Source organism: Bos grunniens, chromosome 9 (assembly GCF_055505025.1).
Source record: "Bos grunniens cultivar Pamir isolate PY7600 chromosome 9, Bosgru_T2T1.0, whole genome shotgun sequence".
Taxonomy (NCBI): Eukaryota; Metazoa; Chordata; class Mammalia; order Artiodactyla; family Bovidae; genus Bos; species Bos grunniens.
In genome coordinates this window covers 42,121,905-42,266,083 of record NC_141173.1, presented here as the reverse complement: position 1 = coordinate 42,266,083, position 144,179 = coordinate 42,121,905, and the positions used below count along the sequence as shown (strand labels likewise).

At 42.6% G+C, this 144,179-nt stretch overlaps 1 protein-coding gene and 2 long non-coding RNA genes across 12 annotated transcripts; 1 reads left to right on the top strand and 2 right to left on the bottom strand.

Moving 5' to 3' along the window:
* Positions 1–23,868: 23,868 nt before the first annotated feature.
* On the top strand, positions 23,869–143,874 carry ARMC2 (armadillo repeat containing 2). Of its 10 annotated transcripts, none has more exons than XR_015132922.1 (18): positions 23,869–24,181; positions 29,265–29,525; positions 29,999–30,071; positions 39,444–39,615; positions 46,541–46,745; positions 60,007–60,083; positions 63,773–63,871; positions 69,324–69,499; positions 74,086–74,188; positions 75,522–75,745; positions 94,992–95,137; positions 101,573–101,672; positions 115,683–115,998; positions 129,365–129,487; positions 129,799–129,912; positions 131,610–131,742; positions 132,058–132,235; positions 143,460–143,874. XR_015132922.1 is itself a non-coding variant. In XM_086317389.1 (18 exons), the coding sequence occupies exons 2-18, from the start codon at positions 29,308–29,310 to the stop codon at positions 143,615–143,617; spliced, it is 2,598 nt and encodes an 865-aa protein (XP_086173515.1). In that variant the 5' UTR covers positions 23,869–24,181; positions 29,265–29,307; the 3' UTR covers positions 143,618–143,874. The 10 variants fall into 10 exon arrangements, 8 of the variants coding, with proteins under 8 accessions (XP_086173515.1, XP_086173520.1, XP_086173517.1 ...); XM_086317389.1 differs by having other exon boundaries at positions 132,075–132,235; XM_086317391.1 differs by having other exon boundaries at positions 23,873–24,298; positions 132,075–132,235.
* Positions 48,832–56,476, bottom strand: LOC147365864 (uncharacterized). Its single transcript, XR_015132949.1, has 2 exons — positions 56,341–56,476; positions 48,832–48,985 (listed from the first exon to the last, which is right to left on the bottom strand). It is a non-coding gene; the product is annotated as an uncharacterized LOC147365864 (long non-coding RNA).
* LOC147365863 (uncharacterized) lies at positions 77,744–90,217 on the bottom strand. Its single transcript, XR_015132943.1, has 2 exons — positions 89,763–90,217; positions 77,744–80,087 (listed from the first exon to the last, which is right to left on the bottom strand). It is a non-coding gene; the product is annotated as an uncharacterized LOC147365863 (long non-coding RNA).
* Positions 143,875–144,179: the final 305 nt, after the last annotated feature.

Here is a 144,179-nt window from a genome sequence, read left to right as displayed (position 1 = left end):
AGCAGTTACCTCACTATGCTTGTCTTAATTGATAAAGGGGAATAACAATAGAAGTTACTTCAGGGAATTTGGACATGAACTTAATAGGAGCACTTTTTCTTCCCTCTTTTCCTATTAGTCACCCTCCCTCCCTCATCCCTTCGTCAAATGTAAACCAGAAAAACAACTGGTTTCATGCTTGAAATTGTATGTCCTCAAAAGCAATCTTCTTCCCACCCTGCCTGAAGTTGCTTTGTTTCTGGACAGTATACAGTGTCTGCTCATTACCACTCTACTGTCCCACTTCCACGCACATCTCTCTGATTGTTATTGTCCCATAATTGAGGCTATAAGCCTGGTGGTTGGCTAGTTATGCCAAGGGACTACCTGTGGAGGACTCCCTGCTAACACTCAAGAGGTAGATGGGCATGGCCCACCTGCCCTGGACTGCTTTGTCCTACATCAGTTGTCAGTCAGGGCAAAACTGTCAACAGCAATCATCAAGGGACAACACCTTGTGGATGGAGATACATGTGCGTGGGGGCGAGGGGTGTATGTGTATGTGTGTGTGCTAAGTCACTTCAGCAATGTTCCACTCTTTGCAACCCTATGGACTGAAGCCTGCCAGGCTTCTCTGTCTATGGGATTTTCCAGGCAAGAATACTGGAGTGGGTTGCTATGCCCTCCTCCAGGGGATCTTCCCAACCCAGGATGGAATCTGTATCTCTTACATCTCCTGCTTTGGCAGGTGGGTTTTTTACAACTAGCACCACCTGGGAAGCCCATTATGTGTATAGATATGTGTGTGTGTGTGTGTGTGTGTGTATTCATTCTGTGCCATTTTTTGTATTGAGGCCCACACTGTGCTTTACTTTTCAATATGTATAGCTAGGTTCGTTATGAACATCTGGGTTAATTTTTAGTTTCTCAAGAAATAATTTCCAGTATTTTTAATATATTTTAAAATAATAGCTAATAGTAACAGAGTATTTTGGTTGGGCAAACCTTCCCAAATTTGGGGAAATTTTTAATAAAAATGACTATTAGAAAACACCAAAGAATAACCAAAAACTGAGAGAAACTAGACAAGAACCTACCCGGATGAGATTTGCTTTTGCAGCAGCTTTTTGCTTTTGATAACTTCCCAACCTCTGGACAGCTTAGAGGCAGCAAAAATCCACAGTCTTGCTGGGTTAAAGAGTCAGATGCAGAGTTTGGTATAGGATGCTATCATATATCCATCAGAATGGCTAAAATTTAAAAGATTTATAAAGCTAAATGTTAATGAGAATATAGAGTAACTGGAATTCTCATATGTTGCTGTATGTAGTCGGATATATCAGTTCAGTTTAGTTCAGTTCAGTCGCTCAGTCGTGTCCGACTCTTTGCGACCCCATGAACTGCAGCACGCCAGGCCTCCCTGTCCATCACCAACTCCCGGAGTTCACTCAGACTCACGTCCATCGAGTCAGTGATGCCATCCAGCCATCTCATCCTCTGTCGTCCCCTTCTCCTCCTGCCCCCAATCCCTTCCAGCATCAGAGTCTTTTCCAATGAGTCAACTCTTCCCTTGAGGTAGCCAAGTACTGGAGTTTCAGTTTTAGCATCATTCCTTCCAAAGAACACCCAGGACTGATCTCCTTCAGAATGGACTGGTTGGATCTCCTTGCAGTCCAAGGGACTCTCAAGAGTCTTCTCCAACACCACAGTTCAAAAGCATCAATTCTTTGGCACTCAGCTTTCTTCACAGTCCAACTCTCGCATCCATACATGACCACAGGAAAAACCATAGCCTTGACCAGACGGACCTTTGTTGGCAAAGTAATGTCTTTGCTTTTGAATATGTTATCTGGTTGGTCATAACTTTTCTTCCAAGGAGTAAGTGTCTTTTAATTTCATGGCTGCAGTCACCATCTGTAGTGATTTTGGAGCCCCAAAAAATAAAGTCTGACACTGTTTCCACTGTTTTCCCATCTATTTCCCATGAAGTGATGGGATCAGATGCCATGATCTTCGTTTTCTGAATGTTGAGCTTTAAGCCAACTTTTTCACTCTCCACTTTCACTTTCATCAAGAGGCTGTTTAGTTCCTCTTCACTTTCTGCCATAAGGGTGGTGTCATCTGCATATCTGAGGTTATTGATTTTTCTCCTGGCAATCTTGATTCCAGCTTGTGCTTCTTCCAGCCCAGTGTTGCTCATGATGTACTCTGCATATAAGTTAAATAAGCAGGGTGACAATATACAGCCTTGATGTACTCCTTTTCCTATTTGGAACCAGTCTGTTGTTCCGTGTCCAGTTCTAACTGTTGCTTCCTGACCTGCATACAGATTTCTCAAGGGGCAGGTCAGGTGGTCTGGTATTCCCATCTCTTTCAGAATTTTCCACAGTTTATTGTGATCCACACAGTCAAAGGCTTTGGCACAGTCAATAAAACAGAAGTAGATGTTTTTCTGGAACTCTCTTGCTTTTTCCATGATCCAGCGGATGTTGGCAATTTGATCTCTGGTTCCTCTGCCTTTTCTAAAACCAGCTTGAACATCTGGAAATTGATATATGTGGGACTTTAAAATGGTACAACCATTTTGGAAAATGGCTTGACAGTATCATACCACTAATATCGAGTTATACTTGGACTTAGCGATTTCATTCCTAGGTATTTATCTAAGAGAAATGAAAACACACACACAAACAAAACAGTTGTTCGAGACTGTTCATAGCAGTTTTTTTTTTTTTTCACAATAGCCAAAAGCTGGCTTCCCAGGTGGTGCTAGTGGTAAAGAACCTACTTGCCAATGTAGAAGATGCAAGAGATGTGGGTTCGATCCCTGGGTTGGGAAGATCCCCTGGAGTAGGAAATGACAACCCACTCCAGTATTCTTGCCTGGAGAATCCCATGGCCAGAGGAGCCTGGGGGGCTACTGTCTGTAGGGGCAAAGGATTGGACACAACTGAAGTGAAGCAAGCAAGCAGAAGATGGAGGCAACTCACTGTCCATCACCCAGATAGTAGGATACCATCTAACAGTGGTTCTTCCACTGTAAGAGCCAGTGTTCTCACAATGGGATACCGTACAGCAATAAACAAGAAGGAATTACTCAGCAAAACGGATGAGTCTCACAAATAGTATGCTGAATAATAGAAGGCAGATCCAAAGGAGTATCGTTTCATTTATGTGAAGCTCTAGAGCAGGCAAAAATAATCACAAGTTAAAAAATAAAAACAGTGGCTTGTCTCTGAATGGGGGATGAGTAACAGGAGATACAAGGAACTTTCTGGGGAGATGACAATGTTCCATATTGTGATAGGGATGTAGATTATGTGTGAGTATTCATTTGCCACAATTGTACAGTGAAAAATTGTATATTTTAGTGTGTAGAAATTACCTAAAAGAATGAATGATAATAATTGTAATTAAGTATGTATGTGGGCAGTGGAAAAACAGATGAAACAAAGATGGCAGAATATTAACAGCTGTTTAATATTAAATGGTACCAAGCTGGAGGTTGGGTACATGGGAGCTCATTTTCTGTTCACTTTGTATATGTTGGAAATTTTACAAAATAGAAGTTTAAAAATTTAATAGTATACAATTCCTTTTGACTACAGCAAGACCCACTGAACATTATCTAGTATTTTTAACTAGCTGGAGGTTAAAACGAGAAGTTAAGTGGCTTTGCTCATGAATGTGTTTCTCTTTATTTCTTGGATCATTTTCATTTGTTTCAGAGTTCAAAAATAGAACAGAGGTCATCACGGAGTGCGGTCTCGTATTAAACTTTATTACTAACATTTCCTCAGAGAGCAGACGAAAGAAGGCTAATTTTATCAGAAAATTAACAACTGCTCATGTTAGCAAGTTGTATAAGAATATATTTGATAAACTCCAGCATTAAATTGGCTGATTTTTAAAAAAATTCTGCTAAATTATACACTTAAAATGGTTAGGATACTATGTGCTTATACCACAATTAAAAAATTTTTATGTAAGCAAAAATGTTCCACATGAAGAGATAAAATGGTTTTCTTTTTCCTCCACATACTCAATATTTATTTCTCTTGCCCTTGGATGTCACATGGTACTCATTACAGTTCCGGGAAGTGAAATACTTTTTAAAATATTTCAAATAATTATCCTCAAGTTCCCAACAAGCAAAGATCCAGGATACCAATATTCCCTGAAATTTATAAACAGAAATGCTTCATGAACCAGTTCTTCATGTGTAAACTTCGTGATGAGTTTAATTTTAGCAGCTTGTTTATATCAACCTTTTTATTTCATAATTTAAACTCCCAATTTGGGGGTGGAGGGCCAGAAGAAGAAGAAATAGGATTGCTTTCATGTATAAAGAACATCTCAGTATAAATTCACTGAAGCAATCCTTAGAGGAAAAGATGGCATTGTAGAACTGACTTTTCATAACGTTTTAATTTGGAAGTTCTTCAAGAGTATAAGCTTTCACACTGGAATGTCTCTGGCTGGGCAACTTGGGTAGTTTTGAAATCTCTGTTTCCCGGGAACTCTGTGGTTTCTGAAACAGAACAGATATTCCTCCAGGGCAGTTTAGGGCAACGAGGCAGCGGGAAGGACTCAGCAGTCCTGGCCAGATAATACAGCTGGAGGGAGAGTTTTCTGGAATGAATGAATGCCTACTGTTTTCCATCATTGAGGCATTTGGTTGGAGAGGTCAGGTCTAGAGAGAAAGAATCTGATTGCCTGAGGTGAGGCCATGAGCCTGCCGCTGGCTGTTGGGGGTGGAGGATGGAAGTGGGGGTGGTGACAGGAAGTTTCTACCAGGAAGAACCTTCAGGAACTCCTTCAGCCTTCTCTGTGGCAGGACAGGGTGTCTCCAATTACTGAACATACTGGAGGAAATGAAATTCACAAGAAGCAAGAGGGTTTTGTTGCAGTGAGGGGACAGATGGGTCCACTTCTGAGAAGGGGAAGCTGCTCAGAAGGGACTTTTCTAACATGGCCATATGTTCCCTGTCTGCTTCATCTACGCTATACATCCTCAGGCTCCTCCAATCCAAGAAGATGGCCATGTCTTATGATCCTGATCATTCTCAGTAATCTTTGCAGCGGTGGACAGAGTGGGTCGCTCAGGATACTTTGGGCTGCACGGAGAGCCTCACCTGGCTCACACAATACAGGAAAGGTTATTTCACACAGCAAGTCATCCTGAGATAGGATGGCTTGGTCGAGTCAGAGGCTAAGCAATATTATCAAGGACCCAGATGAATTCCACCTTTCTGCTATCTCATTTTAAGTGTGCCAGTCACGGTACAGTGGCCGCAGTTCCAGTGTTCAGATCCCCGCAGAAAAAGGGCTTATTGTGTCCTTGTGTCTCTTTAAGAGCTAAGAAACCGTTCTCGGAAGGCCCTCAGCAGATGCCTTTTTGTGCTTCATTGGTCAGAATTGGGTCATGTGCCTTTCTGGGCCAGTTACCATGAAGGAAAATGGCATCGCCACAACTGGCTTAATCAAGATATGAGGCCAGCCTTCCCTAAACCTTGTGGCCACAAAGAGTAAAATCGACAACTGAACAAAGTTGGGTGAAATTTTGTGGACATTTGTCACATTGGTGGCTCCTTATATTTGAGAAATTCCACACATTATGAGTCCCAGATGGAAATAGAACTCTCCTTCCCAATTGGCAGGAAAGCTTGGGTACAGGTATGTTACCTGGACTCCACCAACTAGATACACCTGCACAAGACTTGAATTTAGAACTGAGCAAAGGCAGGAATTAGGGGCCAGGCAGTTTCTTTTTTTCCAGTGAAGATGGGGGAAACTTTTAGGTAGACAGTGCAGTTTTTAGAAACAGCTGAGTGGTAACATCTCGTGCATCACATCCATGTTATAGTGGGCAGTGGCCACAGATCTCCATTGGAGCAGTTTGGTAGTATAATTTGGGTATTGTTTCAGGTTATATAGTCTTCAAGCCTGGTTTTCCAGCCCTCCTAGGGGTTCTGTGAGCTCCCTGAGTCCATAAATAAACTCCTTTTTAGCTTAAACTAGCTTGAGATGGTGCTGTTGTTCATTACCAGGAACTCTGCAAGGAAGAAATAAAGAATGGCTGTTGGGTGCACAAAACCATGTCTACTACAGTAGGGCATCAGTAGGTAATTGGGGGACTTCTTTGATGGTCCAGTGGTTAAGACTGCACTCCAAATGCAAGAGACTCTGGTTTGATCCTTGGTTAGGGAACTAGATCCAGTATGCTGCAACTAAGACTCAGAGCAGTCAAATAAATAAATACTTTTCAAAAAGTAGGTAGTCAGCACTGCAAATTACCAGGGGGCTGGATTTTGTGGGGCTACACCCCCTTACAGAAAATACCATGTGAACAACACCCCAGGAGTTGTGCCTTGCTGCCAGACCTGGCTTCCTTTCTCGGTTGTCCTCCTTGGGATAGTTTCAGGATTACTACCTTTCCTCCGGAAATCTGTTCTTACCGCCTTCCTCTTTAAGCAGTTTCAAATGGCTTCATACTCTGAGAATTCCCGCCGCCCTTCCTTGGGCCTAATGGGTGGGTGTAACTTAATACTGTGTGGAAGAAATCACAGACCAATCTAGCCAAGTCAAGTCAAGCATAAATAAAAAGGTTAAGAAAAAAGAGATGCATGACACAGTCATATGCATGACTGTATCTCCTTTTACAAATAACCAAAAGGTAAGGAACTTTGCTTGCAATTTATTTAACATATTTATTAAGCCAACAAATAAATTTATGGTAACATTAAGGAAACTTTCAACAGCAGAAGAAAAAAACTACATTTACAATTCTGCCCCTCTCCCTGCCTCAACAGAGCTACTTGTGCCTCTTAACACTGTCTCATTTGCATATACCTGTGCCTTTCATTCAGATCAGATCAGATCAGTCGCTCAGTCGTGTCTGACTCTTTGCGACCCCATGAATCGCAGCACACCAGGCCTCCCTGTCCATCACAAACTCCTGGAGTTCACTCAGACTCACGTCCATCAAGTCAGTGATGCCATCCAGCCATCTCATCCTCTGTCGTCCCCTTCTCCTCCTGCCCCCAATTCCTCCCAGCATCAGAGTCTTTTCCAATGAGTCAACTCTTCGCATGAAGTGGCCAAAGTACTGGAGTTTCAGCTTTAGCATCATTCCTTCCAAAGAAATCCCAGGGCTGATCTCCTTCAGAATGGACTGGTTGGGTCTCCTTGCAGTCCAAGGGACTCCCAAGAGTCTTCTCCAACACCACAGTTCAAAAGCATCAATTCTTTGGCACTCAGCCTTCTTCACAGTCCAACTTTCACAACCATACATGACTACAGGAAAAACCATAGCCTTGACTAGACGAACCTTTGTTGGCAAAATAATGTCTCTGCTTTTGAATATGTTAACTAGGTTGGTCATAATTTTCCTTCCAAGGAGTAAGTGTCTTTTAATTTCATGGCTGTGGTCACCATCTGTAGTGATTTTGGAGCCCAGGAAAATAAAGTCTGACACTGTTTTCACTGTTTCCCCATCTATTTGCCATGAAGTGATGGGACCGGATGCCATGATCTTCGTTTTCTGAATGCTGAGCTTTAAGCCAACTTTTTCACTCTCCACTTTCACTTTCATCAAGAGACTTTTTAGTTCCTCTTCACTTTCTGCCATAAGGGTGGTGTCATCTGAATATCTGAGGTTATTGATATTTCTCCCGGCAATCTTGATTCCAGCTTGTGTTTCTTCCAGTCCAGCGTTTCTCATGATGTACTCTGCATATAAGTTAAATTATCAGGGTGACAATATACAGCTTTGACGAACTCCTTTTCCTATTCGGAACCAATCTGTTGTTCCATGTCCAGTTCTAACTGTTGCTTCCTGACCTGCATACAGATTTCTCAAGAGGCAGATCAGGTGGTCTGGTATTCCCATCTCTTTCAGAATTTTCCACAGTTTATTGTGATCCATGCAGTCAAAGGCTTTGACATAGTCAATAAAGCAGAAATAGATGCTTTTCTGGAACTCTCTTGCTTTTTCCATGATCCAGCGGATGTTGGCAATTTGATCTCTGGTTCCTCTGCCTTTTCTAAAACCAGCTTGAACAACAGGAAGTTCACGGTTCACATATTGCTGAAGCCTGGCTTGGAGAATTTTGAGCATTACTTGACTAGTATGTGAGATGAGTGCAATTGTGCAGTAGTTTGAGCATTCTTTGGCATTGCCTTTCTTTGGGATTGGAATGAAAACTGACCTTTTCCAGTCCTGTGGCCACTGCTGAGTTTTCCAAATTTGCTGGCATATTGAGTGCAGCACTTTCACAGCATCATCTTTCAGGATTTGGAATAGTTCAACTGGAATTCCACCACCTCCACTAGCTTTGTTCGTAGTGAGCTGTCTAAGGCCCACTTGACTTCACATTCCAGGATGTCTGGCTCTAGGTCAGTGATCATACCATCGTGATTATCTGGGTCGTGAACATCTTTTTTGTACAGGTCTTCTGTGTATTCTTGCCATCTCTTCTTAATATCTTCTGCTTCTGTTAGGTCCATACCATTTCTGTCCTTTATTGAGCCCATCTTTGCATGAAATGTTCCTTTGGTATCTCTAATTTTCTTGAAGAGATCCCTATCTTTCCCATTCTGTTGTTTTCCTCTATTTCTTTGCATTGATCGCTGAAGAAGGCTTTCTTATCTCTTAATGCTATTCTTTGGAACTCTGCATTCAGATGTTTATATCTTTACTTTTCTCCTTTGCTTTTTGCTTCTCTTCTTTTCACAGCTATTTGTAAGGCCTCCCCAGACACCCATTTTGCTTTTTTGCATTTCTTTTCCATGGGGATGGTCTTGATCCCTGTCTCCTGTACAATGTCACGAACGTCATTCCATAGCTCATCAGGTACTCTTATCTATCAGATCTAGGCCCTTAAATCTATTTCTCACTTCCACTGTATAATCATAAGGGATTTGATTTAGGTCATACCTGAATGGTCTAGTAGTTTTCCCTACTTTCTTCAATTTAAGTCTGAATTTGGCAATAAGGAGTTCATGGTCTGAGCCACAGTCAGCTCCCGGTCTTGTTTTTGTTGACTGTATAGAGCTTCTCCATCTTTGGCTGCAAAGAATATAATCAATCTGATTTCAGTGTTGACCATCTGGTGATGTCCATGTATAGAGTCTTCTCTTGTGTTGTTGGAAGAAGGTATTTGTTATGACCAGTGCATTTTCTTGGAAAAACTCTATTAGTCTTTGCCCTGCTTCATTCTGTATTCCAAGGCCAAATTTGCCTGTTACTCCAGGTGTTTCTTGACTTCCTACTTTTGCATTCCAGTCCCCTATAATGAAAAGGACATCTTTTTGGGGTGTTAGTTCTAAAAGGTCTTATAGGTCTTCATAGAACCATTCAATTTCAGCTTCTTCAGCGTTACTGGTTGGGGCATAGACTTGGATTACTGTGATATTGAATGGTTTGCCTTGGAAATGAACAGAGATCATTCTGTCGTTTTTGAGATTGCATCCAAGTACTGCATTTTGGACTCTTTTGTTGACCATGATGGCTACTCCATTTCTTCTGAAGGATTCCTGCCCGCAGTAGTAGATATAATGGTCATCTGAGTTAAATTCACCCATTCCAGTCCATTTCAGTTCGCTGATTCCTAGAATGTCAACATTCACTCTTGCCATCTCCTGTTTGACCACTTCCAGTTTGCCTTGATTCATGGACCTGACATTCCAGGTTCCTATGAAATATTGCTCTTTACAGCATTGGACCTTGCTTCCATCACCAGTCACATCCACAACTGAGTATTGTTTTTGCTTTGGCTTCATCCCTTCATTCTTTCTGGAGTTATTTCTCCACTGATTTCCAGTAGCATATTGGGCACCTATTGACCTGGGGAGTTTCTCTTTCAGTATCCTATCATTTTGCCTTTTCATACTGTTCATGGGGTTCTCAAGGCAAGAATACTGAAATGGTTTGCCATTCCCTTCTCCAGTGGACCACATTCTGTCAGATCTCTCCACCATGACCCGCCTGTCTTGGGTTGCCCCGTGGGCATGGCTTAGTTTCATTGAGTTAGACAAGGCTGTGGTCCTAGTGTGATTAGATTGACTAGTTTTCTGTGAGTATGGTTTCAGTGTGTTTGCCTTCTGATGCCCTCTGCCTTTCATGAGGTGGGTGCTTTAGTCGCTAAGTCATGTCCGACTCTTGTGATCCCATGGACTGTAGCCTGTTAGGCTCCTCTGTCCATGGGATTCTCCAGGCGAGAATAGTGGAGTGGGTTGCCATTTCCTTCTCCAGAGGATCTTCCTGACCTAGAAATTGAACCCGGGTCTCCTGCATTGCAAGCAGATTCTTTACCAACTAAGCAATGAGGGAATCCCCCTATTGAGTGGGTACCTCATGTTTTACCTAATCATCAACCATCTTCACTAGATATTTAGGAGGCTTCCAAGCTTACAAACGTTCTTATAATAATTTTGCATTAAGCAGGTGTAAAACATTGTTCTTCCGATGAATGATGCCAATCACTGAATCAGATAAAGATTTTGAATGGCTTTGCCTGGCACTGCTGATTTGCATTGCCATCAGCAGTGTACATGTGAGCCATTTTTGCTCCAACACTGCCAGCAGCAAGTATGTTTAAAATATCTTATTAATTTAAAGAAGCAAAATGCAACCTTATTGCTTTTATTTTGTATATTTTAATTATTATTTAGGTTTTCCTGTGACTCTGATTGTGAAGACTCCCTTGTTCTGCATTATCATAGAATGTTCCAAGACAGAGTCAGCACCAGGCTCCTGGGTTGTAAATGTAATAATGGTGTTCACATTATCAAGAATGTTTCAGAAACTGCCATGTGGTTTTTTTCAGGAGCTGGTTTTAGGCAGAATTAATCCTTTTAGAGGGTTATTATATTGGATTGTCCTAGTTATGTCAAAGGATAGCCTGGGGGAGGGGATTTCTTCATTTGTTTGAACATTGCTGAACATTTAATTTCAAATTTTCTGCTTAGTGCATAATGAAAAATGTTCACTGAATTTGTGGCAGTAAATGTAAACTGCATTTTTGACATTTGAAAAATTTGAAATAGATTAATATTACAGAATTACATTGGTTCTCTGTAACATCCCTTCCCCAAAATAGAACTGCTATTTTTTAGATAAATTATACCTCTTTTTCTCTTATTTTCTCTGCTGCAAACATAAGCAGTCACTTAAAAAAAAAATTAGCCATTAAAAGAAATTTACATTTTGGCAAACATGGCTTCATTTTGAATGCTAGTATAGAATTTCTTACAGAGGGCTGGGGTCCTGAAAAACAGAATGTTCTTTTTTGAACTGCGCTTTGGAAAGGGAGATTAATTGTAACTCTTGCTTTTCCAGTCCATGCCATCTTGGGGGAGGATAAACAAAAAGTAACAAAAATAGTTTTTGGCTCCAAGTGTCCATCAATGGAAATGCTAAAACCCATGTGCTCTAAGCTCTTCTCTTCCTCCAGGAGATGACCCTCTGGACAACCTGCATCATGGTAGCCATTTAAGGTGCTCCCACTTGGTGCCCCCTGGTGGCTTCAGGCTGAAACTGCGGCCTCCACATTGTTTAACCTTTTGCCCCAAAGCCACCAGCCCTTCCTTGCTGCCCGCACCTTCATGTCCCCCTTCGGTGTCAGCTGAAGCCATTCCCACTGAGAAGGAAAGGAATTTGTTTCTTTAATGCATTATGGCAACCACCGTGCACTCTCTGGTAAGCTTGTACCCTCAGAATCTTACAGCCCGTTGTCCTGATCTCTCTTCAGTTTCCCTGGGCCCTGGATCAAAGGACATTTACGTGACACAATGTATTATTGCCTCACAAAAGTCTCTCAGCCCTCTTCAACAGCTGGGACAACTTGGAGAGTCACAACCAAAAGAATGAAGTTTCGCCATTACCTACACCATTCAAGAATTGACTCATAGTGGACAAAAGACTTTACAACGTAAGATATAAATTAGAAAACCCTTAGAAGAAAAGAGGAGAAAAATCTTCATGCCCTTGGATTTGGCAATGGGTTCTTGGATATGACACCAAAAGCTTAAGCAAAAGAAAACTAGTTTTGACTAGGAGTATGGGCAGCCACCCTGTGCAGTTCAGTAGCTCAATCATGTCCAACTAATTGCGACCACATGGACTGCAGTATGGCAGGCTTCCCTGTCCGTCACCATCTCCCAGAGCTTGCTCAAATTCATGTCCATCAAGTCGGTGATGCCATCCAACCATCTCATCCTCTGTTGTTACCTTCTCCTTCCGCCTTCAATCTTTCCCAGCATCAGGGTCTTTTCCAATGAGTTAGTTCTTCGCATCAGGCGGCCAAAGTATTGGAGTTTCAGCTTCAACATCAGTCCTTCCAATGAATATTCATGACTGATTTCCTTTAGGATGGACTGGTTGGACCTCCTTGCAGTCCAAGGGACTCTCAAGAGTCTTCTCCAACACCACAGTTCAAAAGCATCAATTCTTCAGCGCTCAGTTTTCTTCACAGTCCAACTCTCATATCCATACATGACCACTGGAAAAACCATAGCCTTGACTAGACAGACCTTGGTTGGCCAAGTAATGTCTCTGCTTTTTAATATGCTGTCTAGGTTGGTCATAGCATTTCTTCCAAGTAGCAAGAATCATTTAATTTCATGGCTGCAGTCACCATCTGCAATGATTTTGGAGCCCAGAAAAATAAAGTCTGTCACTGTTTTCATTGTTTCCTTATCTATTTGCCATAAAGTGATGAGACTGGAGGCCATGATCTTAGTTTTCAGAATGTTCAGTTTTAAGCCAACTTTTTCACTCTCCTCTTTCACTTTCACCAGGAGGCTCTTTAGTTCTTCTTCACTTTCTGCCATAAGGGTGGTGTCATCTGCATACCTGAAATTATTGATATTTCTCCCACCAACCTTGATTCCAGTTTGTACTTAATCCAGCCCAGCATTTCACGTGATGTACTCTGCATGTAAGTTAAATAAACAGGGTGACAATATACACCCTTGATGTACTCCTTTCCCTATTTGGAATCAGTCTGTTGTTCCATGTCCAGTTCTAACTGTTGCTTCCTGACCTGCATACAGGTTTCTCAAGAGGCAGGTCAGATGGTCTGGTATTCCCACCCCTTTCAGAATTTTCCACAGTTTGTTGTGATCCACACAGTCAAAGACTTTGGCATAGTCAATAAAGCAGAAATAGAGGTTTTTCTGGAACTCTCTTGCTTTTTCCATGATCCAGCAGATGTTGGCAATTTGGTCTCTGGTTCCTCTGCCTTTTCTAAAACCAGCTTGAACATCTGGAAGTTCATGGTTCACATACTGTTGAAGCCTGGCTTGGAGAATTTTGAGTATTACTTTGCTAGCATGTGAGATGAATGCAATTGTGTGGTAGTTTGAACATTGTTTGGCATTGTCTTTCTTTGGGATTGGAATGAAAGCTGGCATATCGAGTGAAGCACTTTCACAGCATCATCTTTTAGGATCTGAAATAGCTCAACTGGGATTCTATCACCTCCACTAGCTTTGTTCATAGTGATGCTTTATAAGGCCCACTTGACTTCACATTCCAGGATGTCTGGCTCTAGGTGAGTGACCACATCATCATAGTTATCTGGGTCATGAAGATCTTTTTTGTACAGTTCTTCCATGTATTCTTGACACCTCTTTTTAATATCTTCTGCTTCTGTTAGGTCCATACCCTTTCTGTCCTTTATTGTGCTCATCTATGCATGAAATGTTCCCTTGGTAACTAATTTTCTTGAAGAGATCCCTAGTCTTTCCCATTCTATTGCTTTCCTCTATTTCTTTGCAATGATCCCTGAGGAAGGCTTTCTTGTCTCTCTCTTTGGAACTCTGCATTCAAATGGGTATATCTTTCCTTTTCTCCTTTGCCTTCTGCTTCTCTTCTTTTCTCAGCTATTTGTAAGGCCTCCTCAGACAACCATTTTGCTTTTTTGCATATCTTTTTCTTGGGGATGGTCTTGATCCTTGCCTCCTGTACAATGTCATGAACCTCCGTCCATAGTTCATCAGGCACTCTGTCTATCAGATCTAATCCCTTGAATCTATTTCTCACTTCCACTGTATGATCGTAAGGGATTTGATTTAGGTCATACCTGAATGGTCTAGTGGTTTTCCATACTTTCTTCAATTTAAGTCTGAATTTGGCAATAAGCAGTTCATGGTCTGAGCCACAGTCAGCTCCCGGTCTTGTTTTTGCTGACTGTATAGAGCTTCTCCATCTTTGGTTGCAAAGAATATAATCAATCTGATTTTGGTATTGACCATCTGGTGGTGTCCACGCATGTAGAATCTTCTCTTGTGTTGTTGGAAGAGGGTGTTTGCTATGACCACCCTTGTGTTCTCTTGGCAAAACTCTATCAGCCTTTGACCTTCATTTTGTACTCTAAGGCCAAATTTGCCTGTTACTCCAGGTATCTCTTGACTTTCTACTTTTGCATTCCAGTCCCCTAGAATGAAAAGGACATTTTTGGGGGGGTATTAGTTCTAGAAGGTCTTGTAGGTCATCATAGAAGCATTCAACTTTAGCTTCTTCACCATTACTGGTTAGGGCATAGACTTGGATTACTGTGATATTGAATGGTTTGCCTTGCAAATGAACAGAGATCATTCTGTCAGTTTTGAGATTGCATCCAAGTACTGAATTTCGGACTCTTTTGTTGACTATGATGACTACTCCATTTCTTCTAAGGGATTCTTGCCCACAGTAGTAGATATAGTGGTCATCTGAGTTAAATTCACCCATTCCAGTCCATTTTAGTTCACTGATTCATAAAATGTCACCGTTTACCCTGGTCATCTCCTGTGTGACTGCACAAAAGGATGACATCTGCTCTTCATCCTGATGAAGCTCCTGGAACCACAGAACCAAAGAGGCAACCCTACCTAAGAGGTGTGTTGTATCTCTGCACTTAATACCAAAGCTGCCCCTGTCATCTTCTGTGGTGGACTGTCTCCTCCCAGAGAAACACTGCCTTACCTGCCTGGCCTGGGTAACCACTGATTTCTCACACCTCTGTCTCCTTCCCGGGCCTCTTGTCTTCACTGTCTTCTCCTTCAAATATCACCTGGTACCACAGACTACTAGAACCCACTTGCCTTCACAGACCCTGAAAGGGAGGCCCAGGAATCTCCCATAGATTCTTTCTCCCAAGTTACAAAGTAGTCAGGGGAAAGATGTGAGGCTTGACTTCAGACTCCAGGCCCTAAGCCCAGGGCTCTTTCCTGGGTAGTTCCCACTGGGCCTTGGCTGACTACATCTGGGAGGCTGGTGACCCCTGCAGGTGCCTGCCTGCAGGAGCTGATTGGCAGGAGCGCTTTGGCTTACACTGACGCTGATGGGAAAGGAGTTTGTTGGGGCCAAAAGGAATAGAAAGACAAGAAAAAGAGAGGGATGGGGTTGGGGGTGGGGGAGTCTGACCCTTAGCCAGGCCCGTGGACTGGTTCTGAGCCCCAGGAGTGAGAAGCAGGTGAGAAGTGAGGATGCCCCACTTGTGAGTGGCTGAGTAAGGCTCTGGGGGAAACTGTGCTGCTCCGGGGCCTGGAGATGGGGTATGCACAGAATCAGGAGAGCCCACCCTACCACTCCCACCCCAGGGTGGCAAGAGTGGGCAGGAGGGCAGACCACACCCTCCCAAAGGAAGTGCTCCCACAACTGGGGCAGCGAGGGGCCCTTGAGATGGTGTGAATCAAGGGTGTGATGGACCTTGTTTCCGAGCACAGGTAAGACAGCACAGCCATAGGCACTCCCAGAAGTACCTGGCAAGAGACTGTGGTGATTGGGGCTAGAGGGGCTGGGGGTGACTGTCAGTGGACTGATACCCTGGAACATATGGGTCTTACATCATGACACTGACCCTGAATATCATCTTCTCAAGCCCACATTCACTCGTTCATTTATTCAGCAAGTATTTATGGAACACTTATATGCTCAATATAGATCAGTATAGATCTGTATTGATAGATCAAATCAATACAGACTACCATTCTTGTATCAAGGATACCCAAAGGTGAGCAAGAAGGAAAAGCCTTCTGTTTTCAGGTGCTTACTATCCTGCTTAGCTTATGCAATTCCATTCTCTTCTCCTTGGGCTTCTCCTCTCTGGGACCCAAGTGAACGAGAAGGGTAACATACAGTGAGAAAAACAATTACCAAAAAAGAGATGGCTTGAAGCATCTTTAAGGACTCCCTACAGAGGCATTAATCTTTCTTTTTGGTGAGATCCTTGAGAGTAAGGACTCTTGGGGCACGGGAGGCTTGTACTGAGGGCTCAGAGGACATAAAATGATGCTGTTCCATGTTGGATGAGCTTTTCTCATAGCAAATCATGACCCCAGAGTGGGTCCTATCTGGAGAACTACAGTGCACTCTGTCTGGAGCTGTTTTAGGAGACCAGCTGGTACAAGATGCAATCACATGGCTTCCTAAGAACTTAAGCCACTTAGCTCAAAGCCTGGCAGATCTTTAGCACTAGGTGCTAGGCTGAAACAGGACGTGGCACATCGTATGATGAGCAATGGTTGGCTGGGGGCTTGGCTCCTGCAGCTTAATTAGAGGGCAGAGGAAGGTAAGACCAGTGGGGGGTCTGGCGCAGCTGCAGCCAACAGGCAGACAGAAGTGGAGGCCTTGAGGAACCAGGGAGTTTCCACTCCTGATAAAAAATGCTTTGAACACTGCCACCTATGCCGAAAATTCCTTCCCTTAGTTGAGTTTGAGCTCTCAAAATCAAAATGGCTCAAAAACTGAAAAGCTTCTGTTTCTATCCATACCCTAACAAGAACTGTCACAATGAAATTAAAAAAAATAATCCAATTGATACACCATTTGTTTTAACAATCTCTGAGTGTGAACACAGAAAACACACAGAAAGAATAATTTCGCTGAGACTTTCAGTGCTGAAATTTCAAGTTTCTTGATCAGGCAAGGTCAGCGTTTTCAAGTTTCAGACGGAAATTTTTTATCCACAATTTCTGGTGGGGGGCAGGGGGTTGTGTATTTACCTCTGTGAAATGTGAAGTGTTGGGAGCTCGGATGCAAAATGCTTTCAAGTGCACAGTGATTATCATGAGGTTTTCACTCTTTTGTGGCTATCGCTTCTGTTATATTTTTAAATGTTTATTTATCTTATTTATTTGGCTGCACTGGGTCTTAGTTGAGGCATGCTAGGTCTTCAAGTTGCTGCATGTGGGATCTAGTTTGCTGACCAGGAAGGGAACCCAGCCCCCTGCATTGGGAGCACAGAGACTTAGCCACTGAACCGCCAGGGAAGTCCCATGGCTATTATTAATACCTTTGCATTCTTGGTAGATAATATTTTGGACCCAATTTATGTAATAACTTTTACTGAATAGCATAAAGAATTGTATGGCTCTTCTCATCTCAATGAACATAGGTCCTTAGCATCTTTAGCTCCTAAAGATATTACTATCAGCAGCCCAGTTGTGATCAGCTAAATTTGGGACCTGCTAGGAATCCTTCTGTCTGAATGTTGAAACCTAAAGCTGGACTCTGCATTTCCTTGAATACATGAATTCCAAATTAAGCTAAATTAAACTTTCTGCCCTCTATTTAAATTTTCCTTCTTGTCATATTGCCAAGATAATATATCTTTGGGCTATCAAAACTCAATAGTACAGAAGTACATTGTTTTGAAAATCAAACAAACTGAATTTGAGAGCCCCAAGAAGCAACAAAGTAAGCCTCCTGGGTGAGCTCCTCTAAGCCATGGGTCTCCAGGCTGGCTGGGGGCTCCTCCTCAGGGCAACTCACTGCCATCATCACCCAAGGGCACTGAAACGTTTCTCTCTCCTACACCCTCAAGTCCTGGGGCCACAGCCTTCTCTGGGGCTGCCAGGCTCTGTGGGGAGACACCTGGACACTTCCTCCAGCCTCCTCAGGCCTCTCACTTTCCCCATGGAGGTGACCAGCCAGGCCACACCTTGGACCTCACTGTCTGGCTCTCACAACTGTTGTTTAGTCGCTAAGTTGTGCCCGACACTTTTGCAACCCCCACGGACTATAGGCCACCAGGTTCCTCTGTCCATGGGATTTCCCAGGCAAGAATACTGGAGTAAGTTGACATTCCCTTCTCCAGGGGATCCTCTGGACCCAGGGCTCAAACCCACATCTGCTGCATTGGCAGGTGAATTCTTTACCACTGAGCCACCTCTAAAATCTAACCCTCAGCTGCCTCTCTGACCACAACCTCCTGCCAGGGACTGCTAGGGTTTGGCTGTATCTCAAGAGTCATTTAGTTCACCCTGCACATCCCACAGATGAGAAAAGCACAGCTATTCAGTGAGGTGCTCACAGGCCAGGGCTCAGGAGTGTCAGGGGTGGCATCTGAGGCAAGGCTCCCTGACTCCCACCTGGGGCTCCTATACTACCCTAGCACACTGCTCATGCCCTCCCTCAAACCACCTCATCTGCTCGGTGCCCTCATGTGACCTCTGTCCCCCACCCTCCCCACACCTCCCAGACCAGCACAGCCTCCTCTCCCTCTGCTCCCCACGTGGCCTGGGGGCCCGTAGCCCATCCCTTCAGATCCCATCCTCTGGGCCACCCCCAGCTCTGGTTGTCCCCATACACACTATTTCCGCTCCTCTTCCTGGGCCATGGCATATTGTACAGAAAGCCACAGCAATGTCCCGACTAGGTCCACCATTTTGACCACCTGTGTGACCTGGGCAAGTAAAGAAACGAAACCGCAGTTTCCTTGCATGTAAAATAAGGATAATTTTAGAACTTTAGGGTTGAAAGATTTGCTCATTTAAAGTCATGAAAGCACTTAGCACACAGCCTGTTATAACCCCCAAATAAATCCTAGTTATAATAAGGTAGAAGCAGAGGCTGCGGTACAGAACCCAGAGGATCTGGGATGTACTTTGGTGGTCAATGGGCAGACTGAGCTTCCCAGGTAGCTCAGTGGTAAAGAATTCACCTGCCAATGCAGGAGATGCAAGAAAATCCCCTGGAGGAGGAAATGGCAATCCATTCCAGTATCCTTGTTTGGAAAATTTCATGGACAGAGGAACAGTGGGCTATAATCGATGGGGTCTCAAAGAGTCGGACATGACTGAATATGCATGCAAGTACGCGTGGGCAGACATTGAGAGCTTGTGGTCAGAGAAAGGTAGGTCCAGGACTGTGGTCTGTGAGAGTCACTTGGGTTGCTGCCTGTAGGGTGGACTTGGAGCAGGAGGAGAATGCAGTGGGGTCAGAGTGACCAGGTGGAGAAGGCATGGTAACAGGAGCGGGAGACATCGAGGACAGCATCCCAGGTCCATGAGTCTCGTCTCTGGGTCATGCATCATTAGCATCCTCTCCTTTCCTCCTGCTCTGAAGCCAAGGATTCCAGTGACATCTCTGCCTCCTGTTAATCCTGGCTGAGGCCCTCGGACAGAGGAGCTCTGACCTGCACCAGGGGTGGGGTCCTCCCTGCAGGCTGCTGTATGTATGTTACAGCTTTCTCGACAGCTGCAAAAAACACTTAACCCTTTCCCCTGTGCTCTCCTCCCCTGGCAACTGACCAAAAGTGGGGTGAATGCAGAGCAGAGGTGCTTTTTGCAGCTCTCTGGGTGGTTCTAATGTGGCAGCCACGATTGGGCAGCAGTCAGACCAGGGACCACAGTCTCACTTCAGGACTTGACACCAAACAGCACCCTGCTTGGGCGTGACTCTTTCGGTTCTTTCATTCCAGTCTGGATGAGCAGTTCTCAGAATTTCTTGCCTATCCGAAGACATTCTTCATTAGTTCTACCCAGGCATTGTGGCGGATGCTGTCAGCATCTACCCAATGGCAGTTGACCCTTCTCTTGCTGAACAGACTCCAGTTGGTTCAGGTCGTGGCATCAGAGAAGAGGGGCTCCTCTCCCAACCCCCAGGGGATGAAATTTGATTGATCTAAATCAATCACGGTCATAGTAATCCTCTTCATCTCTTCCAGAGACTGCCGTGTGGGTATGACACAGTTCTGGTCCACGAAATACAGGAAGAATACAGTGGAGGCGCTTCTGGGAAATTTTCCCTTCTCAGTGTAAAGAGCATGTGAAAAGGGCTTGGCCTCTCCCCTCTCTTCCCTGCTCCGAGAGGCTTGTGTGAGGATGCACAAGTCAGTGCTGCTACTGCTGTCTTGGGACTGATATTCCTTAATGCCACCCCTCAGCTGCAGGGCCAACCCTGAAACAGCACGCTTTGAGATTTATAGTGAAATAAAATGCTAAATGTCCTTGGTATTTATTTATACTACTTTTCATGGGGAGGGGGGTGGTTATCCTGTTATTCACAGCTGAAAGCTTCCAAAAGATATAGACATCTCATTCAGTAACGCCTCACAGGTGAGTCTGACAAAGAATAGGAGGTTTTTGATGGTCTCTCCTATAGAGGTCAGAGAAGGCAATGGCACCCCACTCCAGTACTCTTGCCTGGAAAATCCCATGGGCGGAGGAGCCTGGTTGGTTGCCATCTATGGGGTCGCACAGAGTCGGACACGACTGAAGTGTCTTAGCAGCAGCAGCAGCCTATAGAGGTACTTCAGCAGTTTTTTAAGATGAAGCAATCTGTAGTTAAGACTCCCAACTCAAAACCCGAAAACTAGAACCCCCTTCTGCCCAATGAAATACTAGGTAGTCAGAGACTCTTTGTGATCACCCAGTAATTAAGTGGACCCTCTCTGTTACCATCCCCAGTGATGCCTGACCTGACTGCTGCTGCTGAATGTGGTGCAGGTGGTTGTGGTGTTGTGGTAATGAAAGGCAAGTAAGACTGGAGGTGCACAGGTAAAAGCTGAGCTCCATTTGGCTTTTTATGTCATTTTTTTTCCAGTGAATACATTTTAGGACCTTTCCTCTGTCTTGTGTCTATCTAGTTCCATGAAATTACTTAATTTCCATTGCATTGTAGTTTTTTACCAAGTTGCATTCTGATGTAGTTGTGCCTTTAAATTTATATCTAAAGTCTGCATGGGCTATCAATTTGATGAACGCTTCACAGGAATTATGTGATAAAAATAATTAAAGCACTGAGATTCCATATTGACAAAAGCAGAAAGTATCTCAAACTGAATATCTGAATTCTAAACTGGTGATTTTTATTCCATGCCAGAAGCAATTTTTTTTCTCTCTGAGTCATCTTTGTTATTGTCATAAAAATCACTGAAATCATGAGCATGAAAGAAGTATTTATTTAACTTTTATCTTTTCAAGAGTATGTCTAATGATATACTCTTAAAGATAAGCTATAGATATTAAATATTAAGTATATGTAATATAAACTATAGTATAAATTATAAAACCCACTGGCAATCTGTGGTTAAAAATAGCTATCATTCTGTTATACTTTTGCATCATTAGGGTATATAAAATTTTATTATTACCTGTTTTGCCACCTATATAATTCTCACCTCAACTCCAAAGTCAGAAATCCAACATTTTCAGGTGAACATAAAGATTCTTGTTCTGGTAGCCCCATACAGGAAATACGTTGAGATAAGAGAGGGGAGAAAATAAGAAGCATATCTTAACAGTGTCAATAGCCTAGGAGGTACTTCTCACTGCTGTGAACAAGAGGCCTCTGCCTGAAAAATAACATTTATTCATGTATAGTGGTGGATGGCGGAGAAGGCAATGGCACCCCACTCCAGTACTCTTGCCTGGAAAATCCCATGGACGGAGGAGCCTGGTAGGCTGTAGTTCATGGGGTCGCTAAGAGTCGGACACAACTGAGCGACTTCACTTTCACTTTTCACTTTCCTGCATTGGAGAAGGCAATGGCAACCCACTCCAGTGTTCTTGCCTGGAGAATCCCAGGGACAGGGGAGCCTGATGGGCTGCCGTCTATGGGATCACACAGAGTCGGACACGACTGAAGCAACTTAGCAGCAGCAGCAGTGGTGGATGGCATCAAAAACACCAGATCTCAGATCTTACTAGCGGTGTGACTGTGGGTTATTTACCCTCTTTGAACCTGAGTTGTGTCTACTCTCAAATTGGAATGATAATCTCTAAACCAACTACCTCTCAGGCCTATTATAAACTCTAAATAAAGTAATAAAAAGGAAATGCTCCAAATGAAAGCAGTTTAGAAACCATAAAGTGCTTTATAAATGTCAGAGACTAAATGTTTTCCTCTTTAAGGTATAAGAAATGTCAACAATTTTGTTTCTAAAGTAATTCCACTTACAAGCTTAACTATGTCAAATCTGTTAAATAGCCATCAGGTCAGTATACCAGGCCATTGCTATGATATCCGCAATATTTTCCCATGTCGTGTCCCTCAGTAAGGTAAGCTGGGCAGCTTCCTTGCTTTTAAATAATTGCTGCCTATAATTCTGCCCTTGTCATTCTTCTCAATCATTCTGACCTGCCCGGCAGACATTTTCTGACTGAGCCAGCCAGATTCACGTTCTAGCAGTGTGCTTGCAAGGTCTATTTTAGCCCAAGATCCTAGGTGCAAAGACCATAGTTAGTAATTGGATGTACAACATGGTTTCAAACTGAAGTTTCAACTGCGATGGTAATTGTATAATCATTAGTTCCAAACTGAAAGTGAGGTGAAGCTCCATAGGTCAAGTTATAAAGAAACATACAGACTCTCTGGCCCTAAGGGACCAGGCTGAGGCTAAAAGTAAGGAGTCAGAGAGTGGAAGAGGGGAGAATGTATGAGACAATTTCTTTGAAGAGGAGGGTAGGGGTGCCACCTCCCTCATCTCAAACTCAGTGAGAGGTCTTCCCAGTGACTGCAGTTAGATGGTCCAGGGAAAACTAAAGCTCCAACCTGGGACAGCATGGAGGGGGCGACATGAGCCTTCATTCTGAGTCTCAGGGATAAGAGATATATGGGGACCTCTTGAGACCCATCTAAAGGGGCTGGAGCAAATCCTGGATTTCTAAGGAATGGAAAGGAACTGAAAGCAACCAGTAATTCATGCTGAGTAGTTGGGAAAGATTTCAGCCCAGAAGAAGGCAAATACTTTGTGTTAGGCCCTAAAATTACCCAATCAACTAATAAGTATTTATTGTTTTATTATACGTGAAATCCTGTTGAGTACTTTGAATACCACTTAGCTTCCTTTAGTTTAGGTTAATATCATTTCCCCCATCTAACACTATGCTTTACACATAGTATGTGCCCCCAAATATTTTCAATTTAATTATTCTTTACAAGATACTTAGCACCAAAGGATGTGGCATTTTCCCAGTGTTGACAACAACACTTTAGCTGAAAAATCGCCATATTCAAAAAACGTGGTGCAATCCTGAATGAAGAGTGATTATGGTCTCACTTGTATTTAACACTGTAAAGTGTTGCTGAATGGTCTAACAGGAGAAAACAGAATTTAGCCCAGAAACATAAATGGGGTTCTTTTCACCAGTCAACAGTAAGCACAAAAACTGCCGACCGGAGGCCTAGACTTGAATCTACCGCTATCACTCACTAGACCTCGGGCCTGTATTTCCTCTCCTGTGAATAGGGATGCCGGGGTGGCTTCATCAGAGTGTCAGGGACGCTCAAAAAGATAATACACAGTGAAACACTTTGTAAACTCTGAAGTGCTTCACCCATGCAAGGTCTTAATAATCGCAGGTTTAACATTCGTTGACTGCCACATGCACAGCACTTGAAATCTCTTTTCTCAGTCTTCACAACTATCACAAGACCTAGCTAGGTACTATTATTCCCTCCGTTTTACAGATGAGGAGAGACTGGGAGGGTTAAGCATCTAGTTCAAGATTACATTGAACCTCAACTTGAACCAGTAAATCCTGAATCTTACCCCTAAACACTAAGCTGCCCTTTCTGTGTACTGTAACTTAATAGAGGCGCTGATCTCACACGGGCTCAACGAACGTGGTTCCGTAAATTGCTAACTTAAAAGCAGATGCCTTCTCACCCCGGCTCTTCCACGCGGTCCCCCTCGCCCTTTCTGGCCGCACCTGACACGCTCCGTCCCTGCCTCCGGCTCTCGCCCACGCTCCTCCCACTCCTCCGCCCGCTGCGCCCACGCCTCAGCGTTTCTGCGCATGCGCTGGCGGTCTGCTCAGGCCCAGTGGCCGAGCGGCGCCGGGGGACCTGTCAGTCCGTCCTCATCCAGCCCCACCCTGCTGAGCCCCGCCTGCTCTCCTTCGCGGCTGAGGCTGCTGCCTGAGGAAAAGCTGGAGGATGAGCGGAATCTCCGCAGTTGTTAAACTTGTCTCCAGCGCTAACCACAAGGTACTTTGAGTCTGGCCGGAAGCCCCCTTCCCTGCGCCCACTCCCAACTCAGTCTCTGGTCCACTCCGCCTGTCCAGCAGCTACCTGGCTCTGCAGGGAGGCGGCCCAGCCGCCCGAGTAAGTAGTTTGTGTACGGTTACCATGGAGACTCAGGCCGGCCGGCCGGGAGGAGCAGGCTGGCAGACCGACGGGCGGGCAGGGTGAAGATGCTGCGGCGCTCTGCTCTGGCCTGGACCTGTGGAGGAGGGGGCATTGCCAGGAGTCGGGGTGCCACTGGCCGTGCGGGAGGTGAGGCTTCCCCTGCAGGTTCCCCGGGGACCCCTTCTTCTGTCGTCGCCTTTCTGTCCCTGGATCGGGGAGAGAGGTGATGAGAGTGAACTGTGCTTGCTCTCGGGGTCGGGTCGCAGATGTCTTTATTTCTATACGCTGAGGTTTAGCCAAGCGCGTAGTGCTTAGTTGAAACTCAATAGTATCTGTTGAATGAGAGAGTGATAGACAAAGGGACTTTGTTTAGGCAAACAGTGACCCAGCCAAAGTCACACAAATTGTACCTGGGCTCCTCTAGGCAACAGATAGGGTCTTAAATAAATAAGCGTATGTATATCAATATACGTTAAAATATATCATATTTTATCTTTTATCATAATGTCTTTTATCATCCATTCCTACTAGCATCACAGCAGACCTTCTGTCTCATCCTTATTTATAGTTATTTCACGTGGTAGAAAAGCAACTACCACACCTTATTTATATCTTATTTTGTAGATTTATAAAATTCTGATTGTTTTGACACAGCTTATAGGCAATAAAATTCTTAAGATTCTTTTCTCACAAAGCAGAATACCGTGGTTTAAATTTTAAAACTTTAAAATATATTTAAAAAAAATAAACAAATGGCATTTCCTTTCTTTTGCAGTTTCTTTTTTGAAATGCGACTTTTCATTCATGAGAAAATTAATTGTTGTATCCTTTTATCACATAGCTTTGGGACAGTAGTTAACATTTTTTAAGGGCCAGTCACCATGCTAACCCACTTTATGTTAATTACATCATTTAATTTTCAAAACAGCCCTATGAGGCAATTACTTTATACAGCATGCTTTTTATAGATGAGGAAACTGAGGCTTACAGATGTTAGAAACCTTGCCCAAGGTTACACAGCTGCAAATTGTTAAGAGTATTTGAACTTTAACTCCAGCATCTAAGCATTTAATCACTGCTTGTTTGGATGCTCATATTGTCACAAAAGTCATTCAAAAGCATGGTAAAGTTCTTGAGTATTTGATTTGCAGGAAAAAAAAGAATATGGACATGACAAGTCTTTCTCCTGTTGCTAACACCCTGATAGTGCAGTGTTGCATTTAGCAAGAAGGCTCTGTTTCAGATGACTGTTAACAGCAGAGGTAAAGACAGATGTTTATAATTAGGTATAAACTGATAAATGATGACTTACAACCTTTCCCCTAACCAATAAATATTTTGTTTGAAAAGGTCTCCAGTTTCAAATTTCCTTCTGCTGGTGGTGTTCATCCCCTAGAATTTCTGTGGACATCATAAACTCAAGACAGTGATGCAGGACAGAACTCAGCTGCTGCTTTCCCTTTGTAGTCCACATCTCCTATTTTCTTTTAAAAGGTCACCTTGCCCTCCCAAGGTTTGCATACCCAGTGTCATTTCTGTCCCCTTCCTGCCCTCTCAGATGCCAGATCCTGCTTCTCATGGTTCTCATGTTCTTGGTGCCACTTACTTGTTCTCATCTCTCTTCTTACCTCTGTTTCACCTTTACTCCTATATACTTCAGGCTTTTAATACCCCCATCCACTAATCATGATGTTTATCAAGTCTTACTCCATGCTGAGCAACTCAAAGTGAAAGCAAGAAAGCAAAAAGGGATTAAGTTTGATCTCCTATGGCCATATAGCATCAAGAATCAGATGCCACTTGAAATAAAGCCCCATATGTTTTCTTAATCCACTATAACAAATGCCTCCAGTTCAGAAGCCATGCAACCTTCATCTGGATGTTTTCTAGCTAGGGTCTGTATTTGGAGTCCAGTGATTACACAAATGCCAACTTTAAGCTGCGCTTCTCATGAAGAACAGGCTCCGAGCCTGGTGGGGCAACACCAGGTGTGCAGGCAGCTCTAGCCCGGTGAGGGAGGAGACCACAGGGGACCTCGTGGAGTATGCGGGAGGGACCGCTGACTGAGGCTCGGAAGGTGGGAGAGGCTTGTCCAGGAAAGCTTTCTTGAGGACCTCTAGGAGATAGCTGGGTTATATAAAAACTGCCTGATTTTGTCCTTCTAGTTTTTTCCATCCTGCCCATCCCTGCCATCATTTCATGCCACAACATCTTTTAATTTGCTTATCAGCTTTTATTTACTTTCTTGACCTGCCATTCAGGTCTCTCCCTGCTACAACTCCAGTCTTCACTTCCAGGGTTCCTTCTTATCCAGCACACACCTGGTGCATCCTTGATACTCTGCCTTGGCTCACTCGTTGACTTGGCTAGAAACTCCTTCTCTACTCCAGCCTCAGTGTCAGCCATTGTCATTTGCTCAAATTCAGACCATTTTCCAGAACCCAGCTCAAACATCATCTCCTCCAGGAAGTCTACCTGTCACCTCCCAATCAGAAATCTCTTTCTCTTTCCTAATCACATGGTAGTTTATCTTTATTTACTTTTTTTTTTTTTTTGCCCCCATCAGTTTCTACCTTGTATTAAAAGCATGTGGGCATAAGCAGGGTTGATACTCAGCTGGTTCACACCAAGAAGTCTATTCTGCTTGTGAAGACACATGCATGTTTCTGTGTTAGTGTGTAAATAGCTGCAGCCATGAGGCCTCTGAGTGTCCCACCTTCCACCACCCCATCTAGTGGGTAATAGTTTGAATATCTTCAGCTCTGGGAACATGTGTGCATGTGTGCAATTGCTTAAGACTTTATCCATCTCACAGAATTAAGTGAGATGATGTACTTGAGAGTACTTAGCACACTGCTTGGTATTAAAGTACATGTTGAACTAGACTTAGTGGTCCTTGCCTGAGAGTAAAGACAGTGTTTATTCCTGTCTGTATTCCCAGAGATCCAAATGGAGGAAACAGCTAAATGGATTTGTTCCAGTTTTCAGGAGAATTTTTGTAAAGTTAAAATTTCTGTAATCCTACTGTGTTATGGCTCAGGCATGCTTTACTGTAATAGATGTACTGATCGTTTTTTAAATTGGCAAAAACCATCTCTAATAAGAATTTGCAATTTAATAATTATAAAGAAAATACCCCCTCAAACCCACTTCTAACTCAGTTCACTTGCATTATCGAACATTTCCATGTTTGATTTGGTTATTACTATATTAATATTGATAAAATAGATTAACTGTGCAGATACTACATTATTGAAAGGGTTTCTCACAGTGTAACTGCTGAAGTGAGAGTTGCAGAGGAGAGGAAAAGGGAGAAAGTCGGGTTAGAATTGATGGTAAAAATTTACAGACAAAAAGGTTTTTAAACCCATTATGTACATCGTTTCCACTGAAATTTTATATATATATATTAGCACTGAATATTTTTTAGTAAAGAGTCTATCATATCATTTTAGAAATGTACCAGGCCTACTAGTTTTTGTTGTTCTAATGTACATAATCCTGGAGACCTTGCTTACATTCAAATGCCTATATCAAACATTTCCAGAATAGTATTGCTTATCTAGTAATTTTTTTTTTTTTTTTACTGTTTTTACTTTACCCTCTGGCCTTTCCCTGTGAAAAGAATGGCATATTGTTTGTAATTATTATATTCTTTTCTTCAAAAACTCTCAGAGTGGATAGAACTAAACAAATGTTCTTGTTGCCTGTTGTTAAGTAACACCTTAATGTACAGAATCATAATATAGTAAATCCTCTTTGGCTGTCTAAGGAGTCACCTGTTGATTCTACTTACAGAAATGGATTGTTTTCAGTTTCCTTGGATATATTTCACAAAACTTTCTTTTTTTGCAGAAGTTATTCTAAAATTGGGCAACAGAAATATATGAATAATTTTAAAGACTTCAGTCCCCCTAGAGATAAAACATTTTCAGAAGATTGGTTTTTCTTTTATTTTAAATGAATGAATACTTAATACCATGTACTAATTAGAATTAAGTTTTTAAAATCTCAACTGTTTTAAAGTGTAAAGCTGTCAAAGTTGTGTTGCCAAGTTAGCCAGGCCTCTGTGGGGCACACAAACATTAAGAAGAATGTGTAACCTCAAGGGATGGGATGGTGGGGTGGGAGGGAGGCGAGAGAAGGAGGAGATGCATGTATACTTATAGCTGATTCACACTGTTGTATGGCAGAAACTAATACAACATTGTAAAGCAATTATACCCCAATTTTTAAAAAATTTAAAAAGAGGGATGTGTATCCTCATGGCCCTTGTGCGTGACTGTACCTCTTTAACTGAGGGCGGTGTCTTGGGAAAAGATCATTTGATATTTTGTTATTTTTTCATGTAGGACATTAACTCAAACTGAAGGCAGTTTGAATCAACTCATTCAGATATATCATAGGCAAAAGTAAGGCTGAACCTTTCTACAGTTATAAAAGCTAGTATAGTTTGGAAAGAGACCCCATCTGACTAACTTTAATCTTACGCTAGCATTTTGTGTGGAGGGCAGTGGGAAAGAAAGGGAAACATCAGTTAAGCAGGACCACATACTTCAGTTAACAGAACCTTGCCTGTGGATCTCCCATCTCTTAAATGATTGGAGACCTTGAGATGGTTTTCCCTTCCTAGGGTGTCTTCTTTCACAACTTATCTTCTTTCCCTCCAGGTTAAACTTTCATGCTGTGTCTCCTCCCTGCTTGTCATTCCCTCAATTGCATGTATTTCTAAGGCATGAATGTGCACAGCAGCCTATTTTTTTTGTTTGTTTTTTTGAAAGCTCTTCTCCCATCCTGATCTTCAAAGTGTAACTGCCTGGTCGATTTTTAATTAAAAGTTGTGATTTTTTTTTCAAGTTTAATGTACACGGATGGTGTAAGCGTGTATCCTTTCTAAATGACTGGATGAAAATAGTTGGTATTTTGTGTCCGGTATATGCAGGGTGTGGTGTCTTCCTGAAGAACATTGTACTTTAAAAGGAAAGATGCTGTCTCCAAATGATAAAAAGTTAGAAAAGCTGGATCCATTTTACCTACCTTCACTGTCCAAGCAGAAGACCAGTGCAGAAATCGTGAGTGAAGCGCGAAATGCCTTACGAGCTGTTAGGACCCAAAGACCATTTACACCATGGGAAGACCAAAGAAAACTATTTGGGCCTGCATCTTCAAGAACACCAGAAAACAGACCTCCATCCTCCTTCAGGTATTTAGCTCTTCTCTTGTCTATACACTCGAATGTGTATATTCACCAGATGACATTTTCCCTTAATTCTAGGTTCGGATAGTTGCTTTCCTAAGTTTGACTTCTGCTAATTATATCTGTCCAAGATTTCTAAAGATAATTCCAGACCTTGGGTCCAAGAAGTTGGCTGTGGTTGGAAATGGTTAATAATGGTTGTTATACCAACTTTATAAAGTCATGTGAACAAAGCTTTAAAAAAATCACTATATACATTCCATTTTTGAATTATTCACTATTTTTAATCATCCTAAAAGCAAGAGAAGAGTTATTAATAAAATGTTTAAAGTACTATGATTTTAAAAAATTCTGTCTTCCTCAAGGCTTATGCGTTGAATGCTTTTACTTGTTGTGGGGTTAGAGTTAACTAGTATATACTAGAAATAAAAGAAATGATTATTCACAAACTTGTGTTTCTGTTCCATCCCCTGTGCTAGCGTCCATGCATCCAGTTTTGAGTTCTCTGATTCCAGGCCCATCTCTGGCACACGTCTCAGTCCACTGGAGTTTGTGAGTACTTTATATTACCATGGGTGTTGTGAAATAGAATTCGCCACAGTACTTGGAATCAGCATGTATATTCTAAGAGAATGATCACATAGACCTAAATGTATTAATAATTTAATATGAAATATTCTTTTATGTCTTTCCAAATATAATCGTTAGTACCTAATGAAACGCTTTTATTATCCACTGATAGTTTGATAGGGCTTCCCAGGTGGCTCAGTGGATAAAGAGTCTGCCTGCAGTTCAGAAAATGCAGGTTTGATTGCTGGTTCGGGAAGATCCCTGGAGGGAGGGCATGGCAACCCACTCCAGTATTCTTGCCTGGAGAATCCCATGGACAGAGGAGCCGGCAGGCTACAGTCCTTAGGGTCACAAAGAATCAGACACGACTGAAGCATCTGAGAATGCATACACTTATAGTTTGATAATGAAGAATTTTAGAAATATATGATAACTGACAAACAGAATGTTTCACAATATTTTTAAAGTTATGCACGTGTATTATATTCTCAATAGTTATGTACACAAATAAATTATAGATGCATGTACATAGAGTCAAAAAATAAAACACCCTCCAGCAGTCTCCTGTCCCCTTATTTTTCATTCTCCACTCCCCAGTGGCTTTCATTTTAAACTCTATTGGCTCATTTTTTCTTTTTTTTTTTTGGTATTTACATCTAGATTTTTAAATAACGCAGTGTCTTGCTGCTCTCTGACTTGTAAGCTTGAGGAATTATCTAATGACTTCCCAGTAGGAAAGAGGAAGATTTAACTCTTGTCTGCCTCCAGTGTCTCCTCACAGCACATTCACCGTTTCTGTCTCCGCTGCAGCTCACTATATAGATACAGCAAAATTTTGGTTAGAACCCTTTTTTCTGACTGTGATTGTATAAATTCTGTTTATAGCTGAGCCTTGAACTAATGATTGGTGATGATTACTTGTCCTTATCTGTACCACTTTTTGTTTTCCCTGGTGTTAATAGTTGCCTTGTTTTAATAGTATTATATTATTATTGTTTCAGTTCTAAATTCTTCAGGCCTAAACTTCCTTCATATATGCAGGCACATGAGATATTTTTTGATTCATCTCCTTGGAGAACTTTCCACAATCCCTTCCTCTAATACTTGTCCTGGCATCTTGCACACAGCTCACTCCTGTTTCCAGTACTGGCTTTCCTATTTCCTGTATCCCAAGTCCTCTTCTGTCCTGATTTACTCTTATTTTACCGGAGTACTCCCTCCCATAACTTCTTGAGAGAGGACATATGGGAGATAAATTATTTGAGACCTTGGTTGCTGCTTTTTCTCTTTGGAAGTTTGTAGGATTTTTCTTTTTGTTCCCAGTGTTCTGAAATGTCCTGTTACTGAGCCCTTCTGATGTAAAATCTAGTGGCCTTCAGCTCTGGGAAATGTTCTTGAGTTATTTTGATGTGTTTTTCCCTCCTGTCTGTTCTGTTTGCCCTTTCTGGAATTTATTATTCATGTGTAGGATCCCCTGGACTTGCACTTCAGTTTTTTTATTTTTCTCTTTTCTTTTTCCCATCATTTTTTGAATGAGACTTTGTCTTCTAATCCTTTTGTTGGGTCCTTTTCATTTCTAGGATGGTATTTTTAATTTCCAAAAGCTTTTCCTCCTCTAAATTATCTTTTTCTTAGTAATGGTATTCTGTTCTTATTTCACGGTCATAGCATCTTACTGTTGTTCAGTCGCTCAGTCATGTCTGATTGTTTGCGACCCCATGGACTGCAGCACCCCAGGCTTCCCTGTCCTTCACTATTTCTGGGAGTTTGCTCAAACTCATGTCTGTTGAGTTGGTGATGCCATCCAACCATCTCATCCTCATCCCCTTCTCCTCCTGCCTTCAGTCTTCCCCAGTATCAGGGTCTTTTCCAGTTAGTCAGCTCTTTGCATCAGGTGGTCAAAGTATTGGAGCTTCAACATCAGTCCTACCAATGAATATTCAGGGTTGATTCCTTTAGGATTGACTGCAGTCCTTGCAGTCCAGGGGACTCTCAAGAAAAGTAGCATCTTTTCTTAGTATATTAATGGTAGTTTTGGTTTTTTAAGTGTTCTTTTAAAACTTCTGTTGCTTTTGTGTGTATATATGTGTCTTCAACAACTGGAATTTATTTTCTCACGGGTTTGGAGATGAGAAGTCCAAGATCAAGGTGGCAACGCTGGTGCTTTCTTGCAGCTTTTCTCCTTGGCTTATGGACGGCCGTCTTCTCCCTGTGTCTTTACATGGTCCGTCCTCTATGTCTCTGTTGCAGTTTTATGTTTGTCTTTGTCTCTCTTTTTTCTTATCAGAGATTCTCCTCTGATAGCTCATGCTGCTTATTTGGCTGTTCTTATTTGAGAGTAGAAGCATGTGGAACGGGTTGGTCAATCCCTAGCTGATACCTACCCAAACCTACATTTAGCGGAGTTTGACTGGGCTGTGTTGTTTATAAAACCCTCAACAGCATATCTGTTTAGGGCTTTCCTTGTGAGCTAGTCAGTTCTCTATAAAGTTTTTCCTGGAGGATAAAGCCTGAGTGCTAACTATTGGGCTGTACTTTCCCAGCTTTAATACCAAAGAAAGAGCCCAGAGTCAACAACAAAGACATCAGTTATAGGGGGCAGTTTCCCTGGCTCATTGCATGCACGCTAAGTTGCTTCAGTCGTCTCTGACTGTTTGTGACCCCACGGACTGTAACCCACCAGTCTCCTCTGTCCATGGGATTCTCCAGGCAAGAATACTGAAGTGGATTGCCATGCCCTCCTCCAAGGGATCCTCCCAATCAAGGGATCAAACCCACATCTCTTATCTCTCCTGCACTGGCAGGCAGGTTCTTTACCACCAGAGCCATCTGGGAAAGCCCAGGCTTGTTAGTTACCAGGGAAACCAGCAGAGGGGCTGCCCCTCACTGCCAGTTTGATTAACTATCAGGTGGAGATATTCTGATCTAAAGAGTAGAAAGGTTACCAGCTTGGAGGGAGCAAGTCGGAAGGTCTGTCATGTAAGTAGAGTGCAGGTAAAATAGATGCTATTCTGGCAGGGGACGTAGAGAACAGTCATGTTGAGTGGCCTGACCATAGACCAACTCCCAGGAGCCGAGAGGAAGAAGGTACAAATGCCTAGCATTCACCGCATAAACATCCAGTTAATATCTATGTTTACATTAAGTACCCTGACCCTCAACAGTGCCTGGTTAGCCAGAGACACTGTTTTACCCTCTCTGGAGAACAGACCTCCCGTCTGTTCCTGGGTTCAGTAGCCTGATTGCCTGCAGCTGGGAGGGAAGGAGTTACCCAGACTTTCAACCAATTCTCCTTATTTCAGACACATTTTTTTCAGGCAGATATTTCAGATATTTCAGTACCTGGTGATACCAGTTCCTTAGACTTTCATAGAATTAGTGTGTCAGTCAAGCAGCTTCTCAATTTTTATTACTGTTTATGTGTGTGCATGCTTGTGAATATGTTTGTGTGTATGTATGTTTTTTGTGAACTATTTTAAGGGAAGTTGTAGTCCTTATAAGACTTCATCCACAAAAATTTAAGTGTGCATCTCATATGAATAGGGACAGCCTCCCACACAACTGCAATGCTATCATCAAAGCTCAGAAAGTTAACATTACTCAGTAGTGTTATTTAATGTACAGTCCATATCCAAATGACCCCAGTTGTTTCAAAATGCATCTTTTATTCCCAAATACTCATCAAAATGCCTCTGTGAGGAAGACTGTACTTGTTCTTATATTGCAGATGACCAAAAATAAGATACCAAATTAGCAAGCATGAACCAATGTGCAATAAGTACTTTCTCAACCATTGTTGACACGTCTTCTTGTACCTACAACCTTGGAAACCACTTGTTTTTGAACCAGCTACAGCAAGAGGGCCCCCTGAGTGGTCAGTCTGCCTTGTTGCTAAGTGGCTGTCCATTCTACCGTTCTGCCATTTGACTCCCATGGTTTGTTTTTAATATTGCTGTAATTTTGGGGGACTCGCTCAATTTGGGCCTACTCTTTCCTACAAATCTCAGTTTCTAGAGTTCACTTGGTCCCTGTTAAGCAGAGATAATGTTGGCATTGCCCCTGTTTGAGGTCACTGCAATTAAATTCCTTTACTGTAGGATGGTTGGGTGCTATGTGCAAAGTCAAAGCAGGCGAGGAGTAACTCTGTTAGTTTGAATTTTTTCTTGTGGTTATGCTGAATTATGTAAGGGTCTTGGGCATATTTCCTTTCAAACAATAAACTTTGGAGCTCCTAGTCAAAAAAAACTCTGAAAGCGACCTCATAATTACCTCCCCTTCCACTTTCTTTCCTCCTTTCCGAATCACCTTTGAAAGAATTCTTTGGTGCTGCAACCACTAAATTAACAAGCAGGAAGGAGATCTGGAGCAATGGGAGCCCAGGGAAAGGGAAGGGAGTAGTGACCCCTGGAGGCTGGGGGTGGGGTGGTGCTTACTCAAGTCCCTTAAGGATGCAGTTGCTGAATTTGTAAAGACCTCAGCAATTGAATTTCAGCCCTTTTTTGATCTGAGATATGTTCTCGGGCTGGTTTGCCTTTTAATAATTCCTCAACCAGCAGTCCAGCAGGGAAGAAGGACCTGGGAAGAGCAGCCCATTCCAGTTCCTGCATTTAACAAATCCTCTCAGCTCTTCACACTTGCACCTTGATCCTTCTGTTTCTCCCCTCCTGTCTGTCCTGTGCCCACGGCCCCTCCCCGGGGGCCCCCACCATAGCCTTCAGCAGGAGTGGGCTGTCTACACTCAGGGCACACTGGGCTTGGCTCACTCACCAGGGTTCCCATCGGCACCTGTAATCCTATACGTCAAGGGAAAGAAAGTGAAGTCACTCAGTTGTGTCCGATTCTTTGTGACCCCATGGACTGTAACCTATCAAGCTCCTCCATCCATGAGATTTTCCAGGCAAGAGAACTGGAGTGCGTTGCCATTTCCTTCTCCAGGGGATCTGCCCAACCCAGGGATCGAACCCAGGTCTCCCGCATTGTAGGCAGACACTTTTACCGTCTGAGCCACCGGGGAAGTCAAGTAAAGGGAAAGCACTGCAGTTTGCAGTATGCCACGAGCATTTATATACACCCACTATGTAGGTGAGCTGCAAACAACTTTCTCTTAGTATTTCTCCCCTTTCTCACAGCAGTTCTGAGATGTGGGGCTGTTGTGTGGTGGTAGTTACTTCATCACTATTGTCAAAACAGAATTCTCCTTATGTTTATGAAACTTATAAAACCTAGTTATTTAAGTTCCAAGTTGGGCTCCCCTGGTGACTCAGTGGTAAAGAACCCACCTGCCAATACAGGAGAAGCGGGTTAGATCCCTGGATCAGGAAGATCCCCTCGAGAAGGAAATGCCAAGCCACACCAGTATTCTTGCCTGGGAAATCCCATGGACAGAGGAATCTGGTGGGCTACAGTCATAGGGTTGCAAAGAGTCAGACATGACTTAGCAACTGAGCATACACATTTTTATTAAACTTTTTGTTGACCTGTAGAAAAGACACACATCATAAGAGTGCAGCTTCATAAATTTATGCAAACTCAACATACTAGGTAACCAGCACTGAAAAGGAAATAACATGTAGTTTCCAGCATCCCAAAACCCACCTTCCCAGGGTAACCACTGTCCTGACTTCTCACAGCATAGATTAGTTTCAGCCAGTTTTTATATCTTATGCTGTGCTTAGTCACTCAGTCATATCTGACTCTTTGCAGCCCCATGGACTGTAGCCTGCCAGGCTCCTCTGACCATGGGGATTCTCCAGGCAAGAATACTGGAGTGGGTTGCGATGCCCTCCTCTAGGGGATCTTCCCAACCCAGGAATGGAACCTAGGTCTCCCACATTGCAGGCAGATTCTTTACTGTCTGAGCCACCAGGGGAGCATTCATATCTTTTATAGTATTTAACAAGTAGAACAAAACTGAATATATATTTTAAAGAGAAAGTGACTTAGGAGCCCATATGTCCCTATGGGCTGGGGGAGATCCAGGGTAAGAAAGTGCAGAATGAGAATGTCAAATAGTGTTTTTTCTTTCACTATTTCTGAAACAAATGGTGATATTACTGCAGTGAGTCGCATGCTGAGAGTGACAGAGGAGCCCAGAGGACCTGTGGAGAAAATCATAGTAATAGAAATGCACCTACAATTGCCACGTCCAAAGGCTGTGTCCTTGGGGGAATTTTTAATATGTGCTCACTTTGGGACTTCCAAGAAGGGTTGGGGTGGGTGGGGTGTGCGCGTGTGGGTGCCATGGCTGTACAAATGAAATCATGGTGACTTTCTGAGGTTGGAGGTCTTGGACCCCCTTTTCTAGTCTTCATGAAGAGTGGGACTTCACCTTCCCAGCTGGTAATCTGGAGGAGCTAGGTCAGAACTTGGTTAAGGCTCCCTTGCCCCCATGCTTGGATGAGAGTCAAGGACAGCCAGATGCCTTAAATGTCCTAGACATTTTTGTCTTCTTTGATTGTGGTGTTGTATGACAGTAGTCTTTCGGTCTTCAGGGACTCTAGCAATTTTCTCACCCAGGACAGATCTTAAACTCTGACTTTCCCAGTATTTGGGTTGTACCCCCATCACTGGCTAGTATCTTGGCACAGACCTTGAGGCAAGTGGAGTTTTTAAGTGAAGATTTAAACCCACTTGCAGCATTCTCTGTACTCTAAAATAAGGTGAATTTTACAAGAAAAAAATTTACTGTTGTGCTTCAAAACAGCCATTTTGCTCCACAAGGTGAAAGAACATTTTGTAGAACCTGGTGTGATAGAAACTGGTGGCTTGTTTCATTTTCCCTTGGAGAATTAAAAATGCTTCACACGTATCACTTTGTATTTTAAATAGTCCAGAGAGATATATGTTTAAATGGGATGAATAATTTAGTAAAGGTCAGTAGTAAAATGGAACTAATTTTTATATACAAACAACGACTAATTTTTCACTAGGAAAATGATACCTTTTATCAAGGAGCAGTTAAAGGGATTTATCTTGCCATCCAGATACAATTAGATTGTTCTGTTTGGGTAGAAATTCGCATTGCAAAACCATATTTTCTGTTTTATAAGATATTTTATTTAGTACCCCCAAACATTTCTAATAGTTAAAGAATCTGTAAAATCAGCCATTTACTTTATCTGCATTACTGTTTTATAGACTTCTCAATCTTTGTTTCAGATTCAAGGCACCTACAGAGCACAGACATTTTGAGATAAGAAAACCTTGAATCGACATTCAGTGTTGAGATTATCCTTATGTATTTCATCTTTCATAATTACATGTAAAGCACTTATTTTCCTGTATCATACTCTTAGCTTTGTTGTTACTATTAGTTTCATGACTTAAGTCACATTCTTATGAATATTTTGCAGTAAATTAAGGAGACTGAAAAGTGAAGGGACTGTTAAATATAACATAATTTATACAGACAGGTGAGTGTTGTCTCCTTCAAAATAGACCCTCTGGATTCAGTATCTGTTTTCCAGCAAGGTTGCATCAGGGTCTATGGCCTTAGCTTTTGAGACTTAAAAGTAACTTGGAACTAAATTTGGTACATACATGAAGGGTGAGCAGCTTACATAGGGAGGGAGCTAGCATTTCTCAAGCCTCCGTAACAGGACTTGTCTATACTTGAGTGTCCCTGCAAAAAGGGGGCTACTCACTCCATGTGATAGATGGGCAAGCTCATAGAAGTATATGGCCTGCCCAAGTTCACATAACTAGTAAGTGGGTTTGATCCCAGTCAGTGACTCATCCTGCCTATTATGCTGATTATTTTTTTTTTTTCTGACTATGTTTAGAAGAATGTATCTCTATAGTCATAAAACTGATTTTTTTAAGGGGGGCTCTGGTTTATGAACCGATTATGGTTGCAAATGAACAGAAGGATGTAAAAATTTTTTTGAAAAATGTCTTATTATTGAAATAAGCAACTTCTTAAGAGAACTCTGATAAAGATGTCTATCCTATTAATGTATATGAGAAAACCAGCATTTGAAATGATGTGTCATATGATAAATGAGCTCACCCATTTTCCAAATTATCTGACTTGAACTTCACACTGGATTTTTAAAAAGAATTTGTTGATTAATCTATTGGATTGAGAATCACTTTATTTATTATATAAGTGATTTCAGGAACTTTAACTTGATTATTTTTGACTAGAGAGCTGGAAGCATTTGCTGCCATAAGATTACTCTTTCATAGACAGAGAATCCAGATAGAGTGGGGGGAAGGAGGGACCACCAGGCAACACTAAAAGTGGGAGTCCAGGCCTCTGTGAGGTTGTGGCCCCAGGTTGGGTCAGAGGTCACTGCCATCTGGAGGTTAGACCTGAAGGTGCTCTGGGTGGTTGCAGGTATGTTTAAGTCTTTAGGGAATTGGAATTTTGCCACTAATGTCCCTTTTCTAATGGTTGTTGTTGTGTTCGACTCTTTGTGACCCCATGGACTGCAGCATGCCAGGCTTCCCTGTCCTTCACTATCTCTTGGAGTTTGCTCAATCTCATGTCCATTGAGTCGGTGATACCATCCAACCATCTCATCCTCTGTCGCCCCCTTCTCCTCCTGCCCTCAGGCTTTCCCAGCATCAGAGTCTTTTCCAGTGAGTTGGGTCTTTGCATCAGGTGATCCGAGTATTGGAGCTTCAGCATTAGTCCTTCCAGTGAATACTCAGGGTTGATTTCCTTTAGGATTGACTAGTTTGGTCTCCTTGCTGTCCAAGGGACTTATCTTCTCCAGCACCACAATTCGAAAGCATCAGTTCTTTGGTTTTCAACCTTCTTTATGGTCCAACTTTCACATCCGTACATGACTACTGGAAAAACCATAGCTTTTACTATATGGATGTTTAGAATTTTTAAGATGGAGAAACTAACATTTCATAAGTCCAAGACTACTGCTTGCTCTTTTGTGATTTATTAGCCTAAATTATTTTTAAAACTTTTATATTATTAAAAACTACTTTTGTGTAGTCCCAAATATATAAAGGTTGTATTTATATTTCACATAGTTCTTGGTTGCCCAGTACATGTTTTCTGAACTGAATCAGATCGAACACAAAGATTTACAAAGTAGGTTAAATGTACTATACCATATTTTATAGTCTCTTAATTAGATTTGTTTGCTGGCATGGGTAAATTTTTTTTTTTTTAAATATACCAAGCAGGACAGTAGAGTATTTAATACAGTATAACTGACAAAAGCAATGAAAAAGTGTCATATACCTGATGCATTGAGATCTAGCATCAGGGGCTGGGGAGAAGCCCTGCCGGAAGCCGTGCACTCCTCTGGAAGTGTCAGGGTCAGCTCTGGGTGGTGAGTCTCATTCAAGACAGAAATTCAGGCCAGTCGTTTAAAAAAAATCTCTTTCCAGAAACCGAAAGCTCCAGCATCTCCTGACACAGTGGAAGATTTCTGCCTTTCCTTTCCTAAACCCCCAGTGGACCCCGCGAAGATTAGAAGAATAAGCAGTGCCCGGGCGCGTTTATTCAGGGCGGCCTCCCAGGGAGCTCTTCTGCCAGCCAGGACCCTTCTTCCCATTCAGCGTAAGGAAAATCTTTAAAACATAATATACTTTAAAACCTGGGGGCAAGCATGTTTCTTGAATTTACACACAGGAACTATGTGTATATGATTTTTTACGTTAACTAAGACTTAGTATCGTGCAAAAGCTGGTTAAGAAACATTTGTATATTTTTCTGGGTGTCTATGAAGAATACCTAAATATTAGTTTTTGTTTTTTTTTTTAATGTTACTTGGTAGAAAAAGAATCTTAGGATACGTGTTTTTTTAGTGAATGAGTTCACCTACACTGGAAGTAATTTCTAAATTAGAATTCCAAAAGTTGTTCATTTCATTAGGCATATTTAAGATTTATATAATGTACACTCATGAAAATACCTTTCTGATCCCATGTGAAAATTAGAAACACAACTTGAATGGGACTTTTCCTACAGCCCCAGAAATGTTGGCTGCTGCTGCTGCTAAGTCACTTCAGTCGTGTCCGACTCTGTGCAACCCCATAGACAGCAGCCCACCAGGCTCCCCCGTCCCTGGGATTCTCCAGGCAAGAACACTGGAGTGGGTTGCCATTTCCTTCTCCAGTGCATGCAAGTGAAAAGTGAAAGTGAAGTTGCTCAGTCGTGTCTGACACTTTGCGACCCCATGGACTGCAGCCTACCAGGCTCCTCCATCCATGGGGTTTTCCAGGCAAGAGTACTGGAGTGGGTTGCCATTGCCTTCTCCAAGAAATGTTGGCAGGTGTCTTAAACCTGTAAACAGAGAAGATAAAAACCTCAGATTCTAAGGAGTGTCCCGGCAATTGGAATCACCCCTTGTCCAGAGCATACTAAGAGTTTTACAGACTGTAGCAAATACTCCATTAGTGGGGTGACAGTCAATTTAGTGGATCACACCAGCATTTAAAATATAAAGTAGGATAAAATAGAATGGAAAATATCAGAACACATTGCAGACCGTGAACGTTAGTATGTCTTTAAGGATTTCACTTCAGCCTCATATGTGTGTTCAGTATCATATTATAAATTTACTATACATCATGCTTACACCATATTATACATTTCTCATTACTAAAATTACACCATATTATACATTTCCTGAAAGTTGAAAATCCAGTTTAGCTGGGGCTGACAGAACCAGCCATCCTTCTGTCGACAAGAATTGATGAAGAAAGAGCAGGTTTACACTCACAGAGAGGAGACACTGCACATGATCCCAGAAGTTACGGTAGAAGCCACTCCCTAAGCATCCTACTTGTGTCACATATAAGCCTTTTCTCTTAACTAGTCACCAGCATAAATGTAGATCTCATGGAGGACTCTAGATGCATGACTGTTTATGTGAGTAGCCCTCAGCCCCATTAGCCTGGTGTGTGATCTGCAGTTCCCGGGCCTCCCCAGCACACTGCACTCACTTTCCTGTCTGGTCCCTATGGTCCCTGACACAGCTGAAGAGAGAGAATCAGGGGGAAAGGAAGGGGCAGGCAGCACAGGGTGTGCGGGCCACGCTCGATGCTGTAAGAAGTGTGTAATTAGGCATTCTGCGTTACCTCGCTGTCCCCATTTGTTTCTCTTCTAATAGGCAACTGGCTATTTATTGAGCACCTACTAGCTGCCAGGTACCAGTTTAGGCCAACAGAGTCTTGCCCTCAAAGGGGAGATAGACAGTAAACAGGAAAACCCAGAGATAAGATAATTAGGCTCCGATGAGTGCTAGGAAGAAGATAAGCTGGATCGTGGGACGGGAGTGACTGTGGCAGAAGGAATTGTGTCAACTCTGGAAGGTGTCCCTGAAGAGGTGGTATCTGAGTTGAAATGTGAATAATGGTAAGAAGACAGCCAGGTAGAAATCTGTGAGCACAGTGCCCAGGCTGAAGGGGCAGTGAGGCTCGAGGGGGGTACAAGTTCGGCTGGTGGACCCTGAGGCCTGTGTGGCCAGAAGGGGGAGGGAACTGAGGTCCCAGAGCCATTTGGGGCCAGGCCAGTGGGAGGATGTGGCCAGGGCTTTATCCTTGCTGCAGTGAGAGGCCAAGACAGGATTTAAGCAAGGGAGAGACATCATCGGGCTTCTGTTTCTCAATAGACGCTGCACTTTTAGAGTCACCGAGGAACTTTTCAGATGTTGCTCCACCAAGGCCCCCAGCAGACCAGTTACATCAGAAAGGGTTGGTACCTATGGGAGCCAAGTTGAGAGGGGATGGGCTCCGGCAGCCACACGGTGCGGAGTGAGGTCAGACTCAGATAGGAAGGGCGCCGCTTCTCGTAAACAGGAGGGCAGAGCTGTTGTTTATGCAATGTTTTTGCTTCTGAGCCCAAACGCCACACACATTTAACTCTTGGTGGCTCCCACTTGAAACCCGGGCTGCTTGCTGAGCTGTTCCCACGTCGTGTGGAGGTACCAGGAGAGGTGGACATTTCCCCACCGGCTGAAGCGTGTCTCTGTCTGGGTTCTTCCATCCACCCTGTGGGCAGTTGCCCCCTTCACCATTCCCACCAACCCTGGCAGTCTGCGTCAGCGCCCAGGAAACAACGGCAGTAAAAAGTCATTGTCTTTTTGAAAGCGCACATCACCCAATTTAAAAAAGTGTTCTAATGCTCCAGGCTTGGACTACCTGTCCTTTGTACAGGAGCTCCCCGGGCTTGTCTCAGAATCCCTATTGTTTAAGAAAAGGTATCTTTTGTTGAGAAACAGGCTGTAAAGGCTGCTGTGCAGACGGGGCCAGAGGGTGTGTCCCTTCCCCTGGTATGAAGTCTTTAGTAGCTGACAACTCCCCCAGCAGAGTTGGGGGGGCGTGGTGGCAGGTTTGGAATTCCTGATAGAGGAAAATGAGAGAAGAGATGTGTATAGTCACGTTCATGGGGCCAGCAGTGTAATCTCTTCTGTTCAGATAGAGGTTTTGGCTGAAGGTGACCGTGTCACTCTGGTTATTCCAGCTAGATGGAGACCTCCGAGCAGGTTCCACTTTCTCACAGCCCTTGTATCTTAGCCATCCCAGACAGGCATCCTGCATGGGCTTCCTGAATGTCCCCGGACTCTGTGTTCTCCATCCCACTGATGCCACGCCACGTTTATCTCACCCTATCCCTGGTCATCTAGCACTCCTGTCTTGCTCCACCTTCAGCTTGCTAGGGGGTTGCGTGTGGGTCAGCGTTGGAACCCTCGGCCCTTGGAGGTGTCAGAGCCTGATCACACTGAGCGCCCACCCAGACATGGCTGTGAGCAGCAGCCTTGTCCTTCTATCCTGGTGGACTGTGAAAAATGATGACTTTCTCTCAGTGTGCCATAAGGAACAAGAGGTCAGGAAGCAAATAAAAATCAGATTGCTTATCTTCTTGCTGAAAACCCTTCAGAGAGCCCTTGCTGTGTCTAAAGGAGTGGTTGCCAAACTAAGTTCCAGGGAACACTTTTGGCAAAAATGCAACTTTTCCTTGGAGTAAAGGTCCCGTGCTCTGTTGCCATGCATGTGAGCAATTACAGGATGGGGAAGGCCATCTGGTGAAGTCCCCTGTTTAGTTTTACTTTAGCCCAGCATTTCCCAGACCTACCTGGCTATGGACTATGTCTTTGGAAAACACAGTTTGGGAAACAGTGACCTAACACAGAAGTTGGCAAACTTTTCTGTGAAGGGCCAGCAAGTGAATAATTTAAACCTTCCAGGCCTCAGAATCTTCTGGTCAACCTTCTCAACTCTGCCAGTGCAGTGGGAAAGCAACCGTAGACTGACCAGTGAAATTTCAAGTTTCATATAATTTTCACGTTACAAAGTACTGTTCTTTTGATTTTTTTTTTTTTTTGATCAATCATCCAGACATATAAAAGCCATTCTTAGCTTGCATGCTACATAGAGGCAGGTGGTAGGCCAGGTTTGGTGGGGCTGCAGTTGAGTGACTCGTGGTTCACGGGTGAAGTCTTCCCCCTCCAGTGTGCACAGCTCCGCCCCAGCCTCACGTTCCAGGCCCTTCTCAGTCCTCTCTTTTGCCCGCCCACCCGCTCCCCACCCCTGGTCCATGCACCAGCAGTATGGAACCCTTGCAGTTCCCCTAACCCATCCTGCTGTTTTGAGCTTCATGCAGGCTCTGCTATATAATTTGTTGGACCCAGTGAAAAATGAGAAAATGTGGAGCTCTTTGTTCAAAAATTCTTTAGAACTTCACGATGGCAACAGCAAAGCATTAAGCCAAGTGTGAGGCCCTTGTAAGCCTGGGGCCCAGCTTGACTCAGGTCCAGCTTGGACCCACGTGAAGCCAGCTCTCATCCCAGACCTTTGCTCCTTTTTCTCAGAAAAAAAAATTTTTTTTGGAGGGGGGTGCTCCTGCTAACCCTTTGGAATGCTTTTCAGGCTCCACCTTCTCTGTAATCTTTCCCTGAGCAACTCTAACCCCTCAGGACTCTCCGTGCACTCCTCCTTACCTGGCGCAGACCACACTGCTCTGCATTTCTCTCTGGACAGATCTGCCTCTCTGTTTTCCCCTACTAGACTGAGTGGAAAAGGGGGTTTCTCTGTTTGAAGCCCAGGAGCCTGAAACAGGGTGTAGTCTGCAGTAAGTGCCAAAGAAATATCCTGAAGCAGGACAGTTCCTATTTTCATGGTAAGGCTACTGATTGTTGAATCCTTTTGAAATGTATCCATGATCTACTACAAGATGAGTACAGCATGCTGCATGTATTTGCCAGAGGGACCCGAGCTTCGTCACTCAGGCTCGGTTGAAGGGTGGACCTCAGGCAGAATTAAGAGTGAGCCCCGGCTGCTCTTTGCTGTCGTGCTAACTGACCGCCCCCTCCTCGATTGTGAACACAGAGGCTGCTGCTCCTCCGTCTTCAAGTAGGGTTGCGTTTTCCCCTCTAGAGCAGAAGCTCCATAGCGGCTGGGACTTCTCACCTCACCCCTAAGCCACCAGCCCCTGAGCATCTGGCACATGGCAGCGCGTGCTTCATAAATATTTATGGAGCGAACAAGTGAAAGAAACGAATACTAAAATATAGGGACAGGCTAAAAATGCTTTGTAATCTGAAACGGAGTATGTGCTTTGTAATTCAGTCCTCAAGATGTTTAAGGATGTGTGGTGCTATGGAGAGAGCCCTGGACTTGAGTTCCATGAATAATAATGACCACGACTTCTGGGTGTTGAGTGTGCTAGCTCTATGGAAGCCACTTTACCAGGCCAGATCACTTAATTCTCCCCACGTCTCCTAGAGGTGGGGACCGCTGAGAAAGAGGAGAGAAGCTGAGGGAGCTGCCCGCATCCCACAGCCTGTACCTGACCCCAAGTCTGATAGAATGCCAAGCCTGCCCTTTCCCTGCCATATATCCTAGCTCTCCTCAAACTTGCTCTGTGACCTTGGACTGATCACCTTTTGGGTTCTCAGTTTTCTCATCTGAAAAATGAAGGCTAGACTAGCCAATCTTTAAAGTTCCTTTCTGCTGTAAAATTCAGTGCTTTGAAAGCACAGAGCTTAGTCAGAGGTGGTTTTGTTATTGTTGGGTTTTTATTGGTTTGATGGTTCAAGCACAGAAAAGGAAACCTTGAGTCATTTTGGAAAAGCTTGCAAAACTACTTCTGTATGAGAAATAGCTCATCCTCCTTGCCCCTTTGAAAAACATGTGTTATCAGGAACTAGAGTTGAGTAGCAGCATCATGGATCAGCTATTCCTAATGTCAATTTGCTGAGGAAGAAGCAGTGTTATATTTTAAATCTAGGATCTTGCCACTATAAACACAGTAGATGTTTCGGTTCAGAGACTGGACGTCCTTTTCTTTGCAACTCTTATTTCTCTTGAGAAAGCCTTCCGCCTTCCAAGTGTTCAGGTGCCCTCCTCTAACCCTGCTGGAAAATGGTCTGCTGGGCCCCTCCGAGCCAGCTCCTGCTCCTCTGACCACCTTTCTCCTCCCAACCCTGTCACACACGCCACTTACGCTGTCCCCTGAGGGCCCCAGACTCACTCCTGCCTTTGGGTGTCTGCACCACCAGTTCCCTGCGATAGAAACCCAGTCCCTCGTCATCTGACAGCTCGATGCCTCCCTTCCAGTAAGGGTTTGCCTACTATGCCCACCTGTTAAAATTTGTTCCCTGCCCCCATTCCCAATCCCAAGCCCCTCTTCCCCCTTCTCCACGTTTCTGCTTTTGTTTTTTCCCATAGCACCTACCCTCTTACATACTTCACTTACTATGGTCTGTTACTTATTGTCTGTTGTGTAAACAGGTGTACTGTAAGGATGTAAGCTCTGTGAGGGCAGGGATCTTTGCTCTGTCACTAACGCACCCCAAGTGCTTAGGACAATGCCTGACATCAAGAAAACACTTGATATTTCTGAATGAAAAAGTTCCAGCATGATCAAATCCAGGAAGAAGCATTGCTATGGGACACAGAGGTATTTATGTGGACTAGGTAGTTCATAAACCTGAATTTGAGTATTTGCCTACAGTGAAAGACAGGGAAAGCCTGGCAAACTGCAGTCCATGGGGCCACAGAGAGTCACGGAACAGCTGAACAACAACAAAACTCTAAGCTAATAGAGCTAAGATCTATTAATTTTTACCTGCTGAGTTGATGATGTCAAGCCTGAATTAGTGATGAGGCCTTGCATGTATTCAGGGAGATTTTCTTTTTTATTAATAGATTTTATTTTTTAGAGCAGTTTTAGGTTTCATTTTATAGCCAAAGTGAGTAGGAAGTACAGAGAATTCCCACACCCTCCACTTCCCACCTCCTTTCCCCTATTAGTTAACATCTTGCCTTAGTGTAATGCTTTTGTTACACTAGATGAGCCAATATTGATATATTGTTATTAAGTAAAGCTGTTCAGGGAGGTTTTGTGCATATAATTCCAGACTCAATTATAAGTAATATATAATTTTTAAATTGTATAAATTCTTGGATTAAAAAAAATATTGAAAGACGGTGAATCCTAAAATAAATGCTTTGACAAAACATTTCCTTGGTTATTACAGCAACAAGAGTGGAATCCGAAGAAACAGTTACGACAAGGGACTCTGTGGTGAAAATAAATGGGATTTACTTAACAGAATCAAAGGCCATTGGCCACTTAAAGCGTCATCCACTTCAGCTAACATATGATGGAGACTTCAGTAAAATCACGGAGCAAGAAATGTTTAAAGGGGCGACGTCCGTGCCGTTTCATCTCAGAAGTGGAGGGTCAGTATTCTTGTCACTTAATTTCCAGGTCAGAGCAACTGTGTCATCTACCAGTTTGTTCGCTCTGTTATGTAGATGATTGATTTGCATTTTTCCCTTTTATGTAAACGAATTTTAAATTTATGATGCATGAGTAGGAGAGATTTCTTCTCAGGGCTGAATGGGGTTGATTTTACGTCTCCCTCTTTACTCCTCAGGAAAACATTTATTCGTACCTGCCAAAATGCTGCTTTGATAGGGCTGTCAGACTAAAGTCTCTGCTTTATTTGGGCTGTTCCAGCCAGCCCTTGAGTGATGACTGATCATACTGTTTGTGTTATGTGGGATTCTTGCCCGGCCTGGAATTTCTCACTACCTCCCTTTAGGTTAGTTCACTCTTGTGGACTCCACCAAACTTGATTTATCTTATTTTCCAGTAGAAACTTGGATTAAAATATTTATTTTGCAAACTAGAGTTAAAACAGGAGAGTCCTGTGGATTTCGCTTATCTGTAATACCTCACTACTAATCCCTTGTGAAATGAACGATCAGGAGTTACTCTGTTTCATACCACATTCCTGGAGAAGGCTTTTTTTTTCCACCCCGGTCTGTGTTGACCCTTTCACCAGCCCCTACCTATGTAAGAACCCCTAAGTTCACACCATGTTCCTAGATATGGTTTTCTAGCATTTTCCTACCATATTAAGGATTTGTAGAGAAATGTGCACTTTGTGAATTCTTACACTGGTGTTTTCCTAAGGAAGCCTTGAATAACTGGGGAACCAGGGGGGGAAAGAGAGCAGACTGTGGTTTCCAGTCCCAGCCAGCAGTGGTGCTAAGACGGGCAGGAGGTCTTGAACTGGACAGGGTCACTCAGAGATATTTTTCTGTGATTTTCCATTGGGTCATTGTGAACAACTGCCCAGTTAGGATTTGCTTAACAAGATTAAATTCCATGGGCCATTTTAAGACCAAGTGCTTGTTGCCCTCACTTTAGATTCGGGTCTGACTTTGGCTTGTACGTATGCCGGGTGCTTAATACTGCCTCCACCCCTACTGGCTGCTTGGCAGTTGGTTAGTTTAGCTGAACTGACCTTGTCTGCTGACACAGCCTGAAGAGCGTTGCACACGCAGACTTTATATTAGGCAACCTAGTAGTCCTCGTAATGTCGCTTTGCATTCAGAACATTTTTTTAAATTAAAGGAAAAATGAAATGTCTCCTTAAGTGGAAGAGAAGGACTTCAAATTGGGACTTTGGGAGTTGAGCACAAAACATCAAACTGGCCATTGCAACAAATCTTTTCCAGTTGGTGAATAAGAATAGGCTGCGAACCTCAGAGCTTAAACATAAAAGGCAGCAGGAGAACTTGTGTTTCTTTCAGCGCTGAACTGAAACGGAAACATTTATCTTGCTGCACCCATCCTTACAGTAATTAAAGTTGACTAGGAAAAAACAGACAAGAGCTGTTTTTTTTTTCTTCTTTTGCAAGCCTTCAAATGTTGTGGAATAATCTAGGAGGGTTCAGTATTTATTCCTCAGTCTGGGACAGCAAAGGCATTTTCAGTTACATATTTTTATCTCACACACAGCAGAGGAGAAATCAGTTAGGGACTGGTGGCACTTCTTCCTGACGGTCCAGAATTAGGAGGTGCTGGGCGGCAGCACTGGTTGCTTTCTTTTCGCTTTGTTAGGATGTCTTTTGCATCGTTCAGTGAATTGTGTCTGCCCTGGATTTGTCATACACCCTGGCAGGTTTAATTTCCAGTAACATTTTGGCTTTATGAATCTTTACCCCCTTTAATCATTGGATGGGATTTTTGTTGAGGTGGTGCCAGAAAAAAAATTTTTTTTATACAGTAGGATTAAAACAAACCAGAAAATGGAAATTCTTAGCAGTTCTTTCATTAATTGCATTCATGAATCAATCTGGAACACTTGAGATGGTTGTTTCTGGTAAACATTTAAGCAAATAATTCCAAGAAATGATCATTGCTGTGTAGTGGAGTATTCCCAGTCTTGATGCTAAAGCCCTACCCTCAATTAACATGTTTTCATGTTTAGACCAGAAAGTGGGAAATGAAGACTCCTGTCAGTGAGCTGAGCTGGCTGGAGAAGGGAGAAAAGGGATTGCGTAACTAGAGCTGACAGGGGGTTGAGGGCTGAGAAGGAGAGGGCGGAGGAAGGGAGGTCAGGCTCTGCACAGGGTCTTTGCTGCTGATCTGGCGTGGGAGCCGCCACCTTCATGCCTGTGCTTCATGCCTAGCGAGAGAAAGGAGTAGTTTAATTTGGTGAAACCATGTTGATTTTAGGGAAACCCTTAATTTCGAACAAACTCAGACCTGGGGTGGACTGGAGTTTAACTTTATGTTGGTCGTGATGGAAAAAGCACTTGCTAGACAAGGCATCGTTGCAGACAAGGTTGGGGGTGGGGAAGTGGGCACTGTTTAACTTTCCAGACGAGAAAAGCACTCTCCAGCCCTCACTGAACTGTCATCTTCAAACCATGTGCCAATCAGCAACAGCCTGTGTGTCCATGCGAGGATTCCAAGTTTGGCAGGCCTGCAATCAGCAACACCCCATCTTCTCTTGCTTTATGTTGCTATATGTTTTGAAAATAGCTTTCTTCAAAATACATATGTGTGTGTGTATCTCCATCATCTATCCAGTGGTTCTATCTGATGAACCCTTTTATACATCTGCTTTTAAAAACCTTCTAAGAGTTTCTGTGTAAATATTGTTCAATTTCTTGTGGTTTGGAAATGTGATTTTTAGGAGGAAAGTCCAAGAGCAGTTACTTGGGGGGGGGTTCAGAACTCTTTGGGGGTCAGAATCTGTGGGTTCAGAATCAGTTCTCTCTCAGCCACTTGATTCAGCTGTATGTTCTTTTTTTAAAAAGTTTTTTTTTTTTTTAATTTATTTACTTGGCTGTGCCAAGTTGTCACTGCAGCACGCCAGTTCTTTAGTTGCGGATGGGAACTCTTAGTTGAGGCACATGGGATCTAGTTCCCTGACGAGGGATTGAACCCGGCCCCCCTGCATTGGGAGGTCAGAGTCTTAGCCACTGCACCATCAGGGAAGTCCTCAGCTCTGTGTTCTTGGACAAGCCTCTGAACACTTCCAAGGGCTCAGTTTTCTAATCTATAAGCTGTGCTCCTTTCACCCCTGTGTCCTCCTAGCACTCACCAAAAGCTGTGAAATGAGAGTAGTCGGTTCAGAGGTGGGCATGTGATCTACACCAGGCCAATTGAATCCTTCCCTGGGACTTCTGCCAAAGCCTTTGGGGAAAGCGCTCTTCCTCAAGGTTCCCAGGCTGTAAAGAATGACATAGTCTTGGAGCCAACAGTGGCTATTTCATTGCCTGTAGAGGGTGACTGACAGGAAGTGACATATAAACAAGCAGCGCCAAGGAATGGAGACAGTGACTAAGTTCAAGGATGACATATAAGCCCCTAAATCCAGCTGTGCGTGAGGCCACCACATCCACAATATGTTCTTTTCTCTCTCTCTCTCTCTCGCCCTTCTTTCCTTTCTTCTTTCTTTCCTTCCTTCCTCTTTCTTTTCTTTCTTCCTTCCTTTATTTACTTTGACAGGAACAGCTTATGGTACTTTAGTTTTTTGTCATTTGGAATATGGCAACCAAGAGTCTTGTTAACCTGTTAGACTCTGTGAAATAGAGACAAAGACAAGGACAAAGCAAGAAACAAAGCGAGCCTCTCCGTTAAGGGAGATGTATCCAGCAGTCTTTAACTAGAGAAAAGAGAGGTAAGGATGTGAGCAAGCCACAGGAGAAATGGGAAAGCCACAGTCAAGGCCTCATTCAGGAGCCAGAGTGTGGGGAACCCCCTGTCCAGTGGTTAGGGCTTTATGCTTTCACTGCTCAGAGTCCTGTTTCAGTCCCTGGTCAGAGAACTAGGATCCCACAAGCCGTGCGGTGTGGCCAAAGTGCAAAGAGCTGAAGTGTGAAGCAGGACAGGGGAAATGGAGCTGAGAGTGACACGCTCTCCTCATTTTGTGTGATCCAGCCAGTTGTGTGTGTGTGTTTATGGGGGAGGGAGTTTGATAGATTAGAACCTAAGGAACCCAGCCTGTGAAGAGGCTTTTCTGTGAGTCACGAAACCTGCTACATACTGTACACGTGCTTCAGGTTGAGAAAAAGGACAGACTTTTCAGATAGATATTCAGGGAAAAGTTGAAGCTACAGAGCACCCCAGTTCTCGCCCTCCATGGACTGTTTTCATTCTTCAACAAATCCATGGCTCTGTTTCAAGATAAATAACGCTAGGACAAGAGTGAACATGGAACCCGAGCATAACTTTGTAATGAACATAACAAAAGACAGATGAAGGAAATGGGTCGCAAAAGGAACTGCCCTCTGAGAATAAGGAGTTTTACAAAAGGGAAAAGAGCTCTCCGTTGGCTTGTAAGAATGCAAATTAGAGATTTTAAGTCCTTGATCTCATGAAGAGAGAGAGTACACTCACAGTTCTTAAAAAAGAAATGAAAGAAAAATGTATAAACATGGAGATAAAAGCCATATCAGAAGTAAAAGCAGCTGAAAATGCAGTCAGATGTGGTGGTTAAGCTAGAGGAAATCAAACATAGAGGAGTGAATGAGAAAATAGGAAAATGATTAGAGAGACTGAGATAGAAATGAGAGGCATGGCACTTGTATTCCTGAAGGGGAGAGTTCTCTTCCCTTCCCCCATCTTACTTTGACTAAGTGCCAGGCACTCTTCCAAGTGATTTACATATATTAACTCATTTGATATTCACAACAACCCACTGAGAATGGAAAAGATGGGAACAAGAAAAATATTGACATAATAGAAGATGACGTTCTGAAATAGAGATTCAAATCCGAAACTCAAAAGGACACGTCATGTCCCAACAAAATTTGACATGGAATAATCCACACGAAGACATTTCTAACAGTGTTCAGCACTAGTACCGTGCCCAGTACGTAGAACACACCCCATTAGAAATTGCTGATTGAGTGCGTAAATGCAAGAAGGCGGCCTATGGTGATCAGGCTGAACACGCAAGTCCCATAGAAGGAGAAAAAGGCTGGCTGCCTCTGGCTTTATTAGAGTTTCTCTCAGTGCTGGAAGACAGTGGAGTAAGGCCTATGGAGTCCTGAGTTCCAACCACGTTGTCCTTCAGTTAAAAGGCAACAGACCTTTTCATTGTGAATGGATTGGGGGACTACAGTATTCACGCACTCTGTAGAGAACTCTTTGACAACAAAATGATGAGTCAAACTTCAGAACTGAGAAACGAGGGAGCTATCATAAAATTATCCATGGTGAGTATTGACTTTGTTTTCATATTGAATTAAAACTAAACAACTCTGAAAATGATGGTTACGGAACAGAAACCTTGACGATTGTAATATTAGCATAAATAACCAAAACTGGTTCCTGGGAGAAAGTGTGAGTGAATAGATGTGTCAGTAGCTGCAGTCTGAAATTGAAATATGTAGCTGAAAGAGTGATTTCAGCATCCTAATGCTTTTTATTCTTTCTTTTCTTAACTTTAGAGAGATCTTTTAGAAACTAATATCTCTTGTGAAGACCCATTCATCTGAAGCTCTACAATTCCTTCAGTTTCTGTTTCTCTGTCATATTGAAGTAAAATTTATACTTTATACTTTTAATTACATTGACACATATAGTATTTGTGTGTCAAATCCCATTTATATGTATCTTTTACCTGCCCTCATTCTTTTTGTCTTTTCACCTGAATATATGCAAAATATATCTGGAATGGTGTTTGCCACATATTAACTATTTATTTCTGGGTGGTGGGGTCCTAGATGATTTTCTAAATCTTGTTTGTACTTCTTATATTGCCTGGCCTTAAAAATAATAAATATATCATTTTTTCCAAACATAATGAAGTCATTATTCTTTTAAGAAATTAAGTAAATGTGACTGAGAAACTGTTAGCTTTGGGAAAGACAGACGTGACCAGAATGATTTTGTGGAGTCCCACCTTCTTTGACAGGATCTATTTGACAAGGATTTCATGATGAGCAAAGCCCTGGACTAGTGGGGTTGGGAGATACACAAATAATCCCCATCCGTGAGGCCCTTCCTGACATGTCAGGCTCTGATGCTCAAGCGCAGTTCTTGGAGCAGCAGCATCTGCATCACCTGGGAGCTTGTTAGAAGTGCAGGGTCTCAGACCTGCTGAATTAGAATCTGCATTTTATAAGGTATCCAAGTGATTCTAATACACACAAAAGTTTCAGAAGCACTGTTCAATGATTAACACTAGAGGAGTGAAAGAACTGGAAAAAAGGGCCTTGGGAGTTTAGAGGTGCGAGAACCTATCTCTGACTTGGAGATCAGGGAAGGTTTCCTGGCGTCTGTGGGGTTTGGGATGCCCCTTGAGGATGATTTTCAAAAGCGGGGTGGGAAGGCTCTGTGTTCTTTGCTACAGGAGCAGCATAAGCCACGGGGGGATTTGACTTGGTGGTGGGTTCAGAGAAAGGCAGATGGCCTGTTGTAGTGGACACATGGGTCCTGATGCTGTAGACTAGTACATGGAGCGCTGAGAGGTTTTCAGGGGAGTGATGCTGGCAGCTGCATGAAGGACAGTTGGAGAGGGAAGAGGAGTTGTAGCCGTTCCAGTGGGAAGATGATAATGTGTGAGCTGGAGCAGCCCACTGGGACATGGGAATGGAGAGCAGATCGTCAAAACCATGTGGAATCATTTCCTCAGAAACACTGTGGAACAGGGTAAATGCCAGCAACTCTCCACTGTGCTGATGTACTCGTTGCTGCCATAGTGAGAAGCTACAGGGCTCTTCATGTGAAACCCCTTGAAACTGGAGCTGTAAAAGGTGAAGGGGAGCATGGAACTGTGGACTTTCACTCTTAAGTAAGGGAATTTAAGCCTAAGTTAAGCTAATGTGATTAGCTACAAAGCAGTGTCAAATCAACTTTCTATATACAGAACTTGAATAATAACCACTTGGGTTTCCCTGAAGGCTCTGGTAAAGAATCCACCTGCAATGCAGGAGACGCAGGCTTGCCTCTGGGTTGGGAAGATCCCCTGGAGAAGGAGATGACAACCCACTCCAGTACTCTTGCCTGGAGAATCCCATGGACAGAGGAGCCTGGCGGGCTATAGTTCACGGGGTCACAAAGAGTTGGATGCATCTGAGCAACTGAACAACCATAACCAGTTAGTGATTATTGAAAAAGGTGCAAGAGTATATATATGCATAGTCTCTGAAAATGTATATTTTAAATCTTGGACCACCAACTCAAAGCTATTCTCTCAAAATTTTGATCTTCTGACCATTCCTCTAAAATCATATTCTTTAATTTCACTGTTTCTGTGTAACCATTTATGTAGAATTCAATTTTAGTGTTAGTTATTAAGATAGAGTGCTAGTGTCTGGGAACTGTGTGTCTGGGGCTTCAGGCTATGAAGACATGATAAAGAGACCAACACCTTTTGGTGGTGGCATTCTTGAACTGCAGTCAAAAAATCAAAGAGACTGCAGAGCAGGGGCCAGCAAACTAAGGCCCATGGGCCAAATCCAGCCTACTTGTTTTTGTAAATAAAGTTTTATTGGAACACAGCCACGCCCATTCATTTATCTACTGTCTCTGGCAGCTTTCACACTACAGCCCCAGAACTGAGTATTTGTGACAGAGACTGTGTGACTGCAGAGCCTAAGATGTTTACTGCCTGACTTGAATCTATACAGCTTGAGTCTAGTTCTAAAAATGAAAAGTCGTCTTCTTAGGGCAAGGAAAATGTTAGCTCAAAATTTGCTAAATTTTCTTTTTATCATGTGTATCTGTTAAAATTTTCTTCTCCATTTTCACATGTAATTATTTCCCAAATGGAAAAATCTCCCCTAATTCCAAATCCTCCCACTTATCTACTTCTTAATATCTTTTTTAGTTATTACTCCAAAGAAGGAATCAACAAGCTATAGCCCTAGAGCCAGATCTGGCCAACCACCGATTTTGTTTATGTATTTTTTACAGCCCTTGAGCCGAAAAAATTTTTCCCTACATTTAAAAATCATTACATTTTAAATGGTCACAGGAGTATCTATATAATAGCCTCTTTTTTGCCACCTGACCCACAAAGTATAAAATACATACTGTCTGGCTCTTTAAGAAAAAGTTTGTTGACCTCTGCCTAAAGAACCTTGGTCGTAGTGATGGGAAGAATTGTCTGAATTATAGCAAGATGTGAATTTTAGAAGACCTTCAAAGAAATATACTTTTCTTTCTTTGGAATATAAATGATCCAGAAGTAGACGCTGCCAATATGACGGTCGTGTGGATGGGCAGTCGTAACCCAGGCCGGATGTGGTGTTACGTTGTCTACAGAGCTTGGTTCTGGTGGTTCAGAATGAAAGGTGGGTCTTGTTAATGACTGGGAAGAGAGAACCTTGTTTTTGCTCTGAAACATGGGCTGCAGAGGAGGGTCCTGGGAATGCCTTTCCCACTCTGCTTTCCTCAGGACTCCAACCTGATTACAGGCGAAAGCAGAGGAAGGGCAGAGCTGAGAGAACTGCAGAAAGAGAGAGCCAAAGCCCTGATCACACCACACCTGAAACCTGAAGCCTACCCCTGGCACTCACCTTTTGGGTTACATGAGCCAATTAATTCCATGTACTATTTAAGTCAGAAGTAGGTTTCTGTTATTTGTAGACAAAGATATCCCAGTGAAATGGTCTTATTCTGGCTTTAAGAAGGATTTCACAAAAGAGCTTTAAGGAATATTTTCTGGAATTGTTTTATTCTTGGTACATCGGAAGATATTCCAAAAAATCTAATTATGGTCTTTAACAGCATGAAACAGAAAGCTGAGAAGAAGAACAATTATACTGGATGACTGAATCAAGATCTAGAAACATCTAATAGGCAGGAACTCTTTGCCAAGTATAACTGTGAAACTTAATGAGGAGTCCAGTGTAGATGGGGAAATCTGCCTTTAGCTGCATATGGAAGACAAGACAAGACGTGATGTCACCACCAAAACTGTTCATGCGATTTTAGGCTGCATCATTTAGAACCTCTTCTCTTTGCTCCTCAGGCCACACCTTTAGCTCAACACTGGGTTGCAGACTTTAAAAGGAATCCAGACAAACTGACACTCAGAGTAACTGAACAGGCTGGTAAAGTGATTTGAAACCATATCATATGAGGAGCAGATGAAAGGACTGGAGTCTGTTAATGACATCACTGATACAGCCATGATAACAGTAAAAGCTTACTGAGTACTTGTTGTGTGCCAGAGCTGTGCTAAGCGATTCCACATCACATCGTTTAATCCTCACAACGATCTTACTTTGAGGGGCACTGTCATTTACCACCCCCTCATACGGTGGCTCCGACGGTAAAGAATCTGCCTGCAATGCAGGAGACCTGGGTTCAATCCCTGAGTTAGGAAGACCCCCCCTGGGGAAGAAAATGGCAACCCACTCCAGTATTCTTGCCTGGAGAATTCCATGGATAGAGGAACCTGACGGGCTATAGTCCATGGGGTCACAAAGAGTTGGACATGACTGAGAGACTAACGCTTTGACTTTTCACTTTCACATATATCAGATAGGGAAACCAAAACTTCGGTTAAAAACTTACCTGAAGAAGTCGCAGAACCATAGGATTAATGCCATAGGAGATGAACTGAAGTGGTGACCATGACATATTCTGAGTATCTGAAGGATTGTCAAGAGGAAGAAGGATGAAGATTTGTTTCATTAGAAGAACCAGGATCAGTGGGTAGAAGTTAGAGTGAGACGGTTCTTCTTTGAGTACAAGGCCATCTAGTCTTCTCTTTAGCAGAGGGGGAATTTTCCTGGATGCCTCCCTCTCTGCTTCATGCGCTCTGTGAGACACAGGCTGTACTGTGCCACAGAAACCCTATTAGAGCCACCCTCGCCAGACTGGAAAGTTGTTCCTCCAGCCTCATCTTCTTGGACTTGTTAATCATGCTCACTTTCTCAACATGCTGGACTGCATGAGAGCATATGTTGTCTCTCTCTCTTTCCTTTGGACCCCTTCTCCCCTTTCTGTTCTTTACCCCTGACTGTCTGAGACAAGGCCATGTCCTGAGATTCTGGTCTTGGGGCCACTGTTCTGATGCTTCTCATCCTGGTGTATTGCTTGGACCTTTAACGGAGCTCCTTTCCCGATTTTCACGTCTCCTTTGCCAATGATCCACTTATCATCAGAAACTCAACCTGGCAAAACACAAACTTGCTTTACTCCTCAAACTGTGCTGCTCTTTCACCTCCCCACTTCTGTTACAGTGGCCCTGCTGTCCTGTTCCTCCGTGTCTGCCTTCTCGTCTTTCTTCAGCCTGGAATCAACCACCAAATCCTACTGACTTTTCACTTATAGAGTCTCTTGAATTTGTTCCTCCTTCTCCAGTCCCACCATCACCCTTAAAGAATTAGTGCTTGTTACCTCCCTCCAAGTCTCCTAAATACCACCGTCATCACATAACTTCAGATCTCATCATTTCCTTATTTAAGAACCTAGGGCAGATCCTTATTGACCATCAAATTGGGTCTTTATTCAACCCAGGGTTTCAAGCGGCTGTTCCCAATACCTCCCAGCAGAAACTTATTCCTAAATTACTGGCCCTATACAGTCACTGCCCCCACACGCCCTACCCACTAGGCTTCTCCCACTCCTCCTCACCTTCGCTCATGCTGTTCCCCTCCTGAGAGCAGTGTTGTCGTGTGTTGGTTTGACTTTTGTTCCTTTAAGTCCCACCCGGTGGTCCATGTCTCCCTCTCAGTAATCACTCCATCCTCAGCACTTTTCTTGTCCTTATAACCTGCTGAATTTCTCGTTCTAGTATCTGGTTAGAGACTCCATCAGAGTTTTCCATTTAAATAAAAGCTTCTTTGGTTCCTTGAAGCAGGTTTTGATTGTCTTCTGGGCAACACCTTACATGTTCTTTATCACAGTAACACCCACCACTGGATTGCTCAGACAAGTGTTTGTTGACTCAGAACAAAAGAGCAAAAGAATACTGACAATTTATTAAGTTCTTCAAACACAGCAGTCAGTGTGCTAAGTAGAAACATAGCCCTCATTTTAGGAAAAGGAAACCAAGGCAAGAGGTTCAGTGACTTACACAGGCCACGTGGCAGACAAGGGTTGGACCCCTTTGATCCCAGGTAGTTTGGATCCAGAGCCTGCACCCCCTCAAGCACTGTACCGTGAAGATCACACAGAGGATTAGTGGATGCCAAGGCCAGCCCTGTGCTCTACCTGCAGTGCAGGAGACCCAGGTTCGATCCCTGGGTTGGGAAGATCTCCTGGAGGAAGGAATGGCTACTCATGCCAGTATTCTTGCCCGGAGAATCCCATGGATAGAGGAGCCTGGTGGGCTACAGTCCATAGGGTTGCAAAGAGTCAGACAGGACTGAGTGACCAACAATTTCACGTTCAACCCTGAGCTCTTCTTGAGAACCAGTAGGATCCAACACTGTCAAGGTTTGATGGTTGATAAGAAGGACCCTTCTTAAACATCCCCCCCAAGTGGGGACACACAAATGTGGTATTTAGGGGGGCAGCCTTGTCATGGCCATGTCCTCAGGGAGGAGGGATCAGGGACTTGGAAGGCCGTTAGGTGCAAACTATCCTGCTTGATTTCAGTAGCTGTTAGGACAACGATGAAAAGAAAGGCTTGCCTCTATGGTCCTCAGATTTTCTTATCATTTCTAGGAGTGCTGAGTCTGGGAATGTATTTGGCCTTACACCCTGCCAAACTTTTGGTATTTTGCCTTTTCATAGGATTGATTTCCTTTATTTCTGTCTTCATCGAGATCTCCATTTGGATCTCTACTCTTGAGTGTTGACAAAAAGGATTCCATCCCCATTTCTTTCTCTGACCAGGACTTCTTGCTGCCAGATCTGTTGTTTTGTTGCTGTGTATAAAATAAAGCAATTGTTTTGGAGTATTAAATAGTCAGACTCTTTGGGAAGAGTAACTTGATCTTTTCTCTATTGCACGATAAGAGGAAATGTTAAATCTAGTGTTTTTTAAAAAAGGAAATGTTTACGGAAAAAATGATATTGGGAGAAACTAATCCTTGGGCAGCAGTCAAGGCCGAGGGCCAAGACACAGCACTGAACATTCACTGGGAATCTTACTCCGGCGGAAGCAGGAGCAGTGGACAGACAGACATACGGATGCTTTTGGCTGACCATGGCCACGTGTGTGTGCATTCTTCATGATTTTTGTGGCAAATATTATATTTGATGATAAAAATGAAATTTTGTCATAAAACTTGCACTATCAATCTCTTGGTGTTTTGTGTTTTTTTACCTTGGAATTTTGTACAGATATTTAAAAGTAACTAGTTTAAGCATCAGCTCTAGCTAAAGAGAAGTTATGTCCTTCCTAGACCATTTCCACATTATATATAACCTTCCAAACGAAACCTAAGCATATAATTCTGCTGTTGGCCAGCCACCAAATTTTCATCTGAAGCACAAAATACTTGTCATCTGGGGACTGCCTGAATTTACTTTCTATTTTTTAACATTTCAAATATTTCTTTAAAATTTTTTTCATAGAATATTAATTTTCAAATAGAGATTGGAGACATGGCAATTTGGTGGAAAGAGCAGTGAATTGGACATTATGAAACCTGGGTTCCAGATCTGACCCCCCTGTGTGATTCCTGGACACATCTGATCTAACTGGGAACAGTTTTCTTGCCTGCAGCACATGTGCACCAGAGTGTGAGAGAAAGAGGTCTCCTGACCAGAGTGTGAGAGACCAGAGTGTAAGAGAAAGAGGTCTCCTGAACGCTCGGCTTTTGTTATTCAAGCACAGCAGAGTTCTTTCTTATTGTAACAGTGACCTCTTGTGGTATAGATCCTTCATCAGTTTTTTTGGTTTGCAAAGTAAACTTAGGATTTATTTTGTTGTTGTTTCTAAGTAACTGTATTTCGTATTGTAAGGCAAATCTGACTTGTCTTTAATTTTTATTTTTTTAATTTTATTTTATTTTTAAACTTTACATAATTGTATTAGTTTTGCCAAATATCAAAATGAATCCACCACAGGTATACATGTGTTCCCCATCCTGACTTGTCTTTAAAAGGTAAATCTCAGCTGAAAATCAGAGGTTGATTAAAATGAGGTAGTAAGAGCACCAAACTCCATTTCATAAGCAAGTCTCTGTGGTTTCTTCAGAAATTGTATTTAGCCTACTCTTGACACAGAAAGAGAACCGCTTTGGCTTTTGTGCTGAGTGCTGTGTGTATTCATCTTCCTCACAGAGACCAGGGGAAGAGGCGTCCGAGGGCCTCCTCAAGCTCCTGCAGCCCAGACCAGAGCAGGCTGGACATCAGAGCAGGTGAGGCTCCTGCGTTCGTAGAGGTCCCCAGCATCTTGTCCTCAGCATCTCCATCTGTAGAATAATCTTTTGTTTTAAAGATGTCTGATGTTGCCTCACTCTGAAATTTCCAGGAACTTTATCCAGCTTGGTCTCACATCAGCATTTATTTTTATAAATTTTTATTATTTTCACAACAGTCTTAGCACTTTACCCTTACTCGACTCCAGTGCCTCAAGCATCTATAGGTTGTAGTCTACACATAAATGATTTTATACTTCCTCACAGACGACTGCACGGAAATTATTTTGTAGAAGCATTTGGAAGGTTGCAAAACGTGACATTTACACAGTTCTTAAGTTGATTGAAAAGGAGTCAAAATCATGGCTTACTTAAATGACACTGTATTAGCTACATCAAACCAGCCCTTTGAGGCTTTAAACTGTTTGAGGAAATACGTAACAATATAAATCACAGGCTAGAAATGCTACAGAATATATTCATGCAGTGGGATATAGCACTTAGAAAAATGACCTGGAGTACATTTATAATACTGAATGAAATGAATATAAACATAACATCACATGAAAAAATTAAGCTGCAAAAACAAAGGCATGTGTTGTTATGGATACAGATCTATGTGCTAAATGTGATAAAAATAACCATTCAGTTTAGCGTGGTGGTAACCCTTGGGGAGGGGGATGGTTGGGGGAGGCACACAGAGGGCATTAACAATATCTGTAATGTTTATTTCTTTGAAATGAAGAGAAGGAAAATACAGTTAATATTTGACCAGACTATTTGTGGACACACAGGTGTTCATTACCTTCTTCGTATAATTTTTTGGTGCACATGAACTTTTATGAAACCAAGCTAATAATTCAAAAAATATTTTCTTATCTTCCAAACTAATTTCTTATCAATAAAATGACTTTTGTGACCAGCAGGAATTTCTGTAGTAGTCAAGAAAATCTTAGACTGATTTCCCAGTCAGCATTGTTGCTAAGCATCTTACATGTGCATGCTAAAAACAGCAGCCAATAAACATTGTGTTAAGTTTTTGTGTCCCGAACTCAAAGCTGTGGTGAAGAACTATAACCACTGAGACAGCAAAATCTTCAAAAAAACATGCTGAAATTTCTGCTTGACTTACCCAATTTCCTGTTGAATCATAATTTTTATATTTAGCAAACTGTGAACCTAGATGAAAGTGCTCTCTAGAATGTTAGGTTGTTGCCCAAGACTGAGACAAATTGTATTTATTTATCATCTGGTGATCTTAAAAAGTGATCACATGACTCCAGGCTTCCGTTTCTAGGGTAGGAGCTGGGTTAGTGTATAAAATGAGATTTCTTGAGAGCGCAGAGTTGGAGGAGGTGCGTGAGGGGAAAGGCCATGGCTGGACACCCCAGCTCACAGGGGGGTTCCTGGGAGAGGGTTGAAAGCAAACTCTTACGCCACAGTGTCTGGCTAACTTCTGTTCTGAGAAGAAACAAGTCTTGGAAGCGCTCGGAAGGGCCTGTGAGGGCCTTTCCTTTCCAAAGGTTAAACAAACTGCTCTGTAATTTCTGGCTCACCCCTGTAATTCAGCTCTTCCTGGGGTGAACACGTTATCAATTTTGTTTGTCCTGACAAACGGTTTGATAATTGTGGTTTCTCACAGAGTGGTTCTGCTTAAGAGAGCATACTGCATAGAAGGTAAAAAACAAACAAACCTGATTTCAACTGAAATCAGTGAAATTTGGACTCACTGAAGTCTGTATTTCTAAGAAGTTTAAGTTTGTCATGGATAATTGTCTATTATATTATTTGTCTGGCTTCTTATCTCTGGGCTTTCCCCTTGCCTTGATGTATGTTGATTTTATTTCTCATACTTTGGACTTTGAGTGTGTCCGACACCTGGGAATATGAGCAACTATGTTGTTTATACAGCTTGAATAGTCGTGTTTACTTTTAGGATCCATATCCGTGATTTATCAGTGTCAGAGAAGATTTGTAAGAGTAATGAGCCAGAAGATGGAGGTGGTGGTCTGCAATCCTTTTCCTGCAGGTCCTGAACCTCGGGAGCTCTGAGAGCTGAGATACTGTATAAACTCATTTAGTGACAGTGCCTGACCTGCGCTGGTGGGAGTCCAGTGCTCGTTTTTGTTTCTTTAGTGTGTTATAGTCATATGTTCTGCTGCAGGGTGCTGCCTCAGAAGACTGTGCTGGCAGTAATATGTAAAGCAGGGTAAGCACCACGTGTGCCTATGCGAAGTCGCTTCAGTCATGTCTGGCTCTTTGAGATCCATGGGCTGTAGCCCTCCAGGCTCCTCTGTCCATGGGATTCTCCAGGCAAGAATACTGGAGGGGGTTGCCAGGCCCTCCTCCAAGATGCGAACCCGCATCTCTTACGTCTCCTACGTTGGCAGGCAGGTTCTTTACCACTAGTGTCACCTGGAAAGCCTGAGGGCCTGAGGGCGAGGCCTTCAGAGGAGGAAGGCTGTGGATTTTGTCTCTAGCACTGCTTCTGAGTGTCTGGCCCGGCAGCACCCCCGCCACTCCTGGCTAGACAGTCTTTGTTTTAGATCTTGCCTGTGTGCAGTGTAATCGTGATTTGCATTTTCTAATGCGATTTACGTTTCTCCCCGAAGTTATCTTTTAGTTTGCCAGTTTGCTTCAGGGCAGAATAGCCCCCGAAGAGGTCAAGTGCAATGCTGTGAAGCTCTGTGACCTTGGCCAGGTTACTTAATAACCCTGAGCCCCCCTCTCTTCATCTGGAAAATAGTGACAATGTGGGGACCTCCTGAGAGTGTTGTGACAAAAATGCAGACCTGCTGGATCTAAAGTACACCATCTGTGGGAGTTCTGACTCGCCCACAGCTGCCTCCTCAGGCTGCCTCTCTCTCGGTGCTCTGGTGATAACACACAGCCTGATACACTTCAGACAGGGATGACCTCTTTATTGGTTTTTTTTAACCAGGGAAGTGAAACCATGCTGACTGAGTGCTTCTAGATGCTAGGCACTGGGCTCAGAGCTTTGCTTACATCGTGTCTTTGAATTCTCATAACCCTGAAGGCAAATATTTTAATCTCTGTTTTGCTGATGAGGCTCAGAAAGGATAAGAAACCAGACCCTGTCACCCAGTGCGTCAGTAACGGAGTTGGGATTTGAACTGAGGTCTGTCAGCACCCAGAGCTCAGGCTTCCTGTTGCCCCACACAAAACCACTGGTGTGAGAAGCACTGGCCCCACAATAATGTGAACATTTTATTTTCTGTAGGAGAGAAAGTCCCTGCAGGCCTCCCTCTCAGAAAATTTTCCATTAAAACATTTTCAAAATCCTTGTTCTTTACATATCTACAGTTTTCTATTTATTTTATGTTATAGCGGGATATGTTTAAAAAGAAAAAACAAACAAGCAGAAACAAGCCAGAACTCCAGAGTGCCTCGCTGACAATAATATCAACATTTACAAAGCTGAAGGCTTTATGCAGTGTCCCAATCAGAGTTTAAAGTTATGATTTCTTTACATGATCTTTACTGAATTTAATTTGATTTGATTAGAAGACATGTAATTCTCATTAGAATTAGTTGGGTTGGGGGGGCAAAGTGTAATGTAATTCCAGAGTTTATTAATTTTAGGGATGGATAACGAAGTCTCCTTGGCAGTGCTCTAGTTGTAACTCCTTTTTCACGGCTCTTTCTCTTGTTCTGTTTTTCTGTTGCAGGCTCAAAAGCTGACTTGCAAGAAAAGAATACAGAAATAGAAGTAGATGAAGTATTTTGGAATACAAGGATAGTACCCATTTTGCATGACTTAGAAAAAGGTAAAAAAAAAAAAGTAGCTTTAGATCGAAAATATCTGCAGTTATTTGTATGTTCCCCATTGCCCTAATATTTTCAGTACACTTTGTCATTTCTGTGAACTTGTTCAGAAACAAGTGAAATCATCTATTTACCCAGTAATGTATGTATTCAATATTACATGTAAACCTAATTTTAGAATTATACTTTAAATACCACAAGAGAACCTACTTCTTAAAGTCCCTTTAGAATATAAATTACCACTACTTCTGCCCAAGAAAATGCCAGTTTGAACTCTCTGGTGTGGTAGTTCATGAATAACAGTGCAAAATTAAAATAGATTTCAATCCTCTGAAACATTGGCTAAGTCTCACAGAATGACATCCTTGGCAGGTATGCCCATGGTTTTCTAGATCCAGGTGTATACAGTTGGCCCTCCAAAGCTTCAGGCTGCACATCCACGGAATCAATCAGCTGTAAGTGGAACTTTATTCTGTGTTGGTTTGAATTCGCAGATGTAGAACCCGTGGATATGGAGGGCCGACTATACAATACCATTTTATACACAGGACTTGTGCATCCACGGATTTTGGTATACTCAGGGGTCCTAGAGCCAATACCCTGTGGCTCCTGAGGAAGGGCTGTATATCCAGTTTTCCAAAGGCTGAACATGGTTGTCGGGGATGCCACTCAGAGAGAGAAGTGGGCTTGGATGTGCCCCGCCCTTGAACTCTGGAACGCCCCAGCAGTGAAGGCCTACAACCCATGGGCCTCTGCCAGGGTGACCTTGTGGACAGCTTGGCAGGGAAACGCCCCTGCTCCTGCTTTCTACCCCTTTGCCACTCTTCAGGGATTCCACTTCTGAAGTTGAAATGGGCTCTTCTGGAGCTGTAGTCCTGGCCCACAGCACACATGAGGCCATCACTAGCAACTGTGAAACCAGTGCCCCTTGGATGAGCAAACCAGCATGGTAGCCACAGGAAGAAACCCTAGAAGAAGCAGGGTAAATGAGTCCTGGCCACCAGCCCACCAGGAAAGCTGTGCAAAAGACCTACTTCCTTGAAGGTTCGAACAGCCTCGCCCATCCTGGGCTCTCTGGGGGTGCTTGGTGGTAAAGAAGAAAGCACAGCAGGGCAGGTGACGAGCAGCACAGAGGCCTGTCTTGGAGAAGGATTTTAAGAGGGTTCTGAGGGCTCTGTCACAACAGAGAAAATTGAGGAGTTTGGGATTCGAAATGTAGATGAATCTCCCTTCTCAGGGGATGATTAAATGCTGAAGAATGGTATCTCTTCCATAGACAAATTGAAAAACAGCAAACGGTGGCAGTTTTCCACAGGGTATGGTTCTAGGACCCCTGAGTATACCAAAATCCGTGGATACGCAAGTCCTGTGTATAAAATGGTATTGTATAGCTGGCCCTCCATACCCGCGGGTTCTACACCTGCAAATTCAAACCAACACAGGTTACTTGACCCTTTGAGATTCCTTTTTATTTCTCTCTCCTTTTTTTCCTGCCTTTTTTTATGACATAATTTCAGACTTACAGAAAAGTTGCAAGAATAGTGCAAAGAAATCCTGTATACTCTTCCCCCAGATTCCAAAAATACTAACATTTTACCACATTTGCTTTATAATTCTTTCTCCCCCTTCCTCCCTCTCTCTCTCTTGCTCTCTTTTTCTCTATACACCCCCTACTCAACACACACACATTTTTTCCCCTTTTTCGAACCATTTGAGAATAAGTTGCCATTATGACACCCCATATTCCTAAGTACCCTGGCATGTAGTTTTAGAAGTAAGGGCATTCTATTACATATCTGGAAATCACCATACAACACTATACAAACCCAATTTAGATTTTGCCAGTTATCCTAATAATTTTGTTCATAGGGAAGGAAAATCCTGAATACAGTTACTTGTCACATCCCTTTCGTGATCTTGATGTCCTTGGGCACAGGCCAGTTATTGCATAGACTGCCCCCACACATTGAGTTTGTCTGGTACTCTCTCACCATTTGATGGTGGTTAGGCACTTGGGCAGGCGTGCAGCCTGAGTGGTTCTGTGTCCTTCCTGGGTATATGATTATCAGGAGGCACGGGATGCTGAGTTGGTCCGTTACTGGTGATGTGGACTTTGATCACTTGGGGAAGGTGGTGTCTGCATGGTTTTTCAATGTAAAGTTACTATTTTTCCCTTTGTAGTTAATAGGTCTCTTATGGGGAAAAGTTACTGCAGAGTCTACCTTGCTTTCTGCTACTCATCAAACTTTCACCCACTAGCTTTAGTCCCTCGAGGATCTTGATTGATTTTAGGTTCAGGCTGTCTTTTTGAAGCTACCTGGCAGATATAACAAACCAACCAGTAGAAAGAGGTATTTTGATTGGTAGTTTAGAATTTGACCCTGGTGCCTTCCTTTTTAATTTCTTTTAAGCTAAAACAGCTACTCTTGAGTAGAACCCAGCAGGCTGAAGAGTGTGTGGAGGGAAGTATTAGAAAAATACCTTGATGTCTACAGAGTAGCCTGCAGCCTGGACTTGGGTTTGTGAAGAAACTGCCAGTAACAGAAGAATGAAACAACAAAACAAAAGTATTTTTCTTACAATAGAACTCAGTTTTTTTCCTTTTATTTAAAGTTAGTCTCAGTCATTTCCCATCAATTCATTTTATTTAAGTGCTTAACTGAAAGGCATGGAAGGTTACTTAACTATTGAGGTTTAAAATTTTTTCTTAGATGTTATTGTTGAAAAGAGCTAAAAATGGCCTGAGTCATTTCCTTCTGCAGGCGCACACTTCCTCTATGTGGGCTTTCAAGAGCACATTATGGTATTTATTTAAGATTGGTTTCCTACTTTTAAATTTTGTGACGAAATCTATCAGAGATAATATTTTTCAGCTGGATGTCTTATACCCTGGGTCCTTGCATTTCCCCTCATGTACTATTTTGTGTGCAGCTTTTCTTCCATGTATGACTTTCGGTTTACCAGTTTCAAAAATTGGCTACCAGTTTCAAAAATTGTTTTCCTCGGAATTCTGATTATAAAATGAAGCACTCCCCTGCTTCCTGATGAAAGTCTACTTTTTATTATCTTCTTTGCTAATACTTGGGGCTTCCCTGATAGCTCCGTTGGTAAAGAATCCGGCTGCAATGCTGGAGACCCTGGTACGATTTGTGGGTCGGGAAGATCTCCTGGAGAAGGGATAGGCTATCCACTCCAGTATTCTTGGGCTTCTTGTGGTTCAGCTTGTAAAGAATCTGCCTGCAATGTGGGAGACCTGGGTTGGATCCCTGGGTTGGGAAGATCCCCTGCAGAAGAGAAAGATTACCCACTCTGGTATTCTGGCCTGGAGAATTCCATGGCCTTACTGTATAGTCCATGGGGTCGCAGAGTCAGGCATGACCGAGCAACTTTCATTTAACTTAAGTTGCTAATACTCACCTCCAAATAATGGTGGACATGCTGACATTTTGAGGTTTTGTTTCACTTGCTCCTTCTTTTCTAAGATAATGAGCATTATTCTCATAAGAAGATATTGATCATTGTTTTCATCAATAGGCATATTATTAATAGAAAGTGAATCTGCATTAAACTTTGTTACAGGCTGTCAGTACAGTATTCTCCCTGTACTGTGTACTGTCGGTACAAAGATGTCTAAGACACGGTTCCTACTCAGCGTACCTCTTTGAGGACACTGGGCATGTAACACAGATGCATTTGTTGTTGTTGTTCCGTTGTTAAGTCATATCTGACTCTTGGTGACCCCATGAACTATATAGCACAACAGGCTTCCCTATCCTTCACTATCTCCCAGAGTTTGCTCAGATTTGTGTCCATTGAATTGGTGATGCTATCTAACCATCTCATCCTCTGCTGCCCTCTTATCCTTTTGCCTTCAATCTTTCCCAGCATCAGGATCTTTTCCAATGAGTCAGCTCTTTGAATCAGGTGGCCAAAGTATTGGAATTTCAGCTTCAGCATCAGTCCAATGGATATTCAGGGTTGATTTCCTTTAGGATTGACTCATGTGATCTTGTAGTCTAAGGGACTCTCAAGAGTCTTCTCCAGCACCACAATTCAAAAGCATCAATTCTTTGGTGTTCAGCCTCCTTTAGGGTCCAACTCTCACATCCATACATGACTACTGGAAAAACCAAACTTTGACTGTATGGACCTTTGTCAACAAAGTGATATCTCTCCTTTTTAATATGCTGTCTAAGTTTGTCATAGCTTTTCTTCCAAGGAGCAAGCATCTTTTAATTTCATGGCTATGATCACCATCTGCAGTGATTTGGGAGCCCAAGAAAATAAACTCTGTCACTTTTCCCTCATCTATTTTACATGAAGTGATGGGACCAGATGCCATGATCTTAATTTTTTGAATGTTGAGTTTTCAGCCAGCTTTTTCACTCTCCTCTTTCACCTTCACCAAGATGCTCTTTAGTTCTTCTTCGCTTTCTGCCATTAGAGTGGTATCATCTGAATATCTGAGGTTGTTGATATTTCTCCCAGCAATCTTGATTCCAGCTTGTGATTCATCCAGCCTGGCATTTCACATGATTACTCTGCATGTAGATTAAATAAGCAGGGTGATAAATACAGCCTTGATGTACTCCTTTCCCAATTTTGAACCTGTCAGTTGTTCCATGTCCAGTTCTAACTGTTGCTTCTTGACCCACCTACAGGTTTCTCAGGAGACAGGTAAGGTGGTCTGATATTCCCATCTCTTTAATAATTTTCCACACAGTCAAAGGCTTTAGTGTAGTCAATGAAGCAGAAGTAGAATTCCCTTGCTTTCTCTGTGATCCAACAAATGCTGGCAATTTGATCTCTGGTTCTTCTGTCTTTTCTAACCCCATCTTGTACATCTGGAAGTTCTCGGTTCACATACTGCTGAAGCCTAGCTGGAAGGATTTTGAGCATTACCTTACTAGCATGCAAAATGAACAGCATACATATATGTGTGAAAAATAATAGTATTTGTTGAATGTGGCATTGTATACCTTTTCTGGAGGAGCCAGAACATAAACAGGGCCTTGAAGGACCAAAATCAGTAGGGATGAAGGTAAGGAGAACATTCTGGGTCCTTGGAACTGTGTGACAGAGGGGTGAAGGTGGAGATGCAAAGCAGAAGCTTCCAGGGCCCTGAGCAGAGCCCTGGTGGGTGGCGGGCAGGAGGAATAAAGGAGAGCCAGTGAAATCGGGAGTTCCCCTCCTCAGTACACTCTCTGAAAGACTGTGTGTTCTAGATAAGCTAACTGATTAGTAAAGAAGTCAACATGGTAGGAAATGGAGCAACAAAATAGAAAAAAAAAAATCAGACAGATGGAAATGAAAAGGGGAAGAAAACAACATAGTTCAGGAATTTGAAGATGTTCAGGGAGGTAATTATGGGGTTTTGCGTACAGTCTGTGTTTGACACACTCAAAAACTTGACCTCAGTGAGTAAGTTCTGCTTTACTCTCTTTGCCCCAACAGAAGAAAACATTGAAATGGTCTGTGCCACTTGCACACAACTTCATCATGCTTTAGAGGAAGGAAACATGCTTGGAAATAAATTTAAGAGAAGAAGTGTTCTCCTGAAGACCCTATATAAACTAGTTGATGTTGGCTCGGACTTGCTGAGCCTTAAACTTGCAAAAATTATTCTAGCAGTAAGTCTTTCTTTTCTCTGGTCTCATAGACTGTAGCACATACAAGTTCTGTTAAATGCTTTGTTTGTAAAACATTACAAAGATTAGAAATGCAAGGTGTTCATTTAGAATCTTGAAAACAGAATCGAGGTGGTGAACTGACACCCCAGAATCTGACCAGAAAGTACCAAAGAAATAAGACTGAGTACAGAGAAAATGTTCAAACAAATAAATGTTCACACGTGGATTGTGGCAAGGTTTTTTTTTTTTCTTAAAAATAGGCAAACGCATTCAAAACAGAAACTCAAGTAACTTGACTGGAGATCAGTATCAGAGAGTGCAGACTGTGGTTTCTGCCCTATGGTTTCTGTTGGGCGCTTGGTGCTTCTGTCACATGGTTTAATAAATAACTTCAGATAACTTGGGCTGTGGACATAGTGCCCAGGTGCTTTATGAGGCCGCGTGAAACAGAGAACCAGCTGCTTTGTGGTCACGGAAAGGTGGCCATAGAAAGCTTCTGTGAGGTGTTAGAGAAAAGGCCAGACACCAAATAAAACTCTATAGAAACTCTGTCTCAAACAAAATGATATCATTGTTTGAGTGCAGCCCTTTGTGGTCACAGCCATAAACAGTTGGAACCAAAAGATAAGACACAATTATTATAGAATGTTCTAAGAGAGCCGCTGAAACGAATGAAGCTTTGTTTACCTGGTTTCAGAAAAATAAAAGCTATTATGTTAAAACCCATAATTCATATAATTTAAAATCTTAGAGTACACGGTGAAGGTGAGCATTGGTACTTAGTGATGGTTTAGTGAGGGTGCCCACTGTTCCTTATTTCGAAGTCTTTCATAAAGTCTTTACATATTCTCTGCAGTTTTGGAGGGGGTACATTCTTATTTAGCTGCCACCCTAAACTGTTCACCCTCTTTGTAAAAACGGTGATATTATATGTGATGCAGAAAGCAGCATTTCTTTGAAATAGAGATTTTAGTAGTAGTTTAATCCCCTCTCATTGGTGATAATTGATCAGTCAGCTTTAGTGAGAAAGAAAAGGCACAGGGAGGATGTACAGCCAGAAGTTATAAGTAGAGATGAAAAGGTGACTGCATGCCTGCTCAGTTTCTTCTCTGGCCCTGGATTTGGGGCCCCTCCTGGCCTGGGAGAGCCCCAGTGTGAGACTGGAAGGCTCTCTTGGTATAGCTGACCTGGGCAGGACCCAAGTGGCCAGCTGCCCAGGGACTGCCTTGGTCTCTTATCAGGATCTGAGACATTGTGCTCTGTAGCAAGCCAAAAATAAATAGAGAAAGAAAGAAGGAAAATGTCATGAATTTGTTAATACTCTGCAGAGAAAATATCATCTTGGTTATTAAAGGTGCCATTCAAATTAATTATATACATGGCACAATTTAACTACTTTAGGGCAAAAGAATAAGTTATCTGCCAGGCAGTGAACAGATTCTGAATGAAACATGTTTCGATAAAGCCCTTTCTATGACACTGACCGCCTTGCTGAATCAGGGGCAAGACTCCTCCAGGCTACAGTCCAGAGTGCAGAGGCGGGTAGGCCGTCCCTTCTGCTTGACTGTGGAACCGCAAGGTCAGGAACAACCTTCAAGGCCAACAAGTCCAACTTCCCATCTGCCACCAGAATCTTCTATAATGCTGCGGGCAAGGCATTGCTTCCCTTAGACCTCGGTGATGGGGTTCTATGTAAATTAAAAGACATTATAAAAAGCTGTTGGAAGAAAAAAATTGACAAAAAAGCTGAAGATACATAGTACTAAAATTTTGTAATAGCCTCTTCTTTCTGCTAATATTGACTTTATGTACCAGTTGACTATTATCATTCAAACATTTAAAGTTATTTGTAGTTTTAAAAAGTCCAGTGAGTATACTGTTAGTTCAGGTTTCTTGCATTTTTGGTTAGGTGGGGCTTTGCCAGACAGCCACTTTCATTTTAACTTTTGTATCAGAAGAACTTACAAAAATGTATCTGCCTATTTTATGACATTTTAAAAAAATAGTACAGACATATATGCAATGTGTAAATGCAACTATATTCGGAAAAGGAAGACAATCTAGCACCGTATACAAAGGGGAAAACAGAAAAGTCAGCGGTGATTATGTATAGTGGCAGTGTTATGAGTGATTTCTAAACTTCCCTTTAATTTTCCAAATTTGCTTTAAATCAAGTAAACTACTATGTTTAACATAAAAGTAAACTTCCCCACTGCAGGAACCCACTTGGCACCAGGGATTCTTGACACTGGGAATAAAATGAATAAAATAACCCCTGCCCTCCAGGCCGACCATGTAGCAGCAGAGACAGAGAGTAAACACTTGGAGTGCCAACGGGGCTGATGGGCACTGTGAGAAGAAAATAGAGCAGAGTAGAGGGAATGGCCCGCTTTGGGAGGAAGTACTGTTTTACACAGAGCAGTCTGCATTCCTCACATACAATGTTTTACTGTCTTTTTGTGTCTCAAAGTCATAATTTTACAGTTACCAAAGAGAAGGTATAGTAATTTGCTTTGAATGTAAACTAACCTTCAGCAGGCCTGGAAATGGTGGTTTGTTGGGATTTTCTTTTAATGAAAACTCTGACACTAGGTGTTTTTGTTTATTTGTCCTCTGCCGCTTTTTACTAAAAATGTAAGACTTGGGAGTGAGGTTAGTTGTATTCATTCATTTATTCAACAAATTTGATTGAATACATAGCACAGGGTACCTTCCCCACACAGAAAGAGTAATAAACCATGGTTTTGACCTCAAAGGCTCATAATGTAATGGGAGATTGCCAGCAGATTAAAGTATATTCCCAGATATAAAGGGCAATATATTTCCCTTGATACAGATTTTTTTTTCTCTCTAGTCACTTTTTTTTTTCTGGGTTTTTAAACAACAATTTAAAAATAATAATAAAAAAATTTTTTTTAAGTTTCCATTTCCTCTTTTCATCCTGAGAACAGAGGAAATTTCCATTCTGCCCATGTGACAGTTTATGAGGCTTCCACAACAGAGCTTCTCAGACTTGAATGTGCACTCAATCCCCTGGCTAAGTTGTAAAAGGCACATTCTGGTTCAGTAGGGCTTCTGGGACCTGAGACCATGCATTTCTAATACATACTCAGCTGATACTGAGATGAGATGACATGACCCGTCTGAGGAGCAGACTCCGTGGTTGCAAAATGGAACAAGTAAACCTAATCTGCAGGGTTAGCTATGAGGTGTCATGAAAAGGGCCAGAGCAGGGGGGCAGACAGATAACGGATAATGCTTCATGGACAGTACTCACCTCTCCCTTCCTCTCCAGCTCAGGGCCAACCATACTCACCTTGGTATTTCCTACAGGGAACAGCTGGAGAAGGAAATGGCAACCCACTCCAATATTGTTTTCTGGAGAATCCCATGAAAGAGGAGCCTGGTGGGCTATAGTCCATGGGGTCGCAGAGTCGGACACGACTTAGTGACTGAACAACACCAGGGAACAGCACAGTGCCTGGTAGACAACAAGAGCTCCTTAATATTTGTGAATCAAACACAGAATGACAAATTCCATTATCTTTGTCTTTTTTACTAAGTGAAGACTCATTAGTAAACAATATTGAAGATAATTTTAAGGATACTTTTTAATGATAAATTAATGAACCATATGTCATCTTTTTCACACAGATATGTTTGTTCAGATGACCTCATTCCTACAAACATATTTTACATTCTTGCAATGAAGGCACACAGTATTTCCATCTTACAGTAGATTGTAGATGTCTTTTTATGCATAGTGTTCAATTATACTTTTGTGACTGCTTAACATGAATTGTATTGATGTTCCAGTTTATTAAACTGTTCCCAAATAGTGGACATTTAGGATTTTTAATTTTAATTTTTACTACTTTACATAAGTATGCAGCTCATTTCGACCATTTGACTCAGTCCTCCTAGACTATTTTTTTAAAGAGTGTACTTCCTTATTGCTTTATTTACTTGAATATTTTTCTGTGATTTAGAAGGTAATTTTAACCTTTGAATGTTACTTGCAATTATCTCAAAGCATTTCAGAAATAGGCTTAAATAATAAGTACATATGTATTATCTAATCAAAAGTATTACTTCTTCATTTTATTTTATACAAATGATAAGTAGAATTGTACTTTTCCCCTTTCTTTTCTCTCCTTCACCTCTACGATGTGTTCTTTTCTAGGTTAGTTTAATCTGAAATTTTAGTATTCATCTTTCTTTATTTTGAAAAGTAGTTACTCCATTTAATTAAATTTATCAACATCAGCCCTTTCTTCTTCCTCAAATATTCTTTAAAAAGTAATAATTTCACATATAAGCATGAGGCTTTATGAAATAAGAAATAAATGCTTATCATTAAAATGTGCTTACTCTGAATATCATTTATATTGTATTTACTATGAGCTAATTAGATACCATAATTGGCAAATATGTGGCCAAATCTTTTGAAAGTTGATTTCTTTAGACCTTCTTTTTATGTTTTAGATACACTCTTGCTGCACTTTCTAAATTAGATGTTTGTGTTGAAAAATTACAGCGTGTCTTTATTTCCTTCTGCAATGGTAATGTGACTTCTTTCTCTGCAGCTTAAAGTGAGTGGAAAGAATCTTCTTAATGTTTGCAAACTTATATTTAAAATTAGCAGAAGTGAGAAGAATGATTCTCTGATTCGAAATGACAGCATTCTGGGTGAGTATTATTCAGTACTACCATTAAGCAAATGTTACACTTGAATATGATTGAAAAGTGTGGAGAGCAGAGTTATAATTAATGGTAGCTGGAATATTTTATTTTCTTATCATATGCAGAAGTTAAGTAATTTCTTATCATATGCAAAAGTTAGGTAATGCCTGTTTTTTCTCTGTCCTTCTCTGTGTTTTCCATGTTGCACTTAGTGTATCCTTTGGAGCCTAGGAGGATACCCTGCTATATTTTTAAATGCCTGTAGTAACAATATGTAACTTTACAAAGTGTTTCCTATTTAAAAATTTATTCCCTGGTCTTGGATCTACTAAAAAATTACATTTAGTAGCACTTGACATAACTGACATTTTTGATCTTTTGATATGGTAGGGATAATTAACTTGGAAGACATATATAACTGTTGTAGAAAATTGACATCAAAGTGTGTCAAATGTTTCAAATATGTGGTTAGGTATTGTAATACATCCTAACTGCCTAGCTAACAATGTGTAACTCTTTATATATCCTTAAATAATTAAGATGCTTAAATAGTTACCTAAAGAGAAATCTTTTATGAATTAGTACTGTTGATCTAAGGCAACAACATGGAAAATACTCCTAAGTCTTTTGTTAAGGATAAATGATCTTTTTTTTTTTTAAATCCCAGCAGACGGGGACAAAGCCAGTACTGAAAGAAATGTATAATGCTGAATAAGCTCGTTGAGAATAATAGATTAAAAATAAAGATTCTGACAGATAATCACACTGAGAAAAATTAATGTGAGATAGGCATAATTAACCTTATCAGAGCTGCTTGGATTATCCTAAAAGCTAGTAATTGTATGTTATTTGGATGGATGTTCTTGTCTTAGGGAAGGGCGGATGTTATATTTGAAGCATCCTTTTCTATGGTTGAGATATTTTTTTAAGTTCCTATCTTGATTAACTTCCTGTTCATACAGCAGCCAGTATATTCTTAAAGGTTTGTTGAAATTTAACTCTTAAATTACTTTAATTATTAGTTATTCTGTAATAAACTGTTTTTAACCAAAAATACAGGTTAGCCAATATTAATAAGAGGCTAGGAATGGCATTCAGTTAAAAGAACACTTTCTTATTTACATATTAATAATCCCATCTTTTGCTATCATTAATGTTACAGAGATTTGTCTCTTAAGCTTTCCTCTTTATGCCTTATGAGTAACTCTTAACAAACATTTGAACGTGGATCCTGGCTAACATTTTACAAATCATATTTGATGTTCACATAAAAGTGCTTTAATCTCTCTCTCTCCAGCGGTTCTACTCATACATTTGTAATAATTCATCTTTTTGACAGAATCATTATTGGAGGTCCTGAGAAGTGAAGACCTGCAAGCTAACACCGAAGCTTTCCTGTACTGCATGGGGACCATCAAATTCATTTCTGGAAATCCAGAATTTCTTCATGAAATGATGGGCAAAGGTGCTGTTGAAATATTGATGAGTCTGATAAAGCAAGTAAACGAGAACACCAAGAAATCTGGGACATGTTTGCCTAATTCAGGCCACTTGTTAGTTCAAGTAAGTATTTTACTTGAAAGTGTTAGACTTGTAAAATTAGTTTTCATGTTATCTAATATCACTTACCTGCCAGGTGGGTGTAACAGGTGGGCTGTTATCTATACCCAGGTGGGAGTGCTTGGCCTCGGGGATCAGGGCGGCAGTCCCAGCCCCACCTCCGCCCTGTGTGTGCCTGTTTCCTCTGAAAGGGCTATTCTGTGGCTTTTTATATGCAGCAGGTCTCCAGCCTGTGGACAACTACTGCTGCTACCCCACAGAGAGAGCAGGCCTGAAAAATGAATACTTAGCACCTCTTCAACTGCATGTTATAATCAGAATTTTAACAGGCAGAGTTTGAACTTTTAGAGTTTCTTTTTTATAATTTTATTTGTTGTTATTTTTTACTGCTCAGTCTTGGTTGCTGTGCGGGCTTTTCTCTAATTGTGACGTGTGGGGGCTACTCTTCATTGCAGAGGTCTCATGTTGCAGAACACGAGCTCTAGGGCATGAGGGCTCAATAGTTGTGGTTCCAGGGCTCTAGAGCACAGGCTCAGTAGTTGCGGCTCACACACGGGCCTAGTTGCTCTGTGGCATGTGGGATCCTCCCGAATCAGGGATTGAACCCATGTCTCCTACATTAGCAGGTGGATTCTTTACCACTGAGCCACCAGGGAAGCCCCTAACTCTTGAGAGTTTTGAAGCCAGGTCTAGGCTGGAGATTGCCCACGATGATTGGTAGCTCCTGTCATGCATCTTTTATCTGCAGTAAAGATCAGAAGTTAATGACACTGAGTGGACAGCTGTTGAGGGGATATGTAGATGACACATAGGCCAGAGACTACAGGAATGATGGTAGCAAAGCCAGATCCATTCAGAATGACCAGGGCAGGAAGGAAAAATGTGTATGTGTTACAGTTTTATTACTTTTGTAGCAGATTAAATCTCATAGTCGAATTAGTTTCATTGGAGCTGCTTCAGGTCTCCATTCTTTAGATGAGACTGTACTCTTTAATAGCATTTGAATATCAGTTAATAGTATCTTTGATGTAATAATTTATGAGGTTTGAAATGTCCTTGTCAATTAATAGGGATTGATCAAAGACTGAGTGCTTGAAGCCTTCAGGAAGGCATGTTAAAAATTAGTTTTATCTCCTGCCTTTAAGATGCTTAAAGTGTTAATGATGATTATTAATTTTGGACTTTGTGGTCTGTCTCCATTTTGAAAAAGACTGTGAAAACCTCCTTCTGTTATGAATGATTAAATATTCTACTGGATGTGCCATCTTTTGGCTGCTGCTGCTGCTGCTAAGTTGTTCCAGTCGTGTCCGACTCTGTGCGACCCCACAGATGGCAGCCCACCAGGCTCTGCTGTCCCTGGGGTTCTCCAGGCAAGAACACTGGAGTGGGTTGCCATTTCCTTCTCCTAATGCATGAAAGTGAAAAGTCAAAGTGAAGTCACTCAGTCGTGTCTGACTCTTTGCGACCCCATGGATTGCAGCCTACCAGGCTCCTCTGTCCATGGGATTTTCCAGGCAAGAGTACTGGAGTGGGGTGCGATTGCCTTCTTTGATTTTTTGGCTAGGAAGACTGAAATAAGGAACATTTTCATACTGACAGTGTTATTGAGTTATTCAAACTTTCCCTCAATGAAAATAGTTATTTTGGTTATATAATTACGTTTCTTGTTAAAATGCAAAAAGTAAGAGTGCAAAAATCACCTGAATTATTTTCACCCTGAAGTAATGTACCTCCAACTTTTAATAACCATTCTTCCATGCATTTTACATGCATATGTGTTATATATACTTACATATGTATAGTTTTTGCTTCTGATCATGAACTTCTTCATTCTAACAGTTGCTGTTGCTTATTTTGCATCACCCTCTTTCCTCCGTGTTTCTCCTCCTAGTCCACACGACACGTGTGCTCAGCGCCCTTTAATACACCCATAGGTTTTCAAAAATGGAATATGCTATTCACGTCTCTTTTTTCATTTAACAATACATAGTAAAAACTCTATAGACTTATTTTATTCTTTTTATTGGCAGCATAATATTCTGTGGTGAAAATTTTATACCTCAAATTCTCAAGCATTCTTCTATTGAGGAGGTACTCTGCTTTTAATTTTCACATAAAAGCTTCTAGAATTCTTGTTTTGTTTTAGAAAGCTCTTTAATAAGCATATAGTTGTCCCTCAGTATCTGCAGAGGATTGAATCCAGGACCTGCCCCACATACCAAAGTCCACAGGTGGTCAGGTCGCATACTTGGACCTTGTATTCGTGGATACAGTGTACCATCTATGGTTGACTGAATCTGCAGATGCGAAATATACGAGGGCAACTGTATATATGTACATACATTTATATATAATTTATAAATTCAGAAATAAGTGTAGAAATGTATTTATATATAATTATTGTTGCTCAGTCACTAAATTGTATCCGACTCTTTGTGACCCCATGGACTGCAGCGCGCAGGCTTCCTGCCCTTCAGTATCTCCCAGAGTCTTCTCACATTCATGTCCATTGAGTCCATTGAGTCCGCTGATGCTATCTATTTCCCAGAGTTTGCTCACTGCTCTTTAGTTCCTCTTCATTTTCTGCCATCAGAGTGGTATCATCTATATATCTGAGGTTATTGATATTTCTCCCAGAAACCTTGATTCCAGCGTGTGGGTCATCCAGCCCAGCATTTCACAGGATGTATTCTGCATAGAAGTTAAATAAGCAGGATGACAATATACAGCTGTGTTGTACTCCTTTCCCAACTTTGAACCAGTCTGTTGTTCTGTGTCTAGTTCTAAACATTGCTTCTTGACCTGTATACAGGCTTCTCAGGAGACCAGTAAGGTGGCTTGGTACTCCGGTTTTTTTAAGAATTTGCTACCGTTTGTTGTGATCCACACAGTCAGTGGATTTAGTATAGTCAATGAAGCAAAAGTAGTTATTTTTCTGGAACTCCGTTGCTTTCTCCATGATCCAGTGAATGTTGGCAATTTGATTTCTGGTTCCTCTGCCTTTTCTAAACCCAGCTGGTACATCTAGAAGTTCTTGGTTCATATACTGCTAAAGCCTAACTTGAAGCATTTTGAGCATGACCTTGCTAGCATGTGAAAAGAGTGCAATCAACAGTAGTTTGAACATTCTTTGGCCTTGCCCTTCTTTGGGATTGGAATGAAACTGACCTTTTCCAGTCCTGTGGCCACTGCTGAGTTTTCCAAATTTGTTGGCATATTGAGTGCAGCACTTGAAGAGCATCATCTTTTAGGATTTGAAATCACTGAACTAGAATTCTATCACCTCCACTAGCTTTATTCATAGTAATGCTTCTTAAGGCCCACTTAACTTCACACTTCAGGATGTCTGGCTTTAGGTGAGTGACCACACCACTGTGGTTATCCAAGTCATCAATACCTTTCTTGTGTAGTTCTTCTCTATATTCTTGCCACCTCTTCTTAATCTCTTCTGCTTCTGTTAGGTCCTTACCGTTCTGTCCTTTATCATGCCCATCCTTGCATGAAATGTTCTCTTGATATCTCCAATTTTCTTGAAGAGATCTCTAATCTTTCCCATTCTGTTGTTTTCCTCTATTTCTTTGCATTGTTCATTTAAAAAGGCCTTCCTATCTCTCCTTGCTATTCTTTGGAATTCTACATTCAGTTGGGTATATCTTTTTCTTTCCCCCTTGTCTCTCACTTCTCTTCTTTCCTATGCTATTTGTAAAGCCTCCTCAGACAACCACTTGGCCTTCTTGCACTTCTTTCTTTTGTGGATGGTCTTTGTCACTGGCTTCTGTACCATGTTATGAACCTCCATTCATAGTTCTTCAGGTACTCTGTCTACCAGATCTAATCCCTTGAATCTTTTCACCTCCACTGAATAAGGGGTTTGATTTAGGTCATACCTGAATGGTCTAGTGGTTTTCCCTACTTTCTTCAATTTAAGCTTGAATTTTGCAATAAGGAGTTCATGATCTGAGCCATAGTCAGCTTCAGATCTTGATTTTACTGACTGTATAGAGCGTCTCCATCTTTGGCTGCAAGAAATATAATCATTCTGATTTCACTATTGACCATCTGGTGATGTTCATGTGTTAAGTCATCTCTTGTGTTGGTGGAAGAGGCTATTTGCTATGAACAGTGTGTTCTTTTGTCAAAACTCTGTTAGTCTTTGCCCTGCTTCATTGTGTACTCCAAGGCCAAATTTGCCAATTACTCCAGGTATTTCTTGACTTTCTACTTTTGCATTCCAATCCCCTATGATGAAAAGGACATCTTGTTTTTGGTGTTCTAGAAAGTGTTGTAGGTCTTCATAGAACCAGTCAACTTCAGCCTCAGTGGTCAGGACCATAGACTTGGATTACTGTAATGTATAATAAAAATATACAAATAAAATCAGTTGGTATAAAGGAGAATTGGCTTCCCAGGTGGCCCTAGTGGTTTAAAAAACAAAACAAAACAAACAAACAAAAAAAAAATCCTGCCTGCTAAGGCAGGAGACATAAGAGATGTGGATTTGATCCCTGAGTCAGGAAGATCCCCTGGAGGAGGAAATGGCAACCCACTCCAGTATTCTTGCCTGGAGAATCCCATGGACAGAGAAGTCTGGTGGACAGTGGTTCGTAGGATTGCAGAGTCGAACACAACTGAGTGACTGAGCACACACACACACCCGTGACCCAAAATACATCAGATCCAGAGCTAGGACCTCTGGCATGCCAGTCAGTGCCGTGCATGTCTCCCCACATTCCTCTCCTTTCCCTCTTCACTTGCTTCAGCCTCCTCAGGTGCAAACTGACTCACTAGAACAGATGCCCCTTTCTTTTCCAGACATCAGTGCATCCCTCCGGGTGGGAATGCAGCCCTCTAGGGTATAGTAACTCTGTCCACACTGCCCCCCCAGCCCTCACCGGCACTGCCATGTCTCCACAGTCGTCCTCTCCAGCTGCCTGGCATCTGGCATGGGGGTGTGGGGACTACACAGCCCGAGGCCTCTCCCTGGAGCCTAGTCAGCACTCACATCCCGGTCCAGCAGGAGAAAGTGTGGCCCATTATTGCCACCACCTGAGAACGTGCTCCTCCCGTGGAGCCATGTGTGTCCCTGTGCAGTCATTGTGTGTGTGTGTGTGTTTACACGTGTTGGGGAAGGGAGATATCGTTTTAGGCCATTTCATTTGCAGAATTTTCTGGACTGGGCATTCCCTTGTGTTTAATTAAGACAAAGAAAAGCTCTTTTGTATCATCTGGATGAGAAAATGTAAGCAACTTGACTTCACTGTAAGAACAGATGAAAATCTCTAGTGAGTGTGTCGCACTGCCTGGCCTTTTATTAGCTCACTCCTGTGCATATTCAACCAAACAGATCTGGCCACAGGTAGCATTGTTTGATTACACCAGCTTTTGGAACTGGTAGCTGCAGCTCATGAGATGTTTTTTGAAAGCAACTTTGTTCAACTGAAAAAGTAAATAAATAACCTGTGTCTGTACTAATGGAGTAATATCTGTAAACCAGAGAGAACACGCAAGGCGAAAAGGTAAAGGCAGGACGTCCTCTCCTTTATGATTTTCAACCCGAAAACCTCAGTAGTTTTGCCTTGTGCTGTGAAGCTTCATGTATCCCACCCAGCGCAGTTCTGGGGGCCTCCTGTTGCCCTTGCGCAGCCCTGTTGGAGGCCACTGAGTGAGTAGAAAGCACTGAAGCTGGACTCTGAGGGCAGTGTAGGATGTAGGAAACTGGTACCAAGGGAAAGGGACAAGGTGCATTTGGGGACTGCTGAAGAGGTGGCCTGTCCAGAGCAGAGAGTGGCGTGAGGGAGGCCTGGGAGGTGAGATTCCAAGGCTGTGGTCACGGGCCTTGAATATCAGGCTGCCGAGTGTGGACCTGGAGTAACACAGAGCAGGAGGTCTGTGCGTGGGGAGGAGATGAGATCAGAGCGGCAGAAAGAAAGATGAGTGTGCACGAGACAGTAAATGGATAAAGACCAAAAAACTGAAATATGATGGGAGGGGAGTGTGTCAGGGGTACGGTCAGATGGGAGGATTCAGATCTCACACACAGCAGCCCCAAATAAGAGACATTGCTGTAGTTATTAGATTTTAGCCTGATTATAAAGGTGCTAAAGGAGCGAGAGCCAGAAGTGGATGTGAAAGGGATGAAAAAGCTCCTCCACAGCCCAGGGGCTAATGATGCTTAGAGGAAACCACTGAAGTGTTGAGATTTTTAAAAAAGTTGTCTTTGTGTTACTTCTTACATATATGTATACACATACGCATATGTTTATCACTGCACACCTGACTTTGAGACACTGACCTCACCAGTGTTTGTGCAGTGGCTGCTCGATGTCAGGTATGTTCTGGGTGGTGAAGAAAACACCAGTAGGGGCCTGCTTTTTGGTGTCCCCGTGTCCAGATAATAGTATTCTGATGCCCTATTCTTCTGCAAAACTCTGAACTGAACCCATGTGTTCAGTTCAAACTGTCAGAAGCTTGATGTTAGTAGCATTTTGAGAAGGTTGAGAGAATGATTGTTGATATTCAAAGGGGCCAGCACCACTTTCCACCAAGTAAAAGTATTAATCCTGGCAAAACAAGAGACAAGAGTTGGTCTGAAAAATCATAAGCATAAAGAAAGTTAATCTGTGCATGATCACTAAATTCCAGAATGCTAGAGTTTTGAGAGAGCTCCTTAAAACTTGGAAAAAGAGAAATACAGACCAGCTGAAAGGTTAGGCCCCCCTAGATTCCAGCAGCAAATTGCATCTCCTAGGGAGGTGACACAGATGAAATAGGGGTTTGTCAATGTTAATCTCAGAGGGTTATCAGAAGATGTTAGGGTTCATTTCTGACGTGTGTGTTCGTCGCTCAGTCGTGTCAGACTCTTTGTGACCCTATGGACTGTAGCCCGCCAGGCTCCTCTGTCCATGGGATTCTCCAGGCCAGAATACTGGAGTGGGTTGCCACTTCCTTCTCTAGGGGATCTTTCTGACCCAGGGATTGAATCTGGGCGTCCCGCATTGCAGGCAGATTTTTTAACGTCTGAGTCGCCAGACATTAATGTCTGGCCGGACTTGTAAGGGCCAACAATTAGGAAGGAGCCAAGGATAATTCCTGGAGTCCCCTCCATTAGAAAGTTTGTTGTGGTTTCCATCACCCCCCCTTTCTGGGCACCAGGGAAGAGTCTCTTGTATGTGTCATAGTCACAAACAGGCCCCAATGCCCCAGTGACTCATTTGTCCTCTTGTGTCTTGAGGACACAGTAATTGAAGAAAATCTCAAGGCACTCACATTCACAGCTAAGTACTTTGTAAGTATATAACGTAACTATTGGGCTTCCCAGGTGGCTCAGTGATAAAGAACCCGCCTGCCAATGTAGAAGACTAGGGTTCAGTCCCTGGGTTGGAATGTTCCCCTGGAGAAGGAAATGGTAACCCACTCTAGTATTCTTGCGTAGAGAATCCCATGGACAGAGGAACCTGGTGGGATACAGTCCATGGGGTCAGCAGAAGAGTCAGACATGACTTAGTGACTAAATAACAGCATAACTATTAAACCCAGATTGACTTAAACTAATGTTCCTATTTTTATGGATTCCTTTGTATTTCCAATCTTTTCTTCTTTACAGCCTTTTATTCTTTAATTTTGAGTTTAATCCTTAGAGAAATATGTTCTTTCCCTGCTTTGAATTTCACATTTTTGAGATTGGAACTGTCCCGCATGCCCCCGCCCTACCCCAGATAACATAATTTCTTTCCCTCTTCTTACACCTGGTTTCTCCGACCCCTAAGCCTGCAAGCTTCTTCCCAGAGGGTCCTTCAAGTTGTAATATTGCCCCCTTCTTGCTCTGTACACCTCCAGTTTCCCATCCTTCCTTTTTCTAAGTGGAAGTTTCTCAGAAAGGTCAGCCCTCCCACCCTTTTTCAGTCCCTCTCTTCCGCTTTGGCTCTGAAGTGTGGGGGAAAGGAAAGTGAATTAAACAGAGGTTGATCCTGGGTGGCTCAGAAAATGATACTTTTATTAAGAGAAATTAGAGCTTTCTCTATGATCCAGCGAATGTTGGCAATTTGATCTCTGGTTCCTCTACCTTTTCTAAACCCAGCTTGGACATCTGGAAATTCTCAGTTCACATAATGCTGAAGCCTAGCATGTAGGATTTTGAGCATAACCATACTAGCACTGGAGATGAGTGCAATTGTCCAGTGGTTTGAACATTCTTTGGTACTGCCCTTCCTGGGAATTGGAGTGAAAACTAACCTTTTCCAGTCCTGTGGCCACTGCTGGGTTTTCCAAATTTGCAGACATATTAGTATAGAACTTTAATAGCATCATCTTTTAGGATTTGAAATAGCTCAACTGGAATTCCATACCTCCACTAGCTTTATTGGCAACAATGCTTCCTAAGGCCCACGTGACTTCTCACTTTTTTGTCGTAGTTATCTGGGTCATTAAGGTTTTTTTGTACAGTTCTTTTGTGTATTCTTTCTATCTCTTCTTGATCTTTTCTGCTTCTATTAGGTCTTTGCCATTTCTATCCTTTCTTGTGCCCATCTTGGATTAAATGTTTCTTTGATATTTCCAATTTTCTTGGAAGAGATGTCTAGTCTTACCCTTTCTGCTGTTTTCCTTTATTTCTTTGCACTGTTCATTGCAGAAGGCCTTCTTGCTCTCCTTGCTGTTCTCTGGAATTCTGCATTCAGTTGGGTGTACCTTTCCCTTTCTCCCTTGCTTTTCGATTCTCTATTTGTAAAGTCTCCTTGATTTCTTGCATTTCTTTTTCTTCGGGATAGTATTGTTTGCTGCCTGCTGTGCAGTATTATGGACCTCTGTCCGTAATTCTTCAGGCACTCTGTTTACTAGATCTAATCCCTTGAATCTATTTGTCACTTCCACTGTATATTCATAGGGGATTTGATTTAAGTCGTACTGGACTGGACTAGTAGTTTCCCCAGCTTTCTTTAGTTTAAGCCTGAATTTTGCTATGAGGAGCTGATGATGTGAGCCACAATTACCTCCTGGTCTTGTTTTTGCTGACTGTATAGAGCTTCTCCATCTTCGGCTGCAAAGAATATAATCAGTCTGATTTCGGTGTTGACCATCTGGTGATGTCCATGTGTAGAGTCATCTCTTGTGTTGTTGAAAGAGGGTGTTTGCTATGACCAGTGCGTTTTCTTGGCAGAATTCTATCAGCCTTTGCCCTGCTTCATTTTGTACTCCAAGGCCAAACTTGCCTGTTACTCCAGGTGTCTCTTGACTTCCTACTTTAGCATTCCAATCCCCTATGATAAATAGGACATTCTTTTGGTGTTTGTTCTAGGAGGTCTTCTAGGTCTTCATAGAACTGACTAACTTCAGCTTCTTCGGCAGCAGTGTTTGGGGCAGAGGCTTGGATTACTGTGATGTTGAATGGTTTCCCTTGGAAATGAACAGGGATCATTCTGTCGTTTTTGAGATTGCATCCAAGTACTGCATTTCGGACTCTTGTTGATTATGAGGGCTACTCCATTTCTTCTAAGGGATTCTTGCTCACAATAGTAGACCTAATGGTCATTTGAATTAAATTCACCCGTTCCTGTCCATTTTAGTTCACTGATTCCTAAGATGTTCATGTTTACTCTTGCCATCTCCTGCTTGACCATGTCCAGTTTACCTTGATTCATGGACCTAACTTTTCAGGTTCCTACGCAATATGGTTCTTTGCAGCATCAGATTTTACTTTCAGACACATCCACAAGTGAGTGTCATTTCCACTTTGGCCCAGCCGCTTCATTTTTCTGGAGCTGTTAGCAGTTGTCCTCCTCCCTTCCACAGTAGCATATTGGACACCTTCTGACCTCGGGGTGGGGGTGGGGGAGCTCGTCTTTTGGTGTCATATCATTTTGCCTTTTTATACAGGCAAATTCATGGGATTCTCACAGCTAGTATACTCAAGTGGTTTGCCATTCCCTCCTGCAGTGGATCACGTTTTGTCAGAACTCTCCACTGTGACTGGTCCATCTTGGGTGGCCCTCCATGGCATGGCTCATAGCTTCACTAAGTTATGCAAGCCCCTTCACCATGACAAGGCAGTGATCCATGAAGGGCATCACAATAGGGCATTATTAAAAGTAGGAAACTGATACAGGTATAATGCAATTAGCTATTTTACTTATTTGCATATTGTTTATGTGATTGGGTGAAACTTTTCATCACAATCTTTGGTTATTAGGCTTGCCAATTTTTAAATTGTTTATTTATATTTTTGGCTGCTGTAGGTCTTCACTGTTCTTCCCAGGTGGCTCAGTTGTAAAAAATCTGCCTACCAATGCAGAAGACGCAGGTTCGATCCCCTGGGTCAGGAAGATCCCCTGGAGTAGGAAGTGGCAACCCAGTCCAGTATTTCTTGCCTGTAAACTTCCATGGACAGAGGATCCTGGTGGGCTACAGTCCATGGGCTCGCAACAGAGTCAGGCATGACTGAGGGACTGAGCCGGAGCACGAGGTCTTCGTTACGACGTGCAGGCTTTCTCTAGTTGCAGTGAGCGGGGCGTCCTCTCCAGTTGTGGTTTGTGGCTTTCTTGTTTTGGTGGCTTCTCTTGTGAAGCAAAGGCTCTAGGCACTCAGGCTTAGGTGCTCCTTGGTATGTGAAATCTTCCCAGACTGGGGATTGAACCTGTGTCCCCTGCATTGGCAGGCAAATTCTTAACCACTAGGGACCCCTAGGGAAGTCCCTTGCTAATTGTTTGATGATATATTTGTTTGTGGGGAGGGGAGCTACTTCTGCTTATGAGGTTTCCTTCCTATAAAGAAATACCCAGTAGTGGAACTGATCACTCACTTAGCCATCTGGCCTGAGAGAATGGGTAGTCAGAGCCTACTCTTCCCTTTCCTGGGAAGGGACTGCATTTAAACAACTTGTGTTCCCCTTTGATTCTCCTCAGATGACATGTCTAAAGATCTGGGGAGAGTCAGGGATCCCAAACATCTAACGGCCTTTGAATTTGGAAATGAAGAGAGACTAAGGCAGATGGGGAGGAAAATTGAAGGCTGTCATTTATAGCTGAGGAGGGAGTGCTTTCTAATCCTGAGCCCCGAATGAGATTTGCCCACCTGGTCACAGGCCATGCCTGCCTCGGTGGAGCAGGGCAGAACACCTGTGCTCGCCAAGCAGGAAGTGAGGTGACCAGGAGATTATGCTAAGGGATGTCTCCTCACAAGGAAGGAATATCAAGTGTGGGAAATGAGTATTCCTACACCACCTGCTTCTGGGGAGAACCTTTGCTTTTCAGTTGCTGTCATATCTGCTCAGTCTCAGCTCTTCATTTTAGACATTGTTAGCTGTGGCAATAAAGAAACATCACTAACTGTAACAGGTAATTCTGAAAATCAGTGTTATTACTCTGTAGTTCTTAAAGCATTATCTTTTCAGACTCATTTTCCTTGTTTTACTGATCTGACATTCTGTATAGTTTAGAGACGTTCAAATTTCTGCTGAACTGATACATATAATAGCGACAACTGGAAGAATCAGTTGCCTACTCGTTTTATCAAGGTAACCGACATAGATAGATAGATAGTGAAGTCGCTCAGTCGTGTCCGACTCTTTGCAACCCCATAGACGGCAGCCCACCAGCCTCCCCCGTCCCTGGGATTCTCCAGGCAAGAACACTGGAGTGGGTTGCCATTTCCTTCTCCAGGGGATCTTCCCAACCCAGAGATAGAACCCGGGTCTCCCGCATTGTAGGCAGACACTTTACCGTCTGAGCCACCAGGGAAGTCCAACTGACATAGTGGTGGTGAATGGAGAAACAATAATAAACATAGGCAGACATTAAGTAGAGTCTCAAAATAGGAGGGCGCTAGGATTTGAGGAGGGCAGAATCATTGCCCGCTGAAGTAGGACCCCTGTGGTAGGAATGTGCCAGCCAGGCACTAAGCGTTACTGAGGATTGTGAACTAGTATTACTTTCACATACATGTATCTTAACTCCAGTGAAAGGCCGAGGAATATTTGGGACTAGCAGTTTCATGTATATAATGGCATCTTATAATTGGTTTCTTTTATCTCAGCCAGAACTGTACTATTCATATTAATATATGAGACAATATGAAACTCCTTGGGTTACCACAGAGGCTCTGGTTTTGGCATATATGTGGTCTCAGTTGGGCACAAATCCAGAAAATGAATATGCTCTCATTAATAGAGGGAGATGGTTTTGCTGAGGTTGGAAAAATGGTGTGGCTTTGGTCTTGAATCATTTGACACTGTTTGTGGTCTCTGGCGGCTGTGTTTATTCTTTCACGTCATCATCGGGAAGCGAACCATTTTGCAGTTGGCAGTTGAGTTGAGATAAAGCTCTAGGGATTTTGGTTATGGCTATTCCAGATGATTGAGCAATAAAATGAATGCTTTTAGGAGACAGTCAAATGGAGCAGGGGAGACATCAGATGAGGAGTCAGAGGGGTCCTGGAAGCCCACCTACCTGGAGCTGGCGGCCTTTCTGAGCTTCAGTTTCCTCATCTGAAAAGTGGAGCTCAGAATACCTTTGCTGTCCACAAATTTAGGAGCAAACGCGATCAAGCTCACAAGATAGCTTTATAAAAAACAAAGTAAGCCGCTCAATTTTTTTTTTTTTTTTTGCGTGACAGCATTCAAAATATAAAAATAAAATGAATCTTGATGTCAGTTTTGGTAGAGGAAGCTTAATAACTTTCAGACTGTTAGTGGTACAATTTTCAATTGCATTATGTTCCAATGTTTTCTTTGAAATTGGGAAGATATTTCTCCAAGGAACAATGCCATGACTGACGGTGAAGTTCCTGGCCTAGCCAAAGAGCCTGTTCAGTTTCTGATGCACCTAAATGGGAATTCTGTGGTGCGCTGTGAGCTACAAGCCCCTCTAATCTGGGCCAGCTCTGATGGCCGAATGCCTCCTGGGGCAGAATCCGCTGAGTTCCCTGGGGCCTGAGGACTCTGATGGTGGGAGAGTGCAAAGGAAGAGGGAAGTCATGCACTGGTGAATTGAGCGTTCTGTGCAGGTTCAGGGGGACCAACCAGCCCTCCCAACGTGGGCCCACCCCAGTGCAGTAGAGAATGCTGGGGGTGGGGCCGCAGCTGCTGACCCTGCGTTATCATCATTAAGTTCAGTGATCTAAATCAGGAGGGACTCACGCTTTAAGGCAGAGATTTCAATGTGTTTGCTAAGATTTTTCAAATATTAATAATTGGAAACATAATTTGAAATTGATAATAAAGTACCTAAATTGATTTTTTTTAAGTGCTAAATCTTTTGAATTCTAATTTTGCTTTACTAAAATGCTGTTTGAGCCCTTATAAATTATCTGATCACTACTTGTTATAGTTTTTCCCTTTAAAATGGGTCTCCCATTTTTAACTGACAGTGAGAACTTTGAGACCCGACTAATTCAGTGTGAGATGGGATAGCTTTGCCAAACTCACCAGGCGTTTTACCTGGAGATGCTGATTGAGGGTGGGGCACAGTCTTCCAATGATCAAGGAATCTGGGGAAACCCAGGGCTTCCCAGGTGGCTCCGTGGTAAAGAATCTGCCTGCCAATGCAGGAGCCACAATCCCTGGGTTGGGAAGATCGCCTGGAGTAGGAAATGGCAACTCAATCCAGTATTCTTGCCTGGAGAATCCCATGGCCAGAGGAGCCTGGCGGGCTACATTCCAGGGGGCCGCCAAGAGTTGGACACGACTGTGCGACACACACACACACACACACACACACACACACACACACACACACACACACACACACACACACACACACACACACACACACACACACACACACACACACACACACACACACACACACACACACACACACACACACACACACACACACACACACACACACACGAAAAGCTGCCTCAGGAAGAGTGAGCACCACAAGGTTGTGGAGTGCGGCTCTGTCACTTCAGCAGTAGATTTGCAACCAAAATCACGCTAGAATGTTTCTTCCCTGATATATACCAAACATTCAGATCCCCTTTTGTCCCAGACATCAAATAAAAACTGCTAATTAGTGAGGACACTTACATTTTTATCCATCCGTTCTGTGGATTGCCAGGTCCGTATTCTTCTCCTTTTTCTTCTTCCCACTGGCTGCCTTCTGACTCAGCATGTCTGTCCCAAGGGGCTGCACATTAAGAGATGGGAAAAAGAATAATTGAAACTTGTTTTTCAGTTTACTATTTCTTGATGAGATGACCGTTAAGAGGTTGGGAATTGTTCCAGTAAGCCCTTTAGAGTCCAAACAAGCATCTATGTATGCAGCTAACTTTAATTTTGGGTTTTTGGTTTGTTTGTTTTTGTTTTGGTCATAAAGTATTTGAGATGGTTTAAAACATTATATACAATAAAATAGAAAAATACATCACTAAGCGGAATGAGGAACCATATAAACTAGAATAGAAACTTAAAGAAATGGATGTATTTCTCCAAGCAGGGAGCTTGGACTTTGAACTCCTGCTCTTCAAGGGCAGGCCCAGTGTGTGGGCTTTCTTGTGAGGGGGCGGGGGGCTTGGAAAACAGACTCAGCTGCAGAGCACACATCCCATTAACAATTTCCGCAAATATATCTCGGTTAAAAGTTGGAGCAAGGCTGAGAGTTAAGTGGGCTGACTTGGAATTTGCCTTTTGTGTTACCACAGTATTTAGCTAGGCTCTCCTCCCACTGCCCTCTTTATGTTTTTCCCAGAAGAAGCCACTTGTCTGTCTGCTGTTTTCAGTCCCAGCCCCACCCACAGTGAGACCCTTGGCTCACAGCCAGCTCCTCAAAATGGGGGGCTCTCATTGCTGCATCTGCTGGGTGACCTCCTCCTGCTCCTCCTCCCTGGGGGTGTTTAAGTTCTGGTTTACCACCAGGCCTCTGCTAATCCCAGCACTTTCTTGCCAGAGGCTTCTTAAAGGGGAAAAGCCTCCTTTTCCATCTCCTGTCTCCCTTGTCCCTTCATTTCCTTCCCCCTTTCTTTCTTTCTCTTCCTCATCCCCTCTTTCTTTCTCCTCCTGCTTATTATCCAGTTAGTATTTATGAGCGTATTTATTGTCCTCCAGATAGAGGAATAAGAAACTATTTGGACCCTAGAGGAGCTCACAGTGGGAGAAAAAGTGTCTGATACCAGTTGTAAGGGGTCTAGGTGTGAAACAGGTGTGAACAGGAAGGTTTGTTTACCTAGGAAGGGGAACAATCAACCACTGAAAAGCCTTCAACAGAGGGGAAGTGAGCCTGAGCTGGGTTCAGAATCCTGAGTAGGAGATGAACAAAGTGGAGAAGGAGCGGAGGAGAGTGTTGGAGGAGGATATTCTGCAGAGGCAGTGGTTCATTCAGAGGCTTGGAACTGTGGAAGGACCAGGAGGTTGTGTTTGGTGCAGAGTCTGAAAGATGACCCATGTGCAGGGAAAGGGAGGAAGGGAGATGAAGGAGATGAGCCTGGTGGGGTAAGCTGTGCTTTCCAGAGCAAAGAGCCTTTTGGATATGGATTTCGCCCAGTAGGCCACTGGAAATCAGAGGAAGTATGAACAGGGAAGGATGGGTTTCCGGATGCTTCCCCTGACAGCAGAGAGAGGCTGTGGGAGGTGAGCTCACCAGGGCAGAGAGGGAAGGAGCCCATTCAGGGGGTGCGGACTTTGGGAAAGAGATGAAGTAGGCTTAAACAGAACCAGCAACCCTGGAGGTGGGAAGAAGAGGTGGAACAGGTGACCAGTCAGGTGTCGAAACGGAAGGGGAGAGAGGAGTTACGAGCCCAGGAAGGAGCTGCTGTCATGGATGAAATGAAAAGGGAATACACTAGGGCCCCTCCAGGAAGTCTGTTTTTCTTTCATCAGTTATTTATTTCTTTGCTCCTTTTTGTTGTTGAGTCACTAAGTCATGTCCAACTCTTTGGAGTGTTGGACCCCATGGGTCCGTGACCCCATGGACTGCAGCATGCCAGGCTTCCCTGTTCTTCACTATCTCCTGAATTTTGCTCACATTTGTGTCCACTGAGTCAATGATGCCGGTCAACCAGCTCATTCTCTGTCTCCCTGATTTCCTCCTGCCCTCAGTCTTTCCCAGCATCAGGGCCTTTTCTAATGCGTTGTCTCTTTGCATCAGGTGGCCAAAGTATTGGAGCCTCAGCTTCAACAGCAGTCCTTCCAGTGAATATTCAGGGTTGATTTCCTTTAGGATGGACTGGTAGGCTCTCTGATTAATTCTTCTTTCCTTTAGGATGGACTGGTAGGCTCTCTGAATCAATTCTTTGATGCTCATTAATCATCTTAAAATCCATCTCCCTCAGAGATACTGTCTGATTCATCCATGGTTTTCTGGATCCCAACCTTTCTATGTATACCAGTGGTACCTTTGTAGATACTGATCCAGTAATCCATTCCATCAACAAATATTTATTGAGGACCCACTGTGTACTCTTGAGAATCACTTGGACTGCACGGAGATCAAATTAGTCAATCCTAAAGGAAATCAGTCCTGAATATTCATTGGAAGAACTGATGCTGAAGCTGAAACTCCAATACTTTGGCCACCTGATGCGAAGAACTGATTCATTGGAAAAGACCCTGATGCTGGGAAAGATTGAGGGCAGGAGGAGAATGGGACAACAGAGGATGAGATGGTTGGATGGCATCACCAACCCAATAAACATGAGTTTGAGCAAGCTCCAGGAGTTGGTGACGGACAGGGAAGCCTGCCATGCTGCAGTCCATGGGGTCACAAAGGGGTGGACACGACTGAGCAACTGAACTGAATGACTGTGTACCAGGCACTAGAGTTGGGCCTGAGGGTACAATGGTGAAAAGACAAAATGTGTACCTTCACTGGAGCTTCTAATATAGAGAAATAAAGAAATAGTAAAACACAATATTAAGTAACCTAAAATAAAGTAGTTTGTCATATGTCGTATGAGATGAAGTTTGAGGGGTTGGCCAGAGTCAGGCCATACCAGGCCTTGTAGACCAAAGTCAGGAAATAGAATCGTATGGTAGGAGCAATGGACAAAAAGCCAGTAGGGCTTAGGGCAACAGAAAGCAGAAAGGCTGGGTTCTGGAATATCTCTGAGTTTTGCAACTTAAACAGCTGTGTTGATGGTAGTGTCATGAACTGAGGCGTCAGTACTATGTATTTTTCAAGTGCATGGTGTATGTTTCATGTATGTGATTCTAGTAGCATCACAACCAAGAAATATGGAAACATCCCAGGTATCATATCGTGCTCAGCTCCTTGCACTCCACACAATGTGATCCAGGCAGTAGATACTGATTTTAAATCAGGTGATATGTCACATCTTGATTTGGGCCATTTGTAAAAGTTATGTGTTTGGGGCAAAAGAACCTTGAACTGTCTTGACTTTTCCTAGTGAACTGAGGAAAAAGGTTGAAAGGGAGAGGGGAAAAAAACAAAACAAAACTGAATTTGAAACAAGAAAATAAAAGCTCCTAAGAAAGCTCTGGTCCCTCCTGCTGTGGGGAGTGAGAAGATGACAACAGATTGAGGTACCGGATCTGTGAAGCCTCGGGATCCAGGGAAGAGGGTGTTTGTGTGCACAGTGGGTGGGATCAGTGCTGCACGGTCTTGCAGCGGCCTCTTCCTGTCTGGTTCCGGCCAGGATTCGCGCGAGCGTCTGTGCTCTTTGATGAAGGAGTGGAGAAGCTTGCGAGACATCCTTTGGGTTGACATAAACCAGCAGTGCTCCAGTGCCTGGGCTGTCTCTGAAGAGGGTGGACAGGATAGAGTCGGGGACAGATGATGGGAATTTTCCATTTTATGGCAGTGATGGCTTGGAATGCCTCGAATGGCTTGTTAACCTTCCTTAGCTTAAGAGACTACATTGGTAGGTCAAGTGGAATGCTAGAATAGTTTGTTTCCCCTGCAGTGTTTTGGATACTGAACCTTTCAGGGAAGAATTTACTGAATCACTGTGTAATTGAATCAACTACAAAAGACTTGCATACATTTGTTTGAAGTATTATGTTTATGTTTTCTGCTTTAGAGAGAACCTGGTTGGTTGGCTATATTTTAAAAAAAATTTTTGTTGCAATTTGTTACAAAAGAAAATTAATCAAACATACATGTCATCTTAAGTGTTAAAGTTCATTTGTTATGGCTATAATGATGCTTTTTATTTACATAATCCTCTACAGTGTACAAAAACAGTGTTACCTTTTTTTCCACCTGTTACACGCAACCTTGACTGGTGAGCAGAGTTTGTAATCCCCTTTTCACAGACAAGGAATGGGGGAGTTGAAGAATGACTGAGTGCTTCAGTCACGTATTTAGGAAGATTTGGGAGATTTGGGACTTGACTATCCATCATTTGAGTCTAAGGCTAGTGATCTCCCTCCTTCTGCATTTTGGATGTGAAGACCCATAACAAAGGCGGGGATGGAACCTGTGATTTTTGAACTCCTGTTAATTAATTGGCACTGGCAATGCCAGCCACACATCTCATCTCATTGAATCCTAACAATGCCAGGGCAACTGTCACCATCCCCACTTTATTGATGAGGAAAATGTGCTCTGAGAGGTTAACTAACTAAGCCTAAACCAATGAAGGGCGGGGCTGGAATTTGACCAGGCCATCCAACTCCCAAGCTGACTCCCTTAACCCGGGGCCTGCCTGTACCATCTCAAGAGGAAAGAACACCTTGCGTATATGTAAAACTATTAGATAACAGCAGCTTTCATTTTATAGATTTTTTAAAATTGTTCTCTTCTCCACTTTCAGACAAGGGTTAAAGTACACAGTTTTTCTGAATGTTTTGTTTTTTACAAAACAAGACAAATTTGCAAGACGTCAGTTCTTGCCTCTAGGAAGAGAAAGAGACTAACATTCTTGAATATCCTTTGGCTGCAGCATTATTATTTGATGGTATTTATAAGAATATGGAACAAGAAGTTTCTGATCTGTGGAACTCAAGTGGCATGTCACAGGGTCAATTAATTACCTTATGACTTTTACAGGTTTTGGTATATTAATTGCTTCTTAACAGGAATATTTCATTAATTACTTTTTTTTAAGGCTTAAAATGTATTTTAATAAGTTCATGTTGCATTATTTTACTTTTGAACCAAAGTAGGCTTTCTTTGTATTCATTTCTTGCTCCTTGTGCATAGGCCCAGGTTCTTTGATGGGTGATGCATAAAGGGGCCTTGGTTTAGCTACTGATGTAACAAAAGCTTATGGTGTGGGTTCTCCTGCACTGATCAGTATTGCTGTATTAGTGTTTTCTTTAAAAAAAAAAAAAAAAGCCACTACATGCTTTTTTCCCTAGATGACTGCTACACTGAGAAACTTGGTTGATTCACCACTAGCAAGAAGTAAGTTGCTAAGCATCAACGCCCTTCCCCAGCTCTGCACAGTGATGGAACAGCACATAGGTGACAAGGATGTCTGTACCAATATTGCCAGAATATTCAGGTAAGGTAGAGGAGGAATACAAAGCAGCCTTACAATAACGCTAATGTTTAGATTCGGGAGTTGTCTTTGGTATTTGTGTGTGTAAGTGGCAAAGACTCTGGTTTTTGCTTTTTATGTCACCTAGAAGAAAATGTAGACCTAGTGGCCCACGCTTGAAATAAGTGACTTAAACCTTATTTTATTGACTTCATTTCTTACGTATTTCTAATGTGATTCTAAACTTACTGATTTTAAGTTACTTTAAAGTTGTGACTTGTCCTAGTGTTCTTATAAAAGAAAGAAAACTCTCAGCTTATTGGAGATAAAGAGCTGTATCACAAAATCCGGCAAACCTACTGGTGCACTTGGAAACAGTGCTTAAGGATTCTGACAGAAAAGACGAGCCGTTGCTTAGAAAGTCTGACCTGGCTTAATTTATAATTGCAGGTTATTTTATTGCGGTTGTTTGGCTGAACTTCGGCTCACACGTTCAGTAGTCATGTTTATACTTACTTTGCTGCAGAAGCAATGATAACCTGAATCTAGGCTGCCTCAAAACAAGATGTGACTAAATTTCAGAACTGTCTCTGAATTATGTATTTACCTTTCGCCCTTCACTGCTCTTCACCAGTGTTTTGACATAATGATCCTTCTCAAGAGACCTGGGCCTTTCTTGAACTGTAATATTGTAGCTGTTTGACAAATTACAAAATTTCCTGAAGACTGAATTGGTAATTGACCCCAACATGAGGGTGTGAGTCCAGCTTTGATCTTTTAGCACTGTACTTTCCTATCTGGGTCCTTAATTGTGGGTACTTAATTAGTCCCATTTTGAAGCACATAAAATCATAAAGAGTTCATTTCTGTGTATGGCAGCATGTAAAGATCCAATTTAGTTTTTTTTCCCTGTGGACAGTTTCCCCACCACATGTTACTGAACACGCCATCCTTTTCTCATTGCTTTTGAATGCCGACTCAGGAGAATGCAAGCTTCCATATACTTGCTGGTCTGTTTCTGAACACTCTGTCTGACCCATCCTCAGACTAGTACCAAGTTGTTTTTTTTACTGTTATGGGTTTAAGTCTTGCTATAACATATTAATAAGATGAATCCTCCACTTTTCTCCTTTAAAATCCAAATTTTTATTTTCTCTTCCTCATGAACTGGAGAATCAGCTAAAAAGTCCATGAAAGAAACTTTGGATTTTTTTTCATGAAACTATACTCAGTATTTGGGGTAACTGGGACAGAGGTGGGGAGAATTGACATCTTTGTGATATCAAGTCTTCCATCCATAAACAGTTGTGATGTTTCTTCTTTTCATAAAATTTTATAATTTTCTCTTAAAAAATTTTGTCTTTCCGGAGAAAAAATACATCTTTTGTTGGATGTATTCCTTCATGACTCTTGCTGCAATTATAAATGCATCTTTTAAGAAAACAATTCTAATGAGTGTTGCTAGTGTATATGAACAGTATTGATATTTGCTTATTAACCTTGTTATCCAGAACACCTTAATTAACATTAGGTCCAAGAGTCTATAGATTCTCTTGGATTTTCTATGCAAGTAATTTGCAAACAAGTATAGTTTGTTCCCCACTGCCCATTATTACAACTCTGTTCCTGTCCTCACCTATTTCTTGGGTGCATTGCTTGAAAGTGAAAGTCACTTGGTTGTGTCCGACTCTTTGCAACCCCATGGACTATACAGTCCATGGAATTCTCCAGGCCAGAATACTGAAGTGGGTAGCCTTTCCCTTCTCTGGGGGATCTTCCCAGCCCAGGATCCAACCCAGATCTCCCACATTGCAGGCAGATTCTTTACCAGCTGAATCACAAGGGAAGCCCAAGAATACTGGAGTGGGTAGCCCATCCCTTCTCCAGCGGATTTCCCGACCCAGGAATCAAACCCATGTCTCCTGCTTTGCAGTCAGATTCTGGAGCAGCTGAGCTACCAGGGATATATATATATATATATATGCATATACGTATATTCTTTTTTTCCCCCATTGTTACAGCTCTGCCCCTGTCCTCACCTGTTCCTTGGGTACATTGCTTAGGATGTCCGATATAAAGTTGTGAGAGTATTAGGCTGGCTGACTTTCTCCTGACTTTAAGGGAAATGTTTTTGTAGTTTTGCCAGTTTAAATTGTGGTTTTTGTAGATACCCCTTAACAGTTAAGGAACAATTTTTTCCCTTTAATGGATTTTAAATTTCCTTGAATTCTTGAATATGTTTTGATTATATGGATTTTCTTTGTTTAATTCTTTAATGTAGTAGATTACATTAACAGGTTTTCTCATGTTAAACCATTATATATTGCTAGGTTTGCTCAGCTTATATTTTGTTAAGGATTTTTCATTTATGGTTATGAGTTAGATTGACCTATATATTTCCTTTCTTGTACTGTCCTTGTCTGGTTTTAATGTCCAGTTTATATCAGCCTCATAAAATTAACTGGGATATATTCCAACATTTTCTCTCTTTTAGAAGAATTTCTGAAAGTTAAACTTATCTGCTTCTTGAAAAGTCTGTAGAATCTGCTTGAAAAGCTGTTTTATCCTGTTGTGTGTATATGTGTGTGTGTGCATGCATGTGTGAATATCATTGACAACTGATTCACTTTCTGTAATGGTCTAGTCATATCCTATTTACACTTGGTTCAGTTTCTTTTTTTCTTTTTTTTCAGTTCTACCAGTTTATTGCTGCCAACCCATCATCCTCCACCCTCATGCACACATGCTCGGTCATGTAACCCCATGGACTGCAGCCTGCCAGGCTCCTCTGTCCATGGACTTTTCCAGGCAAGAATACTGGAGTGGGTTGCCATTTCCTTCTCCTTGGTTCAGTTTCTAAAAGTTATATTTTTATAAGGATTCATTCATTTAAGTTTCAGACTATATAAGGGCATTCCAAATATTCTGTTATCCTTTTATTTTTAACACCAAAAACACTTTGTATTGGGATATAGCTGATTAACAATGTTGTGATAGTTTCAGGTGAACAGGGAAGAGTCTCGGCCACACATATACATGTATCCCTTCTCCCTCAAACCCCTCTCTCATCCAGGCTGCTACTTAACATTGAGCAGAGTTCCATGTGCTATACAATAGGTTTTCATTGGTTTAAATATAGCAGTGTATACATGTCTTGCCCAAAGTCCTTAACTATCCCTTCTATCCCCGCCCCAGCATCCATGAGTTTTCCACGTCTGTGAATCTCTTTCTGTTGTGTAAGTTCACTTGTATTGTTTCTTTTTAGAGTCAATATATGCTGCTGCTGCTTAATCACTGCAGTCGTGTCTGACTCTGCGACCCTGTGGACTGCAACGTGCCAGGCTCCTCTGTCCATGGGATTCTCTAGGCAAGAACACTGGAGCGGGTTGCCATGCCCTTCTCCAGGGGATCTTCCCAACCCATGGATTGAACCCAGGTCTCCTGCATTGCAGGCAGATTCTTTACCGCTGAGCCACCAGGGAGCCCTCCATGTTGCTGCCAGTGGCCTTACTTCATTCTTTTTAATGGCTGAGTAATATTCCAGTGTGTGTGTGTGTGTGTGTGTGCACCCGCCACACCTTCTTTATCCATTCCTCTGTCGATGGACATTTTGGTTGTTTGCATGTCTTGTAAACAATGTGCTGCCTTGAACACTGGGGTACATGTATCTTTCTGGGCCATGTCTTTCTCTGGACATATGCCCAGGAGTGGGACTGCAGGATCATACAGTAGCTCTATTTTTCGTTTCTTAAGGAACCTCCATACTGCTCTCCATAGTCGATGCACCAATTTACATTCCTACCAACGGTGCAGAAGGGTTCCCTTCTCTCCACACCCTCTTCAACATTTGTTGTTTGTGGATTTTTTATGATAACCAGTCTGACCAGTGTGAGGTGATGTCTCACTGTAGTTTTGATTTGCATTTCTCTGGAAATTAGCAGTTTTGAACATCGTTTCATGTGCCTGTTTGCCATCCGTATGTCCCCTTTAGAGAAATGTCTGTTCAGATCTTCTGCCCATTTTTTGAGTGGGCTGTTTGTTTTGATGATATTAAGTGTCATAAGCTGTAAATTTTGGAGACTAATCCCTTATCAGTCACATCATTTGCAAATATTTTCTCCCAATCTGTGGGTTGTCTTTTTGTTTTGTTTATTGTTTCCTTTGCTATGCAAAAGCTTTTGAATTTAAGTAGGTCCCATTTGTTTATTTTTGCTTTTATTTCCATTATTCTGGGAGCTGGATTAAAAAAGATGATGCTGTGATTTATGTCAGAGAGTGTTCTGCCTATGTTTTCCTCTAAGTTTTATAGTGTCCGGTCTGAAATTTAGATCTTTAATCCATTATTTTTGTGTATGGAGTTAAGGAATGATCTAATTTCATTTTTTTACATGTGGCCTGTCTATGTATGCCCAATCTCGTCTGTTATTCTTTTAATCTCTGTTGCCTTTCTAATTATACCCCTTTTATTTATATTATTTATTTAAGAAATATTATGCAGTGCCTACTATGTGCCAGGCAGTGTTCTAAGCACTTTCTAAATACTAATTCATTTATTCCTTATAACGGCTTTAAGAGGTAGGTACTTATTATTATCTTCATTTTACCTATGAGGAGGCTAGGCATAGAGAAGTTTGGTAGTTTTCCCAGAGTTGCACCGCTGTGATTTAAACTAGATAGTCTGGCTCTAGAATGTACATGGTTAACTTCTATGTCACACTGTCTCTTCATTTTGATGTTGATTTTCATTCCTTATTTTGAAGATTTATGATATTTCTCTTTTTCTCTTCATCAGTCTTACCAAAGGTTGGCCAATTTATCAGTTTTTGCAAAGAACCAGTAGATTTATCAAACCACTCTATTATAAGTTTCTTTCCTATTGTATTCCTCATTCTTAGCCTTAGTAATTCTTCTATTCTTTTTGCATATATTATATTTTCTTCTGGACTTACCTGGTGATTGAGATGCTAAAAAATCTGCCTACAGTGGGGGAGACCTGGGTTTGATCCCTGGGTTGGGAAGGTCCCCTGGAGGAGGGCATGGCAACCCACTCCAGTATTCTGGCCTGGAGAATCCTCACGGACAGAAGAGCCTGGTGGCCTCCAGTGCATGGGGTCACAAAGAGTCGGACACAACTGAGTGACTAAACACAGCACATATTTCCTTCTATGTTGGTTAGAAATCCCTTTGCTGTCAGCTTTCTTAAGGTTGTGAATTTTCCTCTACTGCTGCAGCCGCATCTAAATTTTGATCTGTAGTATTTTTTGTTATTATTCAGATATGTGGTTTTTTATTTTCTTATTTCTTTGACCTATAAGTTATGTGTTTTTAAATTTCCAAAAGTATGTCTTTAAAATGTGATCTAAAACATTGGTAATTTACTGAGACTTGTTAATGGCCAGGCACATGATCAAGTTTTTAAAATATTAGTGATGTTTTTTCTATTAATCTGTCACTTAATGAGAGGTTTATGAACATCTATTAATTTGATATAGGTTTGTGAGTTCCACCTTGTGGGTTATGTTAGTTTGTTTGCTTACTTTGGAAAATTTGAAGCCATTTTCAAGGTTTTTTGCCTTAAGGTCTATTTTGCCTGATATTAATATACTTGATATACTTGATATTAATATGCTGCTGCTAAGTCGCTTCAGTCGTGTCCTACTCTGTGCCACCCCATAGACAGCGGCCCACCAGGCTCCCCCGTCCCTGGGATTCTCCAGGCAAGAACACTGGAGTGGGTTGCCATTTCCTTCTCCAATGAGTGAAAGTGAAGTTGCTCAGTCGTGCCTGACTCTTAGCGACCCCATGGACTGCAGCCTACCAGGCTCCTCCATCCATGGGATTTTCTAGGCAAGAGTACTGGAGTGGGGTGCCATTGCCTTCTCTGTGAAATTAATATACCTAGCATATTTGAGCAGTTTAACATTTGCTTGTGCTGAAGTTCCAGGAGATTGACTCTACCAGATTGAAATTTACCAGATATTGTGTAAATTTCTTATCTTGTGTTTTCTGAACCACAAGCTCGGTTGGTAAAAAAGCTGCCTGCAATGCAGGAGACCTGGATTCAATTCTTGTGTTGGGAAGATCCCTGGAGGAGAGCATGGCAACCCACTCCAGTATTCTTGCCTGGAGAATTCCATGGACAGAGGAGTCTGGCAGGATACAGTCCATGGGGTCGCAAGAGTCGGACGCGACTCAGTGACTAAACCACCACCACCTGCGTTAGAGGTTTCAGCTTTCTCTTTTTCAAAGAACTTGAAATTTTCCTTGCTCCCACCCTGTGCTCCTGGAATCTAGAGCAGGTGACCAGCTCCCTGAGGCATCTCTGGGCCAGTGTATAGAGTATTTCCAGACTGCTTTTCATGCACAGGACAATGCTTTGAAGGTCTGCATTTAAAGCGGACTTGAGTTTTATTGAAAAACAAAGCTGACTTTTATTTTTTCCATTTGACATTTCTACAGCAAACTTACTTCTTACCATGACTGCTGTGTAGCCTTGGCCAGCTATTCCAGATGTTATGCCTTGTTTTTGAATCTGATAAACAAATACCAGAAGAAGCAGGTCAGTTCTTTATACATTTAACTCTTCAGTGTGTCTTTGCATTGATGTATTTGTGTAATAAGGCCACGTTGAATGATTTTGTGTTTTGAATGCGTAATTTTCTCTTAGAAGCTTCCATTAGATATGTAACGAGCTGCCCCCAGGAGGCAGAGAGTTCCATGGAGGAAGTGGGGAGGAAGTAATTTGAGGCAGAAATGGCCTCAGAAGGATGTGCGTGCAGTATAAGGATTCATGATGTTGGGTGAAGGGTGGGTGCTGTTCTCCTAGTGCTCTGTGGACGCCTCCTACAGGAGGCACCTTTGAGTGGGGTGGGGTTACACTGGTTATTTCCAGGCCCCAACCCAGGCCTACTGAGCCAGGTGGGTGCAGATGTGCCCAGCCACCTGCACTTTAACAAGAACTGCAGGGACTTCTAATGCAAACTAAAGTTTGGGATCCCCTACACTGGGTATACTCTGAAGATTCTGCTAGCCCTGAAATTTTCTAATTTTTTGACACTGTTGTATTTAGAAGATGACATTTCAAGGTTAAGTATTTAAAGGAAATAATTTGGTTTTAATGAGTTGGACAAAAATGTAACAACTGTTTTAAAAAAAGGAAGAATTCACAAATGACTTTCCCTTAATAAAATTATAATACTTAATACAAACATTAATTTTTATGATATTATCAGTTTTGAATAGTCATTAAATGCAGGCTAGTTTTATTTGCCTTTATAAATGATTAAAGTGACATCAACTCTTTAGTGAGGATGGTTTATACATGAAAATAGGTATTAATTTCCAGTATGGTAAATTTTCAAAATTACATAGTAGGCCTCACCAGTTTAAAATCAAATTATATATATTCTAAAATGGTTTTAATATAAACCTTTGTGTTTGTTTATATTAACCATATCAAAACCACCTCAAAATATAATTCCTGTTTGCCACAAATAGCGCTAAACTTATTCTTACCTAGCCAAGTACTTCTGCTGAGAATGACTAAATTTGTTATATTTTACACTGTTATCAGCTATTTATTAAAAGGTTGCTAGTCTCATTTTGGTTATATTGATAAAGAGAAATTTCTGTGTTCATATTACATCATTATGTATTATGTGCTCAGTTGCTCAATCATGTCTGAGTCTTTGCGGCAGGACTGTAGCCTGCCAGGCTTCTCTGGCCATGAAATTTTCCAGGCAAGAGTACTGGAGCAGGTTGCCATTTCCTATTCCAGGGGATCTTCCCGACCCAGGGATTGAACCTGGGTCTCCTGCACTGGCAGGCAGATTCTTTACCACTAGCACCACCTGTAAGTTTTAAAGATGATAAACTTTGCTGAAAGTGTTAATGTCTCTATTTCACTTTAAAAAATTTACAGATATGCACTTGGGTTCCTGATTCTGAGTATTTGGACTACAAATGCTTTCCCCTGTGTATTTTGTATTTTCTCTAAATTACATACTTTGAAAGATTTCATGGCATAGGAATTTGCTGTGTCAGCTGAAGAATGAATTTGATTACCTTACAGTATTCACAGTGCTGTTAATTTAAGTATCCATTAGGCATTTACTGATTTAGATTTTGGTAAAATATACTATCAGAACTCTAATCTTTAGACAAGTGAATTAACCCCCTAAGAGCTTGGATACTCCTAGTTCTGGTTTTCTTTTTTAAGGAAAAAATGAAAAGGGTAGAAAAGATAGTTTGCTGTAACATTAAAAGAAACTTTTCAATATTATACTTATAAATGGATTTAATTATGGATTTTATTTTGTAATTTTGTTTTATGGGATTACTTTATGGGTTTTAATTTTAATTTACCATCATAGTTTCTTTTTTACTTTGGTGTTTTGATCATGGATGACTTAGATTGGACAGTAACTGGAGAAGATGTTTTCAAATGTGGATTTAAAGAAAACATTTCTGTTTAACAGTTTGATTTCAAGTTATGTCATAACCGGTAATTTTTTTTGAAAAAGAAGAAAACCCATCAGTTCAGTACTGACAAATAGCCCTATTTGTTACAGTATTACTGGTACATAACTGTTTGTTTCTCTAATTGTAATTTAGATGATGGTTGTGTTTAATAGAAAGTAGAAAGTTCTGGCATCTGGCTGTTAATAATGAGATACTTGAGATGTGAGTATAGTTAAGGGTATGCTTTTTCTGGTTCAAGGGACTAAATGTCTTAAAGTTTAATTGGCATAAAATTTAACCACACTTCTTACTGAATTGCTTTTCACTTTGGACTGGTAGTTATCTATAAAGCAAAATTGGTATTTAAAGGCCATATTTTTCTCTATTGATTTACGTTATAATTTTGTATTCCTGCTAAAATTATTTTGGTCCAAAAATGAATAAAGAGCATCTTGCAAAGTAAGTACAGTAACATGTTGTTTTTAGAACCACCAAGGAAATGTGCGATTTATCCCCTTAATCACCAAAGTTATTACCTTTTTAAACTTTCAAAAATTTTTTTATTTATTTACTTTAGACCGGGCAGGGTCTTCACTGCTGCTCGCATTTTATGCTACTTGTGCCGAGCAGGGGCACTCTCCAGATGCAACACACGGGCTTCCCTTGTTGCCGAGTGCGGGCCCTAGGACGCACAGGTCAATAGTTGCAGCATGTGGGCTCAGCAGGCGCAGCTTCCAGGCTCTAGCACAGGCTCAATAGTTGTGGCACATCCATGGCATGTGGGATCTTCCCAGATCAGGGATGGAACTTGTGTCCCCTGCATTGGCAGGCAGATTCTACCACTGAGCCACCAGGGAAGCCCTCACTAAAATTATTTTAGTCATTGTGGTAAAAATCATATTCAACTATATTACATATTTCCTTGCTCTCTTAGAAGATATTAAAAATAATTTCCTCTTATCAATGCCAAAGGTCAATATTACAAGCAGTAATTATTACTCTAGAGGTTGTTTGTCCTACTTTGGGGGCATGAGTCTGTTGATAGACTTCTTTAAATGCCTGTGTCATCTTTGTGTAGATTTCTCTCTCCCTTTCCATTGTTATTAACTTTGCTTTGGTAATCATTACCTGTCTTTTGCAATGATTTGTAATTAGTAGGGGAACCTCATAACCAACCTTAAAAGTAACACCTAAAGAGTCTAAACACTGACTTTGAATAGGTTCTGAGTGAGAAGAGCCTGAGGGACTTTTGATGAAATTTCTCTCAGCTGTTCTTATCTTCAAAAGCCAATTCATATTCAAGGTGTGGCTCTGTGTTCCTTTCTCTATGAAGCCTTCTAAGACCAGCCAATTTTTTCCTCATTAGTGCATCATTTAATTTTTATTTTTTAAAGGTTTGTAGCAACTTAGCAGTAGCAGCAGCAGCAGCAGCAGCAGCTCTATTTGTAATAGTCAAAAACTAGAAAGAACCAAATGTCCTTCTCTGGATAAATGGCTAAGCAAACTGTGGAATATCTATGCCATGGAATACTATTCAGCATTAAAAAAGGACTGAGCTATTTATATATACTATATCCTGGATAAATCTCCAACTATACTGAGTGAAAAGAGCCAGTCCCCAAATGTTACATACTGCATGCATGATTTTAAACCCTTTAATGTAGCTAGTGCACCCAGTTAATACAGTCAGAGCTGAGGACCCAAGCCGTATGTTTCTGACCCTAACTATTTCACTATTATTAAGAAAAATCATCCAAAACTTAGAGCTAGAGTGCGGGGTAGGAGCCCGTATATTCTGACAAAGTCATACTGGGGCACTGTTTAACCAACAGGGCTTAATTCCCAAGGAGAATATATCTTTGTTTAAACTTGCTGTTTACTATTTGATTAGAACCCAGACACTATAAAGTTACACATTAATTTGTACATTTTTTCCTCTGGTAGACAAGATAACCTCAAAGTTATGGTTTGTTACCTTAGGGCCATTAGCCAGGTATGATTCTAACTAGTAGTCTTCCTCTAACATTCTTTTTAAAGCTTGTAAACACCCAGTTCTTGTTTTTGGAGCCCACTTTATCATTGTATTGGCTTCCTTCATTAATGAGATAAATAATTCTTTTAATGTGTTCATTTTATATTTCTGTGAGAGCCAGGTTAACTTTTTATAAATTATACTTTGACTTTGTATTGTCTTTTACTTATGCAAAAGAAGGAAATATTACAGTTTTGAATCATCTTTGATATTTTCTAGTAAGGAAAAATATATATATTTTACATTTTCCTCAAAACCAGAATGCTTTAGAAGAGCAGGGAAATTGTTCAGGCTACAAGGAAATAGTTATGTGTCCCAACCACTTCCTAAAATCGTTAACCAAAGGCTTTTAGAGATCTTTGTAAATATTTCTTTTGTGATTCTCTAAGTAGTTATCATTTGTGTAGCTGCCTTATGCACTATTGGGATTTCCTAAGGACACAGGCTTTGTCTTTATAAACCTGAGATGATTCTTGGCGTAACAGACTCATGATAAGTGCTGAAAGAATGAATTTTGTGTATGTGAAATGCTTTGGAATCTGTAAAGTGTTATACAATATATTTTTTTTTCTAGTCCTCTAGTACTTCTTCCTTAAATATTACTTTCCTCTTCCTACTTTGGAGGAGGAAATAATAATTTTCCCCACATTTTTCTTGTTGATGGGCTGCCATACACAGCAGCAAAACAGAAATGCTGGATCTTAAATTACTTCAGACCAGCACAGCATCTTAGGTTCCTGTTCCCTTTGGCCCAGGTGACTAGTTGGATAAGATTTGTTTTCCTCTTTCCCAAGAGATAGAAGTGATTTCCAGAAACAGAAACCGCACACCACATCCTGATGTGAGTGTTTTAATCTTTGGTGGCTCAGATTTTGCTCCACCTGAGCTTTACTTGGACATTGAGACTTTTGAACTGATCTTTGAAATGTACCCCAGTCATCCAGCAGCTTTTAAACTGGAATTATTACTTCCTAGAACTATTTTTGTTTCAGTTCTAGGAAATGTTTCTCCAAGGCCAGCTTGGATTATAGACACATGCACACTTTGGACCCGTTATAGTCTCTTAGTGTACAGAGCTGTCACCCAGGGACTCAGCAATCAGTCTGCAGCCCTTATCTTTGTCCTGAGAGGTTAGCATTGCCTTTGTCTTAAAAGTTTGAAGGCTACGTTGATAATTGGCAGAGATTTCATTTTTCTGGGACTTATTTTTAAATTTAATCACGTTATGACTTAGTGTATTTTTGGAGAACATAGAAACAAAAATCTCAAAAAAAGAAAGAAGGAAAGAAAGAAAACCCCTCTCTAGTGACAAATGAACTGTCACCTGCACACACCTCTTTGAGTGTTTTTTGATCACCCAGGTGAGGAGCTTAGCAGGAAACTGTGGCCAGCCGCTTCCCCCGTCCACCAGGGGGAGATGCTGCTTGGAACCAGGTAGCACCAAAGCTGATGGCTGCTGGGAGAAGTGGAATCTTTCCTCCCCCATCTGGTGGTGCATTCCATTAAAGGGAAAAAAAGAAAAAGTGAGAAAATGTCAAAAGTAAAAAATTTTTTCCTGTTTATTTTTTTCCACACCTTATTCATATTCATCTCTTTTCAAGGAAAAGTCTGACTTCAGCATATGAAAATTGGTCTTTTTGGAGTGCCCTTAATCTGTCTCAGTTATTAGGTCAGTTGATAATGAAAGGTGGTGGGGAGAGCATTTTCACCTTTATTTTCTACCTGTCTGTGTTGTGAGAATTATTTAAAAGAAACATGGATTCATAGTTTTTTAACATGATATAAAAACACTAGGTATTAAAGTGGTGAGATATTGAATTCTTTCTTGATTTGAATCATTGAATCATTGTCTTCTAAACTTGAGGAGTTTTAAAAATACAGGTTCTCAGGCCTCACCCTGGGAGAGCCTGATTCAGGTCTGGGACAGAGCCCAAGAACCTATTTTTAATAGGTACCTCAGGTGAAGAGCAGGTGTGGGAACCTGTGGTGTAAATTATTAAGATGGCCCCTTAAAACAAATTGTTTTCCCCAAAATTGACAGCGGAGGGTTTTGTACAAATCCTCAAGAGATTTTAAAGTGATTAATCAAAGCAGCCACACAGGGTCAATCTTCATCTTCAGGCATGTGGCTGAAAGTGAATCTCCCTTACAAAGTAGGAACCAAATCAGCAAGACAGGCCAGGTGTTGGTGTAGATTTCCCCAGTAAGTGGTGATAACCACCCGCCTTGTGCCTTTTGCTGAGGCACAAGGTAGCCAAGGAGCACTTGCTTAGCCAGAGAAAAGGAGATGGGCCGTTCGACCCTTCCAGGGACTTTCTCTGCCAGACTTGTGTCAAAACAGATGACACTGAGACCAAGCCATTGCACAAATGGGGCTTCCGACACCGGTCACACTGGGCTACTGAGGAGAAGTGAGCCCTGGGGATCCTTGAACTGGCAGTGGAAGGGAGGATTCCTTATCCTTGGTTAGCTAGACAAGCCACAAGTTGTTCTTGACTCATTTGCTAATGAAGCAACCACCGAATTTTATTTTTGCTTTGAGAAATTTCAGTATATCTCCATATCTAACCTTTGTTAAGTTTGCAACAAAGCTGAGGACAATTTGTTCATTTTAAATAACGCATGGTTGGGTTCACAACAACTCTGTTCACCCATAGCCCTTCAGTGACGCGAGCTTGTCAGAATATGATGGCTGTGGTACAAGCCAAGGGTTTCATCGGCAGTCTCAGAGAAAAGGAATCCACTCCTCCCAGCTCTCACAAAGGACTTCCTCAGGGAGAACAAGGGCAACTTCTTTGGCTCATGTCTGTCTGTGAGGTTGATTTGTCCAGGATCCATGGTCCAACTGGTAACTCCCAGTTCCCACACACACAAAAACTGAGACCAAAACACAGCACTGCAGTCAGCCGGGTGCAGTTTGTACGTTAGACTAGAGCACAAAGAAATGTATCTATTTAAAATGCTGACCGAAATTCAGTGAAATGACAAATCTCATTTAAGAACTATGCACATATTGTATGCTTTATGGTGTAAACTGCATTTGGTACAACCAAATGTGCAAGCAGATGGGCCCAGTGTGGAAGGCGTGAGCGGGGTCTGTGGCAGCCTTGCAAAGCAGACCTGCCTCAGGGGTGCTTCTGACATCAGCGTCGCCACATTTAGCAGCTCACCAAAATATGTTTGGGTTTGTTTTTTTGGATAGCACGGAAGGATTTTCCCCCATTTCTTCTATAAATATCTACTGGGCAGGAGATCAGGTAAAATCCCTCAAATAAGACTTGTAAGTCTGGCAATGTTTTGCAAAGGTCACAGTCCAAAAAAAAAAAAATAATAACCTTTATCTACATTCCCATCACTCCTGTCCATTAAACAGCTATCTGTCTAATCCTCCCCACTTTTAGATACACTCAGTTCCTTGTGCTTCTTTTGTGAAACAGAACTTCCCGATGCAGGGCAATCGTCAGCCTCAGAGAACGCTGTCTGGGAATCCCCCAGCGTGTCCGTGCTTGTACTGCTTGTTAAGCTGAGCCTCTCTCGTCCAGGGCAAGCGGCGGTCTTCAAGGCATGTGAACGCTGTCTGATTCAGAGTGCTCAGGCATCCTGCTGTTGAAAACGGGACTCGGAATGTCTGGAGAGGGTAGGGCTGAAAGCAAAAAACATTGGCCCCTTTTGGAGCTGTTCCTCTTCAGTGCAACCACAGCCAGAGGATAGCGCGACCTTTCTCCCCCTCCTCCATCCTCTTTGGGGCCACAGAGGATTGGCGAGGGAGGCGCCTCCACCCCTTCCCCGGCGCCTTTATATGGTGACTTGGCTCCCCGCTTGCCCTCCTCCTCCAGCCTGGCAGGAGGGCCCTGTGGCTGTCTTCCCAGCCCCTCGGCAGCCACATTCCCAGTGGGTGCTGTGAGCGTTTGGCTGAGCTCGCTCCTTTTTTCGGCCTTGGCCTTGGTCTGCACCCCTGACCGGGCGGGCGGCACAAAAAGCCCTTAGCTTGTTCATTCTTTCCAGCTCCTGCCGCTTTGCCCTTGTGGAGCTGGCTCTTCCCGCCCACCCTCTCCGACTCAGCACAGAACCCAAATGCCTGATTTATGTCTGTTGACTTAAAAAAAAGAACAGAGCCCAGTGAAATTCTAGCATCGCCCTGGTGCTTTTGAGTGATAGCTGCGTTCAGAAGCATACAGTAGGCGCTCAATTAAGGGATGTTGGTGGGATGGATAGATGGATGGAAGCATCACATATAATCTCTTCTGATTTTTAAATGATTTTCTACTTCGATTCTGGTTTTGAGCTTCCAACATCTCTCAGATTCTTCTGATTTGTATGGCTCAGCACTTGGGCAAACTGTTGACCCACTTTCAGTAGCCTGGGGTTAATTAGCATTTCTGCAGCACTGCTGTCTGTCTTCCCAGTGGTAAAATTTATCTGTTCTTCAAGCCACCTGTAAGCTCGATTAACACTGGAGTTTTGTCTGAGGGTGGGAAGTTGGGTAAATGTTGCAAATTGCAAATCCTGATTGAGCTCTCAGATCCAGATTGCGTGAGAAGTTTCTAACCAAAATTTAAAGAGGGCATCTTGATGAGTTTAATTTTCTGGTTAAAGGAGGGTTCCAATTTTGAGCACATTTACAACCCCTTCAATTTCAACCCATTTTTGAAAACCTTTCTAAAGTGTTTTCCTTGACTTAGGACAAGTATTCTCTGAAGTAAGTAATGGAGCCTGCTGAATATAGTTGATTCTTTCTGTGACATCTTGATATGGTTCCTTCCCCATGGTCAACATTATGTACATGGGTTATTTTAAGGTTCTGTGGGTAGGAAGGGTGTGGAGTCAGGGAAGAGTGGACAGTGGGTGGGGAGTAAAGTGAGGTAATGGCAGAAGTGGTCACGTGGGGCTGGATGGTAATTAGATGCTGGCTTTGGCATTTTATAGGCAGTGGATGATTTTGAACAAGGGGGTGATGTAAGAGCTGCGCTTCTAGAAGTGGTGTTAACCTTGGTCACAGAGGGAGGAGCCCGTCAAGGATCTCTGACAAGAGTCTACAGACTGGGTTAGCCAGAGTGGGTGTGGGAAGTGGGAGTCAGGGGAGATTCTGAGATGACAGAGTGGAGGGAGCTTGGTGACCGAGAGAGGGAAGAATAGAAGATGCCGCTAGGGCTGAGCCTGGGGAAGACGAGGGTCATGGGAATGAGGAGGAGGGTTGAAGTGGTTTGGGAATCCATCTGTGAGTACAGAAGTGATTGTCCGAGTCCTGCTTCTTCTCTTAACCAGTGTGGGACTCTGGGGCCAGGGAGCCTCTTCAAGCCTCAGTTTCTACATCTCTGAGTAGGTAGAAATCTCCTTCATTGACTTTAGGCCAGTGTTTCTCACATGGAAAATAACAGTCAACACAGAGGCTGTTGCTGGAACTTGACAGAGACCACTCTGTTCAGCAGTGTCCTGCTCCTTGTTTTGTTCCAGTTAAAGTAATTTGATTTACAGGCGTGTGGAGCCTATTCAGACTGAGTAACATGTTTGCTCATGAGGGCACAGCTTATGCTAAACCAAAGAGAACATTCAGCTTTCTACTGGCTATACCTGGGACGCACAGTTGAGGTCAGGCTTCGTCCAGTACGTGAACCTGTCTGAGTTCTGGTTGGCCAGAGCTGTTGCTGGGCTGACTCCTTTTTAAGCAAAATTAGAAAGTCTATGTGAACTGGTTATACTAGATTGCCTTCTTAAAAAAAAAAAAAAAAAAAAGAGATTCTCCTGATTCATCTTCATTTTGCTGTTTCAAAACTACATAGTTGTGGTCTGAACATGCAACTTTGTGTTCAATTTAACAAAAAGGCTGTAACAGTGTTGATTTATAGGTGGTTCTCAGATATTGTCTTAGAATAAAGGAGAGGCTCTGTACCTCAAAGGAGACTGGCATGATGATGAAATTGTTTTTTGCGAGTTATTTCTCTGCAAATTGATGATCTCAGCCTTTGTGTAATTTTTCAAATCTTTATAGGATTTTAATTAAGTGATATTTAGTAGACTTGAGCTTGATTGGGCTGTGGAACAATAAACAACCTCACGGTAACACCGTTCAGGGGCTGGGTACCTCACAGAGCACAGACCACCCGTGGGGAGCTAAGGGGCCCTCTTGCTCAGCCCCCTCGTTCAGAATTCCCGATGAGTCCAGACAAGCACTGGCAGGGGAGTAAGGAAACACCACCTCAGCCAGCTGCCTGTGAGCCTGCCCCTGCTCTGGCCTATTCCATTCTCTTTCGAGATTCATGGAGAACATATTTGAGAAGGGTTGAGGGGAGAAAAAGAAGACGATGCTTTAGACAACCCTGAGAAAGAGGACAGAAGTAGCAAGCATAGCAGTTGCTGGAAGTTTGGTGGTGCACACAGTGCAATCTGCCAGCCCATTTGTTGATTCTGCATGCCATCCTTCAGTTGGCACCGCTGCTGCCAGGAACCACCCCCTCCTTTTTCCATCTGAAGGCAGGGAGAGAGGCACTGCGGCAGCGTTAACTCTTCCTGCCCTAAAGCCTAGAGTTTCTTATCCCCGTGTCAGGCTTAATAACCTGTGCCATATTAGGACCCACAGAGATATTTGAATCAAAGAATTTTAAAAGTGGCAAGGGCCTGAGGGAGGTTTTCAAGCAGGAAAAGCAGCACCCAGTCTTCCCTTGTGGGACCAAATGTGATGGTGGGTAGAAATTTGAATTTTGAAGAATGAGGACCTAGGGGGAAACCTGCTTTTACCTGCAGCCAGAGATCTGGTCAGCAAATCAGCAGTGACGGTTGGAGGTGGTACAGGGCCAGAGAAGTCTTCTGAGCTAGACCAACCAGAAAAACAAACATTGGAGGTAGAGGTGAAGGGGCAGAGCTAGCAAGAGGGAGAGGGGTGGAATGAATAGTCTAGCATCTTTCAGAAGACAAATCTTAGGAGGTAAATTAATGCTCTTGATGATTTAGCCAACAGAATGCAGCTATATATTGTGTGCTTTAAGAAGTCATTTAAAAACACTGATCATGTCTTTCCTGTCTTGCTTAATGTGCTTTTGTGGAAATAAGAGCAAGTCCAGGGAACACCGGGAAGTCTAGAAATGTTGGCCATAACTACTGCCTAGGGCATGAGGGAGGTGGCTATCCGAATTGTGGGAACATTTTGTTCCAATTAAGGAACTGCAGATCGTCACTTCAGAGAATTAGTCGATTTGTGTACCTAGGTGCTTGGAACAGTGATTGGTGAATCATAAACACAGAGTATTAGTTGCTGCTACTACTATTAGTAATAATAGTAATTATTACAATTTTCAGAGGTAGGGCTAGTGCAGTCTTTAATCAGAAATTGTGTATCAGAGTTTATGGGAAAAACTCTTGCTCCTCAGTTTAGAAAACACAGTGGAATTTTCCTTCAAGGAGCCTAGTTCTCAGAAACAGCCTCTGTCTTGGTTGGAAAATGGTCTGCTTTGCTGTTGGGTGTGACAAGAGAGGGAGAGAGTACTGTCTTTCCAGAGCCCAGGGAGAGGCCTGGCCCACTGGGAATTACATGAAGTAACCACTGGTTTCACGTGAAGGGAAACTGGAGTTTTATAACACAAGTTTGTGAGCTTGGTTTAGATTTAAGACCTACCTGCTTCAGCTTCTTTAGGGAACTGTCTGGTGATCAGACACAAACAAGGTGACCCCAGACCAGGAGAGGGACTGCCCCAGGTATTCTTTCTCAGGACATGCTCCTTTCCCCAGTGTCAACTCACCTATCCTCCACACCACATATCTGCTTTTATTAACTTATCAAGGTTGAACTCAAAACCATAGTCATAATTTTGCTAACCTCTCCCGCTGCCACCCCCTGTTCGCTGAGCATCCTCTTATCTAGGCTCCTCTAAAACCTCTGTGTCTTTCCCACATAGGTTAACGCTACTAATATTTTACTGATAGTAAAGGATTCAGAACAGTGCCTGAATCATCACTCACTACAGTCTGTGCTTTGTCTGTTTTGTCTCATTTAATTTTTTTTTTTAACATTATGAATTTAATTTTGCATCACAGTATTTTCCCCATTTTACAGATGAGTTAATCGAGAGACAGAAAGGCCAAGTGAAGTGCGACCCAGGCTGCCTGGCTCTCTGGCTGGGAACCATAATCCCCTTGGGTGTCTAGTTTCTTCCTTAGCCCTTTCAGTCTTTGCAGTCTCTCCACTTATTAGCCTTTTTTTCTCAAGTAGATGGTGAACTCTTCAGAGCACCTTGCCTCATCCTTGTTTGTATGTATGTGTATTCCCCTAGACCCCAGCATTCAAAACGTACCCAAGGACTAGCGTTCCAGTTGTGGTGGGGGCAGGAGTGAGTCCCGTGCCTGGACCACCTGCGTGATGGGTTGCACACTGCCCAGCTGAGGTTTTTCTGGGTGTGAACTCTCCTGGGCCAGCACACATCGTGTTAGACTCTGTCCTTTCTTAATGTTGGCAAATGGTTCACAGCTGCACAAGCAGCAGCCTGGCTGCTGCTCCACCGGGGCCAGGGAAAACGTTTTCAGGAACAAGCAGGAACAAGTTGGTATTGGCAGAGCAGACCCAGGCAAGCCCCAGCATCTTGCCCTTTGTCCAGGATCCTCCACTGTCTTTAGGCCACACGCAGTGCTGGGGCTGCTCCCATCCCCCAGGTCCCACCTGGAGAAAAACCGGCCCAGCCTTTTGCCCTCTGTCCCAATTCCTTAAGGCTGCTGCTAACTACAGATCTGATAAGGTAGGGTTTGTGGAATTCCTCCTCATATTTGCATTTGAAAGGAGATAATTCCTTTACTGCTCAGAAAGCAGTCAAGGCAAAGGAGGAGGTAAATAACGAGCCACTTGGGAGGCACTAGTGTACCAACGACGCCAGATCTGGGTAACCCGGGGTTCAAATCCTAACTCCACCCCTCACTGGCTGTGACAAGGGCGGCTCCTCCAACCCTGTTTCTTGTCTGTAAACAGCACCCGCGCAATGAGTATCAGCACCCTGGCTAGTTGTAGCCCCTCACTCAGTAAGTGTTCCTTTAACAGCAGAACTGGTCTGTCTGCCCACTGTTGTCAAATTAAGAGCACAGTTGTTTCTGTTTCTTGTGCAGTCATAAACTGTTCTCAGCTGAGATTTTAAAGAAACGTTTATTTGTTATTAAATATAGCTTATATACTGGAGAAGGAAATGACAGCCCACTCCAGTCTTCTTGCCTGTGAAATCCCATGGACAGAGAAGCCTTGCACAGTTCGGTTCATTGGGTTGCAAAGAGTCCTGTGCAACTTAGCGACTAAACAACAACAACGGCTTATATACAGAAAAGTGCATAAAACACATATGTACCATTTAGCAAACAGTTATAAAAGCATCAGCCATGTAACCACTACCCTGCTCAAGAAAAACAAATACTGCTTTAAAGTGGTAAATACTCTGTAATGGTGGTTTTCATCTGCGGGCAATTTTGCCCCCACGGGACATTGAAACATTTTTGGTTGTGGTATGTGAGGAAGTGCTTCTGGTATCTAGTAAGAGAGGTTAGGGGTGCCATATAAACATAAACAGCCCCCCATAACAAAACATAAACATAAACAGCCCCCCATAACAAAGAATTAGCAGTGCCCCGGCTGAGAAAGTCTGATGTAACACAAACTGACTGCCCCTATGGGACAGACACCCCACTTTGAGAAACACAGTGCTTGAGCAGGAGGTGAACTTTTAGGAAAAGATTTCGGTGCTCAAGAAACCTGTTTGTCTCAAGGCTTAGATTTATATAACACATTGTTAGTAATGTCATCTCACTCAACTAATTGTTTTCTGAAGGAAAAAAAAAAGCCAGCCTGAATTTCAGATGAAGGATCTGAAGTTAATAGACCTTGCTAACAGCATCAATCAGTTTCTGTTCTTTCATTGCTGCCAAATGCTTTTAATCTCCTCTGTCACTTTGCACCAATCCTGGGAATCAAATACTGTACAAGTCAGCAGAAACCAGACGTGTTCCATCTTACTATTAATTAAATCATGAATTAATTAAATACTGTCCTCTTCCCACCAACTTGTCCCAGCCCCTTTGCTCTCGTAACTCTTTGTCTTTAATTTATTGCAGGATTTAGTTGTTCGCGTTGTTTTTATTCTTGGCAACCTGACAGCAAAAAACAACCAGGCTCGTGAGCAGTTTTCCAAGGAGAAAGGGAGCATCCCAACTCTGCTGTCTTTATTCCACACTTTCTACAAGCTGGATCTGCATTCTGGGAAGCGCTGCGGGGAAGGAGATGAGCGTCCCGAGGCACGGAGGCCGGCCCAGGCAGAGGACGTGCTCATCAAACTGACGCGTGTGCTCGCCAACCTGGCCATCCACCCAGGCGTGGGCCCGGCCATTGCCGCCCACTCACACATCGTTGGCCTTCTCCTCGCCACACTGGGTAAGAAACGCGGCCTTAGAGGGACTGGGGTTCTGTGAGGGTTTTAGCAGTACAACCTGCTCGCTTTAATGAGACTTCTCATTTGTGACAGGAAATTCATTTGTCTTCTGTTCGGAACTGCCTCAAAAGTAATCCAGCTTTTTAAAAAAGGAGCAAAAATAGTAATACATCCTCCTGAAATCATAAGTCGTGTCCAACTCTAGTGTCCACATGGACTATAGCCAGTTAGGCTCTTCTGTCCATGGGTTTTCCCAGCTAAGAATACTGGAGTGGGTTGCCATTTCCTTCTCCAGGGTATCTTCCCTACCCAAGGATTGAACCCAGGCCTCCTGCATTGCAGGCAGATTCTTTATCATCTGAGCTACCAGAATTATTACTAAAACCCACTGAACTCTACAATTTAAAAGAGTGAATTTTATGGTATGTGAATTATATCACAACTTTTATTAAAAAAAAAAAAAGCTTGCCAATCAAATTATCAAAATTGGCCAATTAACCACAGAGTTTAAAATTGCAGATTTTTCCTGGATTAGTCCACATAATTAAAGTTTATTTGTCTTTTTATTTTCTCAGCTTTTTACATTATCCACAATTATAGACTCCAGGTCCCATCTTTTCCCCTGTATTAGACAGTTGGAGCTGCCATAACAAAACACTGCAGGCTGGGTGGCTTAAACAACACAAGCATACTTCTCACAGCTCTGGAACCTAGGATTGTAAGATCAGAGTGCCAGCTGATTCTGTTCTGGTGAGAGCCCTCTTCTTGACTGGCAGGTAGCTTCATTCTCCTGTGGCTTTTCCTCAGTGTGTGTGGGTACACGTGAGAGAATGATCTTTCTCTTCTTGTAAGACCATCAGTCCTATCTGATACAGACTCCACCCTTATGATCTCATTTAACTTGACCTCCTAAAAGTCCTGTCTCCAGAAATAATCACATTAGGGTTTAAGGCTTCAACATATAAATTTGGGGGAGGGGACACAATGCAGTTGATAATATCCTACCTCTGATCCCCCCTTCCCCAGATTCCTGGTTTTCCTATGTGCAGAATACTTTCATTCCATCTCAACAGCCTCAAAAGTTGTTAATTAATTTCAGCATCAACTCTGAAGTCTAAGGTCCCAGATCTCATTTAAATATCATCTAAATCAGCTATCATGAGTTGTGAGATATAAGACATCCTAAGGAACGATTCCTCTCCTGCTTGAACCTGAGAAACCAGACAAGTTATATGCAAAGCCGGATGGCAGGACCAGCACAAGATAGATGGTCCTATTCCAAAAGAGAGAAATAGGGAAAAAGGGAAGTGTGATGGGTCCTCACCAAGTCCCAAGCCTAGTGACGTGAATTCCATAAGATCTTAAGGCTTGAGAATAATCCTCTTTCATTACATGCTATTCCCTCCAGACCCACTGGGGCAGTGGCCTGCCTCCACAGCTCTGTCAGTTAGGCCACCAGGGCTCTGCAGGGCAGTCTTGCCCTTAAGGCTTTGGGATGAAGACCAGTGTGACCTGCTGAAACTGAGGCAGTGGCCCTGGTGATCTCTGAATCACTGCTGGGGTCATTCTCTCCTCTACTTGCAAAATGGTGCATATTCCCATCTAAATAGCTCCACACTCTGTCCTGTCAAGTCCAAGGAATCTGACAGCTTCCTTCACTCGGTCCTGTCTCTGCCCCCTTCAGTTCAGATGGCAGTGCTTCTACTCACATAATCTCTCAAACTCTGTACTGAGTGATAATAAGACAACCACACATGTGGTGTTCCCTCCAGTACACGCTTTCTTATTTCTTGCAATATGGCCAGGCTGAGAAGTTTCCAAGTCTTCACGTTCTAGCTCCTATTGGTTAAAAGTTTCTTCTTCAATTCATCCCTTAAGTCACTCAGTTGTGTCTGAGTCTGCAAGCCCATGGACTATACAGTCCATGGAATTCTCTAGGCCAGAATACTGGAGTGGGTAGCCTTTCCCTTCTCCAGGGTATCTTCCCGACCCAGGGATTGAACTCAGGTCTCCAGCATTGCTGGCAGATTCTTTACCAACTGAGTCACAAGGGAAACCCAAGAATACTGGAGTGGATAGCCTACCCCTTCTCCAGAGGATCTTCCCAATCCAAGGATCGAACCGGGGTCTCCGGCATTGCAGGTAGATTTTTTACCAACTGAGCTATCAGGGAAGCCCATCTCTCTCTTCTTACATGCTAATATAAGCAGTCAGGAAACGCCAAGCCTCTCCTTAAACACTCTGCTTGGAAATCATAGCTAAACATCCAGTATCATTGCTCGCAAGTTAGACCTTCCACAAAACACTAGAATACAATTCAGCCAAGTTGTTTGCCACTTTATAACAAGGATCTCCTTTCCTGCAGCTCCTCCTTTCCATCTGAGACTTTGCCAGAGTGGCCTTTAATGTCTATTTCTCTAACGGCATTGTACTCATGACTATTTCTGTGTTCTTTAAGAAGATGGAAGCTTTCTCTCCAGCTGTCTCTTGTCTTTCAGCCTTTGCCAGAATCACCTTGTCAATGAAAAATTAATCAGTGAATCTAAGAAAGAATTGGAAAATTTTATTCAAGCCAAATTTGAGGATTGTATCCCAGGAAGAACATCTCAGAAAGCTCTTGAGAACTTTTCTGCTGGTTAGAAATCAAGGCACGGTTGTATAAGATATTTTTGAGACAGAGGGCTCTACATCAAATGATGTGTTATTGACAGTTTACATTATCCAGGTCTAAGCATCATCCTGGTGTGTCACGTGACCCCTTACACGGTCAAGAAGGACTATTATCTTTTAAGGAGGGACTTGTCTTGATGCTAGAAGAATGTGGCTCTTTATGGTTGAGCAGATATTCCTACTGAGGGAGAGGTTTGGCAGATATACAGAGCACAGTGAGGAGAGAGAGGCCAGAGAAGAGTTGTGTTTAAATTTTTCTTATCTTGCCATAAAATATAAATTTTATTTCACAACCTTTAACATTCATATCTCTAGCATACCCCTCAGAACTCCTCCAGCCTCCACCCATTACTCAGTTTCAAAGCTGCCCATATTTTTAGGTATTTGTTACAGCAGCACCCTACTGCTAAGCACCCAAACCTGCCTTAATCTGCTTAGGATGCCGTAACAAAATAACAGAGGCTGTGACTCAAACAACAGAAACTTATCTTCTTACTTCAGGGGACTGGAAGTCTGAGATCAGGGTGCTGGCGTGGTTCCCGTGAGGCCTTTCTTCCTGGCTCATAGATGGCTGCATTTTTCCTTTTTCTTCCTCTTCTAAAGCCACCAATTCTATCAGAAAAGGAGTCCACCCTTACGATCTCATCTAACCCTAGTTATCTCCTAAAAGCTGCATTGGGGGTGGGGGGGCTTCAACATATGACTTTGGGAGGGACACAGTTCAGTCTGTAGCACCCCTGCCTTCCACTTTTTAGGTCTTGTCATTTCCCATGGGCACCTCTGCCTACCAGTGTGCAAGGAAATGAACTGCCATCCAGAGATATCTACTTTGCCACTACTTACCACTGAAAGATTTTGTTGTTGTGAAAGAAGCGTTAATGTCTGATGGAAATAATGTTTGGGGGTAACCTTTGAACTTTAGCCCTTTGTATAACCTCACTACATAGTCAGTGCTGTGCTCATATAAAAAGAGGTTTCTTAGTCTGCTCAGATTGCCATAACAAAACACCACAGATTGGATAGCTTAAACAGTAGAAATCTATTTCTCACAGTCCATAGGCTAGACGTCCCAGTCAAGGTGCCAGAAGGGTTGATACCTAGTGAGAATCCTTTTTCTGGCTTGTAGATGGCCCCCTTCTCACTGTGTCCTCACATGATGGGCAGAGAGCTCTGGCATCTCCTCCTCGTCTTATCAGAGCACTAGTCATATCACCCAACTCCAGTACTTTGCCTAGAAAATCCCATGGATGGAGGAGCCTGGTGGGCTGCGGTCCATGGGGTCACTAAGAGTTGGACACGACTGAGCGACTTCACTTTCACTTTTCACGTTCATGCATTGGGGAAGGAAATAGCAACCCACTCCAGTGTTCTTGCCTGGAGAATCCCAGGGATGGGGGAACCGGGTGGGCTGCCATCTCTGGGGTTGCACAGAGTCGGACACGACTGAAGCGACTTAGCAGCAGTAGCAGCATCAGCAGTCGTATAGGATGAGGGCCCCACCCTCACGACCTCATTTAACTTTTATACCTCACCAGCCCTATCACCAAATACAGTCACTTTGGGGGTTAGAGCTTCAACATATGAATTTGAAGGGGACACAAACACTCCACCCATCACAAGGTTTAAGAAAGTGTAGGTTGGTATCTGCTTTCAAGGAACAGGGTACATCGTGGAGGAATATCAGGCGTATACACAAAAGCTTATGAAAAGTGCCCATAACAAAGTACACACAGAGCGTGGAGGCTGAGAGGACCGAGCCACAGAGCATAGCTTTTGGTGTGTAGACCATAACTGACCTTGCCTTCCCTTGTTATGGAGCTGCGTAGTTTTTTTGTTTTTTGTTTTCTATATTTGTTTTTTGAAATATAATTGAACTACAACACTATGTTAGTTCCAGATTACAACACAGTGATTCTATATTTCTGTGCATTACAAAATGATCGCCATTGGAGCTACCCAGTGTAAAAAGCGTGTTCACATTTGTTCCCTGATGTGAGCAGCCACATGAGAGTGGGTTGTTATTTTAGGCCTTTTCACAGAGGAGGAAACAGGCTCAGTGAGATGCAGTGACTTTTAAAAGTCACAAAGTTAGTAAGTGGCAGGGTTACTCACATGTTGCTGATCTTAAGGATTCTTAAATTCTTATATTTTTAAATGTTTGTTTGGCTGTGCTGGGTCTTAGTTGCAGCACATGGAATCTTCATTGCACCATGTGGGATCTTTGGTTGCAGTGCATGGACGCTCTAGTTGTGGCACGTGGGCTCAATAGTTGGGGCACATGGGCTTAGTTGCTCTGCAGCATATGGGCTTTTGAGTTCCCCGACCAAGGATCAAACCCATGCCCCTCTTGCATCGCAAGGTGGATTCTTAACTACTGGACCACCAGAGAATTCCCAAGATTCTTAAATTCTGATTAAGGTCTGTCCTTGTGACATATTGCTTCCATGTGATAACTCAAAATCTACACATTAGTCTAGAACTCTCTTCCAAGCTGCTGACTGCACATTATACCGTCTGTATTGAGCTGCTCCAAAAATTGAGTTTCTCTAACAACTTCAAGTACTTTGGCCACCTCATGCGAAGAGTTGACTCATTGGAAAAGACTCTGATGCTGGGAGGAATTGGGGGCAGGAGGAGAAGGGGACGACAGAAGATGAGATGGCTGGATGGCATCACTGACTCGATGGACATGAGTCTGAGTGAACTCCGGGAGTTGGTGATGGACAGGGAGGCCTGGCGTGCTGTGATTCATGGGGTTGCAAAGAGACGGACACAACTGAGTGACTGAACTGAACTGAACTGAACAACTTCAAACCTTGCACTTGGACTCTAGTATCTCCCTGTCTTGGTTCTGCCTCTGGAGGATCAGTTCTTCTCCACCCAGAAGTCAGGGATCCACCTGCCTCAGAATCAGCTATGGGGCTCATTAGGATTCCTTTTCTAGTTTCTGGGTCTTACCTTTCTTTACCTGCAGGATGGGTTGAAATATGCACCCCCTGCCCCAGGTGATTCTTCTGCCCCTTAACTGTTGAGACCCAGTGCTCAGAGAACCACCTTTAGCCTCTCTGGCTAGTGAGGAGCTGGCAGGACCCTGAAACCCACCGGATGAGTTCTCATCTGTTGGCAGGCCAAATTGCTTCACTTGACTGTAGCTACCTGGGGAGAGCCTGAGGACCTGCCCTCAGATACCTGGACTGGGAGCACATCATTGTGGATAGTCAAGAAAGAAAGCTCCATGTTTCATTTTATTGCAATTATTCATATGTGAAGTGAGAATGTTCTTGGTCTTACATATATTTTATGAGCTTAGAAATTACATTTCTACCTATTAACTAAAAACATAATACAGTGGATAATTTCAGTTTGAATTCTAGGAAAGTAATGCTTTGGAGGCAGGAGAAAGAGGCAGAGAGCAGATTGGGCCAGAGCTTTTAGCTCTAGGGTTAATTAACCAAGGGGGCCTAGCTAGAGTCCTCAGGGGCTGGGGCCTGTCCCTGCTGTACCTCCATCATCAAGTCCTCTGGGAGGGTAGCTACTCTGCCTCTGTCACTGGGGGATTCCATGTGAGGTCTCTCCAGTATACTGTCTTGAGGTTACTGGTACTTACACATAACCTACTTTCTTTGTTTTGCTCTAAAGTGACCAATGAAACTCAAATCTGGCACTTCAAAAACTGTGCATAAGAATCATGCAGGGAGCTCATGAAAGACAGATTCTAAACCCCACCCTTAGAGGCTGTGACTAGTCAAATGAGGTGTGGAACCCGGGAATCTGCATTTTCTTTTTCGAACTCCCTCTCCCTGGCCAGCCCCAATGCAGGTGGTGAGTGGTCTCACTGGAGAATGCTTCAGTCTCTGTGTTAGAGCTCAGTGCCGTCTGAGGTTAAGCCCATGTGGAGAAAGCCTTCTACCTGGCCCATGGTGGTGGGCAGTCATTAGGGCAAGCAGAGGGATCCCTTGTCTTTTCTGTCTCCAGAACGACTTGACCTCCCTCAAAGAGCTTTATGGGGGCGAGGGGTAAAGTTATCTTGATAGAGGATCATACACCACCCTCCCCCTGGCAGCTCAGCTGCAGGGATGAATGCTCTGAGCTCTACAAAGTCCCCTCAGCTGATCTCTCCTGGTTCCCACCTGGTATCTCTGCTTCAGTGAAGTATAGTGACCAGACCCTGCAGAAGGGAGCTGGTCAAGGAGCCTGGCAGGCTAGAGTCCATGGGGTTGCAAAGAGTCAGACACGACTGAGTGACTAATCTCAGTACAAATGCTTGTAAGTGCATTTGAATAGAAGCACTATTAAAAATTAACTTTTGTGGGGTGAAATGCATGTAAAGTGCTAGGAGCCCTTCATGGTAGACGCCTGGTAGCTGTGAATGCCTCCTGTCTTGTCTCGGATGCCAGATGTTCTTCCTGCTCCCAAACGTGAGGTCCTACAGGGGGACCTCACCTCTTAGGTGGTGATACATAAGAGCTACCCTTCTTTTTCTGGGCAAGCTAACTAATTCTCCCACCAAGGCAAGAGAAAAAATGGATCCCTGGACACCGCCCAAGATCTGGCATCATCAGTCCCATGACAGAGAGAACTGGGGCTGAAACTTCCTCTTTGCTAAGTGTTAGACACTCACCCAAATAATTCCCCAGGAGCCATCTTTCTGGGTAGCCCGTCCATGCATCTCACAGATGTTTAATTAGCACCTGCAACGTGCCATACAGTTTTATAAGCCCTTTACATGTATTAACACATTTAAACTTAGTAATGTAGCTGCGATTATTACCCCACTTTGCAGACAAGGAAACTGAGCCCCAAGGAGGTTAAGTGACTTGCACACAGTCACACAGCCAGCAGGTAGACAATCAGGATTCCAGCTCCAGAGCCACGGCCAAGCAAGCGAGGATACTCTGGAGACGGACACACCTGGGTCGGGAAGATCCCCTGGAGAAGAGAATGACAAACCACTCCAGTATCCTTGCCTGGAAAATCCCGTGGACAGAGGAGCCAGGAGGTCTGCAGTCTGTGGGGTCCCAAAGAGTTGGGCACGACTGAGCGACTAATACTTTCATGTATTTGAACTAAGAAAACAGGCAATTAGAATCTCATTTATTCTTGCTTTCTCCAAATATTGTTTGAGTTTCTACCAGGTACAGGACCCATGCTGGCTGCTTTGGGGTGGGGCAGAGGGGCCACTGGCTGAAGGGCCAGTGTGTGTTCTCTGTAGGGTAACAAATGACTGAATTTCCCTTTGAATAGAGTAGACTATAAAAAGATCATTCTCTTTAATGAAAAGAAGGCCAAAAGGAGAGATAATTAAATCAAAGTGTAAGAGCTAGCACAGTCCTCCTGCTCAGCTCACAACCTCCCTCTTATCCCTGAGGAGCTTTGGCTTCATACAGGAGATAAAAGATACTATTTAATTATAACAAAGAACGAAATCTTGCCATTCACAGCATCATGGGTGGACCTGGAGGATATTATGCTAAGTGAAATAAGTTAGACGGAGAAAAACAGATACTGTCCTCATTTCACTTATTTGTGGAATCTAAAAAAATAAACACATGAAGACAACAAAACACAAACAGACTCACAGAAATAGAGAACTAACTAGTGGTCACCAGTGGGCAGATGGAAGTGTCTGGAGGTGGGGGGCTGGCAAGGTAGGAGTATGGGATTAAGAGGCACAAGCTGTGATGTATAAAATAGATAGGCAACAGGATGTATCATCAGGGCAGGAATTACAGCCAGTTATTTTATAATACCTTTGGGAGTGTAATCTATAAAAACATTGAATCATTGTGTTCTACATTTGATGTAATACTGTTTATCAACTATATTCAGTTTTTCTTTTTTTTTTCTTTTTTAAGAGGTAAAAGGCACTACTTAACCAGTAGAACCCAGTGGGCAAGTCAGGGCCCAAGACATGCACAGGCACTGAGGTGACTCCTTCCCAGGCAGGTGATGACTGATGGCCAGGCAGCGAGGGGGCCGAACGTTCTCCAGGCTCTGGGGGCCATGCACTGTGCCCGAAGAGAAGCAGAGACTGCTGCAGCCAGTTTAGTATAACCCTACTCCTGACTTTTCCTCTGACTTCCAGACCTGTATGTCCACCTAACTGCCTTACCTAATCTCATCAACCATGGCTACTTCAGAGGTACCCCAAGAGATCTAACTCATGACCTTACCCCCAACTGGACCTTCTTCCTATTAATTCAGAGAATGGGATTGCTGTCCATCCAATTTTGTAATCCAGAAACCCAGAGGTCATCCTGGGTGGTTGCTCTCCCTCATCCCCCAATCCAGCCTTCACCACGTACTGTCTGTTTTCCTCCCTAAATAGTTTTGCAGCCTGGCCTCTGTGCTCCATCTCTGCCATCACCCCCACCTCCTGATTGGTCCCCGACATCCGCCCTTCTCTGTACTGTGGCCTAAGTCACCAGGAGATGAGTCTGGAGGTGGAGTGGAAGGCAGGGATAAAATTACTGAGGGTCTTATCTGCTAAGCTAAAGGATTCGTTCATTCATTCATTCACTCATTCTTGCATTCATTAACCACTTATTATTTTTTTACAACAATGGAGTTTATTACTATTATTGTTACTAGCTTCCAAATTTTTTCATATAAACTTTATCCTGATCCATCCCCAAGACACTGAAATGCTACAGCTTTCTGTTTTGTAAGTTGATATTTCCAGGGAGGTTCAAGTTCTTACTTTTTAAAAAATTTTTATTGGAGTGTAGTTACTTGACTTTGTCATGTGACTTTCTGCTGTAGAGCAAAGTGAATTAGTTATATGTATGTTGTTGCTGTTCAGTCACTAAGTCGTGTCCCACTCTTTGACCCCACGAACTGCAGCACGCCAGGCTTCCCTGTCCTTCGCTATCTCCTGCAGTCTGCTCAGACTCTTGTCCATTGAGTCGGTGATGCCATGCCACCACCGCCTCCTCTATCATCCTCTTCTCCACTTGCCGTCAACCTTTCCCAGCATCAGGGGCTTTTCCAGTGAGTCAGCCCTTTGTGTCAGGTGGCCAAGGTCTTGGAGCTTCAGCTTCAACACAGTTTCTTCCAGTGAATGTTCAGGGTTGATTCCGGCCTTTGCTTCATCCAGCCCGGCATTTGCGTGATATGCTCTGCATACAAGTTAAATAAGCAGGGTGACAATATACAGCCTTGACGTACTCCTTTCCTGATTTGGAACCAGACTGTTGTTCCATGTCCAGTTCTAACTGTTGCTTCTTGACCTGCATACAGATATATCAGGAGGCAGGTAAGGTAGTCTGGTATTCTCATCTCTTTAAGAATTTTTAAAGTTTGTTGTGATCCACACAGTCAAAGGCTTTAGCATAGTCAGTGAAGCAGAATGTTTTTTGGAATTCCCTAGCTTTTTCTATGATCCAGCAGATGTTGGCAATTTGATCTCTGGTTCCTCTGTCTGTTCTAAATTCAGCTAAATTCAACTGAGAACATCTGGAAGGTCTCAGTTCACATACTGTTGAAGCCTGGCTTGAAGGATTTTGAGTCTTTGCTTGCTCATGTGTGAAATGAGTGCAATTGTGCAATACTTTGAACATTCTTTGGCATTGCCCTTCTTTGGGATTGGAATGAAAACTGACCTTTTCCAGTCCTGTGGCCACTGCTGAGTTTTCTAAATTTGCTGGCATATTGAGTGCAGCACTTTAACAGCATCATTTTTAGGATTTGAAATAGCTCAGCTGGAAGCCCATCACCTCCACTAGCTATGTTCATAGTAATACTTTCTAAGGCCCACTTGACCTCACATTCCAGGATGTGAGTGACCACACCATTGTGGTTATCTGGGTCATTAAGATCTTTTTTGTACAGTCCTGTGTATTCTTGCCACCTCTTCTTAATACCTTCTGCTTCTGTTAAGTCCTTGCCGTTTCTGTCCTTTATCGAGCCCATCTTTGCATGAAGTATTCCCTTGGTATCTCTAATTTTCTTGAAGAGATCTCTCGTCTTTTCCATTCTATTGTTTTCCCCTATTTCTGTGCATTGTTCACTTAAGAAAGCTTTCTTATCTCTCTTTGCTATTCTCTGGAACTCTGCATTCAATTGGGTATATCTTTCCCTTTCTCTTTTGCCTTTCACTTCTCTTCTTTTCTCAGCTATTTATAAGGCCTCCTCAGACAACCACTTTGCTTTCTTGCATTTCTTTTTCTTGGGGATGGTTTTAGTCACCATCTCCTTCCTGTATAATGGTATGAACCTCCTTCCAGAGTTCTTCAGGCACTCTATTTACCAGATCTAGTCCCTTTAATTTATTCATCACCTCAGCTATATAATCATAAGGGATTTGATTTAGGTCATACCTGAATGGCCCAGTGGTGTTCCCTACTTTCTTCAATTTGAGCCTAAATTTTGAAATAAGGAGCTCATGATGTGATCCACAGTCAGCTCCAGGTCTTGTTTTTGCTGACTGCATAGAGCTTCCCCATCTTTGGCTGCAAAGAATACAGTCAATCTGATTTTAATATTGACCATCTGGTGATGTCCATGTGCAGAGTCATCTTTTGTGTTGTTGGAACAGAGTGTTTGCTATGACCAATGAGTTCTCTTGGTAAGACTCTGTTAGCCTTTGCCCTGCTTCATTTTGTACTCCAAGGCCAAACTTGCTTTTTACTCCAGGTATCTCTTGACTCCCTACTTTTGCATTCCAGTCCCCTGTAATGAAAGAGATGTCTTTTTTTGCTGTTGGTTCTAAGAGGTCTTGTAAGTCTCCATGTAATCATTCGACTTCAGCTTCTTCGGCATTAGTGGTTGGGACATAGACTTGGATTACTGGCATGTTGAATGGTTGGCCTTGGAAATGAACCGAGATCATTCTTTCATTTTTGAGATTGCACCTAGCTACTGCATTTCAGACTATTTTGTTGACTGTGAGGGTTACTCCATTGCTTCTAAGGGATTCTTGCCCACAGTAGTAGATATAATGGTCATCTGAATTAAATTCGCCCATTCCCATCCTTTTTAGTTCACTGATTACTAAAATGTCAATGTTCACTCTTGCCATCTCCTGTTTGACCACTTCCAATTTGCCTTGATTCATGGACCTAACATTTCCAGATTCCTATGCAGTACTGTTCTTTACAGCATCGGACTTTACTTCCACCACTACACACACCCACAGCTGGGTGTTGTTTCTGCTTTGGCTCTACCTCTTAAACTTTTTGTGGAGCTATTTCTCTGCTCTTCCCCAGTAGCATATTGGACACCTACCAACCTAGGCGGGCTCATCTTTCAGTGTTCTTTTTGCCCGTTCATACTGTTCATGGGGTTCTCAAGGCAAGAACACTGAAGTGGTTTGCCATTCCCTTCTCCAGTGGACCACGTTTTGTCATGACTAGCTGGGACATGCCCTTCAGCCTCTCCACGCTGCTAGATGACATTCCTGGCACCACTGTTGGCCCTCGTCGAGTGTGTAAACCTTCACTGGCTGTTGGATGTTGGTCTGCATGCTGCCCGGGGGCCGAGGCAGAGGCCCTACTGGAGTCGCCAGGATGGGGGTGTTGGGAAGGCTGGAACCAATGTTGGAGAAGGCCCAGGAGCAGAGGACACCCCGGCCCTCTTCACTGCTGTTCACCATATCCATTCCTTTTTTTAGATTCTTTTCCGAAACAGGTCATTACAGAGTGTGTAGTGGAGTTCCCTGTGGTATACAGCAGGTTCTTACTCATTATCTGTTGAGCATCACTCTGTGCAGACACTGTTCTAGATGCTGAGAATGTGATGATGAAAAGAACGAGTCCTTAGTCTCATGGAGCTTACACCTTAGAGCTGGAAGACAGACATTAAACACATAAGCCAGGTGGTCCCATGTGTTATAGGGAAGAAGGGGAGGGGATGTGCATAACAATGCTATTTTAAACAGAGTGGCTGAGGAGACTGTGTCCAGTAAGGTGATAGCTAAGCAACAGCCAGAAGGACATGAGGAGTGAGCTAGGATAACTGGAGGAAGGAATACACCAGACAGGGGGACTAGCAGTGCAAAGTTCTTGGGCAGGCTCAGGCTGAAATGCTCAAAAAGAGGGAAAGACTGGTGTGGTTGGCATCAGGGACCTGGGGCTGGAGCAGCAAATAAGGCGCGGGAGGTAAGGACTGGGCAGCCAGGTCAGGCCTGTGAGCCGGGGGTGATGAGTGACGTTGTCTGACTTTTAAAGGGTCTGCACATTGAGGGCAGGCTCAGGGAGGCCAAGGCGAAGAAGAGAAGCCAGTGAGGAGGTGAAAGATGGACTAGGTGGTGGTAGAGGAGGTGAGAGGCGGCCAGAGCTTGCGTGTTTGGAAGGCAGCCCTGATAGGAATTATAGACGGATTAAGACCCAGGGCCATTCTGTTGGGAGGTCGAGGGTCCGGGGAACAGACTCCCAAGGTGCAGGCCCCAGGATAGTTCTGGGTCAGGGTGTACCAGCTCTGATCACCTTTGCATACAGGGACTAGATCAGCCTGACTTTTCCAGACCCCTGGGTAGAGGGACTGAGCTTAGAGGGTTTCAAATGCTGGCCTGGAGTGGTCCCCGGCCGTGGGCGCATTTCCCTGCAGGAAGAGTCACGGGAAATAAAGCAACAACACGGCGTTGGTGTAGACCTTGCCTGGGACAGCGGCGCGTCCCTGCACCAGCTGGGCTGCAGTTAGGAGGTCGTGGCTTCTGCCCTGCAGCGAGTCTTTGATACCCTTATGCTCACTTTATTTCAGAATCCAAGTCAATTGATGATTGTGAGGAGCTGGTGATCAACACTACGGCAACTATCAACAACTTATCTTACTACAAAGTGAAGAATTCCATAATTCAAGACAGAAAGCTATATATTGCTGAATGTAAGGTTCAGAGTTGGGTTTGGGTAGATGCACGCTCATTTAAGGTTTTGACTTTATTAACTAAACACAGAATTAGAGGCATTTATAGTTTCTGACTTCTGGTACAAGTATCTAAGAGCCTGATTTAATTCTAAAAAAGTTGAATATGAGGATACATTAGTTTCTTAGTTCTTGCTTATGTCCTCTATCGTTGGAATTTTATTATCACTTTTAATTTTTAAGTTACAGTATTTAGCATGGTATTGGTTTCTAATAGCCTTTAACTTAAAACTTAAATTCACTGATTTTATTTCTCTGGTCACCAAACCCAGTGCTCTTAAAGCTCCTCGTGAGTAACAACATGGATGGAATCCTGGAGGCAGTGCGTGTTTTTGGAAATCTCTCCCAGGACCATGACATCTGCGATTTCATAGTGCAGAAAAATGGTGAGTTAATGACACACATTCAAAAGCAGTCACGTCTTGGCAATAAACAACTGAGCGGTTTCGCAGCTTGGGTCACAAGAACATGACACTTGTTTCTGCTTTGGGACAAGTGGTGCTTTACATTCTGTTCCATCTATCTGTAAGGCTCTTGGCTCAGGATGCCAAGATAGATCTGGGCTGTGTTCTCAGGGTTTCCCTCTCCCTGATGAGTGGTCTTTTGAGTTTTGAGATGGTGTGTGTATGTGTTTATGTTTAAGTGAAACGAGTAATCTATACACATCATTTCTGTCCATGGGAATGGACTCAAAAGACATGCTCCTTCATGCACTGGAATGTCTATTATAGTACTGCTTGTAATAGTGAAAAATGGGGACAACCTAAATGTCCATCAACAGGTAAGAGGATAAATATATTATGGTATATTCATGCAACCAAACTTTTACAGCAGTTAAAATAAATGAGCTAGAAGTTCATGTATCAACATGCATCAACCTCAAACACATACTATAGGAGCAAACAATCTAGTAGTAATAGGAGGACACATGTGAAATAATGCCATTAATATTGTATTAAAACATGCGAAACGGTCCTGGGTATTGTTTATGTAATGTGCTCATGTGCTAATGGAATAAGGCATAAATGCATTTGGAATTAGAAACTCCACATTTAAGACAAAGTTACATTTGAATGGATGGCCCAAATATAAAATTGGATCTGTAATGTTTTATTTCTTAAACTGTGTAGGAGGTACATAACAGTGTATACTAAACATACTATTTTTCTCAAGTATCTCATGTAAAAACAGTAACTAAAAATACCTAATTATTCATGTTCGTGATAGAAAATTTATATAATACAGATAAAAAAAAAAAAACACTTCCCCAGAGATAATTGTTAAATTTTGGTGTATATTCTTTAAACTTTTAAAAACATATGTGATTCAGCCTTTGCCAAGCTCACTGCTGACCCATCAGTAGGCCAAGGTCAGCGTGGCGGGGCTGCCTCTCAGCTGAGCAGTGGAACAGGAGCACACACCCATTCATTCTCCCCCAACCCCTGCTGGGGGCAATGAGCAAACAGGACAAACAGTTCTGTTTCTAGGAGTAAGGGAAGGCGGTGGGGGCAGGGGGAGCCTGTCCTGATATAAGACGTCCCCTACACTGAAAGTCTGGCCTCCCTGCGCACTGGTTTCCAGCAGTCTGAGCAAGTCTTCTCTTACAAGCTATGGCCTTGGAGGACTTCCCAGGAAGATCACTGAAGCCTACTCCCCCTGCCCCACTTCCAGGGCTGTGTATTTTAAGAAAATTCCTGCTGGAGGTTCAAAAGAGCCCTTGAGAACAACCAGAAGTTAGAGATGAAATGAATGGCACCTGTGTGATTGGAAGGAGGTGGTTCCCTCCTCTCCACGGGCAGGGACTTTACCACTGGAAGGGAGAGCTGATGCTGCGGTGGATACAGCAGTACCTGGGAACAGGGACCCTAGGGGGCGGGGAGCAGGTTCTGAAGTGACGGGTGTTGGGTGTTGGTGAAGGCACTTTCCCCACTGGGCAGTGGGGAGGCCCTACAGAGAGTGGGCTGAATCCCCTAGCAGGCTTTCTAGTTTCACAAGCTGCCCCCATTTCCCCTCTGCCATTTGAGGAATGAAATACAGCTGGCCCCGCGCTTCACTGGTCTGCATTTGTTCTCTCCCTTTCCAGTCCACAAGTTCATGATTGCTCTGCTGGATGCTAAGCATCAGGATATTTGCTTTTCTGCCTGTGGTGTTCTCCTAAACCTCACAGTGGATAGAGACAAGCGACTCATCCTAAAAGAAGGAGGCGGCATTAAAAAGTAAGTTCAAGGCACGGAGTCCTGACTCTATCAGGATTCACAGGAGAGCTTAGGCCCCTCTCCTCATTTCTCCCAGGCAGAGAGATTTCTCCATCTGGAAGTGCCTAGCTAGGCTAAAGAGGGGATTTAGATTCCACTGGACACTGAAAATAATTCAGAAGTAGGTTATTGCTTAAATTTGTTAATTACTTAAATTGGTAGATGTGAAATTATTTTAATAACACTGAATTATATATAAAATGTATATTCAGTATCAAAGAAAGTTAATCATCATGTTAAAAATATAAAAGAGATGCTGACCTAGTAACTTCTCAGTTTGACTTTTCACTCAGGTTACTGGATTGTTTAAGAGATTTTGGGCCTACTGATTGGCAGCTGGCCTCCTTGGTTTGCAAAACGCTATGGAACTTCAGTGAAAACATTACCAATGCTTCATCCTGTTTTGGAGATGAGGCTGCCAACACACTCTTAGCCCTGCTGTCATCATTTTTAGGTAAGACTCCTGACTGTGAATCTGTGAATCTTATCAAAATGAGAAAAATTGTTTCCTATGACCTGTGTGGATAAAGATCGGTAGGCCTTTGGGTAGCTTTTTTTCGATAAGGAGCAAGAGACGTTAAAGACGATTATAATTTGGAGATAACCTGGAAGAGGCTGAATCTTAAATACAGTGGGGACGTGAGGACTTTTAACTCATTGGGTGCTATCATGATTTCTTTTGTGGCTTTCCCCCTTTTTCTGAATTTTCTATAAGCTTCATAAATAGACGATCTAGGCATAAATGTATTGCTGTTGTTTAAAAAGTATATAGACATTGTTGTAATTGAGAAAATATGGTTAAAAGCTACTCTGAAATAAGTCATGCTTTTAAGGAACCTATGCATATATGATTGTGTTATGTGGGGAAAGTCTGTGAAATTATTTGACATTACTATGTGGTCCAACATACACTGAAAGGTAGGAAATCACTGATACAAACCAAAGGAAAGATGAGAGTGTCTTCCATTGCAAAAGTTTCTATTTTTAGGGTAGTTCTCCTCATCCTGGGTTAGGTCTAATAGCAGTGATTTAGGTCAGAAGTGAGTGGAAAATCTTCATTTTCAAAATGAATATGTGCCTATCATCTCCCAAGCACCGTGTTAGCTCAGCAAAGCCATGCGGAAAGGCTCAGTGTGACCCAGAGGCTGTGAGTTCAAATTCTGACTCTCTGGGATGGTGTGATTCGACATAAGACTCTCTCAGAACCTGTCTTTTCATCTGTAAAGTGGGGGCGTTATATCTGTGCTGTGTTGCAGGGAGTTGTGAGAATCAAACAAGCATCCTAAGAGCATTCCAGGAAGACTAGAGGCTGTAGTCAGGCAGTTCTGAGTTAAGGTCTCACTTTATCACATGCAAGGTTTTAACTCAGGGCATATTAACCTCTGAATGTATATCTTCTCATGTCTAAGGTGGGGATGATTGACATCCACTTTGCAGAGTTGTTGGGCTTCCCTGGTGGCTCAGACGGTAAAGCATCTGCCTTCAATGTGGGAAACCGGGGTTTGATCCCAGGGTTGGGAAGATCCCCTGGAGAAAGAAATGGCAATCCACTCCAGTATTCTTGCCTGGAAAATCCCATGGATGAAGGAGCCTGGTAGGCTACAGTCCATGTGGTGGCAAAGAGTTGGACATGACTGAGCGACTTCACTTTCACTTGCAGAGTTGTTAGGGTGATAAATGAATAGACTTGCACAAAGAAATTCACATAGAACCTGACACACAGCTAGTTCTCAAAACACGGTTGTGAAAATGCTTGGGAAATTCTATTGTTGTAACAATATGTTATTAAACAGGAACTCCGGACCAGAGCTGTTTGAAAGAAAGCTATACAATAGGTTCTTGTAGGTTATCCATTTTAAATATAGCAGTGTGTACATGACCTTGCCACGGTCCCTAACCGTCCCTTCCCCCGGCAACCAGAAGTTCATTTTCTAAGTCTGTGAGTGTCTTTCTGTTCTATAAGTAAGGTAATGTGTGTCACTTCCTTTTAGATTCCACATATAAGGGATGTCATATTGTATTTCTCCTCTGACTGCACTCAGTATGACACTCGCTAGGTCCGCCCATGTTGCTGCAAATGGCATTCGTTTTAATAGCTGAGTAATATTCCATTGTATTTGAAGTACCACATCTTCTTTATCCATTCCTCTGTCGGACATTTAGGTTGCTTCCATGTTTTGGCTATTATAACAAATATTTGGGTTCATGTATCCTTTCAAATCATGTTTTTCTCCAGTTAGATATCTAGGAGTGGGATTGTGGGGTCATATGATAGTTCAGTGTTTAGTTTTTTAAGGAACCTCCATACTGTTCTCCATAGTGGCAGTGCTAATTTACATTCCCACCAACAGTGTAGGAGGGTTCCCTTCTCAAAATGAGCACATTTTTAAATGATTGAGGTTCACATTCTGCTCTGTGGACTTGAAGTTTTCTTGGATTGCTGGGAGCAGAAGTGTGCTCAACTTGCTTTAATTCAGTTCTCAACTGGGGCAGAACATTGGAATCAAAATATATGGAATTAAAAAGAAAAATCAATCAAAAAAACCACACTTGTCCTGGCCCCATCCCTAGGAATTCTGATTCAGGAGCTCTTGGGGAGGCCAATTATCTGCATCATTAAAAAGTTCCACAGGTGAGTTTGCTATTCGGGCAGCACTGAGAACTCCACCCTAGTTAGTGAAGGAGCTGAAGGGAAGGATGCCCTGGAAAGAAGGAAGCTGGGAAACACGCGCATTGCGCAGAGCCTGCTGGACCAGCACTCAGGATGTGGAAGGCAGCCCATGAGTAGCAGGCATCATCTACCTGACCCTGCTGAGACCCAGCAGTGCTCTGTCTCCTCTCTTAAGGAAAAAGGCCTTTCTCCCCCTCGTTTGCCTCTAGGCTCCTGTGTGGCCATGGCTCCAGCTGTCTCAAGGCCGCTTCTTGGTGCTGTCGTGAGTGGGCTTCTGTCTCCTCTGCTGTTGGCACGACTTTCTGTCTCCCATTTGGGGAGAAGATGTGACTGGTTCCATGAGTCATCTCCTGGGCTCTAGGCTTTCGTGCCTCAGGCAGCAGCTGCCTCCACTGCAGGCTGTCTGTGGCTTCCTTTGGCACCTCAGGCTGGGACAGTCAACCATATGTAGCAAACTGGTGGGGCCGTGTGCACCACTTAAGAAGGGATGTGGGCATGGCTGGCTTCACACGCGGGCAGCGCACCTGGCGTGCCCTTGACTATAATGGGCCTGTTCCTGCCTCTTCCCCCCGTCAGCCCTCCCTGGAGCAGGACTAGGCTTCCCCTCATGCTTCCCTAACCTTGCCCCTTTGCTCTGGCCAGGTCTCTTACCTGCCTGGCCCAAGGCTGCCGGTCCTAGCAGGCCCTTCCTGTGAGCTTTCCAAGCCCACAGTCACAGGGAAGCTGTACTGCTTACATAGCAATTAATCATGAGCTGTGTAACTTGCTCTGTATTATTGTTTGGTACCTTTTGTTTGCCCACTCCAACGGAGCCACTTTAAGGAAAGGATATTGCCTTGGGCAAAGCAGGTTCTTGATAGATGGTTGTAGATTAACTGACAATGGTGGTATCTTTAATAGTGCTGTATGCTTTTAAAAGGACGTTCATTCTATCCTTCTAAGATCCAAGGTCATCAGCTAGGTGACAGTGGAGGTAGGTACGTCTAGGAGGGTTAAGTGACTTGCCTAAGATCATACTGTAGCAAAGCCAGGGCTTTTCATCAGAAAGTAAACATTGAGCCCCTGTATTTTTCTGCTGTTCCATTACATAGTATGCCCTTACCCCACCCCATCCCACCCAACCCTGGAAGGGGATGGAGGCACAGGTAAGAAAAATAAATACAGTCCACCAGGGAGCCAGGTCATCATCAGAGCATGGCATGCACTTCTCACGTGATCACGAGTGCTCCTTATAAGCCGTGAGGACCGGCTACTTCCTGGCTCTTCTCTCCACAGTGTGGACCTCAGAGCCTTACTTCTGACACGGGCTGTAGTTGTGTCTGGCCAGCTGGGTGGCAGCAATTGAAATGGATATATGAGTGAGAGTATACTTAAATTTCAATTTTTTTAACAGCGATAGGTTAAAAAAACAACAGGCCGTTTTGAAAACAGGATGAGCTGTTATATCACAAAAGTCCCACAATGTAGTGTGAGCACTGTTTTTAGAAATCACCGCAGGGCAATTGATATAGCAATGTAAGTTACCCAACTTTTTCGTGATGGGAAGCTGGAAAAAGAAAGTAATGGGACTCAGTGTGGTTGGGATGTTGACAGTCTTTTAGGAAAGTGGCTTAAAAAGAATGTTGTCTAAAACTTCCTGATGTGCTATAGCCACTTCTCATAAACTCATGAGCAATCTGTTTATCTTGAAGTTCTTATGTGGTGTGCCCTGGCACACTACCATGAGCTTCTCTCAGGGCTGCTGGCAACTGGTGATCACCAGTATACACTGGTGATTAGTGTGTACAGTTTGCTATTGTGAACGTAAATGACTCTGGGTTATTTTATATTCATCTGAGGTATGTGGAGGGCTTCCCCAGATTGCTCAATGGTAAAGAATCTGCCTGCCAATGCTGGAGATACAGGTTTGATCCTTGGGTCAGGAAGTCCCCTGGAGAAGGAAATGGCAACCCACTCCAGTATCCTTGTCTGGAAAATCTCATGGACAGAGGAACCTGGTGGGCTACAGTCCATTGGGTTGCAAAGAGTTAAGCACGAGTTAGCAACTAAATAACAAGATATGTGGAACTTAGAACCTAGGTTATGTGATAAGGGATAGAGGGGGCCCCAGTGTTCAAAGTAGAGGGTCACATCATCATGCTCATGCCAAAGAGTCATCAGGTGCTTCTAGAACATGTGAGAACTGTGCCTTATAAGAGTTACAACAGTAATCAAACCCCTGGTAGCTACCTGGTGCTGAACACTAGGCTAGGAAAGAGTGCAGTGATGCACAGGATCCTTAAACTGTAGTAGAGACCATGTTATAATGGTCACTGACAGAGTTGTTTTGAGTCCTTTTGTTGTTGTTGTTTAGTCACTCAGGTGTGTCCGACTCTTTGTGACTCCATGGACTGCAGCACACCAGGTTCCCTGTCCTTCACTATCTCCTGGAGTTTGCATAAACTCATGTCCATTGAGTCAGTGATGCCATCCAACCATCTCCTCCTCTGTTACCACCTTCTCCTCCTGCCCTCAGTTTTTTCCAGCATCAGGGTCTTGTCCAGTGAGTCAGCTATTCACATTAGGTAGCCAGGGTATTGGAGCTTCAGCTTTAGCATCTCTCCTTCCAATGGATATTCAGGGTTGATTTCCTTTAGGATTGATTGGTTTGATCTCCTTGTTGCTGTTGAAGGGACTCTCAAGAGTATTCTCCAACACCACAGTTGAAAAGCATCAATTCTTCGGCACTCAACCTTCTTTATGATCCAACTCTCACACTGTACATCACTACTGGAAAAACCATAGCTTTGACTATACTGACTTTTGATGGCAAAGTGATGTCTCTGCTTTTTAAGATGCTGTCTAGATTTGTCATAGTTTTTCTTTGAAGGAGCAAGCATCTTTTAATTTCATGGCTGCAGTGATTTTGGAGCCCAAGAAAATGAAATCTGTCACTGTTTCTACGTTTTCCCCCATCTATTTGCCATGAAGAGATAGGATCAGCTGCCATGATCTTTGTTTTTTGATGTTGATTTCAAGCCAGCTTTTTCACTCTCCTCTTTCACCTTCACCAAGACGCTCCTTAGATCTTCTTTGCTTTCTGCCATTAGTGTGCTATCATCTGCATATCTGAAGTTGATGTTTCTCCCGGCAAACTTGATTCCAGCTTGAGCTTCATCCAACCTGGCATTTCACATAATATACTCTGCATATAAGTTAAATAAGCAGGGTGACAATATACAGCCTTGATGTACTCCTTTCCCAATTTTGAACCAGTCCACTGTTCCATATCTGGTTCTAACTGTTGCTTCTTAACATGCATACAGGTTTCTCAGGAGACAGGTCAGGTGGTCTGGTAGTCCCATCTCTTTCAGAATTCTCCACAGTTTGTTGTGATCCACACAGTCAAAGGCTTTGGCATAGTCAATGAAGTAGTAGTAGACTTTTTTTTTTTTTTAATTCCCTTGCTTTTTCTATGACCCAGCAGATGTTGGAAATTTGCTCTCTGGTTCCTCTGCTTTTTCTAAATCCAGCTTGTATATCTGGAAGATCTTGGTTCATGTACTGTTGAAGCCTAGCTTGAAGGATTTTGAGTATTACCTTGTTAGCGTGTGAAATGAGTACAACTGTATGATAGTTTGAACATTGTTTGGCATTGCCTTTTTTGGGATTGAAATGAAAACTGACCTTTTCCAGTCCTGTGGCCACTGCTGAGTTTTCAAAATTTGCTGGCACAGAGTGCAGCACTTTCACAGCATCATCTTTTAGGATTAGAAATAGCTCAGCTGGGGTCCTATCACCTCCCTAGTTTTGTCTGATGCTGGGAGGGATTGGGGGCAGGAGGAGAAGGGGACAACAGAGGATGAGATGGCTGAATGGCATCACCGACTCGATGGACATGAGTTTGAGTGAACTCCGGGAGTTGGTGATGGACAGGGAGGCCTGGCGTGCTGTGATTCATGGGGTCGCAAAGAGTTGGACATGACTGAGCGACTGAACTGAACTGAATGCTTCTTAAGGAGAAGGCAGTGGCACCCCAATCCAGTAATCTTGCCTGGAGAATCCCAGGGATGGGGGAGCCTGGTGGGCTGCCATCTATCGGGTCACACAGAGTTGGACACGACTGAAGCGATTTAGCAGTAGCAGCAGCAATGCTTCTTAAGGCCCACTTGACTTCACATTCAGGATGTCTGGCTCTAGGTGAGTGACCACATGATTGTGGTTATCTGGGTCATTCAGACCTTTTTGGTACAGATCATCTGTGTATTCTTGCCACCTCTTCTTAATCTCTTCTACTTCTGTTAGTTCAGTTCAGTCGCTCAGTCATGTCCGACTCTTTGAGACCCCATGAATCGCAGCACGCCAGGCCTCTCTCTCCATCACCAACTCCCAGAGTTTACCTAAACTCATGTCCATCGAGTCGGTGATGCCATCCAGCCATCTCATCCTCTGCCGTCCCCTTCTCCTCATGCCCTCAATCCCTCCCAGCATCAGGGTCTTTTTCAATGAGTCAATTCCTCGCATGAGGTGGCCAAAGTATTGGAGTTTCAGCCTCAGAGTCAATCCTTTCAATGAACACCCAGGACTGATCTCCTTTAGAATGGACTGGTTGGATCTCCTTGCAGTCCAAGGGACTCTCAAGAGTCTTCTCCAGCACTACAGTTCAAAAGCATCAATTCTTCGGCACTCAGCTTTCTTCACAGTCCAACTCTCACATCCATACATGACCACTGGAAAAAACATTGCCTTGACTAGACGGACCTTTGTTGACAAAATAATGTCTCTGCTTTTCAATATGCTATCTAGGTTGGTTGTAACTTTCCTTCCAAGGAGTAAGCATCTTTTAATTTCATGGCTGCTATCACCATCTGCAGTGATTTTGGAGACCCCCCAAAAAAGTCTGACAGTTTCCCCATCTATTTCCCATGAAGTGATGGGACTAGAGGCCATGATCTTGAGCTTTAAGCCAAGTTTTTCATTCTCCTCTTTCACTTTCATCAAGAGGCTCTTTAGTTCTTCTTCACTTTCTGCCATAAGGGTGGTGTCATCTGCATATCTGAGATTATTGATATTTCTCCCAGCAATCTTGATTCCAGCTTGTGCTTCTTCCAGCCCAGCGTTTCTCATGATGTACTCTGCATAGAAGTTAAATAAGCAGGGTGACAATATACAGCCTTGATGTACTCCTTTTCCCATTTGGAACCAGTCTGTTGTTCCATGTCCAGTTCTAACTGTAGCTTCCTGACCTGCATATAGGTTTCTCAAGAGGCAGGTCCGGTGGTCTGGTATTCTCATCTCTTTCAGAATTTTCCACAGTTTATTGTGATCCACACAATCAAAGGCTTTGGCATAGTCAATAAAGCAGAAATATATGTTTTTCTTGAACACTCTCTGTTAAGTCCTTGCCATTTCTTTCATTTATACTGTCCATCTTTGCATGAAATATTCTCTTGGTGTCTCTAATTTTCTTGAGGAGATCTTTGGTCTTTCCCATTCTATTGTTTTCTTCTATTTCTGTGCATTGTTCACTTAAGAAAGCTTTCTTATCTCCTTGCTATTCTCTGGAACTCTGCATTCAGTTGGGTTTATCTTTCCCTTTGTCCTTTGCTTTTCACTTCTTTTCTCAGCTATTTGTAAGGCTTCCTCAGACAACCACTTTGCCTTCTTGTATTTATTTTTCTTGGGGATGGTTTTAGTCATCACTTCCTGTACAATGATACGAACCTCCACCCATAGTTCTTCAAGCACTCTGTACCAGATTTAGTCCTTTGAACTATTCATCACTTCTATTATGTAATCATAAGGGATTTTATTTAGGTCATACCTGAATGGCTTAGTGGTTTTCCCTACTTTCTTCAATTTAAGTCTGCATTTGGTAATAAGGAGTTCATGATCTGAGCCACAGTTAGCTCCTGATCTTGTTTTTGCTGACTGTATAGAGCTTCTCCATCTTTGGCTGCAAAGAATATAATCAATCTGATTTCAATATTGACTGTCTGGTGATGTCCATGTGTAGAGTCATCTCTTGTGTTGTTGGATGAGGGTGTTTGCTATGACCAGTGTGTTCTGTTGGCAGAACTCTTGTTAACCTTTGCCTTGCTTCATTTTGTACTCCAAGGCCAAACTTGCCTGTTACTCCAGATATCTTTTGACTTCCTACTTTTTGCATTCCAGTTCCCTATGATGAAAAAGACATCTTTTTTTGGTGTTTGTTCTAAGAGGTCTTATAGGTCTTCAAAGAATGGTTCAACTTCAACTTCTTTAGCATTAGTGATTGGGAGATAGACTTGGATTACACTGATGTTGAATGATTTGCCTTGGAAACAAATGGAGATCATTCTGTCTTTTTTGCGATTGCTCCCAAGTACTGCAGTTCAGACTCTTCTGTTGACTATGAGGGCTACTCCTTTGCTTCTAAGGGATTCTTGCCCACAATAGTAGATATATAATGGTCATCTGAATCAAATTCACCCATTCCCATCCATTTTAGTTCACTAATTCCTGAAGTGTCAATATTGACTCTTGCCATCTCCTGCTTGACCATGTCCAATTTACCTTGATTCATGGACCTAACATTTCAGGTTCCTATGCAATATTGTTCTTTACAGCATCAGACTTTACTCTCACCACCAGACACAACCACAGCTGGGCACTGTTTCTGCTTTGGCTCAGCCTCTTCATTTTTTCTGGAGCTATTTCTCTGCCCTTCCCCAGTAGCATATTGGACACCTACTGACCTGCGGGGCTCATCTTTCAGTTTCTGCCTTTTTGCCTTTTAATCCTTTCTAAAACCTTACCTAAAATTCTAGTGTTTGGAAGTGTGCTGTGTACAAAGAAAGTTGAACAATAACTGGTTATCTAAATCAGTACTTTTCACACTGTAACCAGTTTGAAAAATGAAGCAGCAAACAAAGAGAATATCAGAATATATTACATGTAGAAAAGATAAGTATTCTGTCATGAAACATTTGTATTTGTTTATAAATATGTAAATATGTGTATATAGTCATCATGTAATATGGACTTCTCCTAGGTTACAGTAAAAAAAAAAAAAAAGTTTGAAAATCATAGATCTAAGGTTTTCTTGGGTTAGCCTCTGCTGTTCATTGCAATACAAGTTCCAAATTTAACACCTAGTGTAATATGACATATTTTATGCATTTGCTGTATTCACTTTGCAACTTGATACTGCTTTTGTCTTATCTATAGTTATTTGGCCACTTTTGTTATCTTGCCTAACCCAATTTACAATTAATAGGGTACAAGTGTAGATTAACTAATTATACGTTGAGCCTCAAGAAAAGTAATATAGTCTCAATGTTAGATTAAGAAACCCCAGACACCAAAACAGTGACTTGGCTAAAATCATCAAACCCAGCCAAAGTCCTGGACTGAGAGAAAGACTGCAGGTTGCCTGGGCAGCCATCAGTCCTAAGCTGCTTTGGAAAAAGAGCATAAAAAAAGAGAATTCATTTTTAACGAAAGTTTAGTACTCAGAACATCTGCAGAAGAGTGAGCAGGAAGTAGATCTAGGAATTGAAGAGCACTCAGAGTCACACAGACCGCTTTAGTTTGGAAATAGCCCAACAGGAAGGCCTTTCAAGGCATCAGACACCATCTGGATTCTCCTCCTTTCAAGGCCTTGATTATCAAATGGGTGGGGAGAGTCAGGTTTGCTTACAGGGGTCTCCATGGAGAGCTTTGCTGAATTGTTTGTGTCTGCCCAGAACTTATCTCAGAGTTGCATAGCTATCCAATTGGCTGGGGGAGAGGACGGGAAGGTACAAACTGGGATTCCAGACTTATCTTATTCTGGGTGGTGACACCAACACCCGTAGTGCCAAAGCACACACAGTGCACTTTGTGTGTACCGAGAACATTCAGGGTAGGAAACTTGATGTAAGCACCAAGGAAGTGTTTGATGGTAGGATTTAGTGGACCTTATGAAAGAAGTTTGGAAATTATGCAAGCAGCAATATTTGTGGTCACTTTAGGACTTAGTGGTTACCACTTAAGAAGGCTGCCTCAGCCTCAGACCTAAGAAGTGGCAGAGCCAACCTTCTGACTGGCAGGCCAGTGTATTTTCCTGAAGTCCTTCTCATGGGTTCCAGTGTAAACAGAGAGAAATGCAGTGGCAGGTCGGTGCAGAAACCTCAGTAGCCATCTGTCTTCCAACTTGGGTTGGATATACTTTCACGATATTCACAGAATTGAAAGTGCTGTTGGATTAAGAAACAAATCAAGGTTGTAATTTTGCATTTTTTTAACAAGTGCTTTTCTGCATTATACATCGATTCCCTTGGGATTCTTATATTTTTTAGGATTCTCAGTCTTCCACTTTTCACTTTCATTGTGGAGAGCATAAGGTGGCAGGAGGAGGGAGGTGTTATCTTTTCAAAGAAGTTTGTCCAGGCTGCTCTGAAATGAGCAAAGTTGATTTGCAGTCAGATTCAACTGTGCTACTTTCCCAAAAGATTTCCTAACTTCTTTTATATTTGTCAACCACTAAAGAATTAATAATTAACATTTTTAGTGTGCAGATAAAGAAATAATCTATTCATACTTTGTTTATTCTGAGAAATTGTGATCTATCTTTTGGATATAAAGTTAGATGTAACATTAGGGATAAATTGAAGTAAGAACTCAATTCAGTCTAGGGTTTTTGTTTTTTTTTTTTTTAAGGAAGATTGCTATCTCTTTTATTATTATTTTTTTTGCCACACCACACACTATGCACAATCTTTGTTCCCTGACCAGGGATCCAACCCCAGGCCCCCTGCAGTGGAGGCATAGAGTCTTAACCACTTGGACTGCTAGGGAAGTCCTCAAGATTATATATTTTTTTAAATTAAGAAACTATCATACACTTACTTAAAATTTTTTCTATAAAGAACTACTCCTGTAAAAAACCCTTGTTGCAATTAGAGATGACTCAGGATGAGTTTAACTCATGCCATCAAAAATTAAACTTCATTCAGTAGGATTACATTTCTAAATAATTGCTGTAATTTTAATTTTTCTGATGCAGATGAAGAACTAGCATTGAATGGGAGTTTTGACCAAGACCTAAAAAACTATCACAAACTCCACTGGGAAACAGAATTCAGACCGGTGGCACAGCAGCTTCTAAACCGAATTAAGAATCATCACACCTTCCTGGAACCTCTGCCTATTCCTTCTTTCTAACATGATGCAGATTAACAACAGAAACAGGAAGTCAGGTCTCCATCATTCTTAAGAAGTGGTAACAAGCATGAACTTTTTCTTCAATATTAACAAATATTCAAAGTTTTTCAGGTACTTATTTTAGTGAGTAGTCTTAGTGTATTAAAAGAAATAAGCATTTCTTCTTGTCAGGTATTGTGGAAAAATGAATATACATGTGGTGCTTCTTGCTATGAGAAATTTAAGATGAAAATATATTCATGATATTTCTAAGTAAATGACTTTTTATTCTGTTCTCTATTGAATAATTTAGTTCTAGTCTTAAAATCCTGATGTCACAATTCTAGAATTTAATTGCTTGTCAGTTCAGTCAATGAACTGTGTAATGAAGACAGATTTTATGTACAGAAAGAATAGTGGTCAACACTATTAGGAATACATTACGACATAAGCATCTGCACTAATTTTTACAGCTTTTAATAATAGTCTTCTGGTTAGGTACCACTATTTTTCTGGTTGTCACATTGAGAGGAGGGGGAAGCAGAAAAATTTAGAGAAGACTGCTTTGGGCCATCTATTCTTT

What these genes read in the sequence shown, in the direction of transcription:
- ARMC2 (XM_086317389.1), top strand. Translation starts at nt 29,308, where the DNA reads ATGCTGTCTCCAAATGATAAAAAGTTAGAAAAGCTGGATCCATTTTAC. An exon ending in AATATTGCCAGAATATTCAG is followed by an intron (nt 95,138 to 101,572) that starts GTAAGGTAGAGG and finishes ACATTTCTACAG; the next exon opens with CAAACTTACTTCTTACCATG. An exon ending in ACAAATACCAGAAGAAGCAG is followed by an intron (nt 101,673 to 115,682) that starts GTCAGTTCTTTA and finishes AATTTATTGCAG; the next exon opens with GATTTAGTTGTTCGCGTTGT.